A 131908-nucleotide genomic window follows, 5' to 3' on the forward strand; every position below is an offset into this window, starting at 1 on the left:
TTGAAAGAATAGCTTGACAGGAGGCTGGCTCCCACATCACACACAGAACTGTTATCATGAGCTCATCTTTAATGTACTCACAGGGTGGTCTACTCACTCTGTTTCCACAGCCTCTCATGAACCAGTCCAAAGCCTCTAATTAACCAGTCCACATCCTCTCGTTAATCAAGCAAACCCGGAAACACCAAAGGATAATAATGCATGAGAGCAGTAATGCAGCCAGCAAATCACCATCAAAACAGAGAGGACAGATCTAGAAAGATGCACCCCTCACCTGAAATTATTCAGTGTGGGGATTGGCTAGCTAGCGGGGATTGGGACTCTGAGAAGGCCGGAAAAAAATGAATAGATTACTATCAATAGTTGAATGTCCTTCTAGTGTTTTTTCACATTTTGTTGCCTAGTTCCCTTATTCATTTCCCAGAAGAGATTAAGTCATACTGTGATTTCCCAGAAAAATACACTGGAACTTGTTTAAGGCTAGGGAAAAAAAGACAATTTAACACAGCAATTTTACAGTAGCAAGCTAAGTTAGTAAACAACTGTAGATATTGTGCACACACGAGACATAGCTATAGGCCAAAAACATACTGTATTTGATTAGCAAATTATATTTATTTTGACGAATATAGCTAAGGCGTTCCCCAAATAGTGAACTGAGAGATTTGATCAGCAAATCAACTGAGAAAAATAACTAAGTAGCCAACAAGCCAGTTCTAACAAACGTGCAAGCTAAAACCAAAACCATATAGCAATTTATTTAGCTTATAGCTAGAGGGCTACGCTATGGGTACACAACCAGAGAACCTTTGCAACCTGTAACCGTAGCTAACATTAGCTCAACTGGCTAACGTTAGCTAGTCCACTTACGTTAGGCGGTCCAGTTCGAACAATGCGTTTTACTCCCCGTTTCGATACTTCGACTCGGACGGTAAATACAATTTCACTTTTATTCTACAACTTTATAATACAACTTTATAGTTATTGCCATATGTGCTTATAAATTCGCCAATTCGCTAACATAACTAGCAATAAACTTTTGTGAAACTTCGATGAGTCGACTCTGTTTTGTTAGTCCAGTAGCCAATCAGCGGAACAGGTTCAAAGATAGCCACGCCCATTATACCCGTCTGTGGACCAATGACATGTCAATAATGATTTTTTTGCTGTAGGATGAGAGAGTAAATCATGTTATCCTCATGCAGTTTCAAGGTGTCAAGTGTGAGCAAAATATGCAATAATCAGAAGAATAAAACAAAGTCATTCTCGACTATAATGGCATTTACTAATGCAAACATCTCAGTTTGGGGGGTTGAAAACTAGTAAGTAAACGGACTGCCTGAAAAAGTCGGAGCCTGTATAGTTGCACTGCCACTGTTGCAGAACGTTAGGCAGTAGATAGCTGCTAGCAAACTGACAGACTAAGTTAGTATTGTTTGCATAAATTGAGAAGTTGGCCAAAACACACAAGTGCTTTCAAAAGCTCGGCCTTTGTCAGCAGCAGGGAAGGAAGAAAGTGAAGTGAGCTCGCTGCTCCCCATACTTTTTTCGGGAGTTTACTGAAGCGATCAAACTCCTCTCGCACGTCAAGTTCGGACGTGATACAATGTACATTATTGATGAAGCCACATACATTCGACTGCCTTAGATCTTGAAACAATGTGACAGACGTAACTGGTGGGTTATGTCAGAACTTGAAGATCCCATAAGAAACAATGCTGTGTAGCATATAACACTTTATAAATAGATGAGATTGGGGCCAGGTCAGGTGAGTTGCATTGGGTTCAACAGGTATACGCTGATAACTTGCCAGCTGGTCTTGTGGTTGATTGTTTTGAGAGGTGGCACAGACTTCTCAACAGGATAGAGATTTGTTTTATTTTATAAGTTTAGTTGTCCTAATAGAATTGCACTTATACCGACTGCATACAGCTTAGTCTGCCATGCTTTTGAACTTCTAACACTGGATCGTCAAATACCTGTTATGCTGAAGAGCAAGTTTATCAAGTCTCTCACCACTCATACACACACCCACGTACTGTAGGCGAGGCTACACACACAGCGCTTGACATGGACTGAAATAGGTGCCGGTGTTCTTTTTGTGTGGCGGTACTGTTTATATTTAGGTGCAGGAACTACTGACTGCAATAGTTTAAGCCAATATTCTGTAAGAGGTGCAGGAACTCAAGTAGTAGAACCTGTTAGGTGCCGGTACTCAGCTCTGGTGAGCTCCTACCCCTGTCAAGCACTGCTCACACACAAACCTACCATTATACTCACATCACTCACGCCCACACATCGCAAAAATTACTGCATTGTTAGTTAGGGCTTGTAGGTAAGCATTTCACTGTAAGTGGACAAATAAAATTAGATTTTGATTTGAAGTCCACTACCTGCTCCCTGACTTCTCCAAGGTGAAAATCTCAAAGAGTACCAGCAGTCCGGTGAGACCTGTCAGCCAGTCACCCATCTTCTCCAGGCCCCCATCTTCTCCAGGCCACCCTTCTTCTCCAGGCCCCCCATCTTCTCCAGGCCTGAGTCCTCACTGGGTAGGTCCTCTGCTTTGGAGGTGATCAATAGGGTGATGGAAGACTCTATTCAGCCCTCAGAGAGGCTCTACACTAGAGTGATGGAAGACTCTATTCAGCCCTCAGAGAGGCTCTACAATAGAGTGATGGAGGACTCTATTCAGCCCTCATAGAGTCTCTACAATAGTGATGGAAGACTCTATTCAGCCCTCAGAGAGGCTCTACACTAGAGTGATGGAGGACTCTATTCAGCCCTCAGAGAGGCTCTACAATAGAGTGATGGAAGACTCTATTCAGCCCTCATAGAGTCTCTACAATAGTGATGGAAGACTCTATTCAGCCCTCAGAGAGGCTCTACACTAGAGTGATGGAGGACTCTATTCAGCCCTCATAGAGTCTCTACAATAGTGATGGAAGACTCTATTCAGCCCTCAGAGAGGCTCTACACTAGAGTGATGGAAGACTCTATTCAGCCCTCAGAGAGGCTCTACACTAGAGTGATGGAAGACTCTATTCAGCCCTCAGAGAGGCTCTACACTAGAGTGATGGAAGACTCTATTCAGCCCTCAGAGAGGCTCTACACTAGAGTGATGGAGGACTCTATTCAGCCCTCAGAGAGGCTCTACACTAGAGTGATGGAAGACTCTATTCAGCCCTCAGAGAGGCTCTACACTAGAGTGATGGAAGACTCTATTCAGCCCTCATAGAGTCTCTACAATAGTGATGGAGGACTCTATTCAGCCCTCACAGAGTCTCTACAATAGTGACGTAGGACTCTATTCAGCCCTCATAGAGGCTCTACAACAGAGTAAATGAGGCCTCTATTCAGCCCTCATAGAGGCTCTACGTGTTCAGAGACCAGGACAAACAGACAGAGACCATCCCAGGACTGGTGCATCATTTACAGGTGGGTTCAGAGGGCCAGTTTAGTCTGCCATGTAAACCACTCTACAAATGAGTCACACATCCTTAATGCATAACACATCTCTCTCATATCTCTCTTTGAGGCTAAATATGATTAACTGCTGACTATGCAGAAAACTTCATTGATCAGATGAGACTCTACAATGGTCTCGTCTTTGCTCTGTTAAATGGACTTAAATAACCTTCATACTATTATCACTTTTTAAACAATCAAAAACAGTCTCAATGGAAATGTTGTACAACTTGTAACCATTTCTTTCAACAGACACAAGCGCTATCTAATCTTACCCTGTAGTTTGACTGTGGTGACCAAGAAGACCTCCCCAACACCTTATCTCCATCAGGCAAGATGCTGTCTCTGACATCTGATATTATGACTGGTCCTCGCTCTGTTACAAAGTACCTGGCCAAGAGCCACCTGTTTCCTTAGTGACAAATGGGGTCGGATGACATATGATTCTGGTTACGCGCACAGTCACAATCTAAGAGTGAGGGTTCACCCCCTAAAAAAAATCAAGGACAAAGTATTGAGAGAAAAAGATGACAAATGTATTACATAAACAGTTTACATGAGATGATGCAACTTGAGGAATGAAATGAGTAATTTCTCATTATATTATATTTTTTCACATTAAATCATCATCAATTACCAATAAGATACTTTCCATTTTAAATTATGTAGGATTTAGGCCATAACATAAACTGGATCTGCACCGTCTCAGCTTTTGTGTTTGCAGGACAATTCACTGAGGAGCCAAACCAACAAAACCACTCTAAACAGCCCAACACTTCTCAAACCCACACTGACCAACCGAGTCTGAGTGAAGGGGAAAGGATGGCTAGGGAGTTGAGGGATATTGTCAGTCGGTTTATGCAGAAGGTAACCTGTAAAGCAAACTAAAGCTTTATAGTGCTGCATTACCACCCTTAATTTGAATTTTACAGGTGGATGAATTCAAAATGTGTTGAACACCACGTCAATTACTATTGAAGAGCAACAAATGGTTAATTGATTTTAATTTACTTAAAAAGTATATTTCTGTTCAGGACTGTGTTCTAAAGTTTATAAATTGCCTGGCTGGGCTGATGAGACAGTGGATTGCGCAGTCAGATGGAACAGAGTAAATAGGCATTTTAACATCAGCGGCTGGAATAGACACCACCTGGAATGCGGTTTTAACCAATCAGCATTCAGGATTAGACCCACCCATTGTATAATAACAGTTGATTCTCATATCCTTGATTCTGTAAGCAGAGTATATTGTTGTGTCATAATGCTTTATCAAACCATGGCCATTGTCCTGTGTCTAGGTGTTTAAAAGTATGATGGATCCCCAGGACCAGCTGGAGAGGAGGTGCATCTGTAAGAAAGAGCACAGCGCTCTGGAGATGCAGAACTACATGGGCCATGCCAGGAACACAGGCCAGATCGACCCGAGAGTTTAGAGGTCAACTGATGTACAGTGTCTTATTGTGTGTGAGAAGGTTGAGTTATACAGTACATGTCTGCCTGACTCTACGCTATGGCCAACCAGAACTGTACTGTGCTGGCTCAGCTGTTTTATTTTAACATAGATCTTTCCAGCACTTTTCCAACAGCAATGGTAGATGTGTAACCAGGTGAGTACAGTCCAGAGCCTCCAGCGAGGGTTCCCAGTCCAGAGCCTCTGGCGACGATCTACGGTCCGGAGGTCCCGGCGACGATCCCACTTCGGTCACCGGAGCCTCAAGCGGAGCGGGGTCAGCATCCCGCACCGGAGCCTCCACCGAGTAGATGCCCACCCGGACCCTCCCCTATAGGTTCAGGTTTGCGGCCGGAGTCCGCACCTTTGGGGGAGGGGGAACTGTCACGCCCTGACCTTAGAGATCCTTATTATTCTCTATGTTTGGTTAGGTCAAGGTGTGACTCGGGTGGGAAAATCTGTTTTCTATTTCTTTGTGGTTTTGGCTGAGTATGGTTCCCAATCAGAGGCAGCTGTCTATCGTTGTCTCTGATTGGGGATCATATATAAGTTGTCATTTTCATTTTGGATTTTGTGGGATCTTGTTTTCCGTATAGTTTATTTTGCCTTACAGAACTGTGTGCTTTTGTTTTTTGTCATTGTTATTTTGCTTTTGGTGTCTTCAATAAAAAGAACGATGTACGCCTATCACGCTGCACCTTGGTCTAGTCATTCTACAAACGATTAGAGTAGGGAGGTAAGGCAATAAATAGGCCATAGAGGCGAAAATAATTATGATTTAGCATTAACACTGGAGTGATAGATGTGCAGATGATGATGTGCAAGTAGATATACAGGGGTGCAAAAGAGCAAGAGGATAAATAACAATATGGAGATGAGGTAGTTGGGTGTGCTATTTACAGATTTACTGTACCTGTACACAGCCATCGGTAAGCTGCTCTGACAGCTGATGCTTAAAGTTAGAGAGGGAGATATAAGAATCCAGCTTCAGTGATTTTTGCAGTTCGTTCCAGTCATTGGCAGCAGAGAACTGGAAGGAAAGGCAGCCAAAGGAAGTGTTGGCTTTGGGGATGACCCGTGAAATATACCTGCTGGAGTGTGTGCTACGGGTGGGTGTTGCGATTGTGACCAGTGAGCTGAGATAAGGTGGATCTTTACCAAACTAAGACTTATAGATGACCTGGAGCCAGTGGGTTTGGTGACAAATATGTAGTGAGGGCCAGCCAATGAGAGCATACAGGTCGCAGTGATGCATATTATGCATATTATCGGTTATTTTGCGTGTGGAGGGAGAGATATTCAGGATAGAGATGCACCTAGAGGACATTAAAGGGCTGATTGACAGGAACGTGTGTGAGCAGCAGCTCTCCCCTCCCCACTCATCATCCCCCTGTCACACCCCTGTCACTGTGTGGGGAGCCCAGTCCCCCGGGTCTGCTCACCCCCTCTGTCACTGTGTGGGGAGCCCAGTCCCCCGGGTCTGCTCACCACCTCTGTCACTGTGTGGGGAGCCCAGTCCCCCGGGTCTGCTCACCCCCTCTGTCACTGTGTGGGGAGCCCAGTCCCCCGGGTCTGCTCACCCCCTCTGTCACTGTGTGGGGAGCCCAGTCCCCCGGGTCTGCTCACCACCTCTGTCACCCCCGGGTCTGCTCACCCCTGAGCCCAGTCCCCGGGTCTGCTCACCCCTCTGTCACTGTGTGGGGGGGAGCCCAGTCCCCCGGGTCTGCTCACCCCCTCTGTCACTGTGTGGGGAGCCCAGTACCCCGGGTCTGCTCACCACCCTTGTCACTGTGTGGGGAGCCCAGTCCCCCGGGTCTGCTCACCACCTCACCACCCCTGCAGGAGGTAACTGTGAGTGGGCCAAGTATTTTGTCTGTTGCTCTAAAGCGGAAAGGTGGAATAAACAAGTCCGGAGCAGGTTTTGACCGAGAACAAAGTTCTCTATGGAGGTATTTTCTCCCCTATAACATAAATCACGGGTGTGTCACCATCTTAACTATACGTTCGTGGAGAAGCTCATTTCTGGTGGTGGTGAGAATCCGTGTTTGCCATTCCCAAGAGGTGGTCCTTTCCTTTCTTCTATCGCCTGTCAGGTAAGTCCTCCTTTTGGAGAATCAACACGTCCCTTTTCCACCGAGCTCTCCCCACTACTGGTTCTCCCGTATCTTATGTAGGAGGACGAGAATATGTGATTAGTGCCGCCAGGTGTGCTTTGCTGCCTCGGATCCCCTGCACTCACACGCCGGGCTGGGCTTCTAACCGTGGGCACAGCCTGCCCCCTGGTGGTCCTTCCACATAATGTGTACTCATAGCATAGCTGTTCATTCTTTGTTTTGCCATGTATTTGCTTACTCACTCTTTCACTCACTCTCTCTCTCACTCAAATACCTTAATGATTACTGCATGTACGTACAAGCTTTTTTACAGAGTAGTTACATAGATTATTGCTCTTTTATTTACACTGGTATAAGCCTCTGTAATGTTAAGTGTGATCAGCTAAACCTAATTGGACCAATTACACCATCTGTGTTTCCTTCATTGTACATGCATCGACACCAGTGGAGGCTGGTGACTTGAAACATTGAGGAGGATGGGAGATCCACGGCACAGGCACGGAACGCACGGAGACCACAACGTGTGTTTCAAAAACCATGAAAGACTCATTATTTCAACCTAAAGCATTTAATAAAGACATTTATAGTACAATATTATGGGGAATGGGAATGAGAGGGCTACTTACAGAGTGTTGGGAAGAGGCTTGTCCAGTGCAGGACAGGATTTTACTGGGAAGATAAAAATAATAATAACACAAGACACTATACAGACAAAAGAGCTAAGAATGAGTTCGTCAAAGCAAGGAGTAAAATCTCTGAGGTGTAATCATGTGATTGTTTATGTGATTGAGTCTACATAAAGTAATGAGGGAAAATTGATAGGGGTACTCACAGTGCTTTGAAGGGGAACATTCAATGTGCCAGTGGATGAATGGGCACATGAAACGTTGTGGCTTCAGTTCATGTCAAGAGAAAGTTGACAATGGTAGTGGAGTGGAGTGGTCATCACCTCTTAATCAGGGAGCAGGAAGGGACTTCGCTGTAAATACAAATAGCATATACATTCTATTACAGCTGCGCCATCGTAGGTTTGGACAACGAGTTTCTCTACGAAGTTAAACTCAGACATTTCAAAATTCATAAAGTCAAACACAGACTGCACATCTCACCCACTTGACACATCAAAGTATCCCAAGAAACGTTCCTGAATAAAGCCCTGATCATCCACATACCTGACGATAACTGACAATTGCAAGCAGACTGGTGGCACCATAGGTCCCAGAGCGGTCAGACTGGTGCCACCATAGGTCCCAGAGCATTCCACAGAGCATTCCACAGTACACCACTAGGTGGCAGGAGAGGGAGCAGCAAGCCCTACGCCTACGGACAGACCAGGGAAAACCCAGAGCAAAAAACACTCCAATACAAGTTGGTGGTCCTGGTATTGACTTTCTACCAATGGGTGTAAAATACAGGGAACAGTTGGAAAAACAACAGTGATTCTTGCATTATATGTTTAACACAAGATTAAATCAGTTGTTGAGTCAGATTTTGGTCATTCAGTTTGCAGAATTTGCCTTAAAGTTATCTTCGGTGGTCCTGAAGGTAGTTGGGCTTGTTTCTCCATCCATTTTACAATCTGAGAACTGTTCTCTGGAGACATCCAATCTCACCCACTCCAGTCCTCCAGCATCCCAGCACTCATACAAGAACCCAAGCTACAGATCTCCATGTAAGGACAAGCAACCAATCCACCTCTGCCCATATGACACTGTTATGACTGGGCCTCATCATGACTACTTTATTCATTTCATAATCATGTCACAATTTAAAGATGCACTATGCAGAAATCAAAGACCAAGGAGAAGAACAGCTGAGATGCTTCCCACCCAGTGTTGTCTACTCCGACACTATATTCTCACTCACTCACTCACTCACTCACTCACTCACTCACTCACTCACTCACTCACTCACTCACTCACTCACTCACTCACAGTGTGAGAGCAGCAGGTGCTGTCTGTCTCCCACCACAGAAAGAGTTCTACCCAATCAGACTCACCTCTACTGCCCAGCAATGTGTTTTTCCAGCGGACACCCCCCCCTGGCCTGAGGCAGAGCAGGCAGGCACAGGGCCAACGAGGTGAGGCTGCCACATGGAGATAGGAGAACATTCTTTCAACATCAATGGGTACCAGTCATGTTTTACCTGGTATTTACTGAGGAATTATGTGGTAAAATGGGTTAAAGGCGGAAGCCACAGTTCAGTTGAATACATTCAGTTGGACAACTGACTAGGTATCCCTCACACAGGAGTCTATTCTACTGGAACTTTGCAACCATTTGCTTGGTAACCACAGCTACCTCAGTACTATTATTACTACCAGTATCATTCAGCTACCTCAGTACTATTATTACTACCAGTATCATTCAGCTACCTCAGTACTATTATTACTACCAGTATCATTCAGCCACCTCAGTACTATTATTACTACCAGTATCATTCAGCTACCTCAGTACTATTATTACTACCAGTATCATTCAGCTACCTCAGTACTATTATTACTACCAGTATCATTCAGCTACCTCAGTACTATTATTACTACCAGTATCATTCAGCCACCTCAGTACTATTATTACTACCAGTATCATTCAGCCACCTCAGTACTATTATTACTACCAGTATCATTCAGCCACCTCAGTACTATTATTACTACCAGTATCATTCAGCTACCTCAGTACTATTATTACTACCAGTATCATTCAGCTACCTCAGTACTATTATTACTACCAGTATCATTCAGCCACCTCAGTACTATTATTACTACCAGTATCATTCAGCCACCTCAGTACTATTATTACTACCAGTATCATTCAGCCACCTCAGTACTATTATTACTACCAGTATCATTCAGCCACCTCAGTACTATTATTACTACCAGTATCATTCAGCCACCTCAGTACTATTATTACTACCAGTATCATTCAGCTACCTCAGTACTATTATTACTACCAGTATCATTCAGCCACCTCAGTACTATTATTACTACCAGTATCATTCAGCTACCTCAGTACTATTATTACTACCAGTATCATTCAGCCACCTCAGTACTATTATTACTACCAGTATCATTCAGCCACCTCAGTACTATTATTACTACCAGTATCATTCAGCTACCTCAGTACTATTATTACTACCAGTATCATTCAGCCACCTCAGTACTATTATTACTACCAGTATCATTCAGCCACCTCAGTACTATTATTACTACCAGTATCATTCAGCCACCTCAGTACTATTATTACTACCAGTATCATTCAGCTACCTCAGTACTATTATTACTACCAGTATCATTCAGCCACCTCAGTACTATTATTACTACCAGTATCATTCAGCTACCTCAGTACTATTATTACTACCAGTATCATTCAGCCACCTCAGTACTATTATTACTACCAGTATCATTCAGCCACCTCAGTACTATTATTACTACCAGTATCATTCAGCCACCTCAGTACTATTATTACTACCAGTATCATTCAGCTACCTCAGTACTATTATTACTACCAGTATCATTCAGCCACCTCAGTACTATTATTACTACCAGTATCATTCAGCTACCTCAGTACTATTATTACTACCAGTATCATTCAGCCACCTCAGTACTATTATTACTACCAGTATCATTCAGCCACCTCAGTACTATTATTACTACCAGTATCATTCAGCTACCTCAGTACTATTATTACTACCAGTATCATTCAGCTACCTCAGTACTATTATTACTACCAGTATCATTCAGCTACCTCAGTACTATTATTACTACCAGTATCATTCAGCTACCTCAGTACTATTATTACTACCAGTATCATTCAGCTACCTCAGTACTATTATTACTACCAGTATCATTCAGCTACCTCAGTACTATTATTACTACCAGTATCATTCAGCCACCTCAGTACTATTATTACTACCAGTATCATTCAGCCACCTCAACGTATTGCCTCTATGGCCGCAGGACATCCCTATCACACTATTCTAGTACTACTCAGCCAACTGTCCATCCACCATTCCCCTACACAAAGGGACAGAGATTATGTTGATAAAAACTAGGCCAGATTTAGAATATTACATTACAGGAAAAAAGCCCCTTCACTTCTGAGAATGTGTATCGACTTTGGTCCCCCTTAACTATCATTTGTTCACCTGACACCCTCCCGCCCATTGTTTTCACCCTGTGGATATCGCAGACAAAACCAACACTTATTGAGTTTTTCTATCAGACGTCTTTGTGTGTCCCCTTGCTCTGTCCCAGCCCGGTGCCAAGTTGTGTGTTTTGTTGTAGAATATTCTGTTTCCCTGTTGTTCTCTTCTGGGTGTCTGAGGAGAAGTGTCCGGGAAACATGCCTAACCGTCCCGTCCAATTTTCTTTTAGATGTAGGTGATTTCCCTAGACCTACAGACAACACACAATCCTTCTCTTAGATATGATCTTAAACAACACAAAACAGTTCATTTTCCTGGGGGCATGGGATTCTTTCATGCCCTGTTGTCATGGATTCCTGTAAAAGACCGAACTTACCGCAATATCACATTTTCCTCTCTAAAGACACTGAATCCATTTCATTATATCTCTCATTAGTAGGTCAAACCAGAGGTGGCCAGATCAGCTCCAGGTCGGTCCCTAATCCATAAAACGTCACTTTCACAGCTATCACACTGATACTGTCCATGTGTCCTCCCAGAGGTGTGAAACTGCCCTGTGACCTTGAGGTGTCTGTCAACACCTTGATTATGCCAGTTGGATGTCTTCCAGCTGAGCTACCTATCTACCATTCTGCCCCCTCCAAGGGCTGTGTACTGAAGCCTGATCTGGTGTGTTCTCTGGGGGGGACCATGGTCCTCCAAGGGCTGTGTACTGAAGCCTGATCTGGTGTGTTCTCTGGGGGGGACCATGGTCCACCATGACATCCACATAAAAGGAGAGGAAACTAGTGCAAGTGGAAGTCTAAGTGCTGTGCCCCCACAGTGTTAAATCTGATCCCTACACAATCAAACACAAACACAAATGTAAGGACATATTGTGCCGCCACACTCAAACCTGATCTAAGAGGACAGACCACCAACATTTTCAGTCGCCTGCCACTGGCCAGTGCTTGGTGTTTGTGTATGTCTTGTCATAGCAGTAGTACTAACACTTTACGCGTTTTCTTTTTCAAACTACACGGGAACTGACAATCACACCTGACAATAATCCTCCAAATTGCATGTGAATGAACTCCCATGGTTGAGTGCTCCAACCCCTGTCTGCCTCGGATAAGTCCTTTAGGACATTCTTCTAGATAAGCCATTTTGTTGAACTCTCATTGGGAAAAGGGAGATATATACATCACTTATAGTAGCCGTGACAACAGTACAATGGGCCTGGAGATAGGCTACTAGGCTAAGGGCATTGGGCCAGTAATCACAAGTTGTTGGTTCGAATCCCCAAGCCGACGAGGTGAGAAATTTGTCGATATACCCTTGAGCAAGGCACTTAACTCTAGTTGCGCCTGTAAGTCACTCTGGATAAGAACGTCTGTGTAACGATTGTCGTCAGGAGAAGGAGAAGAGGACCAAGGTGCATTGTGGTAAGTATTCATAATATTTTTAATAAATACAAATACTTGAACAAAAAAAATGACATGACAAACAAACAGTTCTGCAAGGTGCAATAAACACAAAACAGAAAACAACTACCCACAACCCATAGTGGGAAAACAGGCTGCCTAAGTATGGTTCTCAATCAGAGACAACAACTACCCACAACCCATAGTGGGAAAACAGGCTGCCTAAGTATGGTTCTCAATCAGAGACAACAACTACCCACAACCCATAGTGGGAAAACAGGCTGCCTAAGTATGGTTCTCAATCAGAGACAACAACTACCCACAACCCATAGTGGGAAAACAGGCTGCCTAAGTATGGTTCTCAATCAGAGACAACAACTACCCACAACCCATAGTGGGAAAACAGGCTGCCTAAGTATGGTTCTCAATCAGAGACAACAACTACCCACAACCCATAGTGGGAAAACAGGCTGCCTAAGTATGGTTCTCAATCAGAGACAACAACTACCCACAACCCATAGTGGGAAAACAGGCTGCCTAAGTATGGTTCTCAATCAGAGACAACAACTACCCACAACCCATAGTGGGAAAACAGGCTGCCTAAGTATGGTTCTCAATCAGAGACAACAACTACCCACAACCCATAGTGGGAAAACAGGCTGCCTAAGTATGGTTCTCAATCAGAGACAACAACTACCCACAACCCATAGTGGGAAAACAGGCTGCCTAAGTATGGTTCTCAATCAGAGACAACAACTACCCACAACCCATAGTGGGAAAACAGGCTGCCTAAGTATGGTTCTCAATCAGAGACAACGATTGACAGCTGCCTCTGATTGGGAACCATACCAGGCCAAACACATAGAAATATAACACACAGAACAAAACATAGAATGCCCACCCCAACTCACGCCCTGACCAAACTAAAATAGAGACATAAAAAAGTAAACACTGGTTCCTGACAATAGAAAAAGCTCTCACTTTGAATAGAGGACAATAGTATTAGTTTGGCTGAAACAATAATGTTTTGGGAAGGACATTTTCTGGCCTGTATCCCCTATTTATAAAACTATCAATATGACCTCAAGTGTCCGTCACCAAGCCTAGGGATTCATCTGACATTTATAAGTAGAGGTACAACTAGGGAAAGAAAAAATGTAAATGAAGCATCACATATCAGTTGTGTGCCATGGACAGGGGAGCAGGTCTCTCCTAAATGGACCATTCTAATCTTGATGGGATCACCTACAAGGCTGTAATAAATCATAACAATAGAAATCCGAAAGTCAGATCAGATCTAAGTTTCAGATCTATCTCTGTAAAGTTTCATTTGCTCAGATTTCTCTCTTTGTCCTTGGTTCACAAAACAGCCTTATCCATGCTTGATCCTCCCCCCATTTACTCATTCACACCCACACCCACACCTGTTCATGCTTAGAATTAGTAGTGACTCATCAATGGTTCATATTTGCATCTTCTGTTAGCTAAGGGGTTCTTGGAGAAACCTTTAATGGTTCGGTGTAGCAACGGGAGTGGAGGCGTGGCTTAGTATTTTAGTTAGGTGTTTGGCCACCCATTAGAGTACATTTCATTCCTGTTCTTCTGTTCTGTTGTATCATCACATGTTAAGGTTGAACAATGACAGCTTGGTAGCTTCAATGAGGCTAACAGAGGTGTATGAGTTCCTCAAGAGCCAATGCAAATCCCAAAGTTGGAATAGTTACCACTTTATTACAATACGTAATCAGCAATGCTAATATTAATAATATTATAATCAAAAACATAATATGTAAAGATATTCAAGGACGGTTGGCCAAAACTATTCCAAACTATCTGAAAGCCACGCTTCCAATAAGCCACGCTTCCAATCTGATTGTCTGTCACCTCTACAATAAATGATAAGGAATGTTCCAAATTGAACCCCTCCCATGACAATAAAGTTCAGGTTTGAACCTTTACATAGGGGTTCCTCAAATAGACCCTTTTCAAAAGCGTTCCTCGAGGAACCCTTTTAAACGAGAATTTTTCCACTGGTGTGGCAACCCAAAAGCTCCAAACACCTTTACTTCTAGAGTGTAGGATCTGAGTTAGAGAGCCACGCATGACAGAGACATAGTCACTGGGGAACAGGGAGTATTCAGTTCAAGCTCTACCATTGAATTACATGTAAAAGAAAGGCATCTCACATGTAAAGAGGTGTCTTTGTACCAAACAATTAGCCTTCACTGTATGACATGGAACACCTGGTAGTATTCACGTTTCTTCACATCTTAACTGATAACCAGGCTGCATATGAGGTTAATCATTTCCTTCATGACCAGACCAGTCTTTGTCATCAGTCTTTGGCACTTTGTATTTTATTTGAATAAATAGGATACTTTTGGACACACAGTACTGCTGTGTGCTGTGGTGAGTAACAACGTGAGCCTACTGGGTCAGATAATGGGTGATACTGAGGCCTGTGAGCAGTAACAAGATGGAGCCAGATGGAGCCAGACAGGATGGCTGCCGTTTCATGGGCTCTTAATTAACCAACAGTGCTATTTTGTTTGTTTGTTCACATTGTTTTAAACATATTTTGTACATAATTTTGCTGCAACCGTCTCTTATGACCAAAAAGAGATTCTAGAAATCAGAACAGCAATTACTAACCTTGAACTGGATGAAGAATTTCTCTTTAATGAGTCGGACGAGAGGGATTTACTCCAGACACCCGAACAGGTCCACATCCCCGTCATTTGCAGGAGAAAAAGACGTAAGAGGTGCCTTGTGAGGATCCGCCGACGATTGGCTAATCTTCCCTTGCCATCCGTACTACTAGCCAACATACAATCGCTGGATAATAAATTGGACGAACTCCTACCAATGGGACATTAAATACAATAATATCTTATCTTATCAAATTTATTTCAAATCAAATGTATTTATATAGCCCTTCATACACCAGTGGCCTAGTGGCCTGGGACTTTAATGCAGGGTAACTTAAATCAGTTTTACCTCATTTCTATCACCATGTTAAATTTGCAACCAGATGGAAAAAACTCTTGACCACCTTTACTCCACACACAGAGACGCGTACAAAGCTCTCCCTCACCCTCCATTTGGAAAATCTGACCATAATTCTATCCTCCTGATTCCTGCTTACAAGCAAAAATGAAAGCAGGAAGCACCAGAGACTCGGTCAATAAAAAAGTGGTCAGATGAAGCAGATGCTAAACTACAGGACTGTTTTTCTAGCACAGACTGGAATATGTTCCGGGATTCTTCCGGTGGCATTGAGGAGTACACCACATCAGTCACTAGTTTCATCAATAAGAGCATCGATGACGTTGTCCCCACAGTGACTGTACTTACATACCCCAACCAGAAGCCATGGATTACAGGCATCCTCCTGCCACTTTCAAGGAGCAGGACTCTAACCCGGAAGCTTATAGAAAATCCTGCTACGCCCTCCGATGAACCATCAAACAGGCAAAGCATCAATACAGGACAAAGATCTAATCGTACTACATTGGCTCCGATGCTCATTGGATGTGGCAGGGCTTGCAAACTATTACAGACTACAAAGGGAAGCACAGCCGAGAGCTCCCCAGTGACACGAGTCCACTAGATGAGAGAAATGACTTCTATGCTCACTTCGAGGCAAGTAACACTGAAACATGCACGAGAGCACAAGCTGTTCTGGGCGTCAATGTGATCACGCTATCCGCAGCCGATGTGAGTAAGACCTTTAAACAGATCAACATTCACAAGGCCGCAGGGCCAGACGGATTACCAGGACATGTACTCCATGCATAAGCTGACCAACTGGCAAGTGTCTTCACTGACATTTTCAACCTGTCGCTGACTGAGTCTGTAATACCACCATGTTTCAAGTAGACCACCATAGTCCCTGCGCCAAAAAACACTAAGGTAACCTGCCTAAATGACTACAGACCTGTAGCACTCACGTCCGTAGTCATGAAGTGCTTTGAAAAGCTGGGGCCCCTCATGGGTGCGTGCTCAGTCCCCTCCTGTAATCCCTGTTTACTCATGACTGCACGGCCAGGTACAACTCCAACACCATCATTAAGTTTGCCAATGACACAACAGTGGTAGGCCTGATCACCAACAACAACAAGACAGCATATAGGGAGGAGGTCAGAGACCTGACCGTGTGGTGCCAGGACAACAACCTCTCCCTCAACGTGATCAAGACTAAAGAGATGATTGTGGATTACAGGAAAAGGAGGACCGAGTACGCACCCATTCTCATCAACTAGGCTGTAGTGGAGCAGGTTGAGATATTCAAGTTCCTTGGTGTCCACATCACCAACAAACTAACATGGTCCAAGCACACCAAGACAGTCATGAAGAGGGCACGACAAAACCTATTCCCTCTCAGGAGACTGAAAAGATTTGGAATGGGTCCTCTGATCCTCAAAAGGTTCTACAGCTGTACCATCGAGAGCATCCTGACGGGTTGTATCACTGCCTGGTATGGCAACTGCTCGGCCTCCGACCGCAAGGCACTACAGAGGGTAGTGCGTACGGCCCAGTACATCACTGGAGCAAAGCTTCCTGCCATCCAGGACCTTTATAACAGGCTGTGTCAGAGGAAGGCCCTAAAAATTGTCAAAGACTCCAGCCACCCTTGTCATAGACTGTTCTCTCTGCTACTGCACGGCAAGCAGTACCGGAGCGCCAAGTCTTGGTCCAAGAGGCTTCAAAAACACCTTTTACCCCCAAGGCATAAGACTACTGAACATCTAATCAAATGGCTACACAGACTACTTGCATTGCTCCCCCCTCTCTTTTACGCTGCTGCTACTCTCTGTTATTATCTGTACATAAGTCACTTTAATAACTTTACCCACATGTATATATTACCTCGACTAACCGGTTACCTCGACTAACCGCACATTGACTCTGTACCGGTACCCCCTGTATATAGTCTGCCTATTGTTATTTTACTGCTACTCTTCAATTATTAGTTACTTTTATTTTTTAGGTATTTTTCTTAAATCTGCATTGTTGGTCAAGGGCTCGTAAGCAAGTATTTCACTGTTGTTGTTAGGTATGTGTTACTGGCTGTAAGGAAGTCAGACGCAGGAGAGCAGAAAGTGGGGAGACAAAGGAGCCTTTTATTTCAGCAAACAAAACACACGGCACTAAGAACTCTAAAGACAATATGGGTTGACATAACCCAGCGCAAACCAGTCTAGCGTTCCATATACACGAAACAACAAAACAATTCCACACAAAGACATGGGGGGAACAGAGGGTTAAATACACAACAATTAATGAGGTAAATGAAAACCAGGTGTGCAGTTGCATTCGGCGCATGTGACAAATTTGATTTGATTTGAAATCAAGTGGCATATAGACTAAATAACTAATTAAATGTTTGTGTTGTTCCCAAGATATTCCTAGCCTGGTTCCAGATCTGTTTGTGTTCTTGCCAACTCCAAATATGTGGCACCCAGGCTAACACCCTGAACACATACTGTACATTAACAACATGTATTGTCATGACTATTTATATAGATTGGGTCCTACTTTGATAGATTGAAGGGAAAGTGACAAATAGATCTGACAAATTGATCTGTCAAATGAGCTATCAGTTCCATTTCATCCAAGAGACATAAAATATCAACGCTTTAGGGGAAAACCCTCTGGCCAGTGCCTGTCCATCCATGAGAGGTGCCTTCCACAAAACTCTCAATACAGAGAGAAATAGGTCATGAAACATTATATCGGACAAGTGAACAGAAAGTCATGTCTTAAGCCTGTGTTTTTGTGTCTTGCACAACAATAACATAGTGCTATAGGTGACTCGTGCAAAATCATGTCTGATTTTGTCCCTTAGGATTTAGGCTTCTCTCTGTTTCAAAGGGTAGGAAGGCCTACATTTGAGTGATAATTATAGGAATTCCTAACATTCCTGTCAAACGATTTGAAGAACTGTGTATCTTGAAGTAAACAACTGAGTTGCTGTCCTCCACCCATCTGGTGAAACAAATCAATCATAGCTCCTATAATGGCCTGGTATATGGTAAACTAAAGCCTGGTGTCTTGCTTTTAGTGTAGTTATGTTGAGCTATTAGCTGCTTGTAGGCTAGATTGGGTTATAGCTAGCATACCATTCTCATGACAGGTAATACTCACAGGAGATGTAGAATAGCACGTAGCAACGCAGTATAACTGACACCAATCTCCGGTTTATTGTACACCCTTGGTTGTTACATCTGCTCCTGCCAAGTCTTCTACTTCTCATCCTGTGTCTCCTTAACCTGCCACCACTCCCCCAGTGCTCTCTTACCTCTCTCTCTGTGTGTGTGTATGTGATTGTGTGAGTGGAGACTGGTGTGCTGGAGGCAGAGCAGATCCCCACCAGCTGCAACCTGTTCCATAATCAAGGCCTCTACAAATAGTCAGCCCTGTCACTTCCACACTGGCAGTTCGTAGCCTCTGTGCAGTCAGTCTGCGGTTCAAGCGGTTTGTTCCTGCATAGAGCTTGTAATGCTGTTCTACCTGTTTTTCCCTTATAGCCTGATGCTGCTTTTCTCTCCTCTACAGTTCCGTCCATTCTCCCTTTCTCCAGTCCCACGTCTGTCCTGGACCCCCCCACTCTACTGCTTCCTTGGATTCCTCTCCAGACCTGCTTACCCAGACCCAACATCCCTAACTCCAGCCTCAGCCTCAGCACCTGGCTCCCTGCAACCCGCCCAAGCTTTCCCTGGCTTGCACCCCTTCTTCTCCCTGTTTGTCAATAAATATCTTGGTTACCTTATCCCTGTCTCCTCGTCTGAGTCTGCACTTGGGTTCACCTGCTCTGCCCCGCATAACATTGGCTGTAAACTCTTTGAAAAACAAGGTGCTATTTAGAACATAAAAGGTTCTTCTGCGGTCTCCATAGGAAAACCCTTAGAGGAACCCCTTTTGGTTCCAGGAAGAACCCTTTTGGTTCCAGGAAGAAGCCATTTTGCTTCCACGTAGAACCCTTTTGGGTTCCCACGTAGAACACTTTTTGGGGTTTCATGTAGAACCCTTTCCACAGAGAGTTCTATATGGAACCTAAAAGGGATTTACCTCGACCAAAAAGATGTTCTGCCTGGAACCAAAAAGGGTTCTCCTATGGGGACAGCTAAAGAACCCTTTTGGAATCCTTTTTCTGAGAGTGTACAGCCAGGTGTTGTAGCTCCAGCACAACAGGACGTTATCCACTGTAATGCAGAGCTATGCAAGCATCATTTTGACATTATACAACTGGATATTTAATTCACCAGCATGCAGTACACAGAGAGCTCACATGAACACACCTGGCCTATGAATGTAACACTATAGCTAAACCATTATACATACATTTACTCAACTGCTATTGTTGACTAATGACAGTAGTTTTTTAATGGGGCACAGTGTAACAGTGCACCTGTGTACATCCAGTACTACACCTGAGTAGGCCATCTTTCCTCCTCCTTCTCTGATAGGCCTGCTGGCACCCTGGCAGGAGGAGGGCTCAATCTTTGGCATTTTCTTAAAAACATTCCCCCTAAAAAACAAAAACCGTCAAAGTTCAGCCCCTGACACTACCCTGCGGTCATAATCAGAAATAGCATTAGCCTACTATACATCTTTAGCCTCAAGGCAGAGGCTTTCCAGGAAGAATGGGAGCAACAGATTTTAAAGTGTTACAGCTCTTGCTTTTAATCAGTTTATCTGAGGTAAGAACAGATCTTTACTAATTAGACCTACAAATAATGTGTTGCTTAAACAATCTTAGTGCTGATTATTGCAGTTGTATATGATATTGTTATTCTGCTGTGTCATTGTAACCATCTGAAAACATGCACTTTGTATGATTCTAGAAATGCATAGAGACAGAGGGAGACATTTGGGAAATAAATACACAGGCTCTTCTGAGTAACACTGCTTTCAATGAGTGTATGCCCAACCTTGGCTCAATGGACAAATTCATTCATTGAGGGGAAAAAAGCCCTGAGCTCACTGACCAGTTCTGAAATCTGTGTTGAGTGAAGAAAAAATGTGCTGCCTCTCGGCCTGTCATGCAGAGAGAATATTATACAAGCCAGGGGTATAATGTTCCTTTTAGGGATAAAATATGAAATACCACCGCTACCGTTGAAATGGTTTCCGTTAGCGTTTTTTCAAAAACAGCTTTTTGGATTATCCAACTAACTATAGATGTTTATGTTTGGTTTTCAGATATGTGGAGCACAAAAAGGTATTCAAACAACTCTTTGTTAACATTTTAAAACCAACTTTCCCACATAATTGTTTGAGAGACATTCTCTTTTATTTGACTGTTATTACGCCATTATAAAGTACATGCAAATAATAAGCCTAAAATGTATTTAACGATTTCTGTTATTTCACAACGTTGCAGACATAACGTTATCCGTGTTCCAAGTGTCCACAAAAAGTATGACGGTGCGATGGAGTCGTTACTCTGGGGCCAGCTCCTACAAAATCACCGCCACACCAAAGAACTCTCCTCAAGCGTCCGCATTCGCCCAGTTCAGCGGGAACTCCGTCATGGGCTCTGTTAACTCTCTCTCCGCCAACACGATGTACACCATTCGGGTCGAGGCCATTGACAAAGCGGGCAACGTCCTGAGCAGTGCAGAGTTGGACGGGAGCTCATGTATGTATGCATGCATAATGGCCATGTGTGTGCGTAAAGGACATATTATGAATTACGTATAACGCATTGTAGGCCTGCTATTCTCTCAATGCTTTGAATAAGGTATTTGAATAAGAAGAAGATGATGATGATGATGATGATAATTATGATGATGATGACAATGATGATTATAATGATGATAATTATGACGATGATGATAATTATGACGATGATGATTATGATGATGATGACAATTATGATTATAATGATGATAATTATGATGATGATGATAATTATGACGATGATGATGATTATAATGATGATAATTATGATGATGATGATAATTATGACGATGATGATGATTATGATGATACTGATAATTATGATGATGATGACAATTATGATGATGATAATTATGATGATGATGATTATGATGATGATGATAATTATGATGATGATGATGATAATTATGATGATGATGACAATTATGATGATGATCATTTTGATATTTATGATGATGATGATAATTATGATGATGATAATTATGATGATTATGATGAAATTGATAAATATGATGTTCATGATGATGTTGATAATTATGATGATAATGATAATTATGATGATTAGGATGATGATATCTGTATCCTGTGTGTGATGATGCTCTGCTCTGCTCTACTCTGACCACCAGCCCCCGAGGTACCTACCATTAAGCAGGCCTACTCAAAGCAGAGCGACAGCATCACTGTGGAGTTCAGTGAGGTAATGGGGGCGAGCGGCTACATCCTGCGAGCTGAGTCTGAGGTGGGAGACTTCTTATCAGAGACTGCGGTGACCAGCTCCCCCGGCACCGTGCTGCAGTTGCAGCCATACACAGACTACACCCTCAGTGTCATGTCTGTCAACAGCGCGGGACGCAGCCAGCCCTCAGCACCCGTCCAGATCAGAACGGGTAGATGGTTTAGATTACATACACCTGTCCAGGTTTATACACCTGTTCACATACACCTGTTTAGATACATACACCTGTCCTGGTTTATACACCTGTTCACATACACCTGTTTAAATACATACACCTGTCCAGGTTTATAAACCTGTTCAAATACACCTGTCCAGGTTTATACACCTGTTCACATACACCTGTTTAGATACATACACCTGTCCAGGTTTATACACCTGTTCACATACACCTGTTTAGATACATACACCTGTCCTGGTTTATACACCTGTTCACATACACCTGTTTAGATACATACACCTGTCCAGGTTTATAAACCTGTTCACAAAAACCTGTCCAGGTTTATACACCTGTTCACCTACACCTGTTTAGATACATACACCTGTCCAGGTTTATACACCTGTTCACATACACCTGTTTAGATACATATACCTGTCCTGGTTTATACACCTGTTCACATACACCTGTTTAGATACATACACCTGTCCTGGTTTATACACCTGTTCACATACACCTGTTTAGATACATACACCTGTCCAGGTTTATACACCTGTTCACATACACCTGTCCAGGTTTATACACCTGTTCACATACACCTGTTTAGAAACATATACCTGTCCTGGTTTATACACCTGTTCACATACACCTGTTTAGATACATACACCTGTCCTGGTTTATACACCTGTTCACATACACCTGTTTAGATACATACACCTGTCCAGGTTTATACACCTGTTCACATACACCTGTTTAGATACATACACCTGTCCAGGTTTATACACCTGTTCACATACACCTGTTTAGAAACATATACCTGTCCTGGTTTATACACCTGTTCACATACACCTGTTTAGATACATACACCTGTCCTGGTTTATACACCTGTTCACATACACCTGTTTAGATACATACACCTGTCCAGGTTTATACACCTGTTCACATACACCTGTTTAGATACATACACCTGTCCTGGTTTGTACACCTGTTCACATACACCTGTTTAGATACATACACCTGTCCTGGTTTATACACCTGTTCACATACACCTGTTTAGATACATACACCTGTCCAGGTTTATACACCTGTTCACATACACCTGTTTAGATACATACACCTGTCCTGGTTTATACACCTGTTCACATACACCTGTTTAGATACATACACCTGTCCAGGTTTATACACCTGTTCACATACACCTGTTTAGATACATACACCTGTCCTGGTTTATACACCTGTTCACATACACCTGTTTAGATACATACACCTGTCCAGGTTTATACACCTGTTCACATACACCTGTCCAGGTTTATACACCTGTTCACATACACCTGTTTAGATACATACACCTGTCCAGGTTTATACACCTGTTCACATACACCTGTTTAGAAACACATACCTGTCCTGGTTTATACACCTGTTCACATACACCTGTTTAGATACATACATCTGTCCAGGTTTATAAACCTGTTCACATACACCAGGTTTATACACCTGTTCACATACACCTGTTTAGATACATACACCTGTCCTGGTTTATACACCTGTTCACATACACCTGTCCAGGTTTATACACCTGTTCACATACACCTGTTTAGATACATACACCTGTCCAGGTTTATACACCTGTTCACGTACACCTGTCCAGGTTTATACACCTGTTCACAAAAACCTGTCCAGGTTTATACACCTGTTCACATACACCTGTTTAGATACATACACCTGTCCTGGTTTATACACCTGTTCACATACACCTGTTTAGATACATACACCTGTCCAGGTTTATACACCTGTTCACATACACCTGTTTAGATACATACACCTGTCCTGGTTTATACACCTGTTCACATACACCTGTTTAGATACATACACATGTCCAGGTTTATACACCTGTTCACATACACCTGTTTAGATACATACACCTGTCCTGGTTTATACACCTGTTCACATACACCTGTTTAGATACATACACCTGTCCAGGTTTATACACCTGTTCACATACACCTGTCCAGGTTTATACACCTGTTCACATACACCTGTTTAGATACATACACCTGTCCAGGTTTATACACCTGTTCACATACACCTGTTTAGAAACACATACCTGTCCCGGTTTATACACCTGTTCACATACACCTGTTTAGATACATACATCTGTCCAGGTTTATAAACCTGTTCACATACACCTGTCCAGGTTTATACACCTGTTCACATACACCTGTTTAGATACATACACCTGTCCTGGTTTATACACCTGTTCACATACACCTGTCCAGGTTTATACACCTGTTCACATACACCTGTTTAGATACATACACCTGTCCAGGTGTATACACCTGTTCACGTACACCTGTCCAGGTTTATACACCTGTTCACAAAAACCTGTCCAGGTTTATACACCTGTTCACATACACCTGTTTAGATACATACACCTGTCCTGGTTTATACACCTGTTCACATACACCTGTTTAGATACATACACCTGTCCAGGTTTATACACCTGTTCACATACACCTGTCCAGGTTTATACACCTGTTCACATACACCTGTTTAGATACATACACCTGTCCAAGTTTATACACCTGTTCACATACACCTGTTTAGATACATACATCTGTCCAGGTTTATACACCTGTTCACATACACCTGTTTAGATACATACACCTGTCCAGGTTTATACACCTGTTCACATACACCTGTCCAGGTTTATACACCTGTTCACATACACCTGTTTAGATACATTCACCTGTCCAAGTTTATACACCTGTTCACATACACCTGTTTAGATACATACACCTGTCCAGGTTTATACACCTGTTCACATACACCTGTTTAGATACATACACCTGTCCTGGTTTATACACCTGTTCACATACACCTGTTTAGATACATACACCTGTCCAGGTTTATACACCTGTTCACATACACCTGTTTAGATACATACACCTGTCCTGGTTTATACACCTGTTCACATACATCTGTTTAGATACATACACCTGTCCAGGTTTATACACCTGTTCACATACACCTGTCCAGGTTTATACACCTGTTCACATACACCTGTTTAGATACATACACCTGTCCAGGTTTATACACCTGTTCACATACACCTGTTTAGAAACACATACCTGTCCTGGTTTATACACCTGTTCACATACACCTGTTTAGATACATACATCTGTCCAGGTTTATAAACCTGTTCACATACACCTGTCCAGGTTTATACACCTGTTCACATACACCTGTTTAGATACATACACCTGTCCTGGTTTATACACCTGTTCACATACACCTGTCCAGGTTTATACACCTGTTCACATACACCTGTTTAGATACATACACCTGTCCAGGTTTATACACCTGTTCACGTACACCTGTCCAGGTTTATACACCTGTTCACAAAAACCTGTCCAGGTTTATACACCTGTTCACATACACCTGTTTAGATACATACACCTGTCCTGGTTTATACACCTGTTCACATACACCTGTTTAGATACATACACCTGTCCAGGTTTATACACCTGTTCACATACACCTGTTTAGATACATACACCTGTCCTGGTTTGTACACCTGTTCACATACACCTGTTTAGATACATACACCTGTCCTGGTTTATACACCTGTTCACATACACCTGTTTAGATACATACACCTGTCCAGGTTTATACACCTGTTCACATACACCTGTTTAGATACATACACCTGTCCTGGTTTATACACCTGTTCACATACACCTGTTTAGATACATACACATGTCCAGGTTTATACACCTGTTCACATACACCTGTTTAGATACATACACCTGTCCTGGTTTATACACCTGTTCACATACACCTGTTTAGATACATACACCTGTCCAGGTTTATACACCTGTTCACATACACCTGTCCAGGTTTATACACCTGTTCACATACACCTGTTTAGATACATACACCTGTCCAGGTTTATACACCTGTTCACATACACCTGTTTAGAAACACATACCTGTCCCGGTTTATACACCTGTTCACATACACCTGTTTAGATACATACATCTGTCCAGGTTTATAAACCTGTTCACATACACCTGTCCAGGTTTATACACCTGTTCACATACACCTGTTTAGATACATACACCTGTCCTGGTTTATACACCTGTTCACATACACCTGTCCAGGTTTATACACCTGTTCACATACACCTGTTTAGATACATACACCTGTCCAGGTGTATACACCTGTTCACGTACACCTGTCCAGGTTTTACACCTGTTCACAAAACCTGTCCAGGTTTATACACCTGTTCACATACACCTGTTTAGATACATACACCTGTCCTGGTTTATACACCTGTTCACATACACCTGTTTAGATACATACACCTGTCCAGGTTTATACACCTGTTCACATACACCTGTCCAGGTTTATACACCTGTTCACATACACCTGTTTAGATACATACACCTGTCCAAGTTTATACACCTGTTCACATACACCTGTTTAGATACATACATCTGTCCAGGTTTATACACCTGTTCACATACACCTGTTTAGATACATACACCTGTCCAGGTTTATACACCTGTTCACATACACCTGTCCAGGTTTATACACCTGTTCACATACACCTGTTTAGATACATTCACCTGTCCAAGTTTATACACCTGTTCACATACACCTGTTTAGATACATACACCTGTCCAGGTTTATACACCTGTTCACATACACCTGTTTAGATACATACACCTGTCCAGGTTTATACACCTGTTCACATACACCTGTTTAGATACATACACCTGTCCAGGTTTATACACCTGTTCACATACACCTATTTAGATACATACATCTGTCCTGGTTTATACACCTGTTCACATACACCTGTTTAGATACATACACCTGTCCAGGTTTATACACCTGTTCACATACACCTGTTTAGATACATACACCTGTCCTGGTTTATACACCTGTTTAGATACATACACCTGTCCAGGTTTATACACCTGTTCACATACACCTGTTTAGATACATACACCTGTCCTGGTTTATACACCTGTTCACATACACCTGTCCAGGTTTATAAACCTGTTCACATACACCTGTTTAGATACATACACCTGTCCAGGTTTATACACCTGTTCGCATACACCTGTCCAGGTTTATAAACCTGTTCACATACACCTGTTTAGATACATACACCTGTCCTGGTTTATACACCTGTTCGCATACACCTATCCAGGTTTATAAACATACACCTGTTTAGATACATACACCTGTCCAGGTTTATAAACCTGTTCACATACACCTGTTTAGATACATACACCTGTCCAGGTTTATAAACCTGTTCACATACACCTGTTTAGATACATACACCTGTCCTGGTTTATACACCTGTTCACATACACCTGTTTAGATACATACAGCTGTTTAGATACATACACCTGTCTAGGTTTATACACCTGTTTAGATACATACACCTGTCTAGGTTTATACACCTGTTTAGATACATACACCTGTCTAGGTTTATACACCTGTTTAGATACATACACCTGTCTAGGTTTTTAAACCTGTTCACATACACCTGTTTAGATACATACACCTGTCTAGGTTTATAAACCTGTTCACATACACCTGTTTAGATACATACACCTGTTTAGATACATACACCTGTCTAGGTTTATACACCTGTTTAGATACATACACCTGTCTAGGTTTATACACCTGTTTAGATACATACACCTGTCTAGGTTTATAAACCTGTTCACATACACCTGTTTAGATACATACACCTGTTTAGATACATACACCTGTCTAGGTTTATACACCTGTTTAGATACATACACCTGTCTAGGTTTTTAAACCTGTTCACATACACCTGTTTAGATACATACACCTGTCTAGGTTTATAAACCTGTTCACATACACCTGTTTAGATACATACACCTGTCTAGGTTTATAAACCTGTTCACATACACCTGTTTAGATACATACACCTGTTTAGATACATACACCTGTCTAGGTTTATAAACCTGTTCACATACACCTGTTTAGATACATACACCTGTTTAGATACATACACCTGTTTAGATACATACACCTGTCTAGATTTATAAACCTGTTCACATACACCTGTTTAGATACATACACCTGTCTAGGTTTATAAACCTGTTCACATACACCTGTTTAGATACATACACCTGTCCAGGTTTATACACCTGTTCACATACACCTGTCCAGGTTTATACACCTGTTCACATACACCTGTTTAGATACATTCACCTGTCCAAGTTTATACACCTGTTCACATACACCTGTTTAGATACATACACCTGTCCAGGTTTATACACCTGTTCACATACACCTGTTTAGATACATACACCTGTCCAGGTTTATACACCTGTTCACATACACCTGTTTAGATACATACACCTGTCCAGGTTTATACACCTGTTCACATACACCTATTTAGATACATACATCTGTCCTGGTTTATACACCTGTTCACATACACCTGTTTAGATACATACACCTGTCCAGGTTTATACACCTGTTCACATACACCTGTTTAGATACATACACCTGTCCTGGTTTATACACCTGTTTAGATACATACACCTGTCCAGGTTTATACACCTGTTCACATACACCTGTTTAGATACATACACCTGTCCTGGTTTATACACCTGTTCACATACACCTGTCCAGGTTTATAAACCTGTTCACATACACCTGTTTAGATACATACACCTGTCCAGGTTTATACACCTGTTCGCATACACCTGTCCAGGTTTATAAACCTGTTCACATACACCTGTTTAGATACATACACCTGTCCTGGTTTATACACCTGTTCGCATACACCTATCCAGGTTTATAAACCTGTTCACATACACCTGTTTAGATACATACACCTGTCCAGGTTTATAAACCTGTTCACATACACCTGTTTAGATACATACACCTGTCCAGGTTTATAAACCTGTTCACATACACCTGTTTAGATACATACACCTGTCCTGGTTTATACACCTGTTCACATACACCTGTTTAGATACATACAGCTGTTTAGATACATACACCTGTCTAGGTTTATACACCTGTTTAGATACATACACCTGTCTAGGTTTATACACCTGTTTAGATACATACACCTGTCTAGGTTTATACACCTGTTTAGATACATACACCTGTCTAGGTTTTTAAACCTGTTCACATACACCTGTTTAGATACATACACCTGTCTAGGTTTATAAACCTGTTCACATACACCTGTTTAGATACATACACCTGTTTAGATACATACACCTGTCTAGGTTTATACACCTGTTTAGATACATACACCTGTCTAGGTTTATACACCTGTTTAGATACATACACCTGTCTAGGTTTATAAACCTGTTCACATACACCTGTTTAGATACATACACCTGTTTAGATACATACACCTGTCTAGGTTTATACACCTGTTTAGATACATACACCTGTCTAGGTTTTTAAACCTGTTCACATACACCTGTTTAGATACATACACCTGTCTAGGTTTATAAACCTGTTCACATACACCTGTTTAGATACATACACCTGTCTAGGTTTATAAACCTGTTCACATACACCTGTTTAGATACATACACCTGTTTAGATACATACACCTGTCTAGGTTTATAAACCTGTTCACATACACCTGTTTAGATACATACACCTGTTTAGATACATACACCTGTTTAGATACATACACCTGTCTAGATTTATAAACCTGTTCACATACACCTGTTTAGATACATACACCTGTCTAGGTTTATAAACCTGTTCACATACACCTGTTTAGATACATACACCTGTTTAGATACATACACCTGTCTAGGTTTATAAACCTGTTCACATACACCTGTTTAGATACATACACCTGTTTAGATACATACACCTGTTTAGATACATACACCTGTCTAGGTTTATAAAAAAAGCCTTAAGTTTGTTAAAATAATTAGAAAGTAAAAGGACAATTAGTGTCTATCTGATCCAAGCCAAAAGAAGAATTGATCACAGACAATACGTCTCCCTCAACTTTCACTCACTCTTCAACTGAAATTAAAAGTTGTTTACTTAATATCGTAATGACTGTATCATGACTGAAACGCCACCTCTCCATAGTGTCTGAGAGACAAAGGGCTGCTATCTCCATAATGGAGTGCAGTTTCGCAGCTCTATTGTCATAGAGGGTGCCTTGTGCGGAAACTGTATCTCCCCATTTAAGCCTTAAACATATCAGAATATGAAAAGGGAAACCATGAGAACTAGGTTCTCCTCTCCCCAAGGAGAATTGGACGTATCATAAGGACAGGAAAATTGATTCTATTTCACTAGCAAACAAAAAAGATGACTCTGTTTGGCCAGGTTTGGACTCTTTCAATATATTCTCTCTCCTTTTATCTATGCCTGGAACAGGTTTGTTTCCTTCCTGGATAGTATCATCTCTCTCTCTCTCTCTCTCTCTCTCTGTCTCTCTCTCTCTCTCTCTCTCTCTCTCTCTGTCTCTGTCTCTCTCTCTCTCTCTCTCTCTCTCTCTCTCTCTCTCTCTCTCTCTCTCTCTCTCTCTCTCTCTCTCTCTCTCTCTCTCTCTCTCTCTCTCTCTCTCTCTCTCTCTCTCTCTCTCTCTGTCTCTCTCTCTCTCTCTCTCTCTCTCTCTCTCTCTCTCTCTCTCTCTCTCTCTCTCTCTCTCTCTCTGTCTCTCTCTCTCTCTCTCTCTCTCTCTCTCTCTCTCTCTCTCTCTGTCTGCCTCCTTTCATCACATCTATTAGTTTATTAATCTATCTTTTTTCTCCCTTTCCCTCTTCAGTGGTGGTGGCCCCACAGCTAAACTCCACCTCTCCCAGAAATGACACCATCCTGGTGACCTGGTCCCCGGTCAACCACGCGGTCCTCTACACCCTCTGCATCATCAAGGAGGGCTCCAACTCTCGCCTCAAACTCAACACCAGCGACCCATTCATGACCTTTGATGACCTGGAGCCCGGTACCATCTACTGCGTCAAGGGCACGGCCTGGGACCTGGACGGTCGCCCCGGAGACGACCTCACTGTGTGTCAGATCACCCGTAAGCATGGCAACTGGGTGTTTGGTTAATAATATTAGCTTGTATTAAAACCTCTCAGGAGAGAAAGAGACCTGGCAAGATGCCAGAAAGGGAAAAGTTATTTATGCTTTTTTAGTCTGTCCACTAGATGTTGGCACAGTTCATTAGAACCCAGGTATGACTTTATATGCCATCTGGATGTATGAGTGTGTCTATGTGAGTATGTTAATCTCATGTTCATATCAGTAAATTTATTTTTTTGTGTCGTTCTTTGAATAACTGTATCTCTGTCCCCCCACTAGGTCCTCTCAGCCCTGGGACCATCCAGGTGTTTTTGACCCAGACCAGGTCTGGGGGTTTGGCAGTCTACTGGCAGATGGTGCATGGGGCAGACGTCTACTTGGCAAAGACTTCTACTGGTCAGAACTGCTCTGCCTCAGGGAGGTTCTGTATGATCAGCCCACTGAGCTGCGGGCAGAACCACAGTGTGACTGTTACAGCCGAGAACAGAGCTGGAACCAGCAACCCCTCTGACCCAGAGGAATTCATCACATGTATGTATACCCCCTGACCCTTGAGCCATGACTACAGTAGAATACAGTATATGCATATAAAGTGAGTAAAACAGTATGTAAACATTATTAAAGTGACCAGTGTTCAATGACTCTATGTACATAGGGCAGCAGTCTCTAAGGCGAAGGGTAGAGTACCGGGTGGTAACCGGCTAGTAACAGTGACTAAGGTTCAGGACAGGGGACAGGGTACAGGGCGGAGGCTGGCTAGTGGTGACTGTTCAACAGTCTGGTGGCCTGGAGATAGAAGCTGTTTCTCAGTCTCTCTGTCCCAGCTTTGATGCACCTGTACTGTCTTCGGCATGGCTCGGGTGGCTGAAGTCCTTCAGGATCTTCCTGTGACACAAGGTTCTGTAGATGTCCGGGAGGGCAGTAGTTGCAACACTACACTGTAGCCATACTAACATGAATCTTTCCGGTGTTATTACAAAGGTCAATGTAAGCTGACCTCCCCAATATTATTACTATGATATTAGGTAATGTACTAATCATACTAATCACTCTTGTATCTCTCGGGCACACATATGTAATAATAGTGTATTTATATGTACTTGCAATTCTTCCAGTGTTATTACTATGGTATAAGGTAATGTAATCTCTTGACTCTCTCTGTTACACAGATGTAAAATAGTGTATTTTATTACTATGCTATAAGGTCTATAATGTAGAGTCCTGCCTGGAGTTATATGTATATCGCTCTTGTGTCTCTCTGTCAGTCCCATGCCCTCTGGAGCAAGTCTGGGTAGATGAGCACCAGGCGGGCAGCTGCTGGGTGTCGTGGACTAAGATGCCCTTGGTGGAGTATTACATCGCTTTTGTCAAGAGAGACGACGGGTCTGAGGAGCGCTGTAACACCACTGACACCACCTGTCACTTCTACTGCATGTGTGGATACACCTACCTCATCACCATGTTCACCTACAACCAGGCTGGCTCCAGTCCACCGGGAGACGTGTTCAACTATACCACCAGTAAGAGTTATTATACTGTCCACACACACACACACACACACACACACACACACACACACATACACACACACACACACACACACACACACATACATACATACACACACACACACACATACACATACACATACACATACACATACATACACACACACACACACACACACACACACACACACACACACACACACACACACACACACACACACAGCTTTGTCAAGTCACTCATCTCTCTTCTCTTCCTCCCTAGTTCCCTGTTGCCCAGAGGACGTTACCATAGCACTGGTGTCGACGGAGACCCTGGAGATCATGTGGTCGCCGGTGCGGGGGGCGGAGCTATACGAGACGACGGCGGAGGAGATTGATGATGTCATCCACTGTAAGGACACGGCGCCTGTGTGTGCTCTGTCCAACCTACACTGTAACACACAGTACAGTGTGGTGGTGACAACATGCAGTGAAATACGAGGCTGCAACCGCACCTGCAAACCTTACACACACGAGACAGGTAAAACACACATCAATACAATAGGTAATAAACAGTGCAAGGGTGTATTCACTTTAAATTACACAGAAAACATTTTATTTTAAGAATGAGATCAGCTCTTCCTCAACTTTACTGTCTTTGTTCTACATGGGATCTCACTTTACCATTACAAGACCAGTAGAGGCTGCTGAGGGGAGGACGGCTCATAATAATGGCTGGAACGGAGCAAATGGAATGGAACCTAGGTTTCTTCCTAGGTTCCTGCCTTTTTAGGGAGTTTATCCGAGCCACCGTGCTCACTTCACAGTTGAGAATAACACAAATATTTATTTTCACAAAGTCTGCTGCCTCAATTTGTTTGATGGCAATTAGCATATACACCAACATGTTATGAAGAGTGATCAGATGAATTGCAAAGTCCCTCTTTGCCATGCAGATGAACTATATCACAAAAAAACATTTCCACTGCATTTCAGCCCTGTCACAAAAGGACCAGCTGACATCATGTCAGTGATTCTCTCGTTAACGCAGGTGTGAGTGTTGACGAGGACAAGGCTGGAGATCAATCTGTTACGCTGACTGAGTTCGAATAACAGACTGGAAGCTTCAAAAGGAGGGTGGTGCTTGGAATCATTGTTCTTCCTCTGTCAATCATGGTTACCTGCAAGGAAACACGTGCCGTCATCATTGCTTTGCACAAAAAGGGCTAAACAGGCAAGGATGTTGCTGCCAGTAAGATTGCACCTAAATCAACTATTTATCGGATCATCAAGAACTTCCAGGATAGCGGTTCAATTGTTGTGAAGAAGGCTTCAGGTCGCCCAAGAAAGTCCAGCAAACGCCAGGACCGTCTCCTAAAGTTGATTCAGCTGCGATATTGGGGCACCACCAGTACAGAGCTTGCTCAGGAATGTCAGCAGGCAGGTGTGAGTGCATCTGCACGCACAGTGAGGCAAATACTTTTGGAGGGTGGACTGGGGTCAAGAAGGGCAGCAAAGAAGCCACTTCTCTCCAGGAAAAACATCAGGGACAGACTGATATCCTGCAAAAGGTACAGGGATTGGACTGCTGATGACTGGGGTAAAGTCATTTTCTCTGATGAATCCCCTTTCCGATTGTTTGGGGCATCTGGAAAAAAGCTTGTCTGGAGAAGACAAGGTGAGCGCTACCATCAGGCCTGTGTCATGCCAACAGTAAAGCATCCTGAGACCATTCTCTGCCACCATGGGGTGGCAGGGTAGCCTTGTGGTTTGAGCGTTGGACTAGTAACCAGAAGATTGCAAATTCAAATCCCAGAGCTGACAAGGTACAAATCTGTCGTTCTTCCCCTGAACAGGCAGTTGACCCACTGTTCCTAGGCCATCATTGAAAATAAGAATTTGTTCTTAACTGACTTGCCTAGTAAAATAAAGGTAAAATAAAAAATGTATGTGTGGGGTTGCTTCTCAGGCAAGGGAGTGGGCTCACTCACAATTTTGCCTAAGAACACAGCCATGAATAAAAAATGGTACCAACACATCCTCCGAGAGCAACTTTCCCCAACGATCCAGGGACAGTTTGGTGATGAACAACGCCTTTTCCAGCATGATGGAGCACCTTGCCATAAGGTAAACATGATAACTAAGTGGCTCGGGGAACAAAACATTAATATTTTGGGTCCATGGCCAGGAAACTCCCCAGACCTTAATCCCATTGAGAACTTGTGGTCAATCCTCAAGAGGCGGGTGGACAAACAAAACCCCACAAATTCTGACAAACTCCAAGCATCGATTATGCAAGAATGGGCTGCCATCAGTCAGGATGTGGCCCAGAAGTTAATTGACAGCATGCCAGGGCAGAATGCAGAGGTCTTGAAAAAGAAGGGTCAACACTGCAAATATTGACTCTTTGCATCAACTTGACGAAATTGTCAATAAAAGCCTTTGACACTTATGAAATGCTTGCAATTATTCTTCAGTATTCCATAGTAACATCTGACAAAAATATCTAAAGACACTGAAGCAGCAAACTTTGTGGAAATTAAAACTTTTGGCCATGACTGTACATCTGCATTGCTTGCTGTTTGGGGGTTTAGACTGGGTTTCTATATAGTACTTTGTGACATTGGCTGATGTAAAAAGGGCATTTGATAAACACATTTGATTGATTGATTGATCAAACACATGGAAACCATGTATTTGATACCATTCAACTAATTCTGCTCCAGCCATTACCACGAGCCTGTCTTCCCCAATGAAGGTACCACCAACCTCCTGTGTACAAGACAAGGATAAGAATAAGCTTTAACCAAACATCAAATTAACCAACTTACCAATCAACAAATGAATCAATTAACCAGTCCATTAACCCCTCATCTCTCCTCTAGCTCCCTGTTCTCCAGAGATCCTGAGTGTATCTCAGACCAACTCATCCTCGAGTGTCAGTGTCTTGTACACGGCCCCCAACACCCCCAACACTACCTACACCGTCACAGCCGTGGGCCTCACTGACACACACACCTGTCAATCACTCTCCACCTCTTGCCAGCTCACACAGCTGCCCTGCGGAGCCACCTATGATGTCACAGCGTATGCCAGGACAGCAGTGGGGCCAAGCCTGTCCAGCTATAGCGTGCCCCTGGAAACAGGTGCGGGAAACCCTGTATGACAGAGTGTATGTGGTTGTTAGGGCAAATCTAAAACGATATCCTATTTGTGCAGTATGGGAATAGGGTGTCATTTGAACCATAGATGTACAGACCATAGATATACATACCATAGATATATAGACCATAGATGTACAGACCATAGATATACATACCATAGATATATAGACCATAGATGTACAGACCATAGATATACATACCATAGATATATAGACCATAGATATACAGACCATAGATATACATACCGTAGATATATAAACCATAGATATACAGACCATAGATTATACAGACCGTAGATATACAGACATTACAGATAACTCACAGGCAGTCTCATTTGACACTGTATTCCCTATGCAGTGCACTAGTTTTAGTCAGATATCTAAGAATCTGTTCTGTTCTGTTCCCTCGCCAGGTCCCTGCTGCCCCCACACCCTGACAGTAGACCAGGTGACCCAGGCCATGACCAACGTCACCTGGTCGCCCGCTACAGGGGCGCGCTCCTATGTCACAGCGTTGACATCATCTCGGGGACACGCCAAGTGCCACACCATGGACACACACTGCCTGATGGGATGCATCACCTGCGGGACCAACTATAGCGTGAGCCTGGAGGCCATCAGCAGGACAGGCCACAAGGCAGAATGCAGATATCATGGGTTCTCATCCAGTGAGTATGCATAGGCCACAGACACACACACACACACACACACACACACACACACACACACACACACACACACACACACACACACACACACACACACACACACACACACACACACACACACACACACACACACACACACACACACACACACAGACAGACAGACAGACAGACAGACAGACAGACAGACAGACAGACAGACAGACAGACAGACAGACAGACAGACAGACAGACAGACAGACAGACAGACAGACAGACAGACAGACAGACAGACAGACAGACAGACAGACAGACAGACGCACAGACAGACAGACAGACAGACGCACACACACACATAGCTAGTCAAAGGTAGATATACTGCAAACACACCCACACACACATACATGCATGAACGCACAGAATATTCTTGCACACACAACAAACTGCAAAATAATCACAAACAAACACCAATATTTCCCCCCATTTTGCATTCTGTCCATTCAAGACCACGTCATATACATCTTCAATCTTTACTCCTCTCTCGCTCCCAGGCGCCTGTTGTCCATCGAGTGTCAAGCTCTACCGGATGGCCAACAAATCTCTGAGGGTGTACTGGCACTCCTCGGGCCCCCAGAACTACACGGTGGACCTGATTGGGACAGGCACCAACCATACCTGCATCCCCCCGCCTCTCAGCAGCTCCTGTGACGTGGCCGAGGTCATGTGTGGGGACGTCTACACCATGGTGGTGGCACCTGTCAATCAGGATGGGAGCAAAGTCACATTCTGTCCCGGCAGGATCTACTCTGGTGAGTGTGTGTAGTTACTTATTTAGTTAGTTAGTTGGTTAGATGGTTAGATGGTTAGTTAGTAGTTCATAGCTAGTTAGTATGTAGTTAGTTAGTAGTTTGTTAGTAGTTAGTAGTTAGTTAGTGTAACAGTATACTTTTAAACCGTCCCCTCGCGCGAACCAGGGACCTTCTGCACACAACGACAACAGTCACCCTCGAAGCATTGTTACCCATCGCGCCACAAAAGTCGCGGCCCTTGCAAAGCAAGGGGAACTAGTACTTCCAGGTCTCAGAGCAAGTGACGTAACCGATTGAAACGCTATTTAGCGCACACCGCTAACTAAGCTAGCCGTTTCACATCCGTTACACTAGCAGTAGTATTTGTTAGTTAGTAGTTAGTTATTAGTCAAGTTGAAGATGAAGATTACATACAGTTAGGTTGGAGACATTAAAACTAGTTTCAACCATTCCACAAATTTCTTATTAACAAACTATAGTTTTGGCAATATTTTGTGCACGACACAAGTAATTTTTCCAACAATTGTTTACAGACTGATCACAATTCCAGTGGGTCAGAAGTTTACATACACTAAGTTGACTGCCTATAAACAGCTTGGAAAATTCCAGAAAATTATGTCATGGCTTTAGAAGCTTCTGATAGGCTAACTGACATCATTTGAGTGATTTGGAGGTGTACGTGTGGATGTATTTCAAGGCCTACCTTCAAACTCAGTGCCTCTTTGCTTGACATCATGGGAAACAATTGTAGACCTCCACAAGTCTGGTTCGTCCTTGGGAGCAATTTCCAAATGCCTGAAGGTACCATGTTCATCTGTAAAAACAATAGTGCGCAAGTATAAACACCATGGGACCACACAGCTGTCATACCGCTTAGGAAGGAGACGCGTTATGTCTCCTAGAGATGAACATACTTTGGTGAGAAAAGTGCAAATCAATCCCAGAACAACAGCAAAGGACCTTGTGAAGATGCTGGAGGAAACAGGTACAAAAGTATCTATATCCACAGTAAAACGAGCTCTATATCAACATAACCTGAAAGGCCGCTCAGCTTAGGAAGAAGCCACTGCTCCAAAACCGCCATAAAAAAGCCAGACTACGGTTTGCAACTACACATGGGGACAAAGATCATACTTTTTGGAGAGATGTCCTCTGGTCTGATGAAACAAAAATAGAAATGTTTGGCTATAATGACCATCGTTATGTTTGGAGGAAAAAGGTGGAGGATTGCAAGCCAAAGAACACCATCCCAACCGTGAAGCACGGGGGTGGAAGCATCATGTTGTGGGGGTGCTTTGCTGCAAGAGGGACTGGTGCACTTCACAAAATAGATGGCATCTGGAGGATGGAAAATTATGTGTATATATTGAAGCAACATCTCAAGACATCAGTCAGGAAGTTAAAGCTTGGTCGCTAATGGGTCTTCCAAATGGACAATGGCCCCAAGCATACTTCCAAAGTTGTGGCAAAATGGCTTAAGGACAACAAAGTCAAGGTATTGGAGCGGCCATCACAACGTCCTGACCTCAATCCCATAGAAAATTTGTGGGCAGAACTGAAAAAGCATGTTTTTTTATTTTTTTAATCTTTATTTAACTAGGCAAGTCAGTAAAGAACAAATTCTTATTTTCAATGATGGCCTAGGAACAGTGGGTTAACTGCCTTGTTCAGGGGCAGAACAACATATGTTTACCTTGTCAGCTTGGGGATTTGAACTTGCAACCTTTCAGTTACTAGTCTACTAGTAACCACTAGGCTACTTGCCGCCCCAAAAAGTGTGTGCGAGCAAGGAGGCCTACAAACCTGACTCAGTTACACCAGCTCTGTCAGGAGGAATGGGCCAAAATTCACCCAACTTATTGTGGGAAGCTTGTGGAAGGCTACTAGAAACGTTTGCCCCAAGTTAAACAATTTAAAGACAATGCTACCAAATACTAATTGAGTGTATGTAAACTTCTGACCCACTGGGAATGTGATGATAGAAATAAAAGCTGAAATACATCGTTCTCTCTACTATTATTTGGACATTTCACATTCTTAAAATAAAGTGGTGATCATAACTGTCCTAAAACAGGGAATTTTTATTCTGATAAAATTTCAGGAATTGTGAAAAACAGAGTTTAAATGTATTTGGCTAAGGTGTATGTAAACCTCCGACTTCAACTGTAGTTCGTTAGCTAATAGATAGATAGTTAGTTAGTTAGACGTTCATAGCTAGTTAGTAGTTAGTCATGAGTTAGTTAGTCATTAGTTAGTTTGTTAATTAGTTAATTAGTTAGTTAGTTAGTAGTTGGTTAGTTGATTAGTTGTTCGTTAGGTGGTTAGTTGTTTTGTTGGTTAGTTTGTTACTAGTTAGTTGGTTTGTTAGGCAGATAAATATATTCTGTGGGAGATAGGTCAAACTGGGAATGTCTAAAGTTAGTTTGTATCTAATGGCATTGTTCTCATTATCTTACAGTGTCCTGCTCTGGAAGCAATGTAGGAATGGGTAAGTGTCTGGCGACCGATAGTAAACCTCACCAGGCAACTTTACTGACATTGTATATCCTACCCATAAAAATACATTAAAAAATACATTTTTTTTATGGGTACTTCAAATTGAAACTGTGGGGAACCTCTTCAAAGAACCCCCTTTAATGGTTCCTCGAATAACCTTTTGGGGTTCATTTGTTCCCATATTATTAATTAGTGTTTATTATGATTTGTGTCGAAGCAGAATTCAAAAATCTAAATATGAGGTCAACTCCCAGCAGAGCTCCAAGTTCAATCAATATATCCTCTGGTGTGTTGATGTGTTGATATCCTTCGTATCCATGGCCAGAAGGGGTTTACAGTGTAGGGAGGGTGAAGTCTGTGAATACAAAAATAATAATTATACAGATGATTAAGAAAACGTGCACATGACAGCTTTCATTCCTTGGTTTTTGTGGTAAATGTGATTGAAAAAATCTTCACTTTTGACAACAGTTTTCATACCTTGTCCATAACACCTTGTCCATAATGTAGAGACCTCTGGGATCTTCATCGAAGAGCTCAGTGAGGAGCAAGATGGCTGCTGTGATTGAATCCTATAAGGTTTTAGAGAACCTTAATAATAATTAGATGATACCCTACAGTACATGTGATCTACAATACCAATTGTACATACCTTTGTGTGCCTCATCGGCAGAATACCTGCAGACACACACAAATAAGTGGGCAGTTAAATCCCTCAACATTTTCTTACCTCTTTGTTGATTGACATCCACTGAATTGTGTCCATTTTCTCTTTTGTAAATCATTTTATAAGGGAGAAAGTGCCCAACAACACGGCCATTTGCACAAATATGAAAAGATAGACGATATCATCATAAAACAATACCTATTTATATCATACAAGGGAGAAACCTCACGTTAAATTGAGGAGATCTTAAAAATGATCAGTTAAATGCTTTGCTACAAGATGTTTTTCAAATTCAAATCCACATTTTTCAGTTGGGCAGTTAGGTTCCTGCAAGAACCCACAAGAACTAAGGAGGTTCCTCGATGAACCCCAAATCCTATGGGGTTCTTCAAAGTACCTTTTGGGGGCATTTTTCAGTGTCCAGAACCCTAAGATTCTTCAAAGAACTTTGAGGATCTTAGAAGAACCCTTGTTGAACCTCCTAGTTTTTATGCTGAACACCATTATTTCTCTTTCTCTTCTTTCTAGTGATCTATCGGGGAAAGAGAAGTATCGATTAGAGGTGAGTTTAAATTGTGTATAGCAAAATCATCACCATTGCTGTAAAAAACCCTATGAACTGATCATAAACTCTGTTGTGTAAACGTTTGAAACGTTCATTGTGCCAGACTTCATACATCTACTGCATAAAATTATGAAAGATCCAGAAGAAAGCTTAGTCAAAACCTGTCCTTTGTGTTACCGCATGTCATAAAGAGTATCATGTAACTTCCTAAGCATCCATAAATTGCATCAGTCTGTATGAGGTTGTCAACAACAATAAAGGCTGAAGATAGTCTAGCGGTTAGAGCATTGGGTCAGTAACCAAAAGATTGCTCGTTCAAATCCCTGAGGTGAAAAATATGAAGGCACTTAACCCTAATTGCTCCAGGGTTGCTGTTGATAATAGTTAGCCGTGACCCAAATGTCTGAGGGAGAGTTGGGACAAGCTGAAGAAATCACAGTAATTAATTTGCATTTTATTGCATGACATAAGTATTTGATACATCAGAAAAGCAGAACTTAATATTTGGTACAGAAACCTTTGTTTGCAATTACAGATATCATACGTTTCCTGTAGTTCTTGACCAGGTTTGCACAGCAGGGATTTTGGCCCACTCCTCCATACAGACCTTCTCCAGATCCTTCAGGTTTCGGGGCTGTCGCTGGGCAATACGGACTTTCAATTCCCTTCAAAGATTTTCTATTGGGTTCAGGTCTGGAGGCTGGCTAGGCCACTCCAGGACCTTGAGATGCTTCTTACGGAGCCACTCCTTAGTTACCCTGGCTGTGTGTTTCGGGTCGTTGTCATGCTGGAAGACCCAGCCACGACCCATATTCAATGCTCTTACTGAGGGAAGGAGGTTGTTGGCCAAGATCTCGCGATACATGGCCCCATCCATCCTCCCCTCAATACAGTGCAGTCGTCCTGTCCCCTTTGCAGAAAATCATCCCCAAAGAATGATGTTTCCACCTCCATGCTTCACAGTTTGGATGGTGTTCTTGGGGTTGTACTCCTCCTTCTTCTTTCTCCAAACACGGCGAGTGGAGTTTAGACCAAAAAGCTCTATTTTTGTCTCATCAGACCACATGACCTTCTCCCATTCCTCCTCTGGATCATCCAGATGGTCATTGGCAAACTTCAGATGGACCTGGTCATGCGCTGGCTTGAGTAGGGGGATCTTGCGTGCGCTGCAGGATTTTAATCCATGACGGCGTAGTGTGTTACTAATGGTTTTCTTTGAGACTGTGGTCCCAGCTCTCTTCAGGTCATTGATCAGGTCCTGCCGTGTAGTTCTGGGCTGATCCCTCACCTTCCTCATGATCATTGATGCCACAACGAGGTGAGATCTTGCATGGAGCCCCAGACTGAGGGTGATTGACCGTCATCTTGAACTTCTTCCATTTTCTAATAATTGCACCAACAGCTGTTCCCTTCTCACCAAGCTGCTTGCCTATTGTCCTGTAGCCCATCCCAGCCTTGTGCAGGTCTACAATTATATTCCTGATGTCCTTACACAGCTCTCTGGTCTTGGCCATTATGGAGAGGTTGGAGTCTGTTTGATTGAGTGTGTGGACAGGTGTCTTTTATACAGGTAACGAGTTCAAACAGGTGCAGTTAATACAGGTAATGAGTGGAGAACAAGAGGGCTTCTTAAAGAAAAGCTAACAGGTCTGTGAGAGCCGGAATTCTTACTGGTAGGTGATCAAATACTTATGTCATGCAATAAAATGCTAATTAATTACTTAAAAATCATACAACGTGATTTTCTGGATTTTTGTTTTAGATTCCGTCTCTCACAGTTGAAATGTACCTATGATAAAAAATTACAGACCTTTACATGCTTTGTAAGTAGGAAAACCTGCCAAATCAGCAGTGTATCAAATACTTGTTCTCCCCACTGTATATAAAAAAAAATATTGAACCTTTATTTAACTAGGCAAGTCAGTTAAGAACAAATTCTTATTTACAATGACGGCCTACCCCGGCCAAACCCGAACGACGCTGGGCCATGGGACTCCCAATCATGGCCAGATGTGATACAGCCTGGATTCAAACCAAGGACGAGTGACACCTCTTGCACTGAGTGGCAGGACCTTAGACCGTTGCGCCACTCAGGAGCCTCAGGCGCTTTGGGAGTCAGAAACATGTATTCTAGTGTCAAAATTGACTACAAGGTGTAAATAGGATCATTCTGGTCATAAAGTCCGTATTCCAAAACTGATTTTTGTGAGATTTGTTTAACTGAAGATGTCACAACTTACATGAGGGTTCGGTTTTGATTTCAATCCTGCCAACACTGCCTGGCACAATCTAATCAAGGCTGGCAGTAATCAAATCATCCATCTGTTTAGACAGTGGTAATGAAAAACCTAGAAGAAGAACTGGGAAACAGAAAGAAACCTTGACAGCAGAGTGACTGACATTCCATACAGACAAGAGGCTTGAACAACAGCAGCATAAAGACAGCTAACACATTAACACAGGTTCTACTGTTATACATCTGTACTTCTGCTCTGTCCCTCTGCTCTGTCCCTCTGCTCTGTCCTTCTGCTCTGTCCCTCTGCTCTGTCCTTCTGCTCTGTCCTTCTGCTCTGTCCCTCATCTGTCCCTCTGCTCTGTCCTTCTGCTCTGTCCTTCTGCTCTGTCCCTCATCTGCCCCTCTGCTCTGTCCTTCTGCTCTGTCCTTCTGCTCTGTCCCTCTGCTCTGTCCTTCTGCTCTGTCCTTCTGCTCTGTCCTTCTGCTCTGTCCCTCTGCTCTGTCCCTCTGCTCTGTCCCTCATCTGTCCCTCTGCTCTGTCCCTCTGCTCTGTCCCTCTGCTCTGTCCTTCTGCTCTGTCCGTCTGCTCTGTCCCTCATCTGTCCCTCTGCTCTGTCCTTCTGCTCTGTCCCTCTGCTCTGTCCCTCATCTGTCCCTCTGCTCTGTCCTTCTGCTCTGTCCTTCTGCTCTGTCCTTCTGCTCTGTCCCTCTGCTCTGTCCTTCTGCTCTGTCCTTCTGCTCTGTCCCTCATCTGTCCCTCTGCTCTGTCCTTCCGCTCTGTCCTTCTGCTCTGTCCCTCTGCTCTGTCCTTCTGCTCTGTCCTTCTGCTCTGTCCTTCTGCTCTGTCCCTCATCTGTCCCTCATCTGTCCCTCTGCTCTGTCCTTCTGCTCTGTCCTTCTGCTCTGTCCCTCATCTGTCCCTCTGCTCTGTCCTTCTGATCTGTCCTTCTGCTCTGTCCCTCTCCTTCTGCTCTGTCCCTCCTCTGTCCTCTGTCCTCTGTCCCTCATCTGTCCCTCTGCTCTGTCCTTCTGCTCTGTCCTTCTGCTCTGTCCCTCATCTGTCCCTCTGCTCCTGTCTGCTCTGTCCCTCTGCTCTGCTCTGCTCCCTCATCTGTCCCTCTGCTCTGTCCCTCATCTGTCCCTCTGCTCTGTCCCTCTGCTCTGTCCCTCATCTGTCCCTCTGCTCTGTCCCTCTGCTCTGTCCCTCATCTGTACCTCTGCTCTGTCCCTCTGCTCTGTCCTTCTGCTCTGTCCCTCATCTGTCCTTCTGCTCTGTCCTTCTGCTCTGTCCCTCATCTGTCCCTCTGCTCTGTCCTTCTGCTCTGTCCCTCATCTGTCCCTCTGCTCTGTCCCTCATCCGTCCCTCTGCTCTGTCCTTCTGCTCTGTCCTTCTCCTCTGTCCCTCATCTGTCCCTCTGCTCTGTCCCTCATCTGTCCCTCTGCTCTGTCCTTCTGCTCTGTCCCTCATCTGTCCCTCTGCTCTGCGTCTTGTATTACAGGTAATCCCCTGGAAAGACACAACATGTAATCTACTTCTATCAACTTCTGTCCCGTCTGTCAAGAAATCAGCTGAAATGTCATTGTTTTTATTCAGTCCCACTCCGTTGATTCTATCTACATCCATCTATGCTGTTTGGGTCCAACATGTGTCCTTATGACAAACCATCATTAAGTTCATTATCTAAGGTGTGTTATCTTCAGTTTCTAACTCAATAAGACTCGATGCAGGTTGATATGACTATAAAGAGACATGTAAGCTTGTGAATTTATACATTATAATCTCTACAATCAAAATGACACATTAAAGGTTTTCAATTACAAATACTTACTACTGACGTTTCCTTATCTGTATCCACTGTGTCTTTTCTCCTACATATATCGTGTTTTACTAACAGACTGAAACTGTGATTTTGGATCCTAGTGTTTAGCAGAGATAATTCATTACAATGTATGTCCTTTGTGTAAGTCTACCTTCATGACCCAAGAGAAACAAGAGAAACGGTGTGCCACATCATACATTTCTCTGTCTTTTTTTCTTTTTATACATGAAATAACATAAGTATCCCTAAGTAGGAAGCCTCCATAGGGTTGTTGTTAAGCATGTTATGTAACAGTGGTCATATAGCTGTTTGTTGGTTACTGTGAAAGAGGAGCATAGAGAACATACTAGAATACCACTGGAGCTCAGGCTGCTGCTGAAGGGAGAACGGCTCATAATAACGTCCGGAACGGAGCCGATGGACTGGCATCAAACACCTGGAAACCATGGAAACCATGTGATGTATTTAATACCATTCCACCTACGGCTCTCCAGCCATTACCACGAGCCCGTCCTCCCCAATTCATGTGCTACCAACCTCCTGTGCACTGGAGTCATACATGTCATATGGATGACAAGTCAGGTCATATTGAAGGGCAGAGAATGTTCCCATTGCATTCAATGTGTTCAAACAATAAAACACCCTATTGCATTACCACACTGTGTGGCGTCAATCAATGAACCTCTTGGAGTAATTCACACTTATCTCTGAAAGATTCATAATAAAGATATTATGTACAGTACCAGTCAAACGTTTTGACACACCTACTCATTCAAGGGTTTTTCTTTATTTTTACTATTTTCTACGTTGTAGAATAATAGTGAAGACATCAAAACTATGAAATAACACATATAGAAGCATGTAGTAACCAAAAAAGTGTTAAACAAATCAAAATATATATTATATTTTAGATTCTTCGAAGTAGCCACCCTTTGTCTTGATGACAGCTTTGCACACTCTTGGCATTCTCTCAACCAGCTTCATTCCGGGTGACTACCTCATGAAGCTGGTTGAGAGAATGCCAAGAGTGTGTAAAGTTGTAATCAAAGCAAAGGGTGGCTACTTTGAAGAATCTCAAATATACTCCCACCCAAAGCGGCAACCCAGGGACCCCCTCCCACCCAAAGCGGCAACCCAGGGACCCCCTCCCACCCAAAGCAGCGACCCAGGGAATCCCTCCCACCCAAAGCAGTGACCCAGGGAACCCCTCCCACCCAAAGCGGCAACCCAGGGACCCCTCCCACCCAAAGCAGCGACCCAGGGAATCCCTCCCACCCAAAGCGGCGACCCAGGGAATCCCTCCCACCCAAGGCGGCGACCCAGGGAATCCCTCTCACTCAAAGCGGCGACCCAGGGAATCCCTCCCACTCAAAGCGGCGACCCAGGGAATCCCTCCCACCCAAAGCGGCGACCCAGGGAATCCCTCCCACCCAAAGCGGCGACCCAGGGAATCCCTCCCACTCAAAGCGGCGACCCAGGGAATCCCTCCCACTCAAAGCGGCGACCCAGGGACCTCCTCCCACCCAAAGCGGCGACCCAGGGACCCCCTCCCACCCAAAGCGGCGACCCAGGGACCCCCTCCCACCCAAAGCGGCGACCCAGGGATCTCCTCCCACTCAAAGCGGCGACCCAGGGAATCCTCCCACCCAAAGCGGCAACCCAGGAATCCCTCCCATTCAAAGCGGCGACCCAGGAATCCCTCCCACCCAAAGCAGTGACCCAGGGACCCCTCCCACCCAAAGCGGCAACCCAGGGATCCCCCTCCCATTCAAAGCAGCAACCCAGGGAATCCCTCCCACTCAAAGCGGCGACCCAGGGACCCCTCCCACCCAAAGCGGCGACCCAGGGACCTCCTCCCACCCAAAGCGGCGACCCAGGGACCTCCTCCCACTCAAAGCGGCGACCCAGGGACCTCCTCCCACTCAAAGCGGCGACCCAGGGACCTCCTCCCACTCAAAGCGGCGACCCAGGGATCTCCTCCCACTCAAAGCGGCGACCCAGGGACCTCCATCATACTTTATCAAAAACAATACATGATTTACATGTCTGGTCTTATCATCAGGTGAATGAAAAGGGCAAGAGATGTAATCCCTCCCATTAAAATATATTTTGATCTGTTTAACACCTTTTTCCCACCCAAAGCATGTGTTATTTCCCAGGGAATTTTGATCCCTTTACTATTATTCTACAGTGGAAAATAGTAAAAGCAGTGACCCAGGGAATCCCTCCCAAACGTTTGACTGGTACCCAGGGAATCCCTTTTTTTCAAAGCGGTGGACCCCAGGGAATCCCTCCCACTCAAAGCGGCAACCCAGGCATTACCCTGCCACAGACGGCCCCAGGGCATTACCTCTGCCAAGGACCCCTGAATCCCTCCCACTGCCAAGCGGCCCCCTGCATTACCTCTCACTCAAGCGGACCCCCCACATTACCTCTGCCACGGACCCAGGCATTACCTCTGCCTCCCCCTGCATTAGCCTCTGACCCAGGGACCTCCTCCCTCTCTGCGGGACCCAGGGACCTCCTCCCCTGGCCTACCCAGGGACCTCCTCCCACATACAGAACAGTCTGTTACAGGGACCTCCTCCCACTAAATCAACAGGACACAGGGACCTCCTCTTCACCAAAACAATGAAACCACCCAGGGACCATTTCTAATAAGTAAAGAAAGCGGGGAAACAAGGGACCTCCTCCCAGCCAGGCGACCCAGTGGACCTCCTCCCACGATCAGCTACCTGACTGACACCCTCTCCATGAAGAGGTAATTGGCATAGCACTGGGTCAGCTGCAACACCTCATCTAGCTAGGAGACAAACACAAACATCCAGGGAGGGGTGGAGAAAGAAAGAGAGAGCGAAAGAAAGAAAGAAAGAAAGAAAGAAAGAAAGAAAGAAAGAAAGAAAGAAAGAAAGAGAGAAAGAAAGAAAGAAAGAAAGAAAGAGAGAACGAGAGAAAGAAAGAGAGATAGAGAGAGAGATAGAGAGAGAGATAGAGAGAGAGGTATGGACCCATTGTTAGCCGCTGCTTGGCCTTTACAAAAAGCTACATTCAACAGGCTATCACATTCACCTACATAACACCCATATTGGAAGATAAGCCTGTAGATATTGTTTATCCGTTAGTAATTAATATAGGTGACATTTAACTGTTGTTGTTAATGTTGTTGTAAGGCTTCATTCAAGCACATTAAATTGTTATGTATTCCATACACATACAGTCAACATTCCATGTATAGGCTTTTCTCCAGAATGATTCAGCAAGTCAAGTTCCTTCAAAGATATGAATCTCAGCTGTATCCTCTCTGTATACAGGGATCTCACTGGGATGAAGTGTAAACAACTTGTGTAATCTCAGTGGGATCACCAGTGAGGGACCTGGCCTGTAAATGTCGCTATTTGGTTGTGAAAATAATAATGCGATGTTGGTCTGAGTTCTGGTTATTTTTCCTTGAGTTCCTTCATCTGTCTATCATGGATGTGCTTTGATTCCTAGTGTAATCTAGAGGCGAAATAAACACACACCTATTTAGGCGAGGTGCTGGCTAGCGTACTGGAACACTTAAAACATAAAGGAGAGCCGCCCACTCTGGGATCTCAGATGCAAATATTTCATGTCCAACGTTTCAACAGACAATGTGTTTTCAACCCTTCCCTTGATCGTATTCTCGCGGGGCAGAAACCTCAGAGATCAATTGGTAAACTCTGATTTACAAACCCAAGATATCCCTGCACAACGTCTATTTGCGCCACTACAAGTGTAATGGCTGTGCTCAATGCAATGGCACATAAATGTAGATCCTTCAAACACCAACAAACAGGGAAACAGATCCCAGTCCAAGGTGTTATCACGTGCTCCACTAAGGCAGTTATTTATCTTGTAACTAGTCCTTGTGTTAATGATGTGGGTAAAACAAAGCACAAATTAAAAGTACGTCTCTCAGAGCATCGTAGCACCATTAGGTGCAAAAACTCGACTTACCAAGTTGCGGCCCACTTTTTGGAAGCAAACCACTCGATTTCGGCTCTACGTTATATTGGCATCAAACATGTCACCCTCCCTAGGAGAGGGGGTGACCTCGACAATTTATTGTTAAAACGAGAGGCTGCCTGGATCTTTCATGTAAAGACCCTTACGTAGACTGAACTGAAGCCATTCTTGTGATTATTGTGATTTTGCTATTCATTGTAAGTGTTTGTAGGCCTATGTAGCCACATTGTATCTATGATCATGTGCTATCCATTTATGTTTTTGTATGCTATTTTAATATTTGAGAATTACCCAATGATATCAGACCACACCCGGCCATGATTACAGACACCTGTGTGTCTTTTAACACTCTATAAATGCAGTGTTTGTCATTACACCCTGATGAAGACAGCTTGTCTGTCGAAATGTTGGACATAAACTTTTTGCATCTGAGCTCCTAGAGTGTGTGTCTCTCCTTTAGTTTTTTGATTCCAAGTGTCCCAGTAAGAGTAAAAGAGAACATGCGGCCTATTTGGGTTTGGTGGGAATGGTGCTGGACTGAGGTAGATGGACTGAGGAAAGTGGACTGGGACAGATGTGGGACAGATAACTGGGACATGTACTCTGGGACAGATACATCAGGACAGATGGACAGGGACAGATGGACAGAGGTGACGGAGATGGACAGGGCGAGGAGAAGAGAGGAACAGAGGGCCTAACAGTGAGGGGTAGGTCCGGTACAGAGGAGTGACGGAAGGAGAGGGATCTGAGTATTGTATCTCCGTATCTCTCTGTATCTCTCTGTTCACATCACTTTTCCCTTAATCATAGATCAACACAATGTCCACTCATTGTGTAAGGTTTGAGTTTCAGGCTCTGAATCAAAGTGGCATATTTGTTTTCACACGCAGCTCTTATCTCAAACTCTAGAATCTCATCCACAATGGACACATAATAGATGCTTAATCCCTCATTGTCTTCTGACAAAGACAGTCAGTCAAGGTTAGATGAGATGCGCAAATATGGAGAAAGAGTAATTTTAAATCCCATCATTCAGCCCTTCCCATAATCACACACGGAACACCACACAACTTGTGTCTCTAGTTCACCATGAAAGACCCAAGTCAAAATCCCAGATTCTGTATCTGGCCTTTCTTTCTCCCCATAGAGATAGACATGAATGTGATGCTTAATATCTTAATACAGGTTTATTCTCATCTATTCTGAACCAGGCCTTTCACTTAGAATAAGAATATTTCTGTTGGGTTTCTAGGTGCCAAAGTCTTTGTAACTCACAGTACGTGATCCCTGGTGAGGTCTAATCCTACAACAAGAGGAAGATGTAACTCGCTGTCTGACATTGTGATGCGAAGGAAGAGATGGGGAGACTATTCTGACTTCTTCCCATTGCCTCTGTAAAGCAAACACAATGGACTAACAAACAACACCTGTACAGAAGGTACAATAGGATACTTTACTTGTGGCTGCTAGGTCCATTTCAATCAGTAGTTACACAGCTCTTAACACGTGTGTATTAAATGTCTAGGAAACACATTTCTATTGTCACCAAACCAGGATGTACATTTAGGAATTAATTTACTTGACTACTGAATTTCAAGGAAGTGAAAGCAATATTATGTTGTTTCATGCCAATGGGTTTCAAACAGGAAGCCAATATCATTTAAAAAACATCCTTAAAGACATTCTCAGACACATAACTTCCTACAAAACACTTTATATTCAAATTAGGAGTACATTTGGCTGAAATTAGGAGTAAATTAAGCAGAAATGAGGAATAAATATCACATACAGTACCAGTCAAACATTTGGACACACCTACTATTTCAATGGTTTTTCTTTATTTTTACTATTTTCTACATTGTAGAATAATAGTGAAGACATCAAAACTATGAAATAACACATATGGAATTATGTAGTAACCCAAAAAGTGTTAAACAAATCAAAATAAATGAAGAATCTCAAATATAACAAAGTAGCCACCCTTTGCCTTGATGACAGCTTTGCACACTCTTGGCATTCTCTCAACCGGATTCACCTGGAATGCTTTTCCAACAGTTGTGAAGGAGTTCCCACATACGCTGAGCACTTGTTAGCTGCTTTTCCTTCACTCTGCGGTCCAACTCATCCCAAAATATCTCAATTCGGTTGCTGTCGGGTGATTGTGGAGGCCAGGTCATCTGATGCAGCACTCCATCACTCTCCTTCTTGGTCAAACAGCTTTTACACAGCCTGGATGTGTGTTGGGTCATTGTCCTGTTGAAAAACAAATGATAGTCCCACTAAGCACAGACCAGATGGGATGGCGTATCACAGCAGAATGCTGTGTTAGCCATTCTGGTTAAGTGTGCCTTGAATTCTAAATAACTGACAGTGTCACCAGCAAAGCACCCCCACACCATCACACCACCTCCTCCATGCTTCATGGAGGGAACCACACATGCGGAGATGTCCATCTGATGTCCATTGCTCATGTTTCTTAGCCCAAACAAGTCTCTTATTATTATTGGTGTCCTTTAGTAGTGGTTTCTTTGCAGCAATTCAACCATTAAGGCCTGATTCACGCAGTCTCCTCTGAACAGTTAATGTTGAGATGTGTCTGTTACTTGAATTCTGTGAATTTATTTGGGCTGAAATATGTGGTGCAGTTTACTCTAATGAACTTATCCTCTGCAGCAGAGGTAACTCTGGGTCTTCCTTTCCTGTGTCGGTGCTCATGAGAGACAGTTTCATCACAGCGCTTGATGGTTTTCGCAACTGCACTTGAAGAATTGAGATTGAGATTTTGCGGATTGACTGACCTTCATGTCTTAAAGTAATGATGGACTGTCATTTCTCTTTGCTTATTTGAGCTGTTCTTGACATTATATGGACTTGGTCTTTTACCAAATAGGGTTATCATCTGTATACCACCCCTACCTGGTCACAACACAACTGATTGTCTCAAATGCATTAAGAAGGAAAGAAATTCCACAAATGAATTTTTAACAAGGCACACCTGTTAATTGAAATGCATTCCAGGTGACCTCATGACCTAATTTCAGGTGACCTCCTGAAGCTGGTTGAGAGAATGCCAAAAGTGTGCAAAGCTGTCATCAAGGCGAAGGGTGGCTACATTAAAGAATCTCAAATATAAAATATATTTTGATTTGTTTAGCACTTTTTTGCTTACTGCATGATTCCTTATATGTTCTTTTTACATTTTCATGTCTTCACTATTATTCTACAATGTAAAAATGGTCAAAATAAGGAAACACTCTGGAATGAGTAGGTGTGTCCAAACCTTTGACTGGTACTGTAATCATACCTTGCAGGAAACATAATTTATTTGAAACTATTTTTTGAGAACAAAGATCAGGTGTAGGGTGTGTGGACATCACCTGGCAACCCCCTCACACACTCTCTCTTCTTCCCATCATGATACCTGTACACTGACCTAAGCCCACAGGCAGAGAAGAGAGAGTACTGTCCTTATTGGGGGCTCTCTGATTGGATCCCACAGAGCTGATCTACCCGTGCCCTGCCGCTAAAGATTCCAGATGAGCTCCTGTATCCAAGTTCCCATGTACCTATGGATGTAGCTTATTGAAACACTAACAGTCATCATGGAAAAGCTTGGAACTTTCTATTTACCTTTCATCTTATTGTCATTGACTCAGGTAAGTGTTCATTCTAATGCATTCTTTTGTATTTTGTATTTTATTTGTGGATGATGGAGGTAGATGCTGTGATTTGTCTTGTAAAATGTTTTTTTTTATTTAAAACTTTTTGTCCTCTTTGCTTTTTCAGATACAGCATGCATTAGCAGGTGAGTTAGCTGGGCTTATATTGGAAGTATTTGAAGAGTTTATTTCCAAAACACTATATCCACAACTTGTCCACATTTGTGTTTCTTCCATCAGAACTTAGTGCGTATGGGTACTTCTATGTGTGTGTAAAATATCACTGTTCTCACATTTTTTATTCATAGATTTTAGATGTGTATTCAAATGTTTTTTATTTTGCAAAACGCTATATATCCGTTGTTTAGCTGGAATGGAATGGACATATCTTGTATAACATATAAATTCAACCCATCATATAAATCTAGCCTCTTGCTATAGTGTTTGGTTAGAGTTAGGTCTAATCCTAAAAGGCACCCTATTCCCTATATAGTGCACTACTTTTGACCAGAGCCCAGATCTCATATTACTGTATTGATAATCGGTTATATATATATATTTTAATATTGGCGTCACAAAAGTATCATATGTACAGTTGTTTATAACATTTTTTATTATTTGTCACATTTGATTCATCTACATTTGTAACCAAATGTGTCTCTCTGAAATAAAAACATCCCGTAAAACCAGTACACATGCATTTCATTGAACAACCCCGTACCGTGATTAGATGTGGAAAAAACACACCAATCTCTTTCAGAAATTCTTTCAACAAAAAAAGCGAATTTGCCAACATTTCTGAAAATGGATATAAAACGTTTTGGAATGAAACACTTCATTTTATTGTGCAAGAAGGTTTATTTATTTGTTATAATTTTTGGTGGTTCACAACTTAATATACAGTATATTATAAAGAAGATATTGTGCTACACTGGCATTACAGGTTAAACATGTAACGTGGCAACGCCAACCCTTAGAAATGTCTATAGATGTGGAACAAAAATTATTATTAATTCAATACAATAACAATTTATTTTGTCTCTCAAATATAGATTTTAATCATATTTTGTAGTGTATTCTAATAATGACCAGTCATTGTGAATTGATAAAAGAGAACTAACTAGCTGAATACCGTGGTTATTTGGAAACTACCCAGAATACATGTTAAAATGTCATCATCATTATCAACATTTCAGCTGATGTGTTTTCTATGCTCCCAGATACACAACTCCTAACCTTTATTTGTAGCACAGGGCCTAACTATAGAACTCATTCAAAATTGATAAAATATTATTGTACAATGTCTTCGTTTTATACTGCTACGTCATGTAATCCTTCATAACTGACAACGTTTGTGTTCTCTATTCAGCTTGTAGTATCACGTCAGTAACATCTCCTTCCGCATCGACACTGAACGTCAAATGGAACAGTTACCCTGGAGCCACAAATTATTTTCTGGATTTGCGGGTCGTGAACTCAATAAGCATCGCGCCAGTTGTGGTGACACTGCCTGTGTCAAGTACACAAAGGCTGATCCAAGGACTGCGGCCAGGGAGTGTTTACCAAGTCCAATTGAAAGTCTTACAGTTTTACTATGTGATGTGCACTAACACGCAAACTGCCACAACAGGTAACTCTCCTACGTGTAATATGACCAGTAGTTAATTAGTCCATGTTTACCTATTTGCATTGATTTCTTTGAGTGTTAGATCATCAACAGTGTCCTTATCTTGTTTCTAGTTCCCGCCACCTCCCAGATCACCTATTGCAAGGCCATATCGAGTACCTCCATCAGATTTGAATGGTCCGGCGTCTCTGGGGCTGACAAGTATTTGTTGGTTGTGGACGGGTTCAGTAACGGAGACAGATACAACCACAGTTTCACTACGCTGACTGGACAGGTGGATGGGCTCACACCTGCCAAGTCTTATACCTGCTATGTCTACTCTTCCAACCAAGCGGGACTGGGGACCAGCAGCATGACCAGGACAATCACTACATGTAAGTCTGACAAATAGAATCATACAGGCTATATGATAAAGTATGTAAAACAGTGTAGAACGGCTCATAATAATGTCCGCAATGGTGCAAATGGAATGACATGAAACGCCAGGAAACCATGTTGTTTGATGTATTAGATACCATTCCACTGATGCCACTCTAGTCATTACCATGAGCCCGTTCACCCCAATTAATGTGCCACCAGCCTCCTTTGATATACAGTAACAGGACAAACTCAAGTTGCGCATGTCTATAGCAAGGGCCCTGAGTTTTTCCTAGTCACATCAAGTGCTCAGGAAAGACTCAGATGATCCCTAGTAACAGTGGTGTCTGTAGTACTGTCCCTACTAATCACACCATTATCTCTTTCCCTACAGTGGTACAACCTAGTAACAGTGGTGTCTGTAGTACTGTCCCTACTAATCACACCATTATCTCTTTCCCTACAGTGGTACAACCTAGTAACAGTGGTGTCTGTAGTACTGTCCCTACAAATCACACCATTATCTCTTTCCCTACAGTGGTACAACCTAGTAACAGTGGTGTCTGTAGTACTGTCCCTACTAATCACACCATTATCTCTTTCCCTACAGTGGTACAACCTAGTAACAGTGGTGTCTGTAGTACTGTCCCTACTAATCACACCATTATCTCTTTCCCTACAGTGGTACAACCTAGTAACAGTGGTGTCTGTAGTACTGTCCCTACTAATCACACCATTATCTCTTTCCCTACAGTGGTACAACCTAGTAACAGTGGTGTTTGTAGTACTGTCCCTACTAATCACACCATTATCTCTTTCCCTGCAGTGGTACAACCTAGTAACAGTGGTGTCTGTAGTACTGTCCCTACTAATCACACCATTATCTCTTTCCCTACAGTGGTACAACCTAGTAACAGTGGTGTCTGTAGTACTGTCCCTACTAATCACACCATTATCTCTTTCCCTACAGTGGTACAACCTAGTAACAGTGGTGGCTGTAGTACTGTCCCTACTAATCACACCATTATCTCTTTCCCTACAGTGGTACAACCTAGTAACAGTGGTGTCTGTAGTACTGTCCCTACTAATCACACCATTATCTCTTTCCCTACAGTGGTACAACCCCCAGCTGGTGTTGCCGTAGTACTGTCCCTACTAATCACACCATTATCTCTTTCCCTACAGTGGTACAACCTAGTAACAGTGGTGTCTGTAGTACTGTCCCTACTAATCACACCATTATCTCTTTCCCTACAGTGGTACAACCTAGTAACAGTGGTGTCTGTAGTACTGTCCCTACTAATCACACCATTATCTCTTTCCCTACAGTGGTACAACCTAGTAACAGTGGTGTTTGTAGTACTGTCCCTACTAATCACACCATTATCTCTTTCCCTACAGTGGTACAACCTAGTAACAGTGGTGTCTGTAGCACTGTCCCTACTAATCACACCATTATCTCTTTCCCTACAGTGGTACAACCTAGTAACAGTGGTGTCTGTAGTACTGTCCCTACTAATCACACCATTATCTCTTTCCCTACAGTGGTACAACCTAGTAACAGTGGTGTCTGTAGTACTGTCCCTACTAATCACACCATTATCTCTTTCCCTACAGTGGTACAACCTAGTAACAGTGGTGTCTGTAGTACTGTCCCTACTAATCACACCATTATCTCTTTCCCTACAGTGGTACAACCTAGTAACAGTGGTGTCTGTAGTACTGTCCCTACTAATCACACCATTATCTCTTTCCCTACAGTGGTACAACCTAGTAACAGTGGTGTCTGTAGTACTGTCCGTACTAATCACACCATTGTCTCTTTCCCTACAGTGGTACAACCTAGTAACAGTGGTGTCTGTAGTACTGTCCCTACTAATCACACCATTATCTCTTTCCCTACAGTGGTACAACCTAGTAACAGTGGTGTCTGTAGTACTGTCCCTACTAATCACACCATTATCTCTTTCCCTACAGTGGTACAACCCCCAGCTGGTGTTGCCGTAGTACTGTCCCTACTAATCACACCATTATCTCGTTCCCTACAGTGGTACAACCCCCAACTGGTGTTGCCGTAGTAGCGACAGGAAAGAGCACAGCCCGTGTAACTTGGCATTCGGTCAACAAAGTTCTGTTGTATCAGGTCAGCGTTACAGACAACAACAAACCGAGTGTGCCTGTACTGAAGAACACCAGCACTACGTACATTGACGTTGATAATCTACAACCCTGCTCCACATACATTGTAGGAGTGTCATCAGTCAACACCTTCCTAGAGCCTGGAGAACCCACTAATGTCTCACACAGCACATCCAGTGAGTACTGTTGGAAGAGAGAAAACGAGATGAAATGATGGTCAGAGAGAGAGGAAATTAGATGAAATTACAGTCAGACAGAGAGAGAGAGAGAGAGAGGGGATACAATGACATAACAGTCAGACAGAGAAAGAGAGAAAGGGGATACATTGAAATTACAGTCAGAGAGAGAGAGGGGATACAATGAAATTACAGTCAGACAGAGAAAGAGGGGATACAATGAAATTACAGTCAGAGAGAGAGGGGATACAATGAAATTACAGTCAGAGAGAGAGAGAGAGAGAGGAAATGAGATGAAATTACAGTCAGACAGAGAGAGAGAGAGAGGGGATACATTGAAATTACAGTCAGAGAGAGAGAGGGGATACATTGAAATTACAGTCAGAGAGAGAGAGGGGATACAATGAAATTACAGTCAGACAGAGAAAGAGAGAAAGGGGATACATTGAAATTACAGTCAGAGAGAGAGAGGGGATACAATGAAATTACAGTCAGACAGAGAAAGAGGGGATACAATGAAATTACAGTCAGAGAGAGAGGGGATACAATGAAATTACAGTCAGAGAGAGAGAGAGAGGGGATACAATGAAATTACAGTCAGACAGAGAGAGAGGGGATACAATGAAATTACAGTCAGAGAGAGAGAGGGGATACAATGAAATTACAGTCAGAGAGAGAGAGGGGATACAATGAAATTACAGTCAGACAGAGAGAGAGAGGGGATACAATGAAATTATAGTCAGAGAGAGAGAGAGAGGGGTTCAAATGAAATTACAGTCAGACAGAGAGAGAGAGGGGGGATCAAATTAAATTACAGTCAGACAGAGAGAGAGAGAGGGGATACAATGAAATTACAGTCAGAGAGAGAGAGAGAGAGAGAGAGAGAGAGAGAGAGAGAGAGAGAGAGAGAGAGGATACAATGAAATTACAGTCAGACAGAGAGAGAGAGGGGATCAAATGAAATTACAGTCAGACAGAGAGAGGAAATGAGAGAGAAGATGCATGCACACATGTACTGTAGGCTACACATGCAGACATGTACTGTAGGCTACACATGCACACATGTACTGTAGGCTACACATGCACACATGTACTGTAGGCTACACATGCACACATGTACTGTAGGCTACACATGCACACATGTACTGTAGGCTACACATGCACACATGTACTGTAGGCTACACATGCAGACATGTACTGTAGGCTACACATGCACACATGTACTGTAGGCTACACATGCACACATGCACTGTAGGCTACACATGCACACATGTACTGTAGGCTACACATGCACACATGTACTGTAGGCTACACATGCACACATGTACAGACAGACAGACAGACAGACAGACAGACAGACAGACAGACAGACAGACAGACAGACAGACAGACAGACAGACAGACAGACAGACAGACAGACAGACAGACAGACAGACTGACAGGCAGGGCATAATCTGTATTTGTCCTTGCTTTTAGCCATCAACAGGGTCATGTCCATCTCAATGAACTACAGCTGTTCTAGTGGGGTGGTGGCAGTGACTTGGGAACAGGTGTTGGGAGCCAACTCCTACAGGTGACTACTGTCTCTTATTTACCTGGATTGATTGTGCTGTTCTGTGTGATTGCTACATCTTCCTCAGTTGAATGCCTTTTTCTTAGGACCAAGAGTTATTTCTGATCCCTTATCCAGGGACTGGTGTTTCTCCCAGTCAGGTCACATGGTCCGGGTAAAACTCCTGTGTCCCCTCTCATTGAAGGTGGCTCTGAATAACACACATATGTTATGTACATCTGCTAAATGACTCAATGACCAAACTGTGAATGTGTTGTCAAGGGCGGAGGCTGTAGATGTGAACGGGACGGCCCTGTCTTGCACCTCTGCCTCAAACACCTGTCAGATCACCATGTTGAACTGTGGAGAGAGATACCTGATCCAGGTCACTGCCATCTCATTCGACTGCCAGAGCACCTCCAACACATCCACATACTTTGAGACAGGTGAAGGACATGTGGATGAACAGCATACCTCTACTATCTTGCTATCCCCTCCTCTCTGTCTACATTTTTTTAATTCTATTTGATCTGTTATCTGTTCCAGTTCCCCTCACGTTCACACTCACACACACACTCATACGTGTACACTCACACTCACACACACGCACACATACACCCCTCAACCCCCCTCCACACACACACATACAGTACACATTCTACCAGACACACTTAATCTGTCTCCAACAACTGATCCCTCTGAGTCAATCCTACTCTCTCCTGAACCTTCCCATAATATCTGCTGTTTGTTACTCATCCTAATCACTGGTACACACCCAGCAGATATATAGTTCTGAAGAGGTCTATGGACTAGAGTCTCTATTGAGTAGAGGGGGGTTGTATGAAAGGTCAGACAGTGATAGTGTCTGTCATACCAGGAAGTGAAAAGGTTTTACACACACCTAGACATGTGTGAGGTATAGAGTGAAAACTCACAAAGGAATATGTTACCTACTGTACCTGTGTTGATAAAGAGAGACAAAGACAAAGTGATTCAGGTTTCAATATGATCCTCCGTTATTGTTCTGGTTGGCTTGGGGACATTAGAGTTGAACCTCCATCCAACTGGCTCTACTTCATATGATGTTATATATCTCACAGTTCCACATTCACTGTCCAATTTACAGCAAGTTCACTTGTTCGTTTCCCTTCCAGACAGTGTACAACATTTATTTTTTTAGGGCACTTTATACTTCCACCTACTTCTCCAGTCCTATTTTCAGTTCACTCCCCTTTACCATGTGCCCTAACCCCTAACCCCTTACTCTGTACCCCTGTCCCACCCTAACCCCTAACCCCTTACTCTGTACCCCTGTCCCACCCTAACCCCTAACCCCTTACTCTATACCCCTGTCCCACCCTAACCCCTAACCCCTTACTCTGTACCCCTGTCCCACCCTAACCCCTAACCCCTTACTCTGTACCCCTGTCCCACCCTAACCCCTAACCCCTTACTCTGTACCCCTGTCCCACCCTAACCCCTAACCCCTTACTCTGTACCCCTGTCCCACCCTAACCCCTAACCCCTTACTCTGTACCCCTGTCCCACCCTAACCCCTAACCCCTTACTCTATACCCCTGTCCCACCCTAACCCCTAACCCCTTACTCTGTACCCCTGTCCCACCATAACCCCTAACCCCTTACTCTGTACCCCGTCCCACCCTAACCCCTAACCCCTTACTCTGTGCCCCTGTCCCACCCTAACCCCTAACCCCTTACTCTGTACCCCTGTCCCACCCTAACCCCTAACCCCTTACTCTGTACCCCTGTCCCACCCTAACCCCTTACTCTATACCCCTGTCCCACCCTAACCCCTTACTCTGTACCCCTGTCCCAACCTAACTTCTAACCCTTTACTCTGTACCCTTGTCCCACCCTAACCCCTAACCCCTTACTCTGTACCCCTGTTCCACCCTAACCCCTAACCCCTTACTCTGTGCCCCTGTCCCACCCTAACCCCTAACCCCTAACTCCTTACTCTGCAGCCCTGTCCCACCCTAACACCTAACCCCTAACCTCTTACTCTGTACCCCTGTCCCACCCTAACCCCTAACCCCTAACCTCTTACTCGGTACCCCTGTCCCACCCTAACCCCTAACCCCTAACCTCTTACTCTGTACCCCGTCCCACCCTAACCCCTAACCTCTTACTCTGTACCCCTGTTCCACCCTAACCCCTAACCCCTAACCTCTTACTCTGTACCCCGTCCCACCCTAACCCCTAACCCCTTACTCTGTACCCCTGTCCCACCCTAACCCCTTACTCTGCAGCCCTGTCCAACCCTAACCCCTAACCCCTTACTCTGCAGCCCTGTCACACCCTAACCCTTAACCCTCTCTCTCTCCCCCACCAGTGCCCTGCGTTCCCTCCCAGCTGGCGACGTACCGTGAGTGTTCCAGTAATGCGATCATCTTCTCCTGGGCTCCCACCAATAACACCAACTACTACGTAGCTACGTCTCTGGCTTCAGACGGACAGCTGGTGGTGTGTCGCACCAGGGACACAGAGTGCTTTTTCACCAACACCGTCTGCGGACACACCTACCAGTTCACCGTTTACGCCGTCAGTAGTTGCAACAGCAAAACCAGTCCCTCGAAGCACGTCCGGACCTGTGAGTGAAGGGAAGGGGTGTGGGGAAGGTGTGGTGGGGGTAGGGGGAGGGGCAGAAAGAGACAGTTCTCTACCTAGTGGCTACCTGTGGTAATGCAAGGTCACGTGTGTGTCTGTGTGTGTATTTGTATTATACATGTCTGTGCGTGTACAACATGAGTGAATTCTCTAACCCCCCCCTCCCTCCCTCCCCAGCCCCCTGTATCCCCCAGAAAATAAAGACGTATGCAGAGTGTCGGTCTGATGTGTTGATCACCACCTGGGACAAGACAGCAGGGGCTCTGTCCTACACAGTGGAGGCTCAGGGTAACAACGGAGACAGCTACAACTGCAGCTCCTTCACCAACAGCTGTGCTATGCCTGGTGTGGCCTGTGGAGAGAGTCTGAGTGTGTGGATCACTGCCTCAAATGATGACTGTACCACAGAGAAGGAGCTGGGAGAGGCAGCTAAGACTGGTGAGTACTGGAGGATGGGTGTATTGTTATGTTTTAGTGTAGGAAGAGGATAGAAGAGACTGACAAGTCTGGTGGGGATTTGGATCTGCGGCTAGTTGAGCCACTTATAGGGAGGACTGGAGCTTCAATATCATAGTTGAGAAATAATGGCATCATATATATTTACTTGTCGTTACTTCAAACCTCTCTCCTCCTCGCTTCCCCAGTCCCTTGTACCCCTACCAACGTGTCAGCCTCTGTGGAATGCAGCCCCAACTCTGCCCTTATGAACTGGACGGTGAGCAAAGGGGCAGTGTTCTACATCGCCATGGCACAGCACGCAGACGGCACGGTGCGATCCTGCCACTCCATGGGCCCTAACTGTCTCATACAGGGCTTAAACTGCGGCAAAACCTACACCGCCAGCGTCATAGCAACCGACACGACGTGCAACAGCTCCCAGAGCCAACTGGTCACTGTAGAAACTGGTAAGTGATGGAGCAGGGGGGGGGCTAGGCTCTCAGGTGGGCACTAATTTAGAGGACTACAGTATGTGGCTTTATACACAAGTAGTGTTTGGGTCATCAAGTTCAGGTTAAGATTATTTGTCATATGCAACAGAATAGCCAGGGGCACAGTCCAGCAATCAGACATAATTTACATACAAAGCATTGGTGTTCAGTGATTCTGCCAGATCAGGGGCAGTAGGAATGACCAGAGATGTTATCTTTATAAGTGTGAATTTGAACATTTTCCTGTCAACATGTAAGACAAACTTTTGGGTGTTTGGGAAAATGTATGGAGTGTCTCTCTGTCTCTCCCTTCTCTCTGTCTCTTTCTCCATCACCCTCCCTCTCTCTCTTTCTCTCTCCCTACAGGTGCCTGTCCCCCCACCAATGTCACAACGTCTCTGCAGTGTGATGGCAACATGGGCACTGTCTCCTGGACGGCCGTTACCAGGGCGGACATGTACCTAGCAACAGCCACAGGTGACGACGGACACACCCACACCTGCAGCTCCAACTCCACCGACTGTTCCTTCACCGACCTGCACTGCGCCGAGACCTACGCTGTCACTGTGGTTACCATGGACAGGGGCTGCCGTAGCGACCCCAGCCCTGACGTTGAACTCAGAACAGGTGAGAAGATACAGAGTCTGTCTGTCTGATCTCTCTGTGATGAATATCTTGTAGATCTAGAACTCGATTACATCCTTCATAATCTCTCATGAACAGACACACGTAACATAGAACGATATCGTAGCATCTCTCAACAGACTGTGGGATGAGACGATTAACCAGGGACTTTGTTCCGCTGTGTAGATTTTTTACGCCACTGATCATTTGGACAAATCACGATTTCACAAGTGTTCACATCTTTCGAATTTCAGAAGGGGAGGGGACATTTAGCCCATCCATTTAGTGGGGTGGAGACTTTGATAGTCTGGTTTGTATCTTTTCTCATACATCTTTCCCCTGAACCTGATGGAGGATCTGACGCATTAACGCAATAATTAAGTTCTGGGGGTCCGAGATTCCATTCTTCATTACATTCCCACTTGTTGGACTTGAGTTAGCAACTGTATACTCTAGTACATCTGTTGTCTCTGGACTGCTCAGCACTGTGTCCACCCATCGACCTGGGGGTATGGTGTCCTGTTCCACCAACATCCTGTCCCTGACCTAGGATGCCAGCCCAGTGTCCGGGGCCAATAACACCTTACACTCCCAGAAGATAGGGGGTGCTAACAACACCACTTCATATCCCACAATTTGTATTACATTTTTATTGACGGATAACCAGGGGCACAGTCCAACACTCAGACATAATTTACATACAAAGCATTTGTGTTCAGTGATTCTGCCAGATCAGGGGCTGTAGGGATGACCAGAGATGTTATCTTTATAAGTCTGTGAATTTGAACATTTTCCTGTCAACATGTAAGAAGAACTTTTGGGTGTTTGGGAAAATTTATGGAGTAAAAAGTACATCATTGTCTTTAGAAATGTGGTGAAGTACAAGTAAATGTTGTCAAAAATACAAATAATACTCTCTCCTTTTCTCTGTCTCTCCCTTCTCTCTGTCTCTTTCTCCATCACCCCTCTCTCTCTCTCTCTCTCCCTACAGGTGCCTGTCCCCCCACCAATGTCACAACGTCTCTGCAGTGTGATGGCAACATGGGCACTGTCTCCTGGACGGCCGTTGCCAGGGCGGACATGTACCTAGCAACCGCCACAGGTGACGACGGACACACCCACACCTGCAGCTCCAACTCCACCGACTGTTCCTTCACCGACCTGCACTGCGCCGAGACCTACGCTGTCACCGTGGTTACCATGGACAGGGGCTGCCGTAGCGACCCCAGCCCTGACGTTGAACTCAGAACAGGTGAGAAGATACAGAGTCTGTCTGTCTGATCTCTCTGTGATGAATATCTTGTAGATCTAGAACTCGATTACATCCTTCATAATCTCTCATGAACAGACACACGTAACATAGAACGATATCGCAGCATCTCTCAACAGACTGTGGGATGAGACGATTAACCAGGGACTTTGTTCCGCTGTGTAGATTTTTTACGCCACTGATCATTTGGACAAATCACGATTTCACAAGTGTTCACATCTTTCTAATTTCAGAAGGGGAGGGGACATTTAGCCCATCCATTTAGTGGGGTGGAGACTTTGATAGTCTGGTTTGTATCTTTTCTCATACATCTTTCCCCTGAACCTGATGGAGGATCTGACGCATTAACGCAATAATTAAGTTCTGGGGGTCCGAGATTCCATTCTTCATTACATTCCCACTTGTTGGACTTGAGTTAGCAACTGTATACTCTAGTACATCTGTTGTCTCTGGACTGCTCAGCACTGTGTCCACCCATCGACCTGGATGGCATGGTGTCCTGTTCCACCAACATCCTGTCCCTGACCTGGGATGCCAGCCCAGTGTCCGGGGCCAATTACACCTTACACTCCTTGAAGATAGGGGGTGCTAACAACACCACTTCATATCCCACAATTTGTATTACATTTTTATTGACGGATAACCAGGGGCACAGTCCAACACTCAGACATAATTTACATACAAAGCATTTGTGTTCAGTGATTCTGCCAGATCAGGGGCAGTAGGGATGACCAGAGATGTTATCTTTATAAGTGTGAATTTGAACATTTTCCTGTCAACATGTAAATCAAATCAAATCAAATCAAATGTTATTTGTCACATACACATGGTTAGCAGATGTTAATGCGAGTGTAGCGAAATGCTTGTGCTTCTGGTTCCGACAATGCAGTAATAACCAACGAGTAATCTAACTAACAATTCCAAAACTACTACCTTATACACACAAGTGTTAAGGGATAAAGAATATGTACATAAAGATAGATGAATGAGTGGTGGTTACAGAGCGGCATAGGCAAGATGCAGTAGATGGTATCGAGTACAGTATATACATATGAGATGAGTATGTAAACAAAGTGGCATAGTTCAAAGTGGCTAGTGATACATGTATTACATAAAGATGCAGTTGATGATATAGAGTACAGTATATAAGTAGACATATGAGATGAATAATGTAGGGTATGTAAACATTAAATTAAGTAGCATTGTTTAACTTCTTGCGTCGAGCCATCCCGGATCCGGGATCGTGACTACAGCCTCAAGCCTTTTACCATAACGCAACGTTAACTATTCATGAAAATCGCAAATGAAATGAAATCAATATGCTAGCTCTCAAGCTTAGCCTTTTGTTAACAACACTGTCATATCAGATTTTCAAAATATGCTTCTCAACCATAGCAAAACAAGCATTTGTGTAACAGTATTGATAGCTAGCGTAGCATTTAGTGTAGCTTTTAGCGTTAGCATTCAGCAGGCAACATTTTCACAAAAACCAGAAAAGCATTCAAATAAAATCATTTACCTTTGAAGAACTTCAGATGTTTTCAATGAGGAGACTCTCAGTTAGATAGCAAATGTTCAGTTTTTACAAAAAGATTATTTGTGTTGACAAATCGCTCCGTTTTCTTCATCACGTTTGGGTAAGAAAAAAACGAAAATTAAGTCATTAAAACGCAAACTTTTTTCCAAATTAACTCCATAATATCGACAGAAACATGGCAAACCGATGTTTAGAATCAATCCTCAAGGTGTTTTTCACATATCTATCGACGATAAATCCATCGTGGCAGTTTACTTTCTCTTCTGAAGAAATGGAACGCGCATGGACCTAAAGATAACGCAATAATTTCGACACAGGACACCGGGCGGACACCTGGTAAATGTAGTCTCTTATGGTCAATCTTCCAATGACATGCCTACAAATACGTCACAATGCTGCAGACACCTTGGAGAAACGACACAAAGGGCAGGCTCATTCCTGACGCATTCACAGCCATATAAGGAGACATTGGAACACAGCGCCTTCAGAATCTGGGGCATTTCCTGTATGAAACTTCATCTTGGTTTCGCCTGTAGCATTAGTTCTGGGGCACTCACAGATAATATCTTTGCAGTTTTGGAAACGTCAGAGTTATTTCTTTGCAAAGTTGTCAATTACATGCATAGTTGAGCATCTTTTCGTGACAAAATATCTTGTTTAAAACGGGAACGTTTTTTATCCAAAAATTCAAAGAGCGCCCCCTATCTCGAAGAAGTTAAAGTGGCTAGTGATATATTTGACATCAATTCCCATTATTAAAGTGGCTGGAGTTGAGTCAGTGTGTTGGCAGCAGCCACTCAATGTTAGTGGTGGCTGTTTAACAGTCTGATGGCCTTGAGATAGAAGCTGTTTTTCAGTCTCTCTGTCCCAGCTTTGATGCACCTGTACTGACCTCGCCTTCTGGATGATAGCGGGGTGAACAGGCAGTGGCTCGGGTGGTTGTTGTCCTTGATGATCTTTATGGCCTTCCTGTGACATCGGGTGGTGTAGGTGTCCTGGAGGGCAGGTAGTTTGCCCCGGTGATGCGTTGTGCAGACCTCACTACCCTCTGGAGAGCCTTACAGTTGTGGGCGGAGCAGTTGCCGTACCAGGCGGTGATACAGCCCGACAGGATGCTCTCGATTGTGCATCTGTAGAAGTTTGTGAGTGCTTTTGGTGACAAGCCAAATTTCTTCAGCCTCCTGAGGTTGAAGCGGCGCTGCTGCGCCTTCTTCACGATGCTGTCTGTGTGGGTGGACCAATTCAGTTTGTCTGTGATGTGTACGCCGAGGAACTTAAAACTTACTACCCTCTCCACTACTGTTCCATCGATGTGGATAGGGGGGTGTTCCATCTGCTGTTTCCTGAAGTCCACAATCATCTCCTTAGTTTTGTTGACGTTGAGTGTGAGGTTATTTTCCTGACACCACACTCCGAGGGCCCTCACCTCCTCCCTGTAGGCCGTCTCCTCGTTGTTGGTAATCAAGCCTACCACTGTTGTGTCGTCCGCAAACTTGATGATTGAGTTGGAGGCGTGCGTGGCCACGCAGTCGTGGGTGAACAGGAAGTACAGGAGAGGGCTCAGAACGCACCCTTTTGGGGCCCCAGTGTTGAGGATCAGCGGGGTGGAGATGTTGTTACCTACCCTCACCACCTGGGGGCGGCCCGTCAGGAAGTCCAGTACCCAGTTGCACAGGGCGGGGTCGAGACCCAGGGTCTCGATCTTGATGACGAGTTTGGAGGGTACTATGGTGTTAAATGCTGAGCTGTAGTCGATGAACAGCATTCTCACATAGGTATTCCTCTTGTCCAGATGGGTTAGGGCAGTGTAAAGTGTGGTTGAGATTGCATCGTCTGTGGACCTATTTGGGCGGAAGGCAAATTGGAGTGGGCAATTGGAGTGGGCAAATAGGGTGTCAGGTAAGGTGGAGGTTTATATGGTCCTTGACTAGTCTCTCAAAGCACTTCATGATGACGGAAGTGAGTGCTACGGGGCGGTAGTCGTTTAGCTCAGTTACCTTAGCTTTCTTGGGAACAGGAACAATGGGTGTTTGGGAAAATGTATGGAGTAAAAAGTACATCACTGTCTTTAGAAATGTGATGAAGTAAAAGTAAACGTTGTCAAAAATACAAATAATACTCTCTCCTTTTCTCTGTCTCTCCCTTTTCTCTGTCTCTCTCTTTCTCCATCACCCTCCCTCTCTCTCTCTCTCTCTCTCTCCCTACAGGTGCCTGTCCCCCCACCAATGTCACAACGTCTCTGCAGTGTGATGGCAACATGGGCACTGTCTCCTGGACGGCCGTTGCCAGGGCGGACATGTACCTAGCAACCGCCACAGGTGACGACGGACACACCCACACCTGCAGCTCCAACTCCACCGACTGTTCCTTCATCGACCTGCACTGCGCCGAGACCTACGCTGTCACCGTGGTTACCATGGACAGGGGCTGCCGTAGCGACCCCAGCCCTGACGTTGAACTCAGAACAGGTGAGAAGATACAGAGTCTGTCTGTCTGATCTCTCTGTGATGAATATCTCGTAGATCTAGAACTCGATTACATCTTTCATAATCTCTCATGGACAGACGCACGTAACATAGAACGATATCGTAGCATCTCTCAACAGACTGTGGGATGAGACGATTAACCAGGGACTTTGTTCCGCTGTGTAGATTTTTTACGCCACTGATCATTTGGACAAATCACGATTTCACAAGTGTTCACATCTTTCTAATTTCAGAAGGGGAGGGGACATTTAGCCCATCCATTTAGTGGGGTGGAGACTTTGATAGTCTGGTTTGTATCTTTTCTCATACATCTTTCCCCTGAACCTGATGGAGGATCTGACGCATTAACGCAATAATTAAGTTCTGGGGGTCCGAGATTCCATTCTTCATTACATTCCCACTTGTTGGACTTGAGTTAGCAACTGTATACTCTATTACTTCTGTTGTCTCTGGACTGCTCAGCACTGTGTCCACCCATCAACCTGGGGGTATGGTGTCCTGTTTCACCAACATCCTGTCCCTGACCTGGGATGCCAGCCCAGTGTCCGGGGCCAATAACACCTTACACTCCCAGAAGATAGGGGGTGCTAACAACACCACTTCATATCCCACAATTTGTATTCTGTTTTTATTGACGGATAGCCAGGGGCACAGTCCAACACTCAGACATAATTTACATACAAAGCATTTGTGTTCAGTGATTCTGCCAGATCAGGGGCAGTAGGGATGACCAGAGATGTTATCTTTATAAGTGTGAATTTGAACATTTTCCTGTCAACATGTAAGAAGAACTTTTGGGTGTTTGGGAAAATGTATGGAGTAAAAAGTACATCATTGTCTTTAGAAATGTGGTGAAGTACAAGTAAATGTTGTCAAAAATACAAATAATACTCTCTCCTTTTCTCTGTCTCTCCCTTCTCTCTGTCTCTCTCTTTTCTCTCTCTCCTTTTCTCTCTCTCTCCCCTCTCTCTTCCTCTCTCTCTCTTTCTCCATCTCACCCCCTCCCTCTCTCTCTTTCTCTCTCCCTACAGGTGCCTGTCCCCCCACCAATGTCACAACGTCTCTGCAGTGTGATGGCAACATGGGCACTGTCTCCTGGACGGCCGTTGCCAGGGCGGACATGTACCTAGCAACCGCCACAGGTGACGACGGACACACCCACACCTGCAGCTCCAACTCCACCGACTGTTCCTTCACCGACCTGCACTGCGCCGAGACCTACGCTGTCACTGTGGTTACCATGGACAGGGGCTGCCGTAGCGACCCCAGCCCTGACGTTGAACTCAGAACAGGTGAGAAGATACAGAGTCTGTCTGTCTGATCTCTCTGTGATGAATATCTTGTAGATCTAGAACTCGATTACATCCTTCATAATCTCTCATGGACAGACGCACGTAACATAGAACGATATCGCAGCATCTCTCAACAGACTGTGGGATGAGACGATTAACCAGGGACTTTGTTCCGCTGTGTAGATTTTTTACGCCACTGATCATTTGGACAAATCACGATTTCACAAGTGTTCACATCTTTCTAATTTCAGAAGGGGAGGGGACATTTAGCCCATCCATTTAGTGGGGTGGAGACTTTGATAGTCTGGTTTGTATCTTTTCTCATACATCTTTCCCCTGAACCTGATGGAGGATCTGACGCATTAACGCAATAATTAAGTTCTGGGGGTCCGAGATTCCATTCTTCATTACATTCCCACTTGTTGGACTTGAGTTAGCAACTGTATACTCTATTACTTCTGTTGTCTCTGGACTGCTCAGCACTGTGTCCACCCATCGACCTGGATGGCATGGTATCCTGTTTCACCAACATCCTGTCCCTGACCTGGGATGCCAGCCCAGTGTCCGGGGCCAATTACACCTTACACTCCTTGAAGATAGGGGGTGCTAACTACACCACTTCATATCCCACAATTTGTATTACATTTTTATTGACGGATAACCAGGGGCACAGTCCAACACTCAGACATAATTTACATACAAATCATTTGTGTTCAGTGATTCTGCCAGATCAGGGGCAGTAGGGATGACCAGAGATGTTATCTTTATAAGTGTGAATTTGAACATTTTCCTGTCAACATGTAAATCAAATCAAATCAAATCAAATGTTATTTGTCACATACACATGGTTAGCAGATGTTAATGCGAGTGTAGCGAAATGCTTGTGCTTCTGGTTCCGACAATGCAGTAATAACCAACGAGTAATCTAAATAACAATTCCAAAACTACTACCTTATACACACAAGTGTTAAGGGATAAAGAATATGTACATAAAGATATATGAATGAGTGGTGGTACAGAGCGGCATAGGCAAGATGCAGTAGATGGTATCGAGTACAGTATATACATATGAGATGAGTATGTAAACAAAGTGGCATAGTTCAAAGTGGCTAGTGATACATGTATTACATAAAGATGCAGTTGATGATATAGAGTACAGTATATAAGTAGACATATGAGATGAATAATGTAGGGTATGTAAACATTAAATTAAGTAGCATTGTTTAACTTCTTGCGTCGAGCCATCCCGGATCCGGGATCGTGACTACAGCCTCAAGCCTATTACCATAACGCAACGTTAACTATTCATGAAAATCGCAAATGAAATGAAATCAATATGCTAGCTCTCAAGCTTAGCCTTTTGTTAACAACACTGTCATATCAGATTTTCAAAATATGCTTCTCAACCATAGCAAAACAAGCATTTGTGTAACAGTATTGATAGCTAGCGTAGCATTTAGTGTAGCTTTTAGCGTTAGCATTCAGCAGGCAACATTTTCACAAAAACCAGAAAAGCATTCAAATAAAATCATTTACCTTTGAAGAACTTCAGATGTTTTCAATGAGGAGACTCTCAGTTAGATAGCAAATGTTCAGTTTTTACAAAAGATTATTTGTGTTGACAAATCGCTCCGTTTTCTTCATCACGTTTGGGTAAGAAAAAAACAAAAATTAAGTCATTAAAACGCAAACTTTTTTCCAAATTAACTCCATAATATCGACAGAAACATGGCAAACCGATGTTTAGAATCAATCCTCAAGGTGTTTTTCACATATCTATCGACGATAAATCCATCGTGGCAGTTTACTTTCTCTTCTGAAGAAATGGAACGCGCATGGACCTAAAGATAACGCAATAATTTCGACACAGGACACCGGGCGGACACCTGGTAAATGTAGTCTCTTATGGTCAATCTTCCAATGACATGCCTACAAATACGTCACAATGCTGCAGACACCTTGGAGAAACGACACAAAGGGCAGGCTCATTCCTGACGCATTCACAGCCATATAAGGAGACATTGGAACACAGCGCCTTCAGAATCTGGGGCATTTCCTGTATGAAACTTCATCTTGGTTTCGCCTGTAGCATTAGTTCTGGGGCACTCACAGATAATATCTTTGCAGTTTTGGAAACGTCAGAGTTATTTCTTTGCAAAGTTGTCAATTACATGCATAGTTGAGCATCTTTTCGTGACAAAATATCTTGTTTAAAACGGGAACGTTTTTTTATCCAAAAATTCAAAGAGCGCCCCCCTATCTCGAAGAAGTTAAAGTGGCTAGTGATATATTTGACATCAATTCCCATTATTAAAGTGGCTGGAGTTGAGTCAGTGTGTTGGCAGCAGCCACTCAATGTTAGTGGTGGCTGTTTAACAGTCTGATGGCCTTGAGATAGAAGCTGTTTTTCAGTCTCTCTGTCCCAGCTTTGATGCACCTGTACTGACCTCGCCTTCTGGATGATAGCGGGGTGAACAGGCAGTGGCTCGGGTGGTTGTTGTCCTTGATGATCTTTATGGCCTTCCTGTGACATCGGGTGGTGTAGGTGTCCTGGAGGGCAGGTAGTTTGCCCCCGGTGATGCGTTGTGCAGACCTCACTACCCTCTGGAGAGCCTTACAGTTGTGGGCGGAGCAGTTGCCGTACCAGGCGGTGATACAGCCCGACAGGATGCTCTCGATTGTGCATCTGTAGAAGTTTGTGAGTGCTTTTGGTGACAAGCCAAATTTCTTCAGCCTCCTGAGGTTGAAGCGGCGCTGCTGCGCCTTCTTCACGATGCTGTCTGTGTGGGTGGACCAATTCAGTTTGTCTGTGATGTGTACGCCGAGGAACTTAAAACTTACTACCCTCTCCACTACTGTTCCATCGATGTGGATAGGGGGGTGTTCCATCTGCTGTTTCCTGAAGTCCACAATCATCTCCTTAGTTTTGTTGACGTTGAGTGTGAGGTTATTTTCCTGACACCACACTCCGAGGGCCCTCACCTCCTCCCTGTAGGCCGTCTCCTCGTTGTTGGTAATCAAGCCTACCACTGTTGTGTCGTCCGCAAACTTGATGATTGAGTTGGAGGCGTGCGTGGCCACGCAGTCGTGGGTGAACAGGGAGTACAGGAGAGGGCTCAGAACGCACCCTTGTGGGGCCCCAGTGTTGAGGATCAGCGGGGTGGAGATGTTGTTACCTACCCTCACCACCTGGGGGCGGCCCATCAGGAAGTCCAGTACCCAGTTGCACAGGACGGGGTCGAGACCCAGGGTCTCGAGCTTGATGACGAGTTTGGAGGTTACTATGGTGTTAAATGCTGAGCTGTAGTCGATGAACAGCATTCTCACATAGGTATTCCTCTTGTCCAGATGGGTTAGGGCAGTGTAAAGTGTGGTTGAGATTGCATCGTCTGTGGACCTATTTGGGCGGAAGGCAAATTGGAGTGGGCAATTGGAGTGGGCAAATAGGGTGTCAGGTAAGGTGGAGGTTTATATGGTCCTTGACTAGTCTCTCAAAGCACTTCATGATGACGGAAGTGAGTGCTACGGGGCGGTAGTCGTTTAGCTCAGTTACCTTAGCTTTCTTGGGAACAGGAACAATGGGTGTTTGGGAAAATGTATGGAGTAAAAAGTACATCACTGTCTTTAGAAATGTGATGAAGTAAAAGTAAACGTTGTCAAAAATACAAATAATACTCTCTCCTTTTCTCTGTCTCTCCCTTCTCTCTGTCTCTCTCTTTCTCCATCACCCTCTCTCTCTCTCTCTCTCTCTCTCTCTCCCTACAGGTGCCTGTCCCCCCACCAATGTCACAACGTCTCTGCAGTGTGATGGCAACATGGGCACTGTCTCCTGGACGGCCGTTGCCAGGGCGGACATGTACCTAGCAACCGCCACAGGTGACGACGGACACACCCACACCTGCAGCTCCAACTCCAACGACTGTTCCTTCACCGACCTGCACTGCGCCGAGACCTACGCTGTCACTGTGGTTACCATGGACAGGGGCTGCCGTAGCGACCCCAGCCCTGACGTTGAACTCAGAACAGGTGAGAAGATACAGAATCTGTCTGTCTGATCTCTCTGTGATGAATATCTTGTAGATCTAGAAATCGATTACATCCTTCATAATCTCTCATGGACAGACGCACGTAACATAGAACGATATCGCAGCATCTCTCAACAGACTGTGGGATGAGACGATTAACCAGGGACTTTGTTCCGCTGTGTAGATTTTTTACGCCACTGATCATTTGGACAAATCACGATTTCACAAGTGTTCACATCTTTCGAATTTCAGAAGGGGAGGGGACATTTAGCCCATCCATTTAGTGGGGTGGAGACTTTGATAGTCTGGTTTGTATCTTTTCTCATACATCTTTCCCCTGAACCCGATGGAGGATCTGACGCATTAACGCAAGATTTTAGTTCTGGGGGTCCGAGATTCCATTCTTCATTACATTCCCACTTGTTGGACTTGAGTTAGCAACTGTATACTCTATTACTTCTGTTGTCTCTGGACTACTCAGCACTGTGTCCACCCATCGACCTGGATGGCATGGTGTCCTGTTTCACCAACATCCTGTCCCTGACCTGGGATGCCAGCCCAGTGTCCGGGGCCAATTACACCTTACACTCCTTGAAGATAGGGGGTGCTAACTACACCACTTCATATCCCACAATTTGTATTATGTTTTTATTGACGGATAACCAGGGGCACAGTCCAACACTCAGACATAATTTACATACAAAGCATTTGTGCTCAGTGATTCTGCCAGATCAGGGGCAGTAGGGATGACCAGAGATGTTATCTGTGGCTCAGTTGGTAGAGCATGGCGCTTGTAACGCCAGGGTAGTGGGTTCGATTCCCGGGACCACCCATATGTAGAATGTATGCACACATGACTGTAAGTCGCTTTGGATAAAAGCGTCAGCTAAATGGCATATATTATTATTATTATTATTATCTTTATAAGTGTGAATTTGAACATTTTCCTGTCAACATGTAAGAAGAACTTTTGGGTGTTTGGGAAAATGTATGGAGTAAAAAGTACATCATTGTCTTTAGAAATGTGGTGAAGTACAAGTAAACGTTGTCAAAAATACAAATAATACTCTCTCCTTTTCTCTGTCTCTCCCTTCTCTCTGTCTCTCTCTTTCTCCATCACCATCCCCCTCTCTCTTCCTCTCTCTCTCTTTCTCCATCACCCTCCCTCTCTCTCTTTCTCTCTCCCTACAGGTGCCTGTCCCCCCACCAATGTCACAACGTCTCTGCAGTGTGATGGCAACATGGGCACTGTCTCCAAGATGCAGCTGCCATGGGCGGACAGTATATAGCAATGCCACAGGTGAGTACGGACAACCCACACCTGCAGCTCCAACTCCACCGACTGTTCCTTCACATACCTGCACTGCAGTTGAGACCTACGCTGTCACAGTGGTATAAGTAGACACGGGCTGAGATGACCCCAGCCCTGACGTTGAACTCAGAACAGGTGAGAAGATACAGAGTCTGTCTGTTGATCTCTCTGTGATGAATATCTTGTAGATCTAGAACTCGATTACATCTTTCATAATCTCTCATGAACAGACACACGTAACTATACATGAAAATCGCAAATGCATCTCTCAACAGACTGTGGGATGAGACTTAACCAGGGACTTTGTTCCGCTGTTTTTTAACGCCACTGATCATTTGGACAAATATGATTTCAACCAGTGTTCAAAACATCATTTGTTTCAGACAGGAGGGGACATTTAGCCCATCCATTTAGTGTGGAGACTTTGATAGTCTGGTTTGTATTTTTCAGGCAACATCTTTCCCAAAAACCTGATGGAGGATCTCAAATAAAATCATTTAAGTTTGAAGGGGTCCAGATTCCATTTTCATTACATTCCCACTTGTTGGACTTGAGTTAGCAAATGTTCAGTTTTTACAAAAAGATTATTTGTCTCTGGACTGCTCAGCACTGTGTCCACCCATCGACCTGGAGGACATGGTGTCTTGAAAAAAACCAACATCCTAAGTCTGACCTGGGATGCCAGCCCAGTTTCCGGGGCCAATTAACTCCTTACACTCCCAGAAGAAAGGGGGGCTAAACCACATGTTCAGATCCCACAATTTGTATTACATTTTTATTGACGGATAACCAGGGCACAGTCCAACACTCTGAAGACATAATTTACATACAAAGATTTGTGCTCAGTGATTCTGCCAGATCAGGACAGTGGGGGATGACCAGAGATGTTATCTTTATAAGTGTGAATGAACATTTTCCTGTCAACATGTAAATCAAATAAAATCAAATCAAATGGTATTTGCATACACCTGGTTAGCAGATGTTAATGCGAGTGTAGTGAAAGGGCAGGCTTCTGGTTCCTGACAATGCATAATAACCACAGTAATCTAAGGAACAATTCCAAAACTACTACCTTATACACACAGAAGTGTAAAGGGATAAAGAATATGTACATGAAAGAGATATGAATTGGTGGTACAGAGCGGCATAGACAAGATGCAGTAGATGGTATCGAGTACAGTATATACATATGAGATGAGTATGTAAACAAAGTGGCATAGTTCAAAGTGGCTAGTGATACATGTATTACATAAAGATGCAGTAGATGATATAGAGTACAGTTTAAAAGTAGACATATTTTATTAAAATGTAAAGAGCGCCCCTATATTAAGTAGCATTGTTTAAAGTGGCTAGTGATATATTTGACATCAATTCCCATTATTAAAGTGGCTGGAGTTGAGTCAGTGTGTTGGCAGCAGCCACTCAATGTTAGTGGTGGCTGTTTAACAGTCTGATGGCCTTGAGATAGAAGCTGTTTTTCAGTCTCTCTGTCCCAGCTTTGATGCACCTGTACTGACCTCGCCTTCTGGATGATAGCGGGGTGAACAGGCAGTGGCTCGGGTGGTTGTTGTCCTTGATGATCTTTATGGCCTTCCTGTGACATCGGGTGGTGTAGGTGTCCTGGAGGGCAGGTAGTTTGCCCCCGGTGATGCGTTGTGCAGACCTCACTACCCTCTGGAGAGCCTTACAGTTGTGGGCGGAGCAGTTGCCGTACCAGGCGGTGATACAGCCCGACAGGATGCTCTCGATTGTGCATCTGTAGAAGTTTGTGAATGCTTTTGGTGACAAGCCAAATTTCTTCAGCCTCCTGAGGTTGAAGAGGTGCTGCTGCGCCTTCTTCACGATGCTGTCTGTGTGGGTGGACCAATTCAGTTTGTCTGTGATGTGTACGCCGAGGAACTTAAAACTTACTACCCTCTCCACTACTGTTCCATCGATGTGGATAGGGGGGTGTTCCCTCTGCTGTTTCCTGAAGTCCACAATCATCTCCTTAGTTTTGTTGACGTTGAGTGTGAGGTTATTTTCCTGACACCACACTCCGAGGGCCCTCACTTCCTCCCTGTAGGCCATCTCCTCATTGTTGGTAATCAAGCCTACCACTGTTGTGTCGTCCGCAAACTTGATGATTGAGTTGGAGGCGTGCGTGGCCACTCAGCCGTGGGTGAACAGGGAGTACAGGAGAGGGCTCAGAACGCACCCTTGTGGGGCCCCAGTGTTGAGGATCAGCGGGGTGGAGATGTTGATACCTACCCTCACCACCTGGGGGCGGCCCGTCAGGAAGTCCAGTACCCAGTTGCACAGGGCGGGGTCGAGACCCAGGGTCTCGAGCTTGATGACGAGCTTGGAGGGTACTATGGTGTTAAATGCTGAGCTGTAGTCGATGAACAGCATTCTCACATATGTATTCCTGTTGTCCAGATGGGTTAGGGCAGTGTAAAGTGTGGTTGAGATTGCATCGTCTGTGGACCTATTTGGGCGGTAATCAAATTGGAGTGGGTCTAGGGTGTCAGGTAGGGTGGAGGTGATATGGTCCTTGACTAGTCTCTCAAAGCACTTCATGATGACGGAAGTGAGTGCTACGGGGCGGTAGTCGTTTAGCTCAGTTACCTTAGCTTTCTTAGGAACAGGAACAATGGGTGTTTGGGAAAATGTATGGAGTAAAAAGTACATCACTGTCTTTAGAAATGTGATGAAGTAAAAGTAAACGTTGTCAAAAATACAAATAATACTCTCTCCTTTTCTCTGTCTCTCCTTTTCTCTGTTTCTCCCTTCTCTCTGTCTCTCTCTTTCTCCATCACCATCCCTCTCTCTCTTTCTCTCTCCCTACAGGTGCCTGTCCCCCCACCAATGTCACAACGTCTCTGCAGTGTGATGGCAACATGGGCACTGTCTCCTGGACGGCCGCTGCCAGGGCGGACATGTACCTAGCAACCGCCACAGGTGACGACGGACACACCCACACCTGCAGCTCCAACTCCACCGACTGTTCCTTCACCGACCTGCACTGCGCCGAGACCTACGCTGTCACCGTGGTTACCATGGACAGGGGCTGCTATAGCGACCCCAGCCCTGACGTTGAACTCAGAACAGGTGAGAAGAGACAGAGTCTGTCTGTCTGATCTCTCTGTGATGAATATCTTGTAGATCTAGAACTCGATTACATCCTTCATAATCTCTCATGGACAGACGCACGTAACATAGAACGATATCGCAGCATCTCTCAACAGACTGTGGGATGAGACGATTAACCAGGGACTTTGTTCCGCTGTGTAGATTTTTTACGCCACTGATCATTTGGACAAATCACGATTTCACAAGTGTTCACATCTTTCGAATTTCAGAAGGGGAGGGGACATTTAGCCCATCCATTTAGTGGGGTGGAGACTTTGATAGTCTGGTTTGTATCTTTTCTCATACATCTTTCCCCTGAACCTGATGGAGGATCTGACGCATTAACGCAAGATTTTAGTTCTGGGGTTCGAAATTCAAAATCAAATCAAATCACATCAAATGTATTTATATAGCCCTTCGTACATCAGCTGATATCTCAAAGTGCTGTACAGAAACCCAGCCTAAAACCCCAAACAGCAAGCAATGCAGGTGTAGAAGCACGGTGGCTAGGAAAAACTCCCTAGAAAGGCCAAAACCTAGGAAGAAACCTAGAGAGGAACCAGGCTATGTGGGGTGGCCAGTCCTCTTCTGGCTGTGCCGGGTGGAGATTATAACAGAACATGGCCAAGATGTTCAAATGTTCATAAATGACCAGCATGGTCAAATAATAGTAAGGCAGAACAGTTGATACTGGAGCAGCAGCATGGCCAGGTGGACTGGGGACAGCAAGGAGTCATCATGTCAGGTAGTCCTGGGGCATGGTCCTAGGGCTCAGGTCCTCCGAGAGAGAGAGAAAGAAAGAAGGAGAGAATTAGAGAACGCACACTTAGATTCACACAGGACACCGAATAGGACAGGAGAAGTACTCCAGATATAACAAACTGACCCTAGCCCCCCGACACAAACTACTGCAGCATAAATACTGGAGGCTGAGACAGGAGGGGACAGGAGACACTGTGGCCCCATCCGAGGACACCTCCGGACAGGGCCAAACAGGAAGGATATAACCCCACCAACTTTGCCAAAGCACAGCCCCCACACCACTAGAGGGATATCTTCAACCAGCAACTTACCATCCTGAGACAAGGCAGAGTATAGCCCACAAAGATCCCCGCCACGGCACAGCCCAAGTGGGGGCGCCAACCCAGACAGGATGACCACAACAGTGAATCAACCCACTCAGGTGACGCACCCCCTGCAGGGACGGCATGAGAGAGCCCCAGTAAGCCAGTGACTCAGCCCCTGTAATAGGGTTAGAGGCAGAGAATCCCAGTGGAAAGAGGGGAACCGGCCAGGCAGAGACAGCAAGGGCGGTTCGTTGCTCCAGACCCTTTCCGTTCACCCTCCCACTCCTGGGCCAGACTACACACAATCATATGACCCACTGAAGAGATGAGTCTTCAGTAAAGACTTAAAGGTTGAGACCGAGTTTGCTTCTCTGACATGGGTTGGCAGACCGTTCCATAAAAATGGAGCTCTATAGGAGAAAGCCCTGCCTCCAGCTGTTTGCTTAGAAATTCTAGGGACAATTAGGAGGCCTGCGTCTTGTGACCGTAGCGTACGTGTAGGTATGTACGGCAGGACCAAATCAGAGAGATAGGTAGGAGCAAAGCCCATGTAATGCTTTGTAGGTTAGCAGTAAAACCTTAAAATCAGCCCTTGCTTTGACAGGAAGCCAGTGTAGAGAGGCTAGCACTGGAGTAATATGATCAAATTTTTTGGTTCTAGTCAGGATTCTAGCAGCCGTATTTAGCACTAACTGAAGTTTATTTAGTGCTTTATCCGGGTAGCCGGAAAGTAGAGCATTGCAGTAGTTTAACCTAGAAGTGACAAAAGCATGGATTAATTTTTCTGCATCATTTTTGGACAGAAAGTTTCTGATTTTTGCAATATTACGTAGATGGAAAAAAGCTGTCCTCGAAATGGTCTTGATATGTTCTTCAAAAGAGATCAGGGTCCAGAGTAACGCCGAGGTCCTTCACAGTTTTATTTGAGACGACTGTACATCCATTAAGATGAATTGTCAGATTCAACAGAAGATCTCTTTGTTTCTTGGGACCTAGAACAAGCATCTCTGTTTTGTCCGAGTTTAATAGTAGAAAGTTTGCAGCCATCCACTTCCTTATGTCTGAAACACATGCTTCTAGTGAGGGCAATTTTGGGGCTTCACCATGTTTCATTGAAATGTACAGCTGTGTGTCATCCGCATAGCAGTGAAAGTTAACATTATGTTTTCGAATAACATCCCCAAGAGGTAAAATGTATAGTGAAAACAATAGTGGTCCTAAAACGGAACCTTGAGGAACACCGAAATTTACAGTTGATTTGTCAGAGGACAAACCATTCACAGAGACAAACTGATATCTTTCCGACAGATAAGATCTGAACCAGGCCAGAACATGTCCGTGTAGACCAATTTCGGTTTCCAATCTCTCCAAAAAGAATGTGGTGATCGATGGTATCAAAAGCAGCACTAAGGTCTAGGAGCACGAGGACAGATGCAGAGCCTCGGTCCGATGCCATTAAAATGTCATTTACCACCTTCACAAGTGCCGTCTCAGTGCTATGATGGGGTCTAAACCAGACTGAAGCATTTCGTATACATTGTTTGTCTTCAGGAAAGCAGTGAGTTGCTGCGCAATAGCCTTCTCTAAAATTTTTGAGAGGAATGGAAGATTCGATATAGGCCGATAGTTTTTTTATATTTTCTGGGTCAAGGTTTGGCTTTTTCAAGAGAGGCTTTATTACTGCCACTTTTAGTGAGTTTGGTACACGTCCAGTGGATAGAGAGCCATTTATTATGTTCAACATAGGAGGGCCAAGCACAGGAAGCAGCTCTTTCAGTAGTTTAGTTGGAATAGGGTCCAGTATGCAGCTTGAAGGTTTAGAGGCCATGATTATTTTCATCATCGTGTCAAGAGATATAGTACTAAAACACTTGAGCGTCTCTCTTGATCCTAGGTCCTGGCAGAGTTGTGCAGACTCAGGACAACTGAGGTTTGGAGGAATACGCAGGTTTAAAGAGGAGTCCGTAATTTGCTTTCTAATAATCATAATCTTTTCCTCAAAGAAGTTCATGAATTTATCACTGCTAAAGTGAAAGTCATCCTCTCTTGGGGAGTGCTGCTTTTTAGTTAGCTTTGCGACAGTATCAAAAAGGAATTTCGGATTGTTCTTATTTTCCTCAATTAAGTTAGAAAAATAGGATGATCGAGCAGCAGTAAGGGCTCTTCGGTACTGCACGATACCATCTTTCCAAGCTAGTCGGAAGACTTCCAGTTTGGTGTGGCGCCATTTCCGTTCCAATTTTCTGGAAGCTTGCTTCAGAGCTCGGGTATTTTCTGTGTACCAGGGAGCTAGTTTCTTATGAGAAATGTTTTGGTTTTTAGGGTGCAACTGCATCTAGGGTATTGCGCAAGATTAAATTGAGATCCTCAGTTAGGTGGTTAACTGATTTTTGTCCTCTGGCGTCCTTGGGTATGCAGAGGGAGTCTGGAAGGGCATCAAGGAATCTTTGTGTTGTCTGTGAATTTATAGCACGAGCTTTGATGGTCCTTGGTTGGGGTCTGAGCAGATTATTTGTTGCAATTGCAAACGTAATAAAATGGTGGTCCGATAGTCCAGGATTATGAGGAAAAACATTAAGATCCACAACATTTATTCCATGGGACAAAACTACGTCCAGCTTATGACTGTGACAGTGAGTGGGTCCAGAGACATGTTGGACAAAACCCACTGAGTCGATGATGGCTCCGAAAGCCTTTTGGAGTGGGTCTGTGGACTTTTCCATGTGAATATTAAAGTCACCAAAGATTAGAATATTATCTGCTATGACTACAAGGTCCGATAGGAATTCAGGGAACTCAGTGTGAAACGCTGTATATGGCCCAGGAGGCTTGTAAACAGTAGCTATAAAAAGTGATTGAGTAGGCTGCATAGATTTCATGACTAGAATCTCAAAAGACGAAAACGTCATATTTTTTTTTGTAAATTTAAATTTGCTATCGTAAATGTTAGCAACACCTCCGCCTTTGCGGGATGCACGAGGGATATGGTCACTAGTGTAGCCAGGAGGTGAGGCCTCATTTAAAACAGTAAATTAATCAGGCTTAAGCCATGTTTCAGTCAGGCCAATCACATCAAGATTATGATCAGTGATTAGTTCATTGACTATAATTGCCTTTGAAGTAAGGGATCTAACATCAAGTAGCCCTATTTTGAGATGTGAGGTATCATGATCTCTTTCAGTAATGACTGGAATGGAGGTGGTATTTATCCTAGTGAGATTGCTAAGGCGAACACCGCCATGTTTAGTTTTGCCCAACCTAGGTCGAGGCACAGACACGGTCTCAATGGTGATAGCTGAGCTGACTACACTGACTGTGCTAGTGGCAGACTCCACTATGCTGGCAGGCTGGCTAACAGCCTGCTGCCTGGCCTGCACCCTATTTCATTGTGGAGCTAGAGGAGTTAGAGCCCTGTCTATGTTGGTAGATAAGATGAGAGCACCCCTCCAGCTAGGTTGGAGTCCGTCACTCCTCAGCAGGCCAGGCTTGGTCCTGTTTGTGGGTGAGTCCCAGAAAGAGGGCCAATTATCTACAAATTCTATCTTTTGGGAGGGGCAGAAAACAGTTTTCAACCAGCGATTGAGTTGTGAGACTCTGCTGTAGAGCTCATCACTCCCCTAACTGGGAGGGGGCCAGAGACAATTACTCGATGCCGACACATCTTTCTAGCTGATATGCACGCAGAAGCTATGTTGCGCTTAGTGATCTCTGACTGTTTCATCCTAACATCGTTGGTGCCGACGTGGATAACAATATCTCTATACTCTCTACACTCGCCAGTTTTAGCTTTAGCCAGCACCATCTTCAGATTAGCCTTAACGTCGGTAGCCCTGCCCCCTGGTAAACAGTGTATGATCGCTGGATGATTAGTTTTAAGTCTAATACTGCGGGTAATGGAGTCGCCAATGACTAGAGTTTTCAATTTGTCAGAGCTAATGGTGGGAAGCTTCGGCGTCTCAGACCCCGTAACGGGAGGAGTAGAGACCAGAGAAGACTCGGCCTCTGACTCCATTTACATTTTACATTTAAGTCATTTAGCAGACGCTCTTATCCAGAGCGACTTACAAATTGGTGCATTCACCTTATGACATCCAGTGGAACAGCCACTTTACAATAGTGCATCTAAATATTTTGGGGGGGGTGAGAAGGATTACTTATCCTATCCTAGGTATTCCTTAAAGAGGTGGGGTTTCAGGTGTCTCCGGAAGGTGGTGATTGACTCCGCTGTCCTGGCGTCGTGAGGGAGTTTGTTCCACCATTGGGGGGCCGGAGCAGCGAACAGTTTTGACTGGGCTGAGCGGGAACTGTACTTCCTCAGTGGTAGGGAGGCGAGCAGGCCAGAGGTGGATGAACGCAGTGCCCTTGTTTGGGTGTAGGGCCTGATCAGAGCCTGGAGGTACTGAGGTGCCGTTCCCCTCACAGCTCCGTAGGCAAGCACCATGGTCTTGTAGCGGATGCGAGCTTCAACTGGAAGCCAGTGGAGAGAGCGGAGGAGCGGGGTGACATGAGAGAACTTGGGAAGGTTGAACACCAGACAGGCTGCGGCGTTCTGGATGAGTTGTAGGGGTTTAATGGCACAGGCAGGGAGCCCAGCCAACAGCGAGTTGCAGTAATCCAGACGGGGAGATGACAAGTGCCTGGATTAGGACCTGCGCCGCTTCCTGTGTGAGGCAGGGTCGTACTCTGCGGATGTTGTAGAGCATGAACCTACAGGAACGGGCCACCGCCTTGATGTTAGTTGAGAACGACAGGGTGTTGTCCAGGATCACGCCAAGGTTCTTAGCGCTCTGGGAGGAGGACACAATGGAGTTGTCAACCGTGATGGCGAGATCATGGAACGGGCAGTCCTTCCCCGGGAGGAAGAGCAGCTCCGTCTTGCCGAGGTTCAGCTTGAGGTGGTGATCCGTCATCCACACTGATATGTCTGCCAGACATGCAGAGATGCGATTCGCCACCTGGTCATCAGAAGGTGGAAATGAGAAGATTAATTGTGTGTCGTCTGCATAGCAATGATAGGAGAGACCATGTGAGGTTATGACAGAGCCAAGTGACTTGGTGTATAGCGAGAATAGGAGAGGGCCTAGAAGAGAGCCCTGGGGGACACCAGTGGTGAGAGCGCGTGGTGAGGAGACAGATTCTCGCCACGCCACCTGGTAGGAGCGACCTGTCAGGTAGGACGCAATCCAAGCGTGGGCCGCGCCGGAGATGCCCAACTCGGAGAGGGTGGAGAGGAGGATCTGATGGTTCACAGTATCGAAGGCAGCCGATAGGTCTAGAAGGATGAGAGCAGAGGAGAGAGAGTTAGCTTTAGCAGTGCGGAGCGCCTCCGTGATGCAGAGAAGAGCAGTCTCAGTTGAATGACTAGTCTTGAAACCTGACTGATTTGGATCAAGAAGGTCATTCTGAGAGAGATAGCGGTAGAGCTGGCCAAGGACGGCACGTTCAAGAGTTTTGGAGAGAAAAGAAAGAAGGGATACTGGTCTGTAGTTGTTGACATCGGAGGGATCGAGTGTAGGTTTTTTCAGAAGGGGTGCAACTCTCGCTCTCTTGAGGACGGAAGGGACGTAGCCAGCGGTCAGGGATGAGTTGATGAGCGAGGTGAGGTAAGGGAGAAGGTCTCCGGAAAGGGTCTGGAAAAGAGAGGAGGGGATAGGGTCAAGCGGGCAGGTTGTTGGGTGGCCGTCCGTCACAAGACGCGAGATTTCATCTGGAGAGAGAGGGGAGAAAGAGGTCAGAGCACAGGGTAGGGCAGTGTGAGCAGAACCAGCAGTATCGTTTGACCTAGCAAACGAGGATCGGATGTCGTCGACCTTCTTTTCAAAATGGTTGACGAAGTCATCTGCAGAGAGGGAGGAGGGGGATTCAGGAGGGAGGAGAAGGTGGCAAAGAGCTTCCTAGGGTTAGAGGCAGATGCTTGGAATTTAGAGTGGTAGAAAGTGGCTTTAGCAGCAGAGACAGAGGAGGAAAATGTAGAGAGGAGGGAGTGAAAGGATGCCAGGTCCGCAGGGAGGCGAGTTTTCCTCCATTTCCGCTTGGCTGCCCGGAGCCCTGTTCTGTGAGCTCGCAATGAGTCGTCGAGCCACGGAGCGGGAGGGGAGGACCGAGCCGGCCTGGAGGATAGGGGACATAGAGAGTCAAAGGATGCAGAAAGGGAGGAGAGGAGGGTTGAGGAGGCAGAATCAGGAGATAGGTTGGAGAAGGTTTGAGCAGAGGGAAGAGATGATAGGATGGAAGATGAGAGAGTAGCGGGGGAGAGAGAGCGAAGGTTGGGACGGCGCGATACCATCCGAGTAGGGGCAGTGTGGGAAGTGTTGGATGAGAGCGAGAGGGAAAAGGATACAAGGTAGTGGTCGGAGACTTGGAGGGGAGTTGCAATGGGGTTAGTGGAAGAACAGCATCTAGTAAAGATGAGGTCGAGCGTATTGCCTGCCTTGTGAGTAGGGGGGGAAGGTGAGAGGGTGAGGTCAAAAGAGGAGAGGAGTGGAAAGAAGGAGGCAGAGAGGAATGAGTCAAAGGTAGACGTGGGGAGGTTAAAGTCGCCCAGAACTGTGAGAGGTGAGCCGTCCTCAGGAAAGGAGCTTATCAAGGCATCAAGCTCATTGATGAACTCTCCGAGGGAACCTGGAGGGCGATAAATGATAAGGATGTTAAGCTTGAAAGGGCTGGTAACTGTGACAGCATGGAATTCAAAGGAGGCGATAGACAGATGGGTAAGGGAGAAAGAGAGAATGACCACTTGGGAGAGATGAGGATCCCGGTGCCACCACCCCGCTGACCAGAAGCTCTCGGGGTGTGCGAGAACACGTGGGCGGACGAGGAGAGAGCAGTAGGAGTAGCAGTGTTATCTGTGGTGATCCATGTTTCCGTCAGTGCCAGGAAGTCGAGGGACTGGAGGGAGGCATAGGCTGAGATGAACTCTGCCTTGTTGGCCGCAGATCGGCAGTTCCAGAGGCTACCGGAGACCTGGAACTCCACGTGGGTCGTGCGCGCTGGGACCACCAGATTAGGGTGGCCGCGGCCACGCGGTGTGGAGCGTTTGTATGGTCTGTGCAGAGAGGAGAGAACAGGGATAGACAGACACATAGTTGACAGGCTACAGAAGAGGCTACGCTAATGCAAGGAGATAGGAATGACAAGTGGACTACACGTCTCGAATGTTCAGAAAGTTAAGCTTACGTAGCAAGAATCTTATTGACTAAAATGATTAAAAATTATACAGTACTGCTGAAGTAGGCTAGCTGGCAGTGGCTGCGTTGTTGACACTACACTAATCAAGTCGTTCCGTTGAGTGTAATAGTTTCTACAGTGCTACTATTCGGGGGCTAGCTGGCTAGCTAGCAGTGTTGATTACGTTACGTTGCGTTAAAAGAACGACAATAGCTGGCTAGCTAACCTAGAAAATCGCTCTAGACTACACAATTATCTTTGATACAAGGACGGCTATGTAGCTAGCTATGTAGCTAGCTACGATCAAGCAAATCAAACCGTTGTGCTGTAATGAAATGAAATGAAAATGTGATACTACCTGTGGAGCGAAGCGGAATGCGACCGGGTTGTTGTTGGCTAGCTGTTAGCTGTTAGCTGTTAGCTAGCTAGCAGTGACTCCGACCCGCTGCTTAATGCGGAAAACCGGTTGAAAGTTTCTGTCGGCTGAATGAGCGACACCGGTTGAGCTTTCCTACAGCATTTCCTTCCAGAAACCGTGAGAAAGTTGTCCGGCTGCGGAGACTGTGCCAGGGGATTTATACTACTATCTGTACTTACTGGTGGCACAGACGCTGTTTCATCCTTTCCTACACTGAAATTACCCTTGCCTAACGATTGCGTCTGAAGCTGGGCATGTAGCACAGCTATCCTCGCCGTAAGGCGAGTACAGCGACTACAAATAGTAGGCATCATGTTAATGTAACTACTTAGCTTCGGCTGTTGGAGGTCCTGACGAATCGTGTCCAGATAAAGCGTCCGGAGTGAAAAAGTTGAGGAAAAAATAAATAAATATATGAAAGGTAATTACATTCACACTAGTTGGACTTGAGTTAGCAACTGTATACTCTATTACTTCTGTTGTCTCTGGACTGCTCAGCACTGTGTCCACCCATCGACCTGGATGGCATGGTGTCCTGTTTCACCAACATCCTGTCCCTGACCTGGGATGCCAGCCCAGTGTCCGGGGCCAATTACACCTTACACTCCCAGAAGATAGGAGGCGCTAACTCCACATATTCAGATCCCACAATTTGTATTCTGTTTTTATTGACGGATAGCCAGGGGCACAGTCCAACACTCAGACATAATTTACATACAAAGCATTTGTGTTCAGTGATTCTGCCAGATCAGGGGCAGTAGGGATGACCAGAGATGTTATCTTTATAAGTGTGAATTTGAACATTTTCCCGTCAACATGTAAGAAGAACTTTTGGGTGTTTGGGAAAATGTATGGAGTAAAAAGTACATCATTGTCTTTAGAAATGTGGTGAAGTACAAGTAAACGTTGTCAAAAATACAAATAATACTCTCTCCTTTTCTCTGTCTCTCCCTTCTCTCTGTCTCTCTCTTTCTCCATCACCCTCCCTCTCTCTCTTTCTCTCTCCCTACAGGTGCCTGTCCCCCCACCAATGTCACAACGTCTCTGCAGTGTGATGGCAACATGGGCACTGTCTCTTGGGCCTCCGTTGCCAGGGCGGACATGTACCTAGCAACCGCCACAGGTGACGACGGACACAACCACACCTGCAGCTCCAACTCCACCGACTGTTCCTTCACCGACCTGCACTGCACCGAGACCTACGCTGTCACCGTGGTTACCATGGACAGGGGCTGCTATAGCGACCCCAGCCCTGACGTTGAACTCAGAACAGGTGAGAAGAGACAGAGTCTGTCTGTCTGATCTCTCTGTGATGAATATCTTGTAGATCTAGAACTCGATTACATCCTTCATAATCTCTCATGGACAGACGCACGTAACATAGAACGATATCGCAGCATCTCTCAACAGACTGTGGGATGAGACGATTAACCAGGGACTTTGTTCCGCTGTGTAGATTTTTTACGCCACTGATCATTTGGACAAATCACGATTTCACAAGTGTTCACATCTTTCTAATTTCAGAAGGGGAGGGGACATTTAGCCCATCCATTTAGTGGGGTGGAGACTTTGATAGTCTGGTTTGTATCTTTTCTCATACATCTTTCCCCTGAACCCGATGGAGGATCTGACGCCTTAACACAATAATTAAGTTCTGGGGGTCCGAGATTCCATTCTTCATTACATTCACACTTGTTGGACTTGAGTTAGCAACTGTATACTCTAGTACATCTGTTGTCTCTGGACTGCTCAGCACTGTGTCCACCCATCGACCCAGAGGGCATGGTGTCCTGTTCCACCAACATCCTGTCCCTGACCTAGGATGCCAGCCCAGTGTACGGGGCCAATAACACCTTACACTCCCAGAAGATAGTGGGTGCTAACAACACCACTTCATATCCCACAATTTGTATTACATTTTTATTGACGGATAACCAGGGGAACAGTCCAACACTCAGACATAATTTACATACAAAGCATTTGTGTTCAGTGATTCTGCCAGATCAGGGGCTGTAGGGATGACCAGAGATGTTATCTTTATAAGTGTGAATTTGAACATTTTCCTGTCAACATGTAAGAAGAACTTTTGGGTGTTTGGGAAAATGTATGGAGTAAAAAGTACATCATTGTCTTTAGAAATGTGGTGAAGTACAAGTAAACGTCAAAAATACAAATAATACTCTCTCATTTTCTCTGTCTCTCCCTTCTCTCTGTCTCTTTCTTTCTCTCTCCCCTTCTCTCTCTCTCTCCCCTCTCTCTTCCTCTCTCTCTCTTTCTCCATCACCCTCCCTCTCTCTCTTTCTCTCTCCCTACAGGTGCCTGTCCCCCCACCAATGTCACAACGTCTCTGCAGTGTGATGGCAACATGGGCACTGTCTCCTGGACGGCCGTTGCCAGGGCGGACATGTACCTAGCAACCGCCACAGGTGACGACGGACACACCCACACCTGCAGCTCCAACTCCACCGACTGTTCCTTCACCGACCTGCACTGCGCCGAGACCTACGCTGTCACTGTGGTTACCATGGACAGGGGCTGCTATAGCGACCCCAGCCCTGACGTTGAACTCAGAACAGGTGAGAAGATACAGAGTCTGTCTGTCTGATCTCTCTGTGATGAATATCTTGTAGATCTAGAACTCGATTACATCCTTCATAATCTCTCATGGACAGACGCACGTAACATAGAACGATATCGCAGCATCTCTCAACAGACTGTGGGATGAGACGATTAACCAGGGACTTTTTTCCACTGTGTAGATTTTTTCGGACAAATCACGATTTCACAAGTGTTCACATCTTTCTAATTTCAGAAGGGGAGGGGACATTTAGCCCATCCATTTAGTGGGGTGGAGAATTTGATAGTCTGGTTTGTATCTTTTCTCATACATCTTTCCCCTGAATCTGATGGAGGATCTGACGCATTAACGCAATAATTAAGTTCTGGGGGTCCGAGATTCCATTCTTCATTACATTCCCACTTGTTGGACTTGAGTTAGCAACTGTATACTCTAGTACATCTGTTGTCTCTGGACTGCTCAGCACTGTGTCCACCCATCGACCTGGAGGGCATGGTGTCCTGTTCCACCAACATCCTGTCCCTGACCTGGGATGCCAGCCCAGTGTCCGGGGCCAATAACACCTTACACTCCCAGAAGATAGGGGGCGCTAACTCCACATTTTCAGATCCCACAATTTGTATTACATTTTTATTGACGGATAACCAGGGGCACAGTCCAACAATCAGACATAATTTACATACAAAGCATTTGTGTTCAGTGATTCTGCCAGATCAGGGGCAGTAGGGATGACCAGAGATGTTATCTTTATAAGTGTGAATTTGAACATTTTCCTGTCAACATGTAAATCAAATCAAATCAAATGTTATTTGTCACATACACATGGTTAGCAGATGTTAATGCGAGTGTAGCGAAATGCTTGTGCTTCTGGTTCCGACAATGCAGTAATAACCAACGAGTAATCTAAATAACAATTCCAAAACTACTACCTTATACACACAAGTGTTAAGGGATAAAGAATATGTACATAAAGATATATGAATGAGTGGTGGTACAGAGCGGCATAGGCAAGATGCAGTAGATGGTATCGAGTACAGTATATACATATGAGATGAGTATGTAAACAAAGTGGCATAGTTCAAAGTGGCTAGTGATACATGTATTACATAAAGATGCAGTTGATGATATAGAGTACAGTATATAAGTAGACATATGAGATGAATAATGTAGGGTATTAAATTAAGTAGCATTGTTTAACTTCTTGCGTCGAGCCATCCCGGATCCGGGATCGTGACTACAGCCTATTACCATAACGCAACGTTAACTATTCATGAAAATCGCAAATTAAATGAAATCAATATGCTAGCTCTCAAGCTACACTAAATGCTACGCTAGCTTTTTGTTAACAACACTGTCATATCAGAATTTCAAAATATGCTTCTCAACCATAGCAAAACAAGCATTTGTGTAACAGTATTGATAGCTAGCGTAGCATTTAGTGTAGCATTTAGCGTTAGCATTCAGCAGGCAACATTTTCACAAAAACCAGAAAAGCATTCAAATAAAATCATTTACCTTTGAAGAACTGCAGATGTTTTCAATGAGACTCTCAGTTAGATAGAAAATGTTCAGTTTTTACAAAAAGATTATTTGTGTTGACAAATCGCTCCGTTTTCTTCATCACGTTTGGGTAAGAAAAAAACGAAAATTAAGTCATTAAAACGCAAACTTTTTTCCAAATGAACTCCATAATATCGACAGAAACATGGCAAACCGATGTTTAGAATCAATCCTCAAGGTGTTTTTCACATATCTATCGACGCTAAATCCATCGTGGCAGTTTACTTTCTCTTCTGAAGAAATGGAACGCGCATGGACCTAAAGATTACGCAATAATTTCGACACAGGACACCGGGCGGACACCTGGTAAATGTAGTCTCTTATGGTCAATCTTCCAATGATATGCCTACAAATACGTCACAATGCTGCAGACACCTTGGAGAAACGACACAAAGGGCAGGCTCATTCCTGACGCATTCACAGCCATATAAGGAGACATTGGAACACAGCGCCTTCAGAATCTGGGGCATTTCCTGTATGAAACTTCATCTTGGTTTCGCCTGTAGCATTAGTTCTGGGGCACTCACAGATAATATCTTTGCAGTTTTGGAAACGTCAGAGTTTTTTCTTTCCAAAGCTGTCAATTACATGCATAGTTGAGCATCTTTTCGTGACAAAATATCTTGTTTAAAACGGGAACGTTTTTTATCCAAAAATTAAAAGAGCGCCGCCTATCTCAAAGAAGTTAAAGTGGCTAGTGATATATTTTACATAAATTCCCATTATTAAAGTGGCTGGAGTTGAGTCAGTGTGTTGGCAGCAGCCACTCAGTTGCCGTACCAGGCGGTGATACAGCCCGACAGGATGCTCTCGATTGTGCATCTGTAGAAGTTTGTGAGTGCTTTTGGTGACAAGCCGAATTTCTTCAGCCTCCTGAGGTTGAAGAGGCGCTGCTGCGCCTTCTTCACGATGCTGTCTGTGTGGGTGGACCTATTCAGTTTGTCTGTGATGTGTACGCCGAGGAACTTAAAACTTACTACCCTCTCCACTACTGTTCCATCAATGTGGATAGGGGGGTGTTCCCTCTGCTGTTTCCTGAAGTCCACAATCATCTCCTTAGTTTTGTTGACGTTGAGTGTGAGGTTATTTTCCTGACACCACACTCCGAGGGCCCTCACCTCCTCCCTGTAGGCCGTCTCCTCATTGTTGGTAATCAAGCCTACCACTGTTGTGTCGTCCGCAAACCTGATGATTGAGTTGGAGGCGTGCGTGGCCATGCAGTCGTGGGTGAACAGGAAGTACAGGAGAGGGCTCAGAACGCACCCTTGGGGCCCCAGTGTTGAGGATCAGCGGGGTGGAGATGTTGTTACCTACCCTCACCACCTGGGGGCGGCCCGTCAGGAAGTCCAGTACCCAGTTGCACAGGGCGGGGTCGAGACCCAGGGTCTCGAGCTTGATGACGAGTTTGGAGGGTACTATGGTGTTAAATGCTGAGCTGTAGTCGATGAACAGCATTCTCACATAGGTATTCCTCTTGTCCAGATGGGTTAGGGCAGTGTAAAGTGTGGTTGAGATTGCATCGTCTGTGGACCTATTTGGGCGGAAGGCAAATTGGAGTGGGCAATTGGAGTGGGCAAATAGGGTGTCAGGTAAGGTGGAGGTTTATATGGTCCTTGACTAGTCTCTCAAAGCACTTCATGATGACGGAAGTGAGTGCTACGGGGCGGTAGTCGTTTAGCTCAGTTACCTTAGCTTTCTTGGAAACAGGAACAATGGGTGTTTGGGAAAATGTATAGAGTAAAAAGTACATCACTGTCTTTAGAAATGTGATGAAGTAAAAGTAAACGTTGTCAAAAATACAAATAATACTCTCTCCTTTTCTCTGTCTCTTCCTTCTCTCTGTCTCTCTCTTTCTCCATCACCATCCCTCTCTCTCTTTCTCTCTCCCTACAGGTGCCTGTCCCCCCACCAATGTCACAACGTCTCTGCAGTGTGATGGCAACATGGGCACTGTCTCCTGGACGGCCGTTGCCAGGGCGGACATGTACCTAGCAACAGCCACAGGTGACGACGGACACACCCACACCTGCAGCTCCAACTCCACCAACTGTTCCTTCACCGACCTGCACTGCGCCGAGACCTACGCTGTCACCGTGGTTACCATGGACAGGGTCTGCCATAGCGACCCCAGCCTTGACGTTGAACTCAGAACAGGTGAGAAGAGACAGAGTCTGTCTGTCTGATCTCTCTGTGATGAATATCTTGTAGATCTAGAACTCGATTACATCCTTCATAATCTCTCATGGACAGACGCACGTAACATAGAACGATATCGCAGCATCTCTCAACAGACTGTGGGATGAGACGATTAACCAGGGACTTTGTTCCGCTGTGTAGATTTTTTACGCCACTGATCATTTGGACAAATCACGATTTCACAAGTGTTCACATCTTTCGAATTTCAGAAGGGGAGGGGACATTTAGCCCATCCATTTAGTGGGGTCGAGACTTTGATAGTCTGGTTTGTATCTTTTCTCATACATCTTTCCCCTGAACCTGATGGAGGATCTGACGCATTAACGCAATAATTAAGTTCTGGGGGTCCGAGATTCCATTCTTCATTACATTCCCACTTGTTGGACTTGAGTTAGCAACTATATACTCAATTACTTCTGTTGTCTCTGGACTGCTCAGCACTGTGTCCACCCATCAACCTGGAGGGCATGGTGTCCTGTTCCACCAACATCCTGTCCCTGACCTGGGATGCCAGCCCAGTGTCCGGGGCCAATAACACCTTACACTCCCAGAAGATAGGGGGTGCTAACAACACCACTTCATATCCCACAATTTGTATTACATTTTTATTGACGGATAACCAGGGGCACAGTCCAACAATCAGACATAATTTACATACAAAGCATTTGTGTTCAGTGATTCTGCCAGATCAGGGGCAGTAGGGATGACCAGAGATGTTATCTTTATAAGTGTGAATTTGAACATTTTCCTGTCAACATGTAAGAAGAACTTTTGGGTGTTTGGGAAAATGTATGGAGTAAAAAGTACATCATTGTCTTTAGAAATGTGGTGAAGTACAAGTAAACGTTGTCAAAAATACAAATAATACTCTCTCCTTTTCTCTGTCTCTCCCTTCTCTCTGTCTCTCTCTTTCTCCATCACCATCCCTCTCTCTCTTTCTCTCTCCCTACAGGTGCCTGTCCCCCCACCAATGTCACAACGTCTCTGCAGTGTGATGGCAACATGGGCACTGTCTCCTGGACGGCCGCTGCCAGGGCGGACATGTACCTAGCAACCGCCACAGGTGACGACGGACACACCCACACCTGCAGCTCCAACTCCACCGACTGTTCCTTCACCGACCTGCACTGCACCGAGACCTACGCTGTCACCGTGGTTACAATAGACACGGGCTGCTATAGCGACCCCAGCCCTGACGTTGAACTCAGAACAGGTGAGAAGATACAGAGTCTGTCTGTCTGATCTCTCTGTGATGAATATCTTGTAGATCTAGAACTCGATTACATCTTTCATAATCTCTCATGAACAGACACACGTAACATAGAACGATATCGCAGCATCTCTCAACAGACTGTGGGATGAGACGATTAACCAGGGACTTTGTTCCGCTGTGTAGATTTTTTACGCCACTGATCATTTGGACAAATCACGATTTCACAAGTGTTCACATCTTTCTAATTTCAGAAGGGGAGGGGACATTTAGCCCATCCATTTAGTGGGGTGGAGACTTTGATAGTCTGGTTTGTATCTTTTCTCATACATCTTTCCCCTGAACCTGATGGAGGATCTGACGCATTAACGCAATAATTAAGTTCTGGGGGTCCGAGATTCCATTCTTCATTACATTCACACTTGTTGGACTTGAGTTAGCAAATGTATACTCTAGTACATCTGTTGTCTCTGGACTGCTCAGCACTGTGTCCACCCATCAACCTGGAGGGCATGGTGTCCTGTTCCACCAACATCCTGTTCCTGACCTGGGATGCCAGCCCAGTGTCCGGGGCCAATAACACCTTACACTCCCAGAAGATAGGGGGTGCTAACAACACCACTTCATATCCCACAATTTGTATTACATTTTTATTGACGGATAACCAGGGGCACAGTCCAACAATCAGACATAATTTACATACAAAGCATTTGTGTTCAGTGATTCTGCCAGATCAGGGGCAGTAGGGATGACCAGAGATGTTATCTTTATAAGTGTGAATTTGAACATTTTCCTGTCAACATGTAAGAATAAGCACTGTGTCCACCCATCGATCATGCGGGATCTGCATTGAAAAGCAATGGACAGTGCGCATTCATTTCCTGATTCCGCTTTGTTCACATTTATTTTCAGCGAGTGCAGCTCGTGAGTCTGTGAGTGACAGTAGGCTGTTCGAGATAGTGCAGATATGAGGAAGGTGTTCTCAATGTTTTGTACACTCAGTGCACATCTTTGATCATTTGGAGTAATATCTTGGTTATTATAAGACTATCCAAGTCATTGAATTATTATATGGATGTATGTGTTTTTCAATGATTAGATAATTGAGTAACACCAAATGAACCCACTGTCCATCCTCTCGTCTCCACTCTAGGGCCCTGTGCTCCTGGTAACCTGCAGACTAGCCTCCAGTGCAGCACCAACTCTACCTCAGTGACCTGGGACAGAGGCAGTAGAGCACTGTCCTATATGGTTGTAGGAGAGGCTACCAACAGCCACATTACCTCCTGTAACTCTAGCGCCACCTACTGTGATCTGGAGGGATTGCAGTGTGGCCAGATGTACAACGTCTCAGTCCACTCTATGGATGGAGTCTGTCGGAGCATTCAGAGTGTCAGCTCAGACGTGCAAACGGGTGAGACGGGCAAAAAACATGAACATACACACATACACAGATAGTAATGTGTTGCTAATGCAATTGACTAATGAGAATCCCTCCCTCCAGCCCCCTGCCCGCCCCAGAATGTGGCTGCCCAGGTGCACTGTGCCTCAGGCATCATGTTGGTGACCTGGGAACCCAACCTGGATGCCTGGTTTTTCCTGGTGGATGCAGTGACAGAGGGAGGGAGCAGCCACTCCTGTAACACTACAGACACCCAGTGCTCCATCACCAGTCTTCCCTGTGGAGAGAGCTTCTCTGTCCAGGTCACCGCTGCCAGAAGAGGCTGCCACAGCATGCCAAGTCAGGCTCTCAACGTCTCATCAGGTACGGCCCGGGTCATCAGAACACGACATTGCTCAGTTGTTTGTCATCAGAATGCACCATCGACTATTGTGCAGCAACTAATACATAACCGATCTACAGTTTGATTCCTGTACGTTTAGGTAATTAGATTGATCAAAACAGAATAGCTATATTATACGACACATATAAAGTTCTAGATGACCCATGATCCCAGATGAGATACTTTTTTCTGACTCTAAACCTCCCTTCAAAGTGTTCATAACTTCCCTACTAAAAGGCATCTTCTCTCTAGGACTATTGCTCCAGTGTATCTAACCATCCCTTCCTCTCCTTCTACCCAGCCCCATGCATCCCCACGAGGGTGAACGGTAGCCAGAACTGTGTGACCAACTCTGCCTGGGTGTCCTGGGCCCCTGCTCTGGGGGTGGACAGATACATGGTGACTGCTGATGGCGTGGGGGGGTTCAACTCCTCCTGCTCCATCCCCGGCTTTGACACCACCTGTGAGGTGCCTGACCTGGCCTGCGGCGTGCTCTACACCTTCTCTGTTACTGCTAGCAACGGACACTGTGATAGTACACCCAGTGCGACCTTCGAACTCGAGACAGGTAATGAATGGCGATGTCGCCAGGTTCTGGTTGGATGAATGGGGATATTTTGCTGGGATGTAAGGTTTTTGGTCGTTGGTGTAAAAATAAATATAAGTGATATTCAGTAACTCTTGGAGGACAATGTAAGTTGACTGGGAATATTATAGTAATTATTTTAACCTATTTTACTGGCTATCATTTTGTCTTCCATTGTCATATTATTTAGTGTTATGCTATATATCTCTCTGAAAATCAATAACAAAATATCACGTGTTTACCTCCAGCTCCCTGCACCCTGGCAAGCATCACCGCCTTCGCCCAGTGTCACAACTCCTCCATCCGGGTCCTGTGGGAGCCCATGGAGGGCAGCGTGGGAAACTCTGTGTACACCGCCACAGCGGAGGCCAGTGACCGCAGCGTGCTGACCTGCAACAGCTCTGCCAGCAGCTGTGACCTGGAGGGGGCGCTCTGCGGTCTGCACTACACCGTCATCGTAGCAGCATCATCAGACTGCTGCACCAGTCAGAGAAGTCCTCCTTATAGGATCAGCATGGGTAGGTTACTGTGTTACTTTCATTGCTGCATTAAGAGTCATACCAGGTCCCGTATTCACAAAGTACCTTAGAGTACTGAGTTCTGATCTGGGATCAGGACCTGCCTGTCCATATAATCATATTCATTCAGAGCTAAAAGACACAACTGATCCTAGATCAGCACTCCTGCTCTGAGACGCTTTGTGCATACAGACCCTGGTACTCTGTAGTAAAGCTGTTCCAGAACAGGGTTTATAACAGTTGTTATAACAGTGGTCATTATAGTCAACATGGTTAGTGTCCTTGCTTGTTCTAGTTATCTATCTAAAGTTAATCTCTGACCTCTCACCCTCCTCCCTATCTGTTCCTCTCAGAACCCTGCCCACCCCAGGGTGTGGTCATCAGCTCCTCCTGTGAGTCCCATGGAGCGCACGTGTCCTGGACCGCGTCCCCTGTGGCTGAGACCTACCTCATGATCGCAACGGGTGGAAATGGTGACGTGCGGTCCTGCAACACGACCGCCAGCAACTGCTCCCTGTCTGCGCTGCAGTGTGGTCAGCAGTATGCCGTCTCTGTGACCGCTAGCCACGAGAACTGCTCCAGTATGGCCAGCCGGAACGTCACGTTCAATACGGGTACGCATCACACAAATATTATGTGTCCCAAAGAACTTCTGAAGACACACTCCATGTGCTTCTGCCAAAATATGATGCACTATTTATATGATGTCATCATCTGCCATTTGACCTAAACTTTCAACTTTGACCTTTCTATCCTTTAGTGCCCTGCCAGCCAGACGGTCTGTCCGTGTTGGTCCAGTGTGTCAACCACTCTGCGCTGCTATCGTGGACAGTCAGAGGTGGTGTTGTGGACTACTGGGGCTGTGCCCAGGCTGAGGATGGCATCATGCTTTACTGTGAGAGCACAGGGACCTCCTGTACCATCACAGGGCTGGAGTGTGGTGCCCAGTACAACTTCTCTGTTCAGGCATCAGACGGGACCTGCAACAGCTCCTTTAGTGAGCCTCTGCTGGCTGGAGCAGGTATTGTACAGCCATCTTATTGTACAGCCATCTTATTGTACAGCCATCTTATTGTACAGCCATCTTATTGTACAGCCATCTTATTGTACAGTCATCTTATTGTACAGCCATCTTATTGTACAGTCATCTTATTGTACAGCCATCTTATTGTACAGTCATCTTATTGTACAGCCATCTTATTGTACAGCCATCTTATTGTACAGTCATCTTATTGTACAGTCATCTTATTGTACAGCCATCTTATTGTACAGCCATCTTATTGTACAGCCATCATATTGTACAGTCACCTTATTGTACAGCCATCTTATTGTACAGCCATCATATTGTACAGTCACCTTATTGTACAGCCATCTTATTGTACAGCCATCATATTGTACAGTCACCTTATTGTACAGCCATCTTATTGTACAGCCATCTTATTGTACAGTCATCATATTGTACAGTCACCTTATTGTACAGTCACCTTATTGTACAGTCACCTTATTGTACAGTCACCTTATTGTACAGTCATCATATTGTACAGCTATCTTATTGTACAGCCATCTTATTGTACAGCCATCTTATTGTACAGTCATCATATTGTACAGCCATCTTATTGTACAGCCACCTTATTGTACAGTCACCTTATTGTACAGTCACCTTATTGTACAGTCATCATATTGTACAGCCATCTTATTGTACAGTCACCTTATTGTACAGTCACCTTATTGTACAGTCACCTTATTGTACAGTCACCTTATTGTACAGTCATCATATTGTACAGCTATCTTATTGTACAGCCATCTTATTGTACAGCCATCTTATTGTACAGTCATCATATTGTACAGCCATCTTATTGTACAGTCACCTTATTGTACAGTCACCTTATTGTACAGTCACCTTATTGTACAGCCATCTTATTGTACAGCCATCTTATTGTACAGCCATCATATTGTACAGTCATCATATTGTACAGTCATCATATTGTACAGCCATCTTATTGTACAGCCATCTTATTGTACAGTCATCATATTGTACAGCCATCTTATTGTACAGTCACCTTATTGTACAGTCACCTTATTGTACAGTCACCTTATTGTACAGCCATCTTATTGTACAGCCATCTTATTGTACAGTCACCTTATTGTACAGCCATCTTATTGTACAGTCACCTTATTGTACAGTCATCAAATTGTACAGTCATCTTATTGTACAGCCATCTTATTGTACAGCCATCTTATTGTACAGTCACCTTATTGTACAGTCACCTTATTGTACAGCCATCTTATTGTACAGTCATCAGATTGTACAGTCATCTTATTGTACAGTCACCTTATTGTACAGTCACCTTATTGTACAGCCATCTTATTGTACAGTCACCTTATTGTACAGTCATCAGATTGTACAGTCATCTTATTGTACAGTCACCTTATTGTACAGTCATCAGATTGTACAGCCATCTTATTGTACAGTCACCTTATTGTACAGTCATCTTATTGTACAGTCACCTTATTGTACAGTCATCAGATTGTACAGCCATCTTATTGTACAGTCACCTTATTGTACAGTCATCTTATTGTACAGTCACCTTATTGTACAGTCATCAGATTGTACAGTCATCATATTGTACAGTCACCTTATTGCACAGCCATCTTATTGTACAGTCATCAGATTGTACAGTCACCTTATTGTACAGCCATCTTATTGTACAGTCATCAGATTGTACAGTCACCTTATTGCACAGCCATCTTATTGCACAGTCATCTTATTGTACAGTCACCTTATTGTACAGTCATCAGATTGTACAGTCATCATATTGTACAGCCATCTTATTGTACAGTCACCTTATTGCACAGCCATCATATTGTACAGCCATCTTATTGTACAGTCACCTTATTGTACAGTCATCTTATTGCACAGCCATCTTATTGCACAGTCATCTTATTGTACAGTCACCTTATTGTACAGTCATCAGATTGTACAGTCATCTTATTGTACAGCCATCTTATTTTACAGTCACCTTATTGCACAGCCATCTTATTGTACAGTCACCTTATTGCACAGCCATCTTATTGTACAGTCACCTTATTGCACAGCCATCTTATTGTACAGCCATCATATTGTACAGTCACCTTATTGCACAGCCATCTTATTGTACAGTCATCAGATTGTACAGTCACCTTATTGTACAGTCACCTTATTGTACAGTCATCAGATTGTACAGTCACCTTATTGTACAGCCATCTTATTGTACAGTCATCAGATTGTACAGTCACCTTATTGCACAGCCATCTTATTGTACACTCACCTTATTGCACAGTCACCTTATTGTACAGTCACCTTATTGCACAGCCATCTTATTGTACAGTCATCTTATTGTACAGTCACCTTATTGTACAGTCATCAGATTGTACAGTCATCAGATTGTACAGTCATCATATTGTACAGCCATCTTATTGTACAGTCATCATATTGTACAGTCATCAGATTGTACAGCCATCTTATTGTACAGTCACCTTATTGTACAGTCATCATATTGTACAGTCATCATATTGTACAGTCATCATATTGTACAGCCATCTTATTGTACAGCCATCTTATTGTACAGTCATCATATTGTACAGTCATCATATTGTACAGCCATCTTATTGTACAGTCACCTTATCGTACAGACATATTGATCATTGAGTAGTGATAGTTTTCCTTGGTCTTGGGAGGATAACTCATCTTAGAGCCTCTCTCTCAATTGATATTTTCTTGATTCCTGACATTTTCCCTCCTCATCTCTTCATCAAACAGGAGAGGAAGGTCAGAAAGGAAGGAACATGTTTAGATCTGTATATAGGTATTTGTTGACGTTTTGTTCAAAGTCTGACAGTTTGTCCTTCCCCTTTTCTGTAGCTCCCTGTCCCCCAGAGACCATGGCAGTGACCATGTTCCCCATGCAGAACCAGACCCAGTTTTTGCGTGCTTCCTGGACCCATGTGAACTGTCCCATCGTCCAATACCTGCTGGAGGTGACCGGGAGCATCCTGGGAGACAGCCAATCCCTGTTCGAGCTGTCTTCCTATTGGACCAGCTCCAGCTTCTTTGAGCTGCTCCTCCCCTGTGGCTCGTCCTATAGCGCGACAGTGAGGAGCAGGAACTTTGCAGGCGACAGCGCCCCCTCTGCGGCCATCACTGGAATCACAGGTACAGCAAGAGGCCTAACGTGGGACATAGAGTTAGATAGAGGACTCATAACTCAGAGGACTCATAACTCATAGATTTAGATAGAGGACTCATGCATGTATCTGTTCCATTATGTGTGACAGCAGCTACATTTTAAAGCAGTCCATTTTCTTATTATTTTGTCTCTCAATCTATCTCTATGGCATAACACATTTCACACCAAAATCCGACGTGCATCATCATGTGTTAAAGTCATGAGACATAAAAAACATGAGCTGGTGCACACCCAGAGAAAATGATTTTATGTCGAGGTGCTGACTAACGGCGAATAAACTAAGCTATAAAAATAAGAGTTGCACACTTCATATATAAAGGTTGGTAAATCACCAACGTTTCAGCATCACTGTGTCTTCTTCAGGGTGCCTTCTTCAGGGTGTCTTCTTCGGGGTGCCTTCTTCAGGGTGCCTTGTTCAGGGTACCTTCTTCAGGGTGCCTTCTTCAGGGTGCCTTCTTCAGGGTTTCTTCTTCAGGGTGTCTTCTTCGGGATGCCTTCTTCAGGGTGCCTTGTTCAGGGTGCCTTCTTCAGGGTGCCTTGTTCAGGGTGTCTTCTTCAGGGTGTCTTCTTCAGGGTGCCTTCTTCAGGGTGCCTTCTTCAGGGCACTGTGATGCCGAAACGTTGGTGATTTACCCAATAGATTACTGGGAGTTTATATATGGAGTGTGCAACTCTTTATATTTATGGCTCATAGTCATAACATAACATTACTAGGACCCAGAGTTTTTCCTGGTGAGGTCATATAGACCTTGCCCTAAACATAACATAACTCAACCATAACCATAACTCTAACCATAGCATTCCGTGTCTCCAGCCCCTTGCCCTAAACATAACATAACTCAACCATAACCATAACTCTAACCATAGCATTCCGTGTCTCTAACCTCTTGCCCTCCACCGGTGGTGACCTACAGTGGTTCCAACTCCTCGGCCACCATCTCGTGGAATGGTTCTGTCTACGCCACCATGTATACAGTGTATGACATCAGTGGCGTGGTGCGGACCCAGGTGTGCAGCACGGTACAGCTGTCCTGTTCCCTGGCCAACCTGGACTACAACAACCTGGAGGTTACCGCTAGCAACACTGCCGGGGAGAGCGACCCCACCAGGGAAATAACAGGTAGGAACCAACCGAGACGGTTGTGTTTGAAAATGTTATCGAAATAGGCAGAAGCCAGTCTCTTAATATGATGTTAATCAATGTCTCTTAATATGATGTTAATCAATGTCTCTTAATATAATGTTAATCACTGTCTCTTAACATGGTTCCCATCTACAGTGCATCACTTGAAAAGGAGAGATCTCAGTGAAGAAGAGATGATCTCAGAGAAGGGTGCGTTAAGCTCTGCTCTACTTCATACTCTATGATACAGGAGAGCAACGTTACAAACTGAAAAGTGGTTTTAATAACAAATCAATTCTAATAAATAATTCAGTTCATAATCAGACCACTCTCCTTGCCTCCTTCATCAGGTCTGTCCATGCCCGAGGTGCAGGTCACCGTGGAAACCCTAAACGTCCTCCTAGTGGAGTGGTCCCGCGTGAAGGGGGCGGCCTACTACACCCTGGTGGTCCGAGAGCAGAGTTCTCACCCCCGCTACGCCAGCCGCTCCCAGATACTGACCGTGTACGGCGAGAGCTCCATCGTCACTGACCTCAACCCTTCCTCCACTTACTGCCTATCTGTGTCTGCCCAGACAGAGGCCAGCAAGGGGCCCGACTCAGAGCCTGTGTGTGTGGAGACTGTGGCACCTGCAGTCAAGATGTGAAGGGGGGTTCTGGACTGAAGAAAAGAAGTAGAGCCATGAATGTATCTGAATATAAGGCTCTAATCATGGGTATCACAGAACGAGAATGTAATACAGTCTCTGGATCTTTTGGTGCCAACATGGGCACGGCAACCCACAAGCAATTGTTCAATCTCAAATCAGTCTGCTTTACTCTGTAAAACTAAGGTCTCCTTTGGGAAAGTGGTCTTCTAACTTCCTGGTTAAACGTAAAAGCGACAGTATGGCTCTGGTCGGCGTTACAGGGCCGATGGTAGTATGTATTGTATTGTCACTGCAGACAGCTGAATGCTATAGCTCAGTGTTTCCCAACTCGTCTTCCAGTACCTCCAGCAGTACACGTTGGCGTTCTAGCCCTCGACAAATGCACCTTATTCCTTGCGGGATTTATGATTAGTTGACAAGTTGATTCGGGTGTGCTTGTCCAGGGTAACAATACAAATGTGTTCTGTTGGTTGTACTGGAGTTTCAGGGTTGGGAAACACTGTTATAGCGGACCGTAATGTTTTCTAAATTGTCCATATTTTTTTTAAAGGTTTGGGGTAGCTTTGTCTGCGGTGTGATGGTTGAGATATCGTATCCAAAGTGGTGATTTCCTATCTCTTTGCCTGTTGTATCAAGTAGTAGAACATATTTGTATGACTTGTGAGAAACGACCTGTGAAGTATACTATTCCTAACACATCATCCTCATCCTCCATGCTGAAGTTGGTGAAATCAAAGCTCAAACATTCTAGTTTTTGTGTAATTTTTACAATACCTTCAACAAGTTAATTTGAATGACTTGTTTTATATGCATCTTTCCTTTTTAATACTTATGTATACTGAACAAAAATATAAATGCAACATGCAACAATTTCAACAATTTTACTGAGTTACAGTGAATATAAGGAAATCGGTCAATTTAAATAAATTCATAAGGCCCTAATCTATGGATTTCACATGCACAGGCCCACCCACTTGGCAGCTAGGCCCACCCAATCAGAATTAGTTTTCTCCCACAAAAGGGCTTTATGACAGACAGAAATACTCCAGTTTCATCAGCTGTCCAGGTGGCTGGTCTCAGACAATCCTGCAGGTGAAGAAGCCAGATGTGGAGTTCCTGAGCTGGCGTGGTTACACGTGGTCTGCGGTTATGAGTTCGGTTTGACATACTATCAAATTCTCTAAAACGAAGTTGGAGGTGGCTTATGGTAGAGAAATTAACACATTTCAAACAGCTCTGGTGGACATTCCTGCAGTCAGCATGCCAATTGCATGCTCCTTCAAAACTTGAGACATCTGTGCACATTTTTAGAATGGCCTTTTAATGGTTTAATCAGCTTATTGATATGCCACACCTGTCAGGTGGATGAAATCTTTTGGCAAACGAGAAATGCTCACAAACAGCAATGTAAACAAATTTGTGCACAAAATATGAGAAATAAGCTTTTCGTGGGTATGGAACATTTATGGGATATTTTATTACAGATCATGAAACTTGGGACCAAAACTTTACATGTTGCGTTTATATTTTTGTTCAGTATATATGAGAAAGTATATGTATCTTTATTGAAGAGTAATATATCTGGCTGTATTTTCAATAACAGATGATTTGTAATGTACTGTGCCATTTTCTTGACTATCTTTATCAAGAGAAACAGTCAGACAAAAATGATCAAAATGTACAACTTTTCCACTTTCATTAATTCAAATTCATTGTCATTCAGGACAAAATAGAATATAGAAAATACTCATATCTCCCTTTCATTGATGTCGATACTTATGGTTTATTTCTAATGGGGACAATGAACAACGGAGTATGATGCACTTCATTACATGGTAGTCCGTCATTTAGCAGACACTACGGTAGTCCATTATTCAGTCATTTAGCAGACATTACGGTAGTCTGTTATTCAGTCATTTAGCAGACACTACGGTAGTCCATTATTCAGTCATTTAGCAGACATTACGGTAGTCCATTATTCAGTCATTTAGCAGACACTACGGTAGTCCATTATTCAGTCATTTAGCAGACACTACGGTCGTCCATTATTCAGTCATTTAGCAGACACTACGGTAGTCCATTATTCAGTCATTTAGCAGACACTACGGTCGTCCATTATTCAGTCATTTAGCAGACACTACGGTAGTCCATTATTCAGTCATTTAGCAGACATTACGGTAGTCCATTATTCAGTCATTTAGCAGACACTACGGTAGTCCATTATTCAGTCATTTAGCAGACATTACGGTAGTCCATTATTCAGTCATTTAGCAGACACTATGGTAGTCCATTATTCAGTCATTTAGCAGACACTACGGTAGTCCATTATTCATTTAGCAGACACTATGGTAGTCCATTATTCAGTCATTTAGCAGACACTATGGTAGTCCATTATTCATTTAGCAGACACTACGGTAGTCCATCATTCAGTCATTTAGCAGACATTACGGTAGTCCATTATTCAGTCATTTAGCAGACACTATGGTAGTCCATTATTCATTTAGCAGACACTATGGTAGTCCATTATTCAGTTATTTAGCAGACACTACGGTAGTCCATTATTCAGTCATTTAGCAGACATTACGGTAGTCCATTATTCAGTTATTTAGCAGACACTACAGTAGTCCATTCAATCATTTAGCACACTACGGTAGTCCATTATTCAGTCATTTAGCACACTACGGTAGTCCATTATTTATTAGTCATTTAGCAGACACTACGGTAGTCCATTATTCAGTCATTTAGCAGACACTACGGTAGTCTGTTATTCAGTCATTTAGCTAGTCTTCTTCTTCTACTCTGCAGACCAGAAAGCACTTTCCCTTGGAGAGGCCTCCTCCCAGGCCTTGAGGAGGTTCACATGATAGGCTTGCTTCTTCTTACCCTTGTCCGGGTGCAACACCTCATAGGTCACTACGGTAGTCAGTTAATTAGTAATTTAGCAGACACTACGGTAGTCCATTATTCAAGACATTTAGCAGACACTACGGTAGTCCGTTATTCAGTCATTTCGCCGACACTACGGTAGTCTGTTATTTAGTCATGTAACAGACACTACGGTAGTCCATTATTCAGTCATTTAGCAGACACTACGGTAGTCCATTATTCAGTCATGTAACAGACACTACAGTAGTCCATTATTCAGTCATTTAGCAGACACTACGGTAGTCCATTATTCAGTCATTTAGCAGACACTACGGTAGTCTGTTATTCAGTCATTTAGCAGACATTACGGTAGTCCATTATTCAGTCATTTAGCAGACACTACGGTAGTCCGTTATTCAGTCATTTAGCAGACACTACGGTAGTCCATTATTCAGTCATTTAGCAGACACTACGGTAGTCCGTTATTCAGTCATTTCGCCGACACTACGGTAGTCTGTTATTTAGTCATGTAACAGACACTACGGTAGTCCATTATTCAGTCATTTAGCAGACACTACAGTAGTCTGTTATTCAGTTATTTAGCAGACACTACGGTAGTCTGTTATTCAGTCATTTAGCAGACACTACGGTAGTCTGTTATTCAGTTATTTAGCAGACACTACGGTAGTCCATTATTCAGTCATTTAGCAGACACTACAGTAGTCCATTATTCAGTCATTTAGCAGACACTACGGTAGTCTGTTATTCAGTCATTTAGCAGACATTACGGTAGTCCATTATTCAGTCATTTAGCAGACACTACAGTAGTCCATTATTCAGTCATTTAGCAGACACTACGGTAGTCTGTTATTCAGTTATTTAGCAGACACTACGGTAGTCCATTATTCAGTTATTTAGCAGACACTACGGTAGTCCATTATTCAGTCATTTAGCAGACACTACGGTAGTCCATTATTCAGTCATTTAGCAGACACTACGGTAGTCCATTATTCAGTCATTTAGCACACTACGGTAGTCCATTATTCAGTCATTTAGCACACTACGGTAGTCCATTATTCCGTCATTTAGCAGACACTACGGTAGTCCAGTATTCAGTTATTTAGCAGACACTACAGTAGTCCATTATTCAGTTATTTAGCAGACACTACAGTAGTCCATTATTCAGTCATTTAGCAGACACTACGGTCGTCCATTATTCAGTCATTTAGCAGACACTACAGTAGTCCATTATTCAGTTATTTAGCAGACACTACAGTAGTCCATTATTCAGTTATTTAGCAGACACTACAGTAGTCCATTATTCAGTCATTTAGCAGACACTACGGTCGTCCATTATTCAGTCATTTAGCAGACACTACGGTAGTCCATTCAGTCATTTAGCACACTACGGTAGTCCATTATTCAGTCATTTAGCACACTGCGGTAGTCCATTATTCAGTCATTTAGCACACTACGGTAGTCCATTATTTATTAGTAATTTAGCAGACACTACGGTAGTCTGTTATTTAGTCATTTAACAGACACTACGGTAGTCCATTATTCAGTCATTTAGCAGACACTACGGTAGTCCATTATTCAGTCATTTAGCAGACACTACGGTAGTCCATTATTCAGTCATTTAGCAGACACTACGGTAGTCCATTATTCAGTCATTTAGCAGACACTACGGTAGTCCATTATTCAGTCATTTAGCAGACACTACGGTAGTCCATTATTCAGTCATTTAGCAGACACTACGGTAGTCCATTATTCAGTCATTTAGCAGACACTACGGTAGTCCATTTATTCATTTAGCAGACACTACGGTAGTCCATTATTCAGTCATTTAGCAGACACTACGGTAGTCCATTATTCAGTCATTTTGCAGACACTACGGTCGTCCATTATTCCGTCATTTTGCAGACACTACGGTCGTCCATTATTCCGTCATTTAGCAGACACTACAGTAGTCCATTATTCAGTCATTTTGCAGACACTACGGTCGTCCATTATTCCGTCATTTAGCAGACACTACAGTAGTCCATTATTCAGTCATTTTGCAGACACTACGGTCGTCCATTATTCCGTCATTTAGCAGACACTACAGTAGTCCATTATTCAGTCATTTAGCAGACACTACGGTAGTCCATTATTCAGCCATTTAGCAGACACTACGGTAGTCTGTTATTCAGTCATTTAGCAGACACTACGGTAGTCCATTATTCAGTCATTTAGCAGACACTACGGTAGTCTGTTATTCAGTCATTTAGCAGACACTACGGTAGTCCATTATTCAGTCATTTAGCAGACACTACGGTAGTCTGTTATTCAGTCATTTAGCAGACACTACGGTAGTCTGTTATTCAGTCATTTAGCAGACACTACGGTAGTCCGTTATTCCGTCATTTAGCAGACACTACAGTAGTCCATTATTCAGTTATTTAGCAGACACTACGGTAGTCCATTATTCAGTCATTTAGCAGACACTACGGTCGTCCATTATTCAGTTATTTAGCAGACACTACAGTAGTCCATTATTCAGTTATTTAGCAGACACTACGGTAGTCCATTATTCAGTCATTTAGCAGACACTACAGTAGTTCATTATTCAGTCATTTAGCAGACACTACAGTAGTCCATTCAGTCATTTAGCAGACACTACGGTAGTCCATTCAGTCATTTAGCACACTACGGTAGTCCATTATTCAGTCATTTAGCACACTGCGGTAGTCCATTATTCAGTCATTTAGCAGACACTACGGTAGTCCATTCAGTCATTTAGCAGACACTACGGTAGACCATTCAGTCATTTAGCAGACACTACGGTAGTCCATTCAGTCATTTAGCACACTACGGTAGTCCATTATTCAGTCATTTAGCACACTGCGGTAGTCCATTATTCAGTCATTTAGCACACTACGGTAGTCCATTATTTATTAGTAATTTAGCAGACACTACGGTAGTCTGTTATTTAGTCATTTAACAGACACTACGGTAGTCCATTATTCAGTCATTTAGCAGACACTATGGTAGTCCATTATTCAGTCATTTAGCAGACACTACGGTAGTCTGTTATTCAGTCATTTAGCAGACACTACGGTAGCCTGTTATTCAGTCATTTAGCAGACACTACGTTAGTCTGTTATTCAGTCATTTAGCAGACACTACGGTAGTCCATTATTCAGTCATTTAGCACACTACGGTAGTCCATTATTCAGTCATTTAGCAGACACTACGGTAGTCCATTATTCAGTCATTTAGCAGACACTATGGTAGTCCATTATTCATTTAGCAGACACTACGGTAGTCCATTATTCAGTCATTTAGCAGACACTACAGTAGTCCAATATTCAGTCATTTAGCAGACACTACGGTCGTCCATTATTCAGTCATTTAGCAGACACTACGGTAGTCCATTCAGTCATTTAGCAGACACTACAGTAGTCCATTATTCAGTTATTTAGCAGACACTACAGTAGTCCATTATTCAGTTATTTAACAGACACTACAGTAGTCCATTATTCAGTCATTTAGCAGACACTACGGTCGTCCATTATTCAGTCATTTAGCAGACACTACGGTAGTCCATTCAGTCATTTAGCACACTACGGTAGTCCATTATTCAGTCATTTAGCACACTGCGGTAGTCCATTATTCAGTCATTTAGCACACTACGGTAGTCCATTATTTATTAGTAATTTAGCAGACACTACGGTAGTCTGTTATTTAGTCATTTAACAGACACTACGGTAGTCCATTATTCAGTCATTTAGCAGACACTACGTTAGTCTGTTATTCAGTCATTTAGCAGACACTACGGTAGTCCATTATTCAGTCATTTAGCACACTACGGTAGTCCATTATTCAGTCATTTAGCAGACACTACGGTAGTCCATTATTCAGTCATTTAGCAGACACTATGGTAGTCCATTATTCATTTAGCAGACACTACGGTAGTCCATTATTCAGTCATTTAGCAGACACTACAGTAGTCCATTATTCAGTCATTTAGCAGACACTACGGTCGTCCATTATTCAGTCATTTAGCAGACACTACGGTAGTCCATTCAGTCATTTAGCAGACACTACAGTAGTCCATTATTCAGTTATTTAGCAGACACTACAGTAGTCCATTATTCAGTTATTTAACAGACACTACAGTAGTCCATTATTCAGTCATTTAGCAGACACTACGGTCGTCCATTATTCAGTCATTTAGCAGACACTACGGTAGTCCATTCAGTCATTTAGCACACTACGGTAGTCCATTATTCAGTCATTTAGCACACTGCGGTAGTCCATTATTCAGTCATTTAGCACACTACGGTAGTCCATTATTTATTAGTAATTTAGCAGACACTACGGTAGTCTGTTATTTAGTCATTTAACAGACACTACGGTAGTCCATTATTCAGTCATTTAGCAGACACTACGGTAGTCCATTATTCCGTCATTTAGCAGACACTACGGTAGTCCATTATTCAGTCATTTAGCAGACACTACGGTAGTCCATTATTCAGTCATTTAGCAGACACTACGGTAGTCCATTATTCAGTCATTTTGCAGACACTACGGTAGTCCATTATTCAGTCATTTAGCAGACACTACGGTCGTCCATTATTCAGTCATTTAGCAGACACTACGGTAGTCCATTATTCAGTCATTTAGCAGACACTACGGTAGTCCATTATTCAGTCATTTAGCAGACACTACGGTAGTCCATTTATTCATTTAGCAGACACTACGGTAGTCCATTATTCAGTCATTTTGCAGACACTACGGTCGTCCATTATTCAGTCATTTAGCAGACACTATGGTAGTCCATTATTCATTTAGCAGACACTACGGTAGTCCATTATTCAGTCATTTAGCAGACACTACAGTAGTCCATTATTCAGTCATTTAGCACACTACGGTAGTCCATTATTCAGTCATTTAGCAGACACTACGGTAGTCCATTCAGTCATTTAGCACACTACGGTAGTCCATTATTCATTAGTCATTTAGCACACTACGGTAGTCCATTATTCATTCAGCAGACACTACGGTAGTCTGTTATTCAGTAATTTAGCACACTACGGTAGTCCATTATTCAGTAATTTAGCAGACACTACGGTAGTCTGCTGTTCAGTAACTTAGCAGACACTACGGTAGTCCATTATTCAGTCATTTAGCAGACACTACGGTAGTCTGTTATTCAGTCATTTAGTCTTCTTCTTCTACCCTGCAGACCAGAAAGGACTTTCCCTTGGAGAGGCCTCCTCCCAGGCCTTGAGGAGGTTCACATGATAGGCTTGCTTCTTCTTACCCTTGTCCGGGTGCAGCACCTCGTAGGTCACTACGGTAGTCAGTTAATTAGTAATTTAGCAGACACTACGGTAGTCCATTATTCAAGACATTTAGCAGACACTACGGTAGTCCGTTATTCAGTCATTTCGCCGACACTACGGTAGTCTGTTATTTAGTCATGTAACAGACACTACGGTAGTCCATTATCCAGTCATTTAGCAGACACTACGGTAGTCTGTTATTCAGTCATTTAGCAGACACTACGGTAGTCTGTTATTCAGTCATTTAGCAGACACTACGGTAGTCCATTATTCCGTCATTTAGCAGTTATTTAGCAGACACTACAGTAGTCCATTATTCAGTTATTTAGCAGACACTACAGTAGTCCATTATTCAGTCATTTAGCAGACACTACGGTCGTCCATTATTCAGTCATTTAGCAGACACTACGGTAGTCCATTCAGTCATTTAGCAGACACTACAGTAGTCCATTATTCAGTTATTTAGCAGACACTACAGTAGTCCATTATTCAGTTATTTAACAGACACTACAGTAGTCCATTATTCAGTCATTTAGCAGACACTACGGTCGTCCATTATTCAGTCATTTAGCAGACACTACGGTAGTCCATTCAGTCATTTAGCACACTACGGTAGTCCATTATTCAGTCATTTAGCACACTGCTGTAGTCCATTATTCAGTCATTTAGCACACTACGGTAGTCCATTATTTATTAGTAATTTAGCAGACACTACGGTAGTCTGTTATTTAGTCATTTAACAGACACTACGGTAGTCCATTATTCAGTCATTTAGCAGACACTACGGTAGTCCATTATTCCGTCATTTAGCAGACACTACGGTAGTCCATTATTCAGTCATTTAGCAGACACTACGGTAGTCCATTATTCAGTTATTTAGCAGACACTACAGTAGTCCATTATTCAGTCATTTAGCAGACACTACGGTCGTCCATTATTCAGTCATTTAGCAGACACTACGGTAGTCCATTCAGTCATTTAGCACACTACGGTAGTCCATTATTCAGTCATTTAGCACACTGCGGTAGTCCATTATTCAGTCATTTAGCACACTACGGTAGTCCATTATTTATTAGTCATTTAGCAGACACTACGGTAGTCTGTTATTTAGTCATTTAACAGACACTACGGTAGTCCATTATTCAGTCATTTAGCAGACACTACGGTAGTCCATTATTCAGTCATTTAGCAGACACTACGGTAGTCCATTATTCAGTCATTTAGCAGACACTACGGTAGTCCATTATTCAGTCATTTAGCAGACACTACGGTAGTCCATTATTCAGTCATTTAGCAGACACTACGGTAGTCCATTATTCAGTCATTTAGCAGACACTACGGTAGTCCATTATTCAGTCATTTAGCAGACACTACGGTAGTCCATTTATTCATTTAGCAGACACTACGGTAGTCCATTATTCAGTCATTTAGCAGACACTACAGTAGTCCATTATTCAGTTATTTAGCAGACACTACAGTAGTCCATTATTCAGTTATTTAACAGACACTACAGTAGTCCATTATTCAGTCATTTAGCAGACACTACGGTCGTCCATTATTCAGTCATTTAGCAGACACTACGGTAGTCCATTCAGTCATTTAGCACACTACGGTAGTCCATTATTCAGTCATTTAGCACACTGCGGTAGTCCATTATTCAGTCATTTAGCACACTACGGTAGTCCATTATTTATTAGTAATTTAGCAGACACTACGGTAGTCTGTTATTTAGTCATTTAACAGACACTACGGTAGTCCATTATTCAGTCATTTAGCAGACACTACGGTAGTCCATTATTCCGTCATTTAGCAGACACTACGGTAGTCCATTATTCAGTCATTTAGCAGACACTACGGTAGTCCATTATTCAGTCATTTAGCAGACACTATGGTAGTCCATTATTCAGTCATTTTGCAGACACTACGGTAGTCCATTATTCAGTCATTTAGCAGACACTACGGTCGTCCATTATTCAGTCATTTAGCAGACACTACGGTAGTCCATTATTCAGTCATTTAGCAGACACTACGGTAGTCCATTATTCAGTCATTTAGCAGACACTACGGTAGTCCATTATTCAGTCATTTAGCAGACACTACGGTAGTCCATTTATTCATTTAGCAGACACTACGGTAGTCCATTATTCAGTCATTTTGCAGACACTACGGTCGTCCATTATTCAGTCATTTAGCAGACACTATGGTAGTCCATTATTCATTTAGCAGACACTACGGTAGTCCATTATTCAGTCATTTAGCAGACACTACAGTAGTCCATTATTCAGTTATTCAGCAGACACTACGGTAGTCCATTATTCAGTCATTTAGCAGACACTACGGTAGTCCATTCAGTCATTTAGCACACTACGGTAGTCCATTATTCAGTCATTTAGCACACTGCGGTAGTCCATTATTCAGTCATTTAGCACACTACGGTAGTCCATTATTTATTAGTAATTTAGCAGACACTACGGTAGTCTGTTATTTAGTCATTTAACAGACACTACGGTAGTCCATTATTCAGTCATTTAGCAGACACTATGGTAGTCCATTATTCAGTCATTTAGCAGACACTACGGTAGTCTGTTATTCAGTCATTTAGCAGACACTACGGTAGCCTGTTATTCAGTCATTTAGCAGACACTATGGTAGTCCATTATTCAGTCATTTAGCAGACACTACGGTAGCCTGTTATTCAGTCATTTAGCAGACACTACGTTAGTCTGTTATTCAGTCATTTAGCAGACACTACGGTAGTCCATTATTCAGTCATTTAGCACACTACGGTAGTCCATTATTCAGTCATTTAGCAGACACTACGGTAGTCCATTCAGTCATTTAGCACACTACGGTAGTCCATTATTCATTAGTCATTTAGCACACTACGGTAGTCCATTATTCATTCAGCAGACACTACGGTAGTCTGTTATTCAGTAATTTAGCACACTACGGTAGTCCATTATTCAGTAATTTAGCAGACACTACGGTAGTCTGCTGTTCAGTAACTTAGCAGACACTACGGTAGTCCATTATTCAGTCATTTAGCAGACACTACGGTAGTCTGTTATTCAGTCATTTAGTCTTCTTCTTCTACCCTGCAGACCAGAAAGGACTTTCCCTTGGAGAGGCCTCCTCCCAGGCCTTGAGGAGGTTCACATGATAGGCTTGCTTCTTCTTACCCTTGTCCGGGTGCAGCACCTCGTAGGTCACTACGGTAGTCAGTTAATTAGTAATTTAGCAGACACTACGGTAGTCCATTATTCAAGACATTTAGCAGACACTACGGTAGTCCGTTATTCAGTCATTTCGCCGACACTACGGTAGTCTGTTATTTAGTCATGTAACAGACACTACGGTAGTCCATTATCCAGTCATTTAGCAGACACTACGGTAGTCTGTTATTCAGTCATTTAGCAGACACTACGGTAGTCTGTTATTCAGTCATTTAGCAGACACTACGGTAGTCCATTATTCCGTCATTTAGCAGTTATTTAGCAGACACTACAGTAGTCCATTATTCAGTTATTTAGCAGACACTACAGTAGTCCATTATTCAGTCATTTAGCAGACACTACGGTCGTCCATTATTCAGTCATTTAGCAGACACTACGGTAGTCCATTCAGTCATTTAGCAGACACTACAGTAGTCCATTATTCAGTTATTTAGCAGACACTACAGTAGTCCATTATTCAGTTATTTAACAGACACTACAGTAGTCCATTATTCAGTCATTTAGCAGACACTACGGTCGTCCATTATTCAGTCATTTAGCAGACACTACGGTAGTCCATTCAGTCATTTAGCACACTACGGTAGTCCATTATTCAGTCATTTAGCACACTGCTGTAGTCCATTATTCAGTCATTTAGCACACTACGGTAGTCCATTATTTATTAGTAATTTAGCAGACACTACGGTAGTCTGTTATTTAGTCATTTAACAGACACTACGGTAGTCCATTATTCAGTCATTTAGCAGACACTACGGTAGTCCATTATTCCGTCATTTAGCAGACACTACGGTAGTCCATTATTCAGTCATTTAGCAGACACTACGGTAGTCCATTATTCAGTCATTTAGCAGACACTACGGTAGTCCATTATTCAGTCATTTTGCAGACACTACGGTAGTCCATTATTCAGTCATTTAGCAGACACTACGGTCGTCCATTATTCAGTCATTTAGCAGACACTACGGTAGTCCATTATTCAGTCATTTAGCAGACACTACGGTAGTCCATTATTCAGTCATTTAGCAGACACTACGGTAGTCCATTATTCAGTCATTTAGCAGACACTACGGTAGTCCATTTATTCATTTAGCAGACACTACGGTAGTCCATTATTCAGTCATTTTGCAGACACTACGGTCGTCCATTATTCAGTCATTTAGCAGACACTACAGTCGTCCATTATTCCGTCATTTAGCAGACACTACAGTAGTCCATTATTCAGTCATTTTGCAGACACTACGGTCGTCCATTATTCCGTCATTTAGCAGACACTACAGTAGTCCATTATTCAGTCATTTTGCAGACACTACGGTCGTCCATTATTCCGTCATTTAGCAGACACTACAGTAGTCCATTATTCAGTCATTTAGCAGACACTACGGTAGTCCATTATTCAGTCATTTAGCAGACACTACGGTAGTCTGTTATTCAGTCATTTAGCAGACACTACGGTAGTCCATTATTCAGTCATTTAGCAGACACTACGGTAGTCCATTATTCAGTCATTTAGCAGACACTACGGTAGTCTGTTATTCAGTCATTTAGCAGACACTACGGTAGTCCATTATTCAGTCATTTAGCAGACACTACGGTAGTCTGTTATTCAGTCATTTAGCAGACATTACGGTAGTCCATTATTCAGTCATTTAGCAGACACTACGGTAGTCCGTTATTCAGTCATTTAGCAGACACTACGGTAGTCCATTATTCAGTCATTTAGCAGACACTACGGTAGTCCGTTATTCAGTCATTTCGCCGACACTACGGTAGTCTGTTATTTAGTCATGTAACAGACACTACGGTAGTCCATTATTCAGTCATTTAGCAGACACTACAGTAGTCTGTTATTCAGTTATTTAGCAGACACTACGGTAGTCTGTTATTCAGTCATTTAGCAGACACTACGGTAGTCTGTTATTCAGTTATTTAGCAGACACTACGGTAGTCCATTATTCAGTCATTTAGCAGACACTACAGTAGTCCATTATTCAGTCATTTAGCAGACACTACGGTAGTCTGTTATTCAGTCATTTAGCAAACATTACGGTAGTCCATTATTCAGTCATTTAGCAGACACTACAGTAGTCCATTATTCAGTCATTTAGCAGACACTACGGTAGTCTGTTATTCAGTTATTTAGCAGACACTACGGTAGTCCATTATTCAGTTATTTAGCAGACACTACGGTAGTCCATTATTCAGTCATTTAGCAGACACTACGGTAGTCCATTATTCAGTCATTTAGCAGACACTACGGTAGTCCATTATTCAGTCATTTAGCACACTACGGTAGTCCATTATTCAGTCATTTAGCACACTACGGTAGTCCATTATTCCGTCATTTAGCAGACACTACGGTAGTCCATTATTCAGTTATTTAGCAGACACTACAGTAGTCCATTATTCAGTTATTTAGCAGACACTACAGTAGTCCATTATTCAGTCATTTAGCAGACACTACGGTCGTCCATTATTCAGTCATTTAGCAGACACTACAGTAGTCCATTATTCAGTTATTTAGCAGACACTACAGTAGTCCATTATTCAGTTATTTAGCAGACACTACAGTAGTCCATTATTCAGTCATTTAGCAGACACTACGGTCGTCCATTATTCAGTCATTTAGCAGACACTACGGTAGTCCATTCAGTCATTTAGCACACTACGGTAGTCCATTATTCAGTCATTTAGCACACTGCGGTAGTCCATTATTCAGTCATTTAGCACACTACGGTAGTCCATTATTTATTAGTCATTTAGCAGACACTACGGTAGTCTGTTATTTAGTCATTTAACAGACACTACGGTAGTCCATTATTCAGTCATTTAGCAGACACTACGGTAGTCCATTATTCAGTCATTTAGCAGACACTACGGTAGTCCATTATTCAGTCATTTAGCAGACACTACGGTAGTCCATTATTCAGTCATTTAGCAGACACTACGGTAGTCCATTATTCAGTCATTTAGCAGACACTACGGTAGTCCATTATTCAGTCATTTAGCAGACACTACGGTAGTCCATTATTCAGTCATTTAGCAGACACTACGGTAGTCCATTTATTCATTTAGCAGACACTACGGTAGTCCATTATTCAGTCATTTAGCAGACACTACGGTAGTCCATTATTCAGTCATTTAGCAGACACTACGGTAGTCCATTATTCAGTCATTTTGCAGACACTACGGTCGTCCATTATTCTGTCATTTAGCAGACACTACGGTAGTCCATTATTCCGTCATTTAGCAGACACTACGGTCGTCCATTATTCAGTCATTTTGCAGACACTACGGTCGTCCATTATTCCGTCATTTAGCAGACACTACAGTAGTCCATTATTCAGTCATTTTGCAGACACTACGGTCGTCCATTATTCCGTCATTTAGCAGACACTACAGTAGTCCATTATTCAGTCATTTTGCAGACACTACGGTCGTCCATTATTCCGTCATTTAGCAGACACTACAGTAGTCCATTATTCAGTCATTTAGCAGACACTACGGTAGTCCATTATTCAGTCATTTAGCAGACACTACGGTAGTCTGTTATTCAGTCATTTAGCAGACACTACGGTAGTCCATTATTCAGTCATTTAGCAGACACTACGGTAGTCTGTTATTCAGTCATTTAGCAGACACTACGGTAGTCCATTATTCAGTCATTTAGCAGACACTACGGTAGTCTGTTATTCAGTCATTTAGCAGACACTACGGTAGTCTGTTATTCAGTCATTTAGCAGACACTACGGTAGTCCATTATTCCGTCATTTAGCAGACACTACAGTAGTCCATTATTCAGTTATTTAGCAGACACTACGGTAGTCCATTATTCAGTCATTTAGCAGACACTACGGTCGTCCATTATTCAGTTATTTAGCAGACACTACAGTAGTCCATTATTCAGTTATTTAGCAGACACTACGGTAGTCCATTATTCAGTCATTTAGCAGACACTACAGTAGTTCATTATTCAGTCATTTAGCAGACACTACAGTAGTCCATTCAGTCATTTAGCAGACACTACGGTAGTCCATTCAGTCATTTAGCACACTACGGTAGTCCATTATTCAGTCATTTAGCACACTGCGGTAGTCCATTATTCAGTCATTTAGCAGACACTACGGTAGTCCATTCAGTCATTTAGCAGACACTACGGTAGACCATTCAGTCATTTAGCAGACACTACGGTAGTCCATTCAGTCATTTAGCACACCACGGTAGTCCATTATTCAGTCATTTAGCACACTGCGGTAGTCCATTATTCAGTCATTTAGCACACTACGGTAGTCCATTATTTATTAGTAATTTAGCAGACACTACGGTAGTCTGTTATTTAGTCATTTAACAGACACTACGGTAGCCTGTTATTCAGTCATTTAGCAGACACTACGTTAGTCTGTTATTCAGTCATTTAGCAGACACTACGTTAGTCTGTTATTCAGTCATTTAGCAGACACTACGGTAGTCTGTTATTCAGTCATTTAGCAGACACTACGGTAGCCTGTTATTCAGTCATTTAGCAGACACTACGTTAGTCAATTATTCAGTCATTTAGCAGACACTACGGTAGTCCATTCAGTCATTTAGCACACTACGGTAGTCCATTATTCAGTCATTTAGCACACTGCGGTAGTCCATTATTCAGTCATTTAGCACACTACGGTAGTCCATTATTTATTAGTCATTTAGCAGACACTACGGTAGTCTGTTATTTAGTCATTTAACAGACACTACGGTAGTCCATTATTCAGTCATTTAGCAGACACTACGGTAGTCCATTATTCAGTCATTTAGCAGACACTACGGTAGTCCATTATTCAGTCATTTAGCAGACACTACGGTAGTCCATTATTCAGTCATTTAGCAGACACTACGGTAGTCCATTATTCAGTCATTTAGCAGACACTACGGTAGTCCATTATTCAGTCATTTAGCAGACACTACGGTAGTCCATTATTCAGTCATTTAGCAGACACTACGGTAGTCCATTTATTCATTTAGCAGACACTACGGTAGTCCATTATTCAGTCATTTAGCAGACACTACAGTAGTCCATTATTCAGTTATTTAGCAGACACTACAGTAGTCCATTATTCAGTTATTTAACAGACACTACAGTAGTCCATTATTCAGTCATTTAGCAGACACTACGGTCGTCCATTATTCAGTCATTTAGCAGACACTACGGTAGTCCATTCAGTCATTTAGCACACTACGGTAGTCCATTATTCAGTCATTTAGCACACTGCGGTAGTCCATTATTCAGTCATTTAGCACACTACGGTAGTCCATTATTTATTAGTAATTTAGCAGACACTACGGTAGTCTGTTATTTAGTCATTTAACAGACACTACGGTAGTCCATTATTCAGTCATTTAGCAGACACTACGGTAGTCCATTATTCCGTCATTTAGCAGACACTACGGTAGTCCATTATTCAGTCATTTAGCAGACACTACGGTAGTCCATTATTCAGTCATTTAGCAGACACTACGGTAGTCCATTATTCAGTCATTTTGCAGACACTACGGTAGTCCATTATTCAGTCATTTAGCAGACACTACGGTCGTCCATTATTCAGTCATTTAGCAGACACTACGGTAGTCCATTATTCAGTCATTTAGCAGACACTACGGTAGTCCATTATTCAGTCATTTAGCAGACACTACGGTAGTCCATTATTCAGTCATTTAGCAGACACTACGGTAGTCCATTTATTCATTTAGCAGACACTACGGTAGTCCATTATTCAGTCATTTTGCAGACACTACGGTCGTCCATTATTCAGTCATTTAGCAGACACTATGGTAGTCCATTATTCATTTAGCAGACACTACGGTAGTCCATTATTCAGTCATTTAGCAGACACTACAGTAGTCCATTATTCAGTTATTCAGCAGACACTACGGTAGTCCATTATTCAGTCATTTAGCAGACACTACGGTAGTCCATTCAGTCATTTAGCACACTACGGTAGTCCATTATTCAGTCATTTAGCACACTGCGGTAGTCCATTATTCAGTCATTTAGCACACTACGGTAGTCCATTATTTATTAGTAATTTAGCAGACACTACGGTAGTCTGTTATTTAGTCATTTAACAGACACTACGGTAGTCCATTATTCAGTCATTTAGCAGACACTATGGTAGTCCATTATTCAGTCATTTAGCAGACACTACGGTAGTCTGTTATTCAGTCATTTAGCAGACACTACGGTAGCCTGTTATTCAGTCATTTAGCAGACACTATGGTAGTCCATTATTCAGTCATTTAGCAGACACTACGGTAGCCTGTTATTCAGTCATTTAGCAGACACTACGTTAGTCTGTTATTCAGTCATTTAGCAGACACTACGGTAGTCCATTATTCAGTCATTTAGCACACTACGGTAGTCCATTATTCAGTCATTTAGCAGACACTACGGTAGTCCATTCAGTCATTTAGCACACTACGGTAGTCCATTATTCATTAGTCATTTAGCACACTACGGTAGTCCATTATTCATTCAGCAGACACTACGGTAGTCTGTTATTCAGTAATTTAGCACACTACGGTAGTCCATTATTCAGTAATTTAGCAGACACTACGGTAGTCTGCTGTTCAGTAACTTAGCAGACACTACGGTAGTCCATTATTCAGTCATTTAGCAGACACTACGGTAGTCTGTTATTCAGTCATTTAGTCTTCTTCTTCTACCCTGCAGACCAGAAAGGACTTTCCCTTGGAGAGGCCTCCTCCCAGGCCTTGAGGAGGTTCACATGATAGGCTTGCTTCTTCTTACCCTTGTCCGGGTGCAGCACCTCGTAGGTCACTACGGTAGTCAGTTAATTAGTAATTTAGCAGACACTACGGTAGTCCATTATTCAAGACATTTAGCAGACACTACGGTAGTCCGTTATTCAGTCATTTCGCCGACACTACGGTAGTCTGTTATTTAGTCATGTAACAGACACTACGGTAGTCCATTATCCAGTCATTTAGCAGACACTACGGTAGTCTGTTATTCAGTCATTTAGCAGACACTACGGTAGTCTGTTATTCAGTCATTTAGCAGACACTACGGTAGTCCATTATTCCGTCATTTAGCAGTTATTTAGCAGACACTACAGTAGTCCATTATTCAGTTATTTAGCAGACACTACAGTAGTCCATTATTCAGTCATTTAGCAGACACTACGGTCGTCCATTATTCAGTCATTTAGCAGACACTACGGTAGTCCATTCAGTCATTTAGCAGACACTACAGTAGTCCATTATTCAGTTATTTAGCAGACACTACAGTAGTCCATTATTCAGTTATTTAACAGACACTACAGTAGTCCATTATTCAGTCATTTAGCAGACACTACGGTCGTCCATTATTCAGTCATTTAGCAGACACTACGGTAGTCCATTCAGTCATTTAGCACACTACGGTAGTCCATTATTCAGTCATTTAGCACACTGCGGTAGTCCATTATTCAGTCATTTAGCACACTACGGTAGTCCATTATTTATTAGTCATTTAGCAGACACTACGGTAGTCTGTTATTTAGTCATTTAACAGACACTACGGTAGTCCATTATTCAGTCATTTAGCAGACACTACGGTAGTCCATTATTCAGTCATTTAGCAGACACTACGGTAGTCCATTATTCAGTCATTTAGCAGACACTACGGTAGTCCATTATTCAGTCATTTAGCAGACACTACGGTAGTCCATTATTCAGTCATTTAGCAGACACTACGGTAGTCCATTATTCAGTCATTTAGCAGACACTACGGTAGTCCATTATTCAGTCATTTAGCAGACACTACGGTAGTCCATTTATTCATTTAGCAGACACTACGGTAGTCCATTATTCAGTCATTTAGCAGACACTACAGTAGTCCATTATTCAGTTATTTAGCAGACACTACAGTAGTCCATTATTCAGTTATTTAACAGACACTACAGTAGTCCATTATTCAGTCATTTAGCAGACACTACGGTCGTCCATTATTCAGTCATTTAGCAGACACTACGGTAGTCCATTCAGTCATTTAGCACACTACGGTAGTCCATTATTCAGTCATTTAGCACACTGCGGTAGTCCATTATTCAGTCATTTAGCACACTACGGTAGTCCATTATTTATTAGTAATTTAGCAGACACTACGGTAGTCTGTTATTTAGTCATTTAACAGACACTACGGTAGTCCATTATTCAGTCATTTAGCAGACACTACGGTAGTCCATTATTCCGTCATTTAGCAGACACTACGGTAGTCCATTATTCAGTCATTTAGCAGACACTACGGTAGTCCATTATTCAGTCATTTAGCAGACACTACGGTAGTCCATTATTCAGTCATTTTGCAGACACTACGGTAGTCCATTATTCAGTCATTTAGCAGACACTACGGTAGTCCATTATTCAGTCATTTAGCAGACACTACGGTAGTCCATTATTCAGTCATTTAGCAGACACTACGGTAGTCCATTATTCAGTCATTTAGCAGACACTACGGTAGTCCATTATTCAGTCATTTAGCAGACACTACGGTAGTCCATTTATTCATTTAGCAGACACTACGGTAGTCCATTATTCAGTCATTTTGCAGACACTACGGTCGTCCATTATTCAGTCATTTAGCAGACACTATGGTAGTCCATTATTCATTTAGCAGACACTACGGTAGTCCATTATTCAGTCATTTAGCAGACACTACAGTAGTCCATTATTCAGTTATTCAGCAGACACTACGGTAGTCCATTATTCAGTCATTTAGCAGACACTACGGTAGTCCATTCAGTCATTTAGCACACTACGGTAGTCCATTATTCAGTCATTTAGCACACTGCGGTAGTCCATTATTCAGTCATTTAGCACACTACGGTAGTCCATTATTTATTAGTAATTTAGCAGACACTACGGTAGTCTGTTATTTAGTCATTTAACAGACACTACGGTAGTCCATTATTCAGTCATTTAGCAGACACTATGGTAGTCCATTATTCAGTCATTTAGCAGACACTACGGTAGTCTGTTATTCAGTCATTTAGCAGACACTACGGTAGCCTGTTATTCAGTCATTTAGCAGACACTATGGTAGTCCATTATTCAGTCATTTAGCAGACACTACGGTAGCCTGTTATTCAGTCATTTAGCAGACACTACGTTAGTCTGTTATTCAGTCATTTAGCAGACACTACGGTAGTCCATTATTCAGTCATTTAGCACACTACGGTAGTCCATTATTCAGTCATTTAGCAGACACTACGGTAGTCCATTCAGTCATTTAGCACACTACGGTAGTCCATTATTCATTAGTCATTTAGCACACTACGGTAGTCCATTATTCATTCAGCAGACACTACGGTAGTCTGTTATTCAGTAATTTAGCACACTACGGTAGTCCATTATTCAGTAATTTAGCAGACACTACGGTAGTCTGCTGTTCAGTTTAGCAGACACTACGGTAGTCCATTATTCAGTCATTTAGCAGACACTACGGTAGTCTGTTATTCAGTCATTTAGTCTTCTTCTTCTACCCTGCAGACCAGAAAGGACTTTCCCTTGGAGAGGCCTCCTCCCAGGCCTTGAGGAGGTTCACATGATAGGCTTGCTTCTTCTTACCCTTGTCCGGGTGCAGCACCTCGTAGGTCACTACGGTAGTCAGTTAATTAGTAATTTAGCAGACACTACGGTAGTCCATTATTCAAGACATTTAGCAGACACTACGGTAGTCCGTTATTCAGTCATTTCGCAGACACTACGGTAGTCTGTTATTTAGTCATGTAACAGACACTACGGTAGTCCATTATCCAGTCATTTAGCAGACACTACGGTAGTCTGTTATTCAGTCATTTAGCAGACACTACGGTAGTCTGTTATTCAGTCATTTAGCAGACACTACGGTAGTCCATTATTCCGTCATTTAGCAGTTATTTAGCAGACACTACAGTAGTCCATTATTCAGTTATTTAGCAGACACTACAGTAGTCCATTATTCAGTCATTTAGCAGACACTACGGTCGTCCATTATTCAGTCATTTAGCAGACACTACGGTAGTCCATTCAGTCATTTAGCAGACACTACAGTAGTCCATTATTCAGTTATTTAGCAGACACTACAGTAGTCCATTATTCAGTTATTTAACAGACACTACAGTAGTCCATTATTCAGTCATTTAGCAGACACTACGGTAGTCCATTATTCAGTCATTTAGCAGACACTACGGTAGTCCATTCAGTCATTTAGCACACTACGGTAGTCCATTATTCAGTCATTTAGCACACTGCTGTAGTCCATTATTCAGTCATTTAGCACACTACGGTAGTCCATTATTTATTAGTAATTTAGCAGACACTACGGTAGTCTGTTATTTAGTCATTTAACAGACACTACGGTAGTCCATTATTCAGTCATTTAGCAGACACTACGGTAGTCCATTATTCCGTCATTTAGCAGACACTACGGTAGTCCATTATTCAGTCATTTAGCAGACACTACGGTAGTCCATTATTCAGTCATTTAGCAGACACTACGGTAGTCCATTATTCAGTCATTTTGCAGACACTACGGTAGTCCATTATTCAGTCATTTAGCAGACACTACGGTCGTCCATTATTCAGTCATTTAGCAGACACTACGGTAGTCCATTATTCAGTCATTTAGCAGACACTACGGTAGTCCATTATTCAGTCATTTAGCAGACACTACGGTAGTCCATTATTCAGTCATTTAGCAGACACTACGGTAGTCCATTTTATTCATTTAGCAGACACTACGGTAGTCCATTATTCAGTCATTTTGCAGACACTACGGTCGTCCATTATTCAGTCATTTAGCAGACACTACAGTCGTCCATTATTCCGTCATTTAGCAGACACTACAGTAGTCCATTATTCAGTCATTTTGCAGACACTACGGTCGTCCATTATTCCGTCATTTAGCAGACACTACAGTAGTCCATTATTCAGTCATTTTGCAGACACTACGGTCGTCCATTATTCCGTCATTTAGCAGACACTACAGTAGTCCATTATTCAGTCATTTAGCAGACACTACGGTAGTCCATTATTCAGTCATTTAGCAGACACTACGGTAGTCTGTTATTCAGTCATTTAGCAGACACTACGGTAGTCCATTATTCAGTCATTTAGCAGACACTACGGTAGTCCATTATTCAGTCATTTAGCAGACACTACGGTAGTCTGTTATTCAGTCATTTAGCAGACACTACGGTAGTCCATTATTCAGTCATTTAGCAGACACTACGGTAGTCTGTTATTCAGTCATTTAGCAGACATTACGGTAGTCCATTATTCAGTCATTTAGCAGACACTACGGTAGTCCGTTATTCAGTCATTTAGCAGACACTACGGTAGTCCATTATTCAGTCATTTAGCAGACACTACGGTAGTCCGTTATTCAGTCATTTCGCCGACACTACGGTAGTCTGTTATTTAGTCATGTAACAGACACTACGGTAGTCCATTATTCAGTCATTTAGCAGACACTACAGTAGTCTGTTATTCAGTTATTTAGCAGACACTACGGTAGTCTGTTATTCAGTCATTTAGCAGACACTACGGTAGTCTGTTATTCAGTTATTTAGCAGACACTACGGTAGTCCATTATTCAGTCATTTAGCAGACACTACAGTAGTCCATTATTCAGTCATTTAGCAGACACTACGGTAGTCTGTTATTCAGTCATTTAGCAAACATTACGGTAGTCCATTATTCAGTCATTTAGCAGACACTACAGTAGTCCATTATTCAGTCATTTAGCAGACACTACGGTAGTCTGTTATTCAGTTATTTAGCAGACACTACGGTAGTCCATTATTCAGTTATTTAGCAGACACTACGGTAGTCCATTATTCAGTCATTTAGCAGACACTACGGTAGTCCATTATTCAGTCATTTAGCAGACACTACGGTAGTCCATTATTCAGTCATTTAGCACACTACGGTAGTCCATTATTCAGTCATTTAGCACACTACGGTAGTCCATTATTCCGTCATTTAGCAGACACTACGGTAGTCCATTATTCAGTTATTTAGCAGACACTACAGTAGTCCATTATTCAGTTATTTAGCAGACACTACAGTAGTCCATTATTCAGTCATTTAGCAGACACTACGGTCGTCCATTATTCAGTCATTTAGCAGACACTACAGTAGTCCATTATTCAGTTATTTAGCAGACACTACAGTAGTCCATTATTCAGTTATTTAGCAGACACTACAGTAGTCCATTATTCAGTCATTTAGCAGACACTACGGTCGTCCATTATTCAGTCATTTAGCAGACACTACGGTAGTCCATTCAGTCATTTAGCACACTACGGTAGTCCATTATTCAGTCATTTAGCACACTGCGGTAGTCCATTATTCAGTCATTTAGCACACTACGGTAGTCCATTATTTATTAGTCATTTAGCAGACACTACGGTAGTCTGTTATTTAGTCATTTAACAGACACTACGGTAGTCCATTATTCAGTCATTTAGCAGACACTACGGTAGTCCATTATTCAGTCATTTAGCAGACACTACGGTAGTCCATTATTCAGTCATTTAGCAGACACTACGGTAGTCCATTATTCAGTCATTTAGCAGACACTACGGTAGTCCATTATTCAGTCATTTAGCAGACACTACGGTAGTCCATTATTCAGTCATTTAGCAGACACTACGGTAGTCCATTATTCAGTCATTTAGCAGACACTACGGTAGTCCATTTATTCATTTAGCAGACACTACGGTAGTCCATTATTCAGTCATTTAGCAGACACTACGGTAGTCCATTATTCAGTCATTTAGCAGACACTACGGTAGTCCATTATTCAGTCATTTTGCAGACACTACGGTCGTCCATTATTCTGTCATTTAGCAGACACTACGGTAGTCCATTATTCCGTCATTTAGCAGACACTACGGTCGTCCATTATTCAGTCATTTTGCAGACACTACGGTCGTCCATTATTCCGTCATTTAGCAGACACTACAGTAGTCCATTATTCAGTCATTTTGCAGACACTACGGTCGTCCATTATTCCGTCATTTAGCAGACACTACAGTAGTCCATTATTCAGTCATTTTGCAGACACTACGGTCGTCCATTATTCCGTCATTTAGCAGACACTACAGTAGTCCATTATTCAGTCATTTAGCAGACACTACGGTAGTCCATTATTCAGTCATTTAGCAGACACTACGGTAGTCTGTTATTCAGTCATTTAGCAGACACTACGGTAGTCCATTATTCAGTCATTTAGCAGACACTACGGTAGTCTGTTATTCAGTCATTTAGCAGACACTACGGTAGTCCATTATTCAGTCATTTAGCAGACACTACGGTAGTCTGTTATTCAGTCATTTAGCAGACACTACGGTAGTCTGTTATTCAGTCATTTAGCAGACACTACGGTAGTCCATTATTCCGTCATTTAGCAGACACTACAGTAGTCCATTATTCAGTTATTTAGCAGACACTACGGTAGTCCATTATTCAGTCATTTAGCAGACACTACGGTCGTCCATTATTCAGTTATTTAGCAGACACTACAGTAGTCCATTATTCAGTTATTTAGCAGACACTACGGTAGTCCATTATTCAGTCATTTAGCAGACACTACAGTAGTTCATTATTCAGTCATTTAGCAGACACTACAGTAGTCCATTCAGTCATTTAGCAGACACTACGGTAGTCCATTCAGTCATTTAGCACACTACGGTAGTCCATTATTCAGTCATTTAGCACACTGCGGTAGTCCATTATTCAGTCATTTAGCAGACACTACGGTAGTCCATTCAGTCATTTAGCAGACACTACGGTAGTCCATTCAGTCATTTAGCACACTACGGTAGTCCATTATTCAGTCATTTAGCACACTGCGGTAGTCCATTATTCAGTCATTTAGCACACTACGGTAGTCCATTATTTATTAGTAATTTAGCAGACACTACGGTAGTCTGTTATTTAGTCATTTAACAGACACTACGGTAGCCTGTTATTCAGTCATTTAGCAGACACTACGTTAGTCTGTTATTCAGTCATTTAGCAGACACTACGTTAGTCTGTTATTCAGTCATTTAGCAGACACTACGGTAGTCTGTTATTCAGTCATTTAGCAGACACTACGGTAGCCTGTTATTCAGTCATTTAGCAGACACTACGTTAGTCTGTTATTCAGTCATTTAGCAGACACTACGGTAGTCCATTATTCAGTCATTTAGCACACTACGGTAGTCCATTATTCAGTCATTTAGCAGACACTACGGTAGTCCATTATTCAGTCATTTAGCAGACACTATGGTAGTCCATTATTCATTTAGCAGACACTACGGTAGTCCATTATTCAGTCATTTAGCAGACACTACAGTAGTCAATTATTCAGTCATTTAGCAGACACTACGGTCGTCCATTATTCAGTCATTTAGCAGACACTACGGTAGTCCATTCAGTCATTTAGCAGACACTACAGTAGTCCATTATTCAGTTATTTAGCAGACACTACAGTAGTCCATTATTCAGTTATTTAACAGACACTACAGTAGTCCATTATTCAGTCATTTAGCAGACACTACGGTCGTCCATTATTCAGTCATTTAGCAGACACTACGGTAGTCCATTCAGTCATTTAGCACACTACGGTAGTCCATTATTCAGTCATTTAGCACACTGCGGTAGTCCATTATTCAGTCATTTAGCACACTACGGTAGTCCATTATTTATTAGTAATTTAGCAGACACTATGGTAGTCTGTTATTTAGTCATTTAACAGACACTACGGTAGTCCATTATTCAGTCATTTAGCAGACACTACGGTAGTCCATTATTCCGTCATTTAGCAGACACTACGGTAGTCCATTATTCAGTCATTTAGCAGACACTACGGTAGTCCATTATTCAGTCATTTAGCAGACACTACGGTAGTCCATTATTCAGTCATTTTGCAGACACTACGGTAGTCCATTATTCAGTCATTTAGCAGACACTACGGTCGTCCATTATTCAGTCATTTAGCAGACACTACGGTAGTCCATTATTCAGTCATTTAGCAGACACTACGGTAGTCCATTATTCAGTCATTTAGCAGACACTACGGTAGTCCATTATTCAGTCATTTAGCAGACACTACGGTAGTCCATTTATTCATTTAGCAGACACTACGGTAGTCCATTATTCAGTCATTTTGCAGACACTACGGACGTCCATTATTCAGTCATTTAGCAGACACTATGGTAGTCCATTATTCATTTAGCAGACACTACGGTAGTCCATTATTCAGTCATTTAGCAGACACTACAGTAGTCCATTATTCAGTTATTCAGCAGACACTACGGTAGTCCATTATTCAGTCATTTAGCAGACACTACGGTAGTCCATTCAGTCATTTAGCACACTACGGTAGTCCATTATTCAGTCATTTAGCACACTGCGGTAGTCCATTATTCAGTCATTTAGCACACTACGGTAGTCCATTATTTATTAGTAATTTAGCAGACACTACGGTAGTCTGTTATTTAGTAATTTAACAGACACTACGGTAGTCCATTATTCAGTCATTTAGCAGACACTATGGTAGTCCATTATTCAGTCATTTAGCAGACACTACGGTAGTCTGTTATTCAGTCATTTAGCAGACACTACGGTAGCCTGTTATTCAGTCATTTAGCAGACACTATGGTAGTCCATTATTCAGTCATTTAGCAGACACTACGGTAGCCTGTTATTCAGTCATTTAGCAGACACTACGTTAGTCTGTTATTCAGTCATTTAGCAGACACTACGGTAGTCCATTATTCAGTCATTTAGCACACTACGGTAGTCCATTATTCAGTCATTTAGCAGACACTACGGTAGTCCATTCAGTCATTTAGCACACTACGGTAGTCCATTAGTCATTAGTCATTTAGCACACTACGGTAGTCCATTATTCATTCAGCAGACACTACGGTAGTCTGTTATTCAGTAATTTAGCACACTACGGTAGTCCATTATTCAGTAATTTAGCAGACACTACGGTAGTCTGCTGTTCAGTAACTTAGCAGACACTACGGTAGTCCATTATTCAGTCATTTAGCAGACACTACGGTAGTCTGTTATTCAGTCATTTAGCTAGTCTTCTTCTTCTACCCTGCAGACCAGAAAGGACTTTCCCTTGGAGAGGCCTCCTCCCAGGCCTTGAGGAGGTTCACATGATAGGCTTGCTTCTTCTTACCCTTGTCCGGGTGCAGCACCTCGTAGGTCACTACGGTAGTCAGTTAATTAGTAATTTAGCAGACACTACGGTAGTCCATTATTCAAGACATTTAGCAGACACTACGGTAGTCCGTTATTCAGTCATTTCGCCGACACTACGGTAGTCTGTTATTTAGTCATGTAACAGACACTACGGTAGTCCATTATTCAGTCATTTAGCAGACACTACGGTAGTCTGTTATTCAGTCATTTAGCAGACACTACGGTAGTCTGTTATTCAGTCATTTAGCAGACACTACGGTAGTCCATTATTCCGTCATTTAGCAGTTATTTAGCAGACACTACAGTAGTCCATTATTCAGTTATTTAGCAGACACTACAGTAGTCCATTATTCAGTCATTTAGCAGACACTACGGTCGTCCATTATTCAGTCATTTAGCAGACACTACGGTCGTCCATTATTCAGTCATTTAGCAGACACTACGGTAGTCCATTCAGTCATTTAGCAGACACTACAGTAGTCCATTATTCAGTTATTTAACAGACACTACAGTAGTCCATTATTCAGTCATTTAGCAGACACTACGGTCGTCCATTATTCAGTCATTTAGCAGACACTACGGTAGTCCATTCAGTCATTTAGCACACTACGGTAGTCCATTATTCAGTCATTTAGCACACTGCGGTAGTCCATTATTCAGTCATTTAGCACACTACGGTAGTCCATTATTTATTAGTAATTTAGCAGACACTACGGTAGTCTGTTATTTAGTCATTTAACAGACACTACGGTAGTCCATTATTCAGTCATTTAGCAGACACTACGGTAGTCCATTATTCCGTCATTTAGCAGACACTACGGTAGTCCATTATTCAGTCATTTAGCAGACACTACGGTAGTCCATTATTCAGTCATTTAGCAGACACTACGGTAGTCCATTATTCAGTCATTTTGCAGACACTACGGTAGTCCATTATTCAGTCATTTAGCAGACACTACGGTCGTCCATTATTCAGTCATTTAGCAGACACTACGGTAGTCCATTATTCAGTCATTTAGCAGACACTACGGTAGTCCATTATTCAGTCATTTAGCAGACACTACGGTAGTCCATTATTCAGTCATTTAGCAGACACTACGGTAGTCCATTTATTCATTTAGCAGACACTACGGTAGTCCATTATTCAGTCATTTTGCAGACACTACGGTCGTCCATTATTCAGTCATTTAGCAGACACTACAGTCGTCCATTATTCCGTCACTTAGCAGACACTACAGTAGTCCATTATTCAGTCATTTTGCAGACACTACGGTCGTCCATTATTCCGTCATTTAGCAGACACTACAGTAGTCCATTATTCAGTCATTTAGCAGACACTACGGTCGTCCA

At 43.4% G+C, this 131908-nt stretch overlaps 5 protein-coding genes and 1 long non-coding RNA gene across 9 annotated transcripts in view; 4 read left to right on the plus strand and 2 right to left on the minus strand.

Annotated features, from left to right (window-relative positions):
- The window catches only part of LOC118376440 (G-protein-signaling modulator 2-like), a 29100-nt gene extending 28032 nt beyond the window's left edge, over positions 1-1068 (minus strand). For 2 of the 3 annotated variants that reach the window (XM_035763160.2, XM_035763156.2), the window contains exon 1: positions 871-1068. The gene's annotated coding sequence lies outside the window, so the exon portion shown is untranslated. Of the gene's footprint in view, positions 1-274; positions 323-870 lie in introns of all 3 variants that reach the window. The other variant, XM_035763157.2, reaches the window with a different exon arrangement.
- A 19062-nt stretch (positions 1069-20130) lies between these two features.
- Positions 20131-45764, plus strand: fndc7a (fibronectin type III domain containing 7a). The gene is made up of 14 exons (XM_052476347.1): positions 20131-20279; positions 20782-20800; positions 20963-21220; positions 21888-22148; positions 30964-31221; positions 31503-31754; positions 32489-32743; positions 32994-33251; positions 35596-35856; positions 36287-36541; positions 37069-37326; positions 39785-39814; positions 41018-41051; positions 44790-45764. The coding sequence occupies exons 1-13, from the start codon at positions 20223-20225 to the stop codon at positions 41047-41049; spliced, it is 2454 nt and encodes an 817-aa protein (XP_052332307.1). The 5' UTR covers positions 20131-20222; the 3' UTR covers positions 41050-41051; positions 44790-45764.
- LOC127911138 (calcium-binding protein P-like) lies at positions 45677-47147 on the plus strand. Its single transcript, XM_052477400.1, has 2 exons — positions 45677-45692; positions 46207-47147. Exons 1-2 carry the CDS (start codon positions 45677-45679, stop codon positions 47145-47147), a joined length of 957 nt encoding a protein of 318 aa, XP_052333360.1.
- Positions 47148-52588: 5441 nt separating this feature from the next.
- LOC127910976 (fibronectin type III domain-containing protein 7-like) lies at positions 52589-57571 on the plus strand. The gene is made up of 5 exons (XM_052476348.1): positions 52589-52753; positions 52884-52902; positions 54126-54386; positions 54497-54757; positions 56789-57571. Exons 1-5 carry the CDS (start codon positions 52700-52702, stop codon positions 57091-57093), a joined length of 900 nt encoding a protein of 299 aa, XP_052332308.1. The 5' UTR covers positions 52589-52699; the 3' UTR covers positions 57094-57571.
- LOC127910977 (uncharacterized) lies at positions 55092-56717 on the minus strand. Of its 2 annotated transcripts, none has more exons than XR_008077092.1 (4): positions 56583-56717; positions 55576-55719; positions 55288-55503; positions 55092-55215 (listed from the first exon to the last, which is right to left on the minus strand). It is a non-coding gene; the product is annotated as an uncharacterized LOC127910977 (long non-coding RNA). The 2 variants fall into 2 exon arrangements; XR_008077093.1 differs by lacking the exon at positions 55288-55503 and adding an exon at positions 56223-56510.
- A 966-nt stretch (positions 57572-58537) lies between the features above and the next one.
- LOC118372514 (uncharacterized) lies at positions 58538-104666 on the plus strand. The gene is made up of 25 exons (XM_052477401.1): positions 58538-58628; positions 58890-59053; positions 60961-61218; positions 61413-61673; positions 61880-62140; positions 62531-62791; positions 63780-64040; positions 67803-68063; positions 69113-69373; positions 73139-73399; positions 77540-77800; positions 87486-87746; positions 88789-89049; positions 92505-92765; positions 95171-95431; positions 95522-95782; positions 96103-96369; positions 96636-96905; positions 97259-97519; positions 97666-97926; positions 100807-101097; positions 101551-101663; positions 101999-102251; positions 102411-102464; positions 102605-104666. Exons 1-25 carry the CDS (start codon positions 58546-58548, stop codon positions 102898-102900), a joined length of 5964 nt encoding a protein of 1987 aa, XP_052333361.1. The 5' UTR covers positions 58538-58545; the 3' UTR covers positions 102901-104666.
- Positions 104667-131908: the final 27242 nt, after the last annotated feature.

The sequence above is a fragment of the Oncorhynchus keta genome, chromosome 23 (genome assembly GCF_023373465.1).
Source record: "Oncorhynchus keta strain PuntledgeMale-10-30-2019 chromosome 23, Oket_V2, whole genome shotgun sequence".
In the NCBI taxonomy this organism is placed as follows: Eukaryota; Metazoa; Chordata; class Actinopteri; order Salmoniformes; family Salmonidae; genus Oncorhynchus; species Oncorhynchus keta.

What these genes read in the sequence shown, in the direction of transcription:
- fndc7a (XM_052476347.1), top strand. Translation starts at nt 20,223, where the DNA reads ATGGGAGCAACAGATTTTAAAGTGTTACAGCTCTTGCTTTTAATCAGT. An exon ending in CCCAGAGGAATTCATCACAT is followed by an intron (nt 31,755 to 32,488) that starts GTATGTATACCC and finishes TCTCTCTGTCAG; the next exon opens with TCCCATGCCCTCTGGAGCAA. An exon ending in ACCTTACACACACGAGACAG is followed by an intron (nt 33,252 to 35,595) that starts GTAAAACACACA and finishes TCTCTCCTCTAG; the next exon opens with CTCCCTGTTCTCCAGAGATC.
- LOC127910976 (XM_052476348.1), top strand. Translation starts at nt 52,700, where the DNA reads ATGGAAAAGCTTGGAACTTTCTATTTACCTTTCATCTTATTGTCATTG. An exon ending in CACGCAAACTGCCACAACAG is followed by an intron (nt 54,387 to 54,496) that starts GTAACTCTCCTA and finishes TCTTGTTTCTAG; the next exon opens with TTCCCGCCACCTCCCAGATC. An exon ending in GACCAGGACAATCACTACAT is followed by an intron (nt 54,758 to 56,788) that starts GTAAGTCTGACA and finishes CGTTCCCTACAG; the next exon opens with TGGTACAACCCCCAACTGGT.
- LOC118372514 (XM_052477401.1), top strand. Translation starts at nt 58,546, where the DNA reads ATGTCCATCTCAATGAACTACAGCTGTTCTAGTGGGGTGGTGGCAGTG. An exon ending in TGACGTTGAACTCAGAACAG is followed by an intron (nt 73,400 to 77,539) that starts GTGAGAAGATAC and finishes CTCTCCCTACAG; the next exon opens with GTGCCTGTCCCCCCACCAAT. An exon ending in AGAGATGATCTCAGAGAAGG is followed by an intron (nt 102,465 to 102,604) that starts GTGCGTTAAGCT and finishes CTCCTTCATCAG; the next exon opens with GTCTGTCCATGCCCGAGGTG.